Raw genomic sequence first — 125,225 nt, forward strand, 5'->3', positions numbered from 1 at the left:
ATCACTGGCGGCATTGTTTGTCCGGAGATCTTGAGAGGAGTTTTCTTTCGCTGTCCAATGGGTACGAGATCTTCAGAACTATTCGGCAGACATCACGTTGGTTCGAACTATGAAGCCAATAGTACCCTCATACGTATCCAACGTCTTGGAAACATAGTATCTCCTCACGTGGACTTCTTCGCTGATAGTGTCACTGTGGTCAAGAAGAAAACTGTAAATGTCTTGGTATTATAGAAATTGCAAGCGTCATTTATGGTTATTGATTTTTGTTGAATTATATATTATTAGCGACATTTGTTATAGATATTATTATTGTTATTATTATTTATTATCAATATGTGTGTGTGTGTGTGTGTGTGTGTGTGTGTGTGTGTGTGTGTGTGTGTGTGTGTGTGTGTGTGTGCGTGCGTGCGTGCGTGCGTGCGTGCGTGCGTGCGTGCGTGCGTGCGTGCGTGCGTGCGTGCGTGCGTGCGTGCGTGCGTGTGTGTGTGTGTGTGTGTCAGAAGTCAGAAGTCAGAAACACTTTATTCAGTAATGGTTTGCATTTTTACATTATTTAAATTCCCAAGCGTCGCGTAGGACGCGTGCGGGATATCATATTGCACATCGTAAATATCGCTTTATATTAATATTGGCAGTCCAAACAGTGTCACTTAACCATTTCTAAATAATTTTCACAGATACACAACATTCTGTAGGCAGTTAAAAGTCTCATCAGAATTCATTAATAATCATTATGTTTAAATAAATAAAACATCCATTACAGTGCTATAACCAAATTTCAAAAAAATACAGACAAAAATATTTACGACAAAAAATAATATAATAAATAATAAATATATACATTTAATGCATTTTAACAAATTATGTAAAACAAACCATACTTCAACAAACCCCAAAGTATACTCCCCTCCCAACCACGCACTGATACTACTGTACTCCAAATTTTACTTACTTTTTAAACATAATAAATATCAATAACTAAAGCTATGTACATGTAAATAAATATAGTAAAAAACAACACATATTACATTGATTGAAACGGTTGTGGAGGGCTGAGTTCACATAAAAGTTAAATAAATATAATTAATATCAACATAGCAACTAAAAAAATATATGGTTGGGAATAAAATAATAGTATAGCAATAAATAACAATAAAAAAACAATAAAATAACAAATACAACAACAACAATAATAATATTAAATAACAATAAATAACAAATACAACAATAATAATAATATTAAATAACAATAAATACTATAAATAACAAATACAACAACAATAACAATAATATTAAACAACAAATTAAAATGTTCTTTATATAAAAAACAATATTAAAAATAAATAATGTACAGATTTTGAATAACTATCTTTAAGGCAGTTCCAGGATAAATTTCTCTGACTTTCATTTTAAATTTGGGTTTATTTGCAAAAATAATTTCGTTACCAAAATTTTCAACGAAATTGTTGAATACTTTAGGTCCCTTGTAAACAAAATTGGTTTCTACTTCTTTCTTTAGTTAAATTTGGTACTAGAATTTTAATAAATTGAGAGGCCCTAGTCCCTCTATTGACAACTTTCAGAGTAAATTGGATTGAAATATTTATGTGTGTATGATAAACAGCTTTGGTTTATAAATTTGGTTAAAAGTTTAAAATATTTTTCTCTTTGAAATATGTAACTTAATCTGTCTCTTATATTTATGGAAAAGATTATTCGAAGTGATTTTCGCTGGCAGCTAATTATACTTTTTAGAATTGTTGTGTATGTACCACCGTAAATAATAATTCCGTATCTTAAAGTGCTTTCGAACCACGAGTGATATAATCTAACTAAATGTTCACTTTCTAAATAACCCCTCATATGATATAAAGAATTAATTTATCGATCTCAACTTACCACTCAACTGAGCAATATGCTGATTCCACCTCAGATCTCTGTCGACAACCATCCCCAAGTAGGTGACAGAGTCCACGATACTGATATATGAACAGTTACATGAATACAAACAACTATGAGGGTGGCAGTAAAGCTTATAATCGTTCTGCAGTTCCAATATGCTCTTATTTTGTTCAAAGAATAAAATGCATTTAGATTTTGTGGTATTTATCAAAAGCTTATTATCAACTAACCAGCTAGATATCTTGGTTAGATCATCTTGAATATTAATTTTTAATGAGTTTTTATTATATGCAGAGCAGACCAGGGCCGTATCATCGGCGTATGCAAATATTTTAGAATTTAGTTGCAATTTTAATAAATCATTAATAAATATTAAGAATACTACTGGGCCCAATATTCCTCCTTGTGCCGTTCCATACAATCAATTCCAAAACATCGCTTTTAATATTATTTATTTTAACTAACTGCTTCCTACCTTTAGAAAAAGAAGTTAACCAGTTCAAAGCGCTTCCCCCTATCCCATACTTCTTAAATTTACACAAAAGTATATCAATGTCTAACACTTCAAACGCCTTTTTAAAATCCAAATAAACTGCCAAAGTATATTTATACTTATCAGAATTTTCAACAATTTCACTGGACGTGCCTAACTCAATGCTGCATCAGTACCTTTACCTGGTAAGAAACCAAATTGGTGTTCCGAAAAAAAATCATTGTCGCAAAAATATTTTAACAGTTGGTCTTTGAATTAGTGATTCTAATATTTTAGCTAACGTACTGATAACAGAGATAGGACGATAAGAGCCGACCTGTCGTTGCGTCACCTGACTTAAATACAGGGACTACAACTGCAGTTTTAAACTCATCTGGAACAATACCCTCCCTTAGTGATTTTGAAAATATGTTATAAAGTACGGGTGCAAATATGTTAATATTTTTCTTTCATTAAAACAATATTTATACCGTCAAGGCCACAACTAAACTTATTTTCCATGCTATTTATCTTGTTAACCACATCAGAGAGTTGAATATGAAACTCGTTAAGCAATACATTATATTGCGTCTGATCCTCCAGAAATAGGTCCTGGCCAAATTCATCCTGTCTCAATTTAGAAACTATACTTGTGAAATACTCATTAAAAATATTCCCCACCATGCGCTCATTACCCCCACCTTCATCACGGCATCGCCCAACAACAATTTCATCAATACTGTTTTTTCTTTCTTTTAAGAATTTTCTTTACAACGTTCCAATATTTTTTCGAGTCACCATTACAAGCCTCAATGAGATTGGAATAATACCTCTTTTTTACTCGTCTAATTTTGTTTGGTTACTGTTCTGGATAATTCTCTAAATCTATTTCTTAAAACTAGGTTATCTCTGTTTTTTGTATATTCTTTAAAAACACAATTCTTACGGTTTATTAAACAAACCAGATCATTAGTAATCCATTTCACTCCTCCTTCTATTTTTACTGTTAATTTTTTTCAAAATTACAGGATGCTGTGAAACATTGACCATAAATATTGAAAAATTCTTTAACACTATCAATCACATGAGGGCTGGAGATGACTGGGCTCCAGTCGGCTAATAATAGTTGCCGCTTTAATAGCTCATTATTAGATACCGTGACGAAATTAATGTTTGCATTTTTTCATACATGATTCCAGATAAATTAACACTGAGAGCATAATGGTCAGTAATGCCCAGTTCCTTCAACAATTTACATTTAACATTTCAAAGGTTTGGAGTTACGTATCAGTGCGTGGTCCAAACAAGAACTTACACCTACATCTATTCTAGTGGGACAGTTAACCAGATTCAAAAAACCATAAGAAGAAACTGCGCTCAAGTAATCTTTACCGGATCCCTTATTTTTCAATGTGCATATGTTTAAGTCACCTATTATCAAAGTTGGATCATTTTTTAATTTTAACATATTTTCAAAATCAGGCTTGAACTGTTTATAAGTTAACTTACACTGTCTATAAATTCCGAATATTGAAAATTTAAAAACGTGACTATTAAAATGTTAGGTCAATAACAACATTAACAAGCTCAGCTGTGGGCAGGAGGATGATTGGTGCGTGTAACAAAGGTCAGTGTCGATGTACATGATAACACCGCCCGCCTGATTATCTGGCCGAGGTTGTAATAACAAGTCATAGCCCGCGATATTGTACAGCCCCTCCTCACCCCCCCTTGATCCAGACTTCAGTTAAAACTATTATTTGATATTTCAACGAAAGACTATTTAAATAAACCAAAAATTCATCGAAATGTTTCCTAATACTACGAATGTTCATACAAAAAAACATTGAAATTAAAATTTTGAATTTTGGTTCATGTATACAATAATTTAAGAAAATTACAGCTATTTGACATAGGATCACTTAAGCGCTATTAATATCCAGTCCGAGCCTTTTGCAGGTCCTCCATCACCGAGATACGTATCTTCCTGTCATCTTCGGTCTTCTTAACAAATATTTTCCCTTCTGAGATCCAAACGAATTTAAATCCGGATTCCCTCAGCTTTTTAGAATAGTAAAACAGGTTTCCTGAAGTTATGGAGTGAGGTGCTCATTCACATACACATTCGTTCTCGGGACACCTGGTACAAAGTCGGTTGACTTTATTTCCTTAGTTTTTGAGGCAATTTTACTTTTTTTCAGTAAACTGTCACGCTTTTGTCGGTTCGTAAACTGTAGTACAATCGGTTTGGGGACATTGGGGCGCTTTGGTCGGGATCCTATGCACAGCTTGCACATCTAAATTAAAGTTAATCGGCTCGCCAGTTATTTCAGATAACTTTTCAACAATTTTTTTCCATACTTTCCCCCATTAGCCTCAGGAATACCCTCAATCTGAACATTCCCTATTTCGATTGTACTGCTGTAGATTTTCTAAGTCCATTTTATAACACGACAGATCTTTAACCAATTCAGAGTTCCACACCCTTAAGGGATTGATTAGATTTTTCAAGTGACTTGACAGTCTGTTTTAAGTCCTTTACCTCCTTATCAAATTCATCAATTTTTTTCGAAAAGAATTCAAGTGATGCCCTAAACTCATCAAATTGCGACTTATGCCTAGCTTCAAATTCTTTAAACTGGTCTTTAATAGTCTGTTCCATTTTACTCAAAAATTCATTCTGCATTTTAATAATTAATTCTTGCGATATTAAATCTTTAGGTTTAATGTTCTTACCACGAGTGCCACAGGCCTTACACTTCCATTCCTCACGCCTCTTCTTACCCATCTGGTTCCAGGTAGATTCCTGTATATCCACACAATCAAAATGGAAACACAAGCCACAAATTGAACATTTTGCACAACAATTTTTATCGCCGGCAATTCATCTCCACATACGGCACAATCACTCATGATGAATCTTGATGACTCAATACAGGACACCAGATAAGACGGAGCAACTGATAACTACAACTGGTGTGTGTGTGTGTGTGTGTGTGTGTGTGTGTGTGTGTGTGTGTGTGTGTGTGTGTGTGTGTGTGTGCGCGTGCGTGCGTGCGTGCGTGCCGTGCGTGCGTGCGTGCGTGCGTTGCGTGCGTGCGTGCGTGCGTGCGTGCGTGCGTGCGTGCGTGCGTGCGTGTGTGTGTGTGTGTGTGTGTGTGTGTGTGTGTGTGTGTGTGTGTGTGTGTGTGTGTGTGTGTGTGTGTGTGTTTGTGTGTGTGTGTGTGTGTGTGTGTGTGTGTGTGTGTGTGGTGTGTGTGGGTGGTGTGTGTGGTTGCGTGCGTGCGTGCGTGCGTGCGTGTGTGTGTGTGTGTGTGTGTGCGTGCGTGCGTGTGTGTGGTTGCGTGCGTGCGTGCGTGCGTGCGTGCGTGCGTGCGTGCGTGCGTGCGTGCGTGCGTGCGTGCGTGCGTGCGTGCGTGCGTGCGTGCGTGCGTGCGTGCGTGCGTGCGTGCGTGCGTGCCGTGCGTGCGTGCGTGTGTGTGTGTGTGTAGATGCGCTGCTTTGATTCTTTGGAAATGTATTTATTATTCGTTTTCTATAACTTCAGATTTTTATATAAATTGTTTACCCTTTCATAGATATTAATTCCTGTTATCTTTTTTTTCTTCTAAATATTTTATTTTCATTTTGTTGTTGACTGGTAACTTACGGATGTTTGTTTTGATATCAATTAATTATGTGCTTGTTTGTAAGTAATAACGTAGCTCCTAGTCATTAATTAGTTTATGCATGTTAGCCACCACTTGTAAATTTTTCATTGTATATTTTTTGATGTATTGGGGTTTCTCCCGTTGAAAATAAATAAATAAACAACGCGATTAATTTGCGGGAGAGAGATTAAACCCTGGAGAGTTTTGTTTTGAAGACTTTACTGTATTGTTCCTATTGTTTTCAATAACTACTAATTTTATGCAACTCCATAATTGTTTTACGGATTTCTTCCTTGATCAAGTCATTCTCCTCCTTGGAGTCTATCGTGGCTACCCTCCATCCGTGTGACTGGCAATCACTGCAAACCAGTTGACTTGTATAGAGAGAATAATACAACTATTGACCAATATAGCATTTCATCTTCCATTGTAGATACTGACCTATAAAGCTACGTAATACAGTGTTTTATGACCTAGTAGGTACAATGTTATTTTAACACATTCATTGCGGCTATATTACTGAGTGATTATGAGTAATGTGGTAAGACAGCACAATATTGAGAACTAGACAACTTAAAATGCAAATCAGGAATTACCATCCAAATACAGTAAAGCAGTCTTGTTCAGCGGCACGCACAACATTTGGCTGACTGGTTACAACACACCTTCAGATTTGGATCTGTTGTAATGTTATTAATATATGAGCGAACAAAACTTTTGCTAATGGCGCGGTGTAGCTCGTACAACGGTCTGTCTATGTCCAGTATACATCGAGAAAGAATAGAGCCTCTAGAGAAAGAATAGAAAAAGAATAACAGCTTTAGGCTTTGAATTGTTTGCGTCTTCAGCGAATTCCCTCCTTTAAGGAAATGCATGCACTGGAAAATGCAATACGAGTATTATTTCTGTCACAATATGATTTTTTGTTCGCTTTGGCGTTGCGGATAGCAGAGTTATTAGCGTCTTTGGTTATCAACAAGGTACCCAAGCGATAAGACCAAACTTTATCGCGCATCGCGTACAATTCACAATGTTTGTCCTCTGCAAAAGTAACGAAATAAATAGTTATAAGCCATATTTTCTGACAATCCACCACAAATAAAGTCAGGATATAATTAGGAAACTAAGTTTATAAAATCATTAATTTCTTTTTTTTTACATTTATCCAGTAATGTACTGTCGTAATTTACAGTAACGTTCCAATGGATAACCCTACAATGACCTCAAAGTGGAGCTTGAATAAGAAGACAACTGAGGACTCTGGTTGCATACAGTTTTGCCAACTCTTGCAGTTAACATGTCCCACGTCCTTTTGTTGTGTCTACTTACCAACGTTGTCTGTGTCTTTGGACAAAATTATGACTCCGTATGTAAGTACAGTAGTAATTAGCCAGGTATAAAGTTAGAAATAAAGTACTATAAATTATATCTTGATTCCAAGTAACGCCATGTGTGAGCCTCGTAAGAGTGATACAGTGTGTTCCTCTTATTTCAGCGCCTCCGCAATGCATTGTTAACGGAGACTGCCCCCCCCCCCCCCCACCCCCCCCCCCCCCCACCCCCCCCCCCCCCCACCCCCCCCCCCCCCCACCCCCCCCCCCCCCCACCCCCCCCCCCCCCCACCCACGATTAAAATTTTTTTTTGGTGGAAAATGGCACTTTAAACCCCTCGATTTAAAGAAAAAAAAATTAAAAACTCTTTTTGCAATGCAGTTTTTTTTTGTTCAAAAACTTTTAAAAATGTCATTTTAAAAAATTAATTTCAAGCACTTTTAAAAATTTTTTTTTATTAGAATTCCCCAAAAAATTGTTGTGCTAATGGGATTGACAATCGATTAAAAATTTTTTAAAAAAAAAAAAAGGCTTTGATTTTTTTATCTAGTTTTAAAATTGATTTGTATTTTTTTAAAAAAAAAAAAGTTATTTTTTTCCCCCACCCAAATTTTTTTTTTTTTTAAAAAATTTGATTAAAAAATATATTTTTGGGGAATTTGTAAACCCAAAGATGAAAAAAAGTGAAAACTTGGAATTTTAAAATTCCCAAAATTTTAAAAAAATTGGGGTTTTTCGAAAAAAATTTAAGATGAAAATTTTTTTTCAATTAGGCCCCTTTTAAACGATATTTCCGAGGTTATTTTGAAAAAAATAAATTTTTCCCCCCCGAAGAAGAAAAATACCACCCCCCCGGGGTTTCGGGTTCAAAATTTTCACTTTTGAAAAAAAAGGGAAGATGAACCCCAATTCCCCAAAAATTTTTTTTCAATTCGTTTTAAAAAAAAAAAAAACGGGGGCCCAAAAAAGCTTCAATGACTGCACTACGCTTTGAAAAGAATATGCGATTAAAATACAAGAAACATTGCACTAATTTTTTAATGGGTTTTTCCCCTTTAAGTAAACACACTTTACCAAATCCCCCCTTTCGGGGATATTACCCGGGTAAACAAATATCACTACACTTTTAGTACACAAAAAACTTGTAAAAACACATTACCCGAGAAGCAAGCCCAACCCCCGGGTAAAAAACTTTTTTCTTCCATCAGTCATCGTTGTGTGTGTATAGGCTATATAAAGGTAAAAAAATTTTAAACACTTAGTAATAACATCTGTTAAAAATACTTTTAAAGGAAGCAAGCCCCCCCCAGATAGCTTTTTTATCAGTCTCGTTGTGTCGTGTATCGGCTATCCCAAAGGGGGGAAATTAAAAACATATATACACTAACATTGTAAAGTAAAATTAATTTAGCCCCAAGAAAAGATAGTTTGCTTCTCAGTTCGTTGTGTCGTGTATCGGCCCTTTTTAAAAAGGGAAAAAAATACAACACTAAAATACACTAAAAATTTTAAAAAAAAAATTTCATGAAAGCCAGCCCCCCGATAGCTTTGCTTCATCAGTCATCGTTTTGTCGTGTATACGGCTATATAAAAAGGTTAAACAATATACAAAAACCAAAAAACACTAAAAACTCGTAAAGGGAAATTAAAAGGAAAAAAGCCGAAGATTTGGGGTTTTTCTTCACAGTCATCGTTGTGTGTTATAGGCTTTTATACCCCGGGAAAAATACACAACCAAAATACACTAACACTCTGTAAAGTACTTTTTTTGAGAAGAAAGCCCCAAAAAGTAGTTTTTTTTATCTCTTTGTTTTTGTCGTGTATGGTTTTAAAAAAAGGTAAAAAAAAAATTTAAAAAATAAGTACAAAACATCTGTTTAAAAACATTCATGAGAGCAAGCCAAAACCCCCGATAGCTTTGTTATCAGTATCGTTGTGCGTGGGAAGGCTATATTTCCCTAAAAAATATCCAAAATGTAGTTTAAATAAATCGTAAAGTACATAATGGAAACCCGAGGGAAAATAGCTTTGTTAAATTTTAATTTTTGGGTGTATACGGTTTTACTAAAAAGGGAAACAAATCCAAATATAGTACCCCCCATTGTAAAAAAATTAAAAGAGAAGCCCCGCCCCACAGTAGTTTGCCCTTCCCGGGTCATCGTTGGTGTGTATCGGTTATTAAAGGTAAAAATTCACAACTTATTACATAAAATTGGGAAAATAATTTTAAAAAAAAGACAGCCAAAAAGATAGTTTTTTATAGTCATCGTTGGGGTGTGATAGGCTATCTACCCCGGGGGAAAACAAAAACCCAAAATTTAAAAAAAAAACTTGTAAAGTAATTTACGATAGGGACCCAGCCACGATGTTTGCTTATCTTCGTTGTGTGTGTATACGGTATATACCGGTAAACAATATCCAAAATATAGTACAAAACATTGTAAAGTAATTACCGGCGCCAGCCCCCCCCGATAGCTTTGTTTTTTTAGTCCTGTTGTTTTCGGTAACGGCTACTAACCCCGGGAACCAATATAAAAACTATAGTAATAACACCTTTAAAGTACATTACCGGGGCGGGAAGACCCAGTGCTTTGTTCATCATTTATTTGTGTGTTTTTTAGGTATTTAAAGGGTAAAACAAAATCACAACATATAGTACACTAAAAATCTGTAAAAAAAATTACTGAGAGAAGCCCCCCCCCCCGATGCTTTGCTTTTAGTTTTCGTTGTGTCGTGTTTTTTGGTTTTCCCGGTAAAAATTCACCAAAAATGACCCTAACACTCTGAAAGAAATTTTTCGAGCCCGGCCCCGATAGCTTTGCTTTTATAGTCATCGTTGGTGTGTATCGGGTTTTTAAAAAAAAGGCTAACCAAAATTTTCCCCTAAAAGTCATAAAAACGTAAAAAAAAATTAAAAAGCCGGGACCCCAAAAAAGCTTTGTTATCAGTCAGTTGTGTCGTGTATACGGGTTTACAAAAAGGGGAAACCAATATCCACCAAAAATTTGTAATAACACTTGTAAAGAAAAATTTTTTGAGAAGCACAGCCAGCCCCCGATAGCTTTGCTTACGTATCCTTGTGTGTGTATAGGTATATACCCCGGTAAAACATATAAACCCGTTTTTTCCTAAAAATCTGTAAAGTTTATTTTTAAAAAGCACCCCCCCCCAGATAGCTTTGTTTTAGTCAGTTGTGTCGTGTATCGGTATTTCTAAAGGGAAAAAATTTAAACATTTTACATAACCCTCTGTAAAGTACATTACCGGAGCACAGCCAGCAAATGGGTTTTTTTCATATTTTTTTGTGTGTATAGGCATATACCCCGGGCAAAATCACAAAACTTGTAACAACATCTTAAGTAATTCACAGGCCAGCCCCGCCACAAAGCTTTGCTTATCCCTCATGTTGGGTCGTGTTACGGCTATATAGGCTAACACAAAATCCAAAATGTAAAAACACTTGTAAAAAAACATTACATGAAAGCCCCCCCCGCCCCCATACTTTGCTTTTAAAAATTAGTTGGGGTGTGTATACGGCTTTTAAAAGTAAAACCCCAAAAACAAAACTTTTTAAACCCCCAAAAATCGTAAAAAAACATTCCGGGCGACAGCCAGCACGATAGTTTGTTATCAGCATCCCTTGTGTTTTTTAAAAATATACTCCCCGGGTAACAAATATACAAACTTAGTACATAAAAACTGTAAAGCTAATTTAGTACACAGCCCCCAAATGTTTTTTTTTCATCAGTTTTGTGTGTGTATAGGGTATATCCGGGGTAACCAATATCAAAAACCATAGTAATAACCCCTGAAAGCTACATTCCGGGGGGAACAGCCCCCCCAATTTGCTTTTTTCCCTCAGTTCGTTTTGTGTGTAAAGTTAAAATTCCCAAAATTTGTTTTTTTTTTCCCCCCTTCCCCCCCCCCTTCTTACCCCCCCCCCAATCCCCCCTGGAATCTTTTACCCCAAAATTTTTACCCGGGAAAGGACAACATTTTTTGGGTTAAAATTTGGAAAATTGTTTTGATGCTTTCACGCCCCCGGCCACAGAAGGGGTACAAATTGAGTAAACCCCTCCGAGATGTGTCTTTGAATGATTGGAATTTTTAAAATGGCCTCAATAGGGGAATTTGTACGTTTTTTTTTGATGAATTTAAGGCAAGTTTATAAATTGTTGTTCCCCAAGTTTATTAGTTACCTCTCGAGTTTGATATATCTTTCCCCAAAATATTGTAAAGGGGTAGACTTTAAAATTTTTTAATTTTTTTCAATGGTCTGCTAATTTATTGTAAAAAAACACTTTAAAACCACTGCGCGTACCCCCTCTTGCGGAATCAGATTTTTAATAAAATTTGAAATTATGGTTTTTTGTTTTGGGGTTCAATTTTTGGTGAAGGTTTGTTGTTAATAGTTCATCTTCGCGTAAAGATGCAGCCTTTAAAAGGTCAAAATTTGTAAAATTTGAAAAAAAAAAAAAAAAAAAAAAAAAAAATATATTGTTACGTGAAGGGGATTTTTTTTACAAATCAGTAAAAAAAAATTTTTCCCCAAGGGGAGTGTAGCGGGTACGGTGGTTTATGCGAGTAACCGAATCAAGAAGTCGAGCGTGGTGGTTAAGGGGGTGACCGCTGCCCCCTGCCCCGAAGCAGCCCGTGGGCATTGGTGGGGTTGTAAAAAATTTCCCCTTGGCCCCGGTTAAAAGTTTAGAGAGGGTTCTTAGCCTTTTCGCTGGTAAAAAGCTTTTAAAACTGTTATTGTAAAAAAACAAAAAAAAAATGAAACTGTTTTGTTTGAACATTAATTTTAGAAATTGTTAATTTTTACGTATTTCTCGATGTGTGGGTTTTTGAAATAAAAGAAAAAAAAGGTTTTTTTTTTCAGAAATAAGAAGGATATTAGTACAATTAAACTCAAATAACATAAAAAATTTTATATATAATATAATTTTTTAAAAATTATATTTAATATATATATTTTATTATTTTAAAATAAAAAAAGGGTAATTAAAAAGGTTAATGGGTTTTTAAAGGGAAGTTAAAGGGTGGTTTTTTGGGTTTTTTATTTTTCTTTGGTTTTTCCCCCCCCTTCCCCCCCTTTTGGAATTCCTGGCTTTTTTTTTTTTTTGTTTTGGTTGGGCTCCGGTGGGGTTTTTATTTTTTTGTTTTCTTGGGATTATTTTGTTTTTTGGATAAAAAATCTTTTAAAAATTTTACGTATAACTGATTATCTTTGAAAAAAAAAATTTTTAAATTTTAGAGATTATTTCTTAAAAGTTACATCATTCTCTGTAACGTAATTCTGTACAACAGTAAATCTTCTGTTTGTGGTCGTTATAATTTTTCACCATGATAGATACAGTCTAGGATGTTTCGATGATTATAAGAGTCTGCCGTAGTGTGTATCTGCCAGAGTATATTATTCTTAGTGTTATCAACATTTATGTATTATAATAGTAGATCAACGTGACTTTGTTACCATCCATGGTGATCCTCCTGTAATTAAGAAGAAAATTCTCAAAACCCTATAGCACACAAACAAATATTCCTTTAAGGGCGCAATGGAATAATTTCCTAAGTCTAAGGTTAAAATAGTGGAAAATAGTTTTCAGGTCCTTCCACATCCACCTTGCCTTACCTTCCTTTCGCAGACGATTTATTTTCTCTTTTGAGATAAGCTATAAATACTAAGAATATATAAATTATGTTAAATATGCGCTATTACATACAACTGCATGCTACTTACTACTTTACATTGGGGTTATGTTGTAATTCTAGAACAATCTATAAAAAGTCTCTGGGAAACGTGTTTCTCAGCTGAATTTTCTTTAATATAAAAAGTAGTTTCCTCTTTTTTATACGTGGGAGCGGTCCTAAGTTCTCTAACAACCCTGTACAGTAAATGTCTCGAGCTTAATCCGTAATTCAAATTGTGTTGTGTAATTCGTCACTTAATCGATCATGGTTAATTTGGGAGGAGAGTAATACTCGGTTAATTGATAGCAACAACACGACGAACAATTTGGCAGTACCAATTGAACTTATAAATAAAGTTAATCATATTGGGTAATACTGAAATTCTGAGTCTGTTTTATAAGTTTAGTAATAGTGGTCACAGTTTTTTATAAATCAGGCACTAACTCACTCAGCCGTTCTAGCTTTTACCTTGGGGAAGACTCTGGCACAAACATCTGTAACAAATAATATTCCGGATTCCAGAACTGCCAGTGAGTTTGCGATACTGCGAACTCCTGCTTCCACAGATAAATTTAGAGTTGCTTCAATGTATGGAATTTAAAGGATAAGGTTTTACCCATGCTGGCCTAGTTTATCAACAAGGGAAAGCTGAATGATGCTGCAGATATTGCGTCAAGTCTCAACTACTCTGTCTGTAACTGAGTTAAAGGACAAGTGTAATAGCGTTTCCGATTAGGACAGTTAGATAGAGAACAAACATGGTCGGACAATTTTGTTACGTGGATTAATCACGGTACATCGAAACTCGGGGGCTGATTTGACACATAACATATCGTCATTGCGAATTTAATCATGGCATAACATTACATACCATGCTTGAAATCCATGTGTTAAAATGAGACGATACGGCCTCTGGAAAAAATTAATATTGTTACAGAAACACACCGCAGTAACAATCGACTTAGGACACTAACATGAGATCTTGGTGGGTAAGGAGATACATGTAGCCTGTCACCATCAAATGTATACCTCTCTCCAAAAATCCTCTCTCCAACCTAAATGTATATAATGTTCAGATGAATAATATCCCTTCCCACTAAAAAGTAGTAATTTCAGCATGAAAAGTATCCTCTATATCATGAAAAGAAACTTACACTTCCATTACATAATGTGATCCTTTCATCATCAAAAAGTCTCCTTCCAGTATAAAAAAGTATCCTTCCACCAGACCAAAGTATCCATTCAGTAAGTCTTACATAGGAAAGTATTTGTGTGCCCACAACACATCTACATTTTCTTACGACAAAAAAATTATTTTACAAATGTTTTTTCGATCGTTTTCCCTAAAAACTAATAATTACAACTGGTAAATAGCAAGCAAAGAGTTGTTTAACACATTTTAAAAATTATATTTTAAACCATTAATATGTGAGTATGATTAATTTTATACCAAAAAATACAAGAATATTATATTAAATAACTATATTGCAGTTGAAATAATAAACTTCATAAAGAGAAGCAATGGTGGAAGATATGTTTGCGGATTTACTGGAGACTCCATGAAGTGGTAGGTATGTTGTTCGGTCCAACGTATAAAACCCTGTGATTCTGTTTCCACTACTCCTAGTGTGTATAGAATCCTGTGTTATGTCCTGTCCGGTGTACCGGACGACTCTTTCCTGTTTTATATAATAATACAGCTATAATCGCTGTAAATACATTGTATACATCCGGTTCGATTTCGAAGTGAAAGTCACTCTCGCTTGGACTATTAACAACTGGTAAAATCATGCAAATGCTATTTTGCTTCTTGTTATTACATGCATCATATATAAAGGGACCCACGGCACCCAGTCGCTCTCTCCCGAAATTTGGAAAGCAGACAACAGTAATATTGGTAGCCAAGTAGTTATTTTTTTAATCTAGAAAACATAATTCATTATGGAGGTCCTTAAGTTCAACAATTCCTCCTGCGGGAAGATTTCCCCGAGCCCACTATTTGTGGAGGATATTTATTTTTATACCCTCCTAAATCAGCCAATGTGTCACCCCCCGCCCCCCGGAAAAACTTTCTATATACACCGTTATAAATGAGGAAAGGCGCATAATGAGGATTGTTATCTCTTATTTTATGCACCTCCTAGCGTTAGTCAGACTTAAATAAGTACATAAGTAAGTTTTGTCGTTTGGGCTTTCCAAACGATGTCAAAGATTGCACGATTCACGCTATCCATCAAAAGAGGAAAGTGTTTGATTGTTTTACTAAGTCAGAGATGGCGGAAAGTTTTCTGGGAGAATTAAAAAATTCCAATATAATTTTTGCTATGCTTACAGACCTAGACCTTGAGCTGTTGAAAGAAATAGACATCTGTTTGATGTAATGTAGATTCTCTTTCATATTTTCCGTCGGGAATTAATTGACGAGATGATGTCGTCCTCTGGGACTTGTAGAAGCTGGTAATATTTTGGACTCTTGAGCAGAGCTTGATGAAAGCTCTTTATCCTTCCACAAACCAACCTTAAACCTTTTGAACGGGGATGAAAACTGTTCAAATTCTCACCACAAATTGTTAGTAACACAACTGTATGTTGTTTTCCTTCTATGGGTTTTCAATGTCATCCACGTTCTTGAATATGTAGGATGAAAGAGAGGCAACGCAAATTGACCGCATACATCTGTGAATGACTAGTTCATATTTAATGTAGGAACATCACAAGTACAATTCAACTTTACGAAATATATGATGACGTCCTTAGATGTATTCTACATCTGTTATTTAGCTCCTCACAAAATTCTGGGCAGCCACTACGACGAACGACGCTTCTAATAATTAATGAAAGAGTGCAATTCAACCTCCTACACTTCCCAGACATATACAATATCCACCTTGTTTCAACCAGAGGCTGTAATGATTCAGGAGCTACGGTCCCTTGAACAGAGCAGACCCTAAGGCAGAGTGTCGCTAGTCGAGCGGTCCTTAGACGATGGACCTTGGGTCTCTGAAAGCTAGTCGCATATACAAATTCAAATTCTATCTGTGATCGTTGCACTTTTTTATCAGTAACAAATCCCACCTTGTAGTGTTTTGACTCTCTTTCCACTTAGTCAGTTTTGACAGAATTCTCGTCGCACAGGGCCAGAGGCCCTGTGAAGACAGGGGCAGAATTAAGGGCTTCAAAAGGAGGATCGATCACCTTATAAAAAAAGAAGAAAGAAGAAGTTGTTTGGAACTAAGCATGGTACTTAAGCCCTTCTTGGTTTATTCCCTTTCCCGAGTATTGTTCCTACTTGCAGTGTTAAAATAGATGTACGCTCGATTACGTAGTTACTTTTTGCAGTGTTGAAAAGATGTACGCTTTACGTAGTTATTGGTTTATTTCGATTTGTTTATTCCGGCTTATTAAACAAGGCCGACTTCTAATGCTTAAACAAGTGGAAATTAATTTACAGGAAATAGATAATTTACAGGTATATTAAAGAGTAATAATGGTTATTAAAATGTGATTCGTATTTCTGTCGTGGCCCGCAACACTTAGCCATAACTTTAGCCGTATTGTATTCTTAAAGTTGGAAGTGCTGGAGTGTTCATATCCGGAAACTAAAGCCCGGATGCGCACCGATGCAAGGCGACTGTACTGTAGTCACTGCTGTAATGTGATTGTACTGTCGTGGCCCCGCAACACTTCCTCAACTTTAGATTGTATTTGTTGAAAGTGCTGGAGTGTTCATATCCGGAAACTAAAGCCCGGATGCGCACCGATGCAAGGCGACTGTATGTAGTCACTGTCGTAATGAGATTGTATTGTCGTGGCCCGCAATCACTTCCTCAACTTTAGATTGTATTTGTTGAAAGTGCTCGAGTGTTCATATCCGGAAACTAAATCCCGGATGCGCACCGATGCAAGGCGACTGTATGTAGTCACTGCCGTAATGTGATTGTATTGTCGTGGCCCGCAACACTTCCTCAACTTTAGATTGTATTTGTTGAAAAGTCCTCAACCGAATCTGTAGCGATAGTAAACTTTTATCTCGTAAGAATTTCCAATAATAATGCCGAATATTTCACTCAAACGTATAGTTTATGAAACCATTTACTTCGGTGTAGAAACCAAAATTGTGGTATGAAGTCGTGTGGAAATTCGATAACTCAACCTTCAAAAATATACATTATTATTCCAATATAAATGTAAAATTAAGTAATTAATCGTCAAAATTATAAAAGGTCTTATAATTTATAATTCCTTGTTTGAGCAATAAATAGTATATTATAATGTTGTTTTACTTTGTATGCGATAAAAATATTAGCATTGCTATAATAATATAAATGTAATTTTTTAATTTTAAAAATTCCAGATAAAAGTTCAGATGTTTTATAATTGTTCATAAATCGCGAAAATGGAAAAAAAAAACTAACGTAAAATCAATACTTATTTTTTTATTTTATGAGATATTTTGACACAAGGCTGCTTTTAATAAAAACTTCAAAAAAAATTGAAATGGTTGAATTTTGCATTTTTTTTGGTCTTATTTGCCTTGTTGCAGAAAGGTGTCACAAAATGAACAGTATTTAATAACATTTAATTTTTAAACTATAAAAAGTATGTGTTTTTTACAGTTTCGTAGCTCATTAATCGACAACGCTCAAACTACTGTCGTATACGCAAAACTTTCCAGCACGAGGATGTCTGCTCCCTGCTGAAGTAGTCGCTGTTTTGACGCGGTGGAAAGTTGAGACAGCCGTGCGTCAAGGGAGAAGAGAACAAAGTTACGCGGGATGAGGCCACAGTCTGATAGTCTGTGTTTACTTCGCCCATCTTATTAGTCCCTACTAATTAACAACAGCCCGGCCTCCATTAACTTGTTAGTTCATTTTATACGTTAGCCGGGACCGTAATCCCTTGTCCGTGTGTCATCAGAAAGTGGAATATATACAGGGTGTTCCGTAACTCTCTGCACAAAGGTGTACCACGTTATTGCTCAGGCAAAGACAAATATATTTCACCATATGAACATGGGTCTCCGATGCTTAGTTTCCCATCTGTCTGTATGTATGTGTTCTTTTATTAAAAAATTAATGTCAAAAACCAATAAATTAAATTATACAAATCTTTTTATAGATGTTTATGATAACAAGGCCAGTTACTGAAAAAACGTATAACGAAATTATTTTTAGTATTTTCAAAAATAGTGACCATTAAATGTTTTAAACTTTAAATATCTTAAAAACCAGCGGTCTTTCTCAAGAATTTACATACATAACAATTTTCAAAGGATATTATCACAAATATAATGGAAACACAACATTATTTAAATTGACTAATAAATAACTGATGTAGAGCAAATTGAGTTTTTGTATTGTTGGCTGTTCGCTGAGAACCTCAATGTGGACGAAGTCTTGTCACAGTAAATTTGTTGGTCTCATTAGATTTGTGATAATATCCTCTACAAACTTTTATTAATTCGTCCTTTTGTACATTATGTATATGAATACAAATAAAGTAATTTGATTTTATGTATGTAATTCTTGAGAAAGACCGCTGGTTTTTAAGATATTTAAAGTTTAAAACATTTAATGGTCACTATTTTGAAAATACTAAAAATAATTTTGTTATATGTTATTCAGTAACAACTGGCGTTGTTTTCATAAACATCTATAGCAAATTTTGAATCATTTATTGGTTTTTGAGACATTACTTTTTTAATAAAAAAACCACATACAGACAGACAGATGGGAAACTAAACATCGGAGACCCGTGTTCATTTTGGTTCTAAAAAGTTGTCATTATGGAGAAATTTTACAAAATTACTCGTATGTTCTTAAATACGTTTTAAATGTCTTGTTAATTGTGGAGTAACAATGTAAAATATTTTTATGTTGTTTTAATATTTTTAAATATTACTAGTAAATTAATAGCAATAAATGAGAAGTAATTTAATTTAACTTAATTAGTTAACAGTTTATGTTATACACCACAAAATACAAGTCTTCACGTTTGGAATTTACTTACAATTTGCATTTTAAGGGTTCAATTTAAAACTGTCAGCACTATAAATGTGGGTCAAGGTCACTATGAACCGACCTTTAAACTTCGAAATTCAGGTATTTTTAACGTGCACCCTACATAAAAAATGTGCTTTATATAGAAATATAGGATCCCAAAACCTTTACAAAGGAACAAAAGCTATTGCACCGTTATTTAATTCCTTCTTGCGGTTCTTCTTGACCACCAAAGCCAACAAGGTGAACTCTGTCAACTGCAGATCAGAGTGTAGCTTGGTCTGGTCGGACCTCTGTACTGCAGAGTTCTCGGTTTTAGCGCGATATCGCCAGTTGTGCAGTTTTCTAAACGCGTATTGTTAAAGCAGGACATTGTGAAGTAAAGTTGAAGTGCCAGTGTCTAACAAGGATTCTGCTAATGAAAGAAGCAGGAACTTGAGGAGCAGCACAGAATAGCCGTTGTTATAGGTCTAATTTAGGGACTAGAGTGTAATCTGGTAGGCTGGAAGTGAAATTACATACTTGGACACCATATATAAATACTGCATTTTGTTTTGGTTTTATTTCTATTAAAACATATGCAATTGTTCACCAACTTAAAATGTATATTTTCAATGGTTAAATTACATGTAAATAAGCATAAGTAAATAATAAATATTTAAAAAGGGTTTTTATCACTTATTTTATTACTACATATTTACTCGAAACATTTATATAGCCGAGTGGGTTATAACGGCCTATAAATCTTGTGTTGTGAGTCTATAGGATCTAAACTATCTATGAAAGAAAAAATACCAAGCCTCTTACACCAATAGGAGATGACAACCGGTAACAACAAATGCGGTTTTACTTTAACCTGAGGTTAAACCGTTACAAATTAAACTTGGTATACCATTGGGTATATTTAACCTAATGGTTTATCTGTTTTGGGGAAAGAAGATGTAGAGGAGGGAGCGGGGTTGTTCTGGCATTGTTGTCAATGGGCGTAGTGTAGCGGGTACAGCGGTTATCGCAAGATAAGATAAGAATTAAGCAACGTTGTGCGTGGCTGCTGCTTGGATGGATGATCGCTGAGCGATCCTGTCCTTGCAAGCAGCCCGCCTGCCCGGCCATTGGTGGTGGTTCGGAAGCTTTTAAGCCGTTGGTCTCCAGGTTAAGTGTTAGAGAATAATTCAAATTCAAATATTTTACTGTCATATTAATTTCATAAACATTAACAAAGTCATAATTATTCTTGTTAAATTATTCCTAACTTAGATTAAAGGATAAATAGCTAAATAAATGTTACAAATAAAAAATAACTTAAAATGAAGTTAATACAAATTCAGAGTTCCAGGAACACACAATGGTAAATTTAAAAATTATAAAAGAAAAGCAGCTGCATGGACTGTATTAATGTTTGAAAATATCAAACATTAATACAGTCCATTATTTAACTAACTAACTAATATTCTATGACAATGTGTTAACATGATAACAAATAAATAAAGTAATAAATAATAGCAAAAAATTAATGGTAAATTAAATTTGAACAAATTGTAAAACAGAACAGTAATAAAAGAAACTATAGACTAAAACTAAATAACAATATTATTCTGAAATGGTAATGTTAATCAACATAACACTCAAAACTGCAGTAGTCAATGCAACAATATGACATTCCACATAGAAATGGCTGGCGAGGAATAAAACTAAATAACAATATTATTCTGAAATGGTAATGGCATGGACACTCAAAACTGCAGTAGTCCAATGCAACAATATGACATTCCACATAGAAATATAAAACTAAATAACAATATTATTCTGAAATGGTAATGGTAATCAACATAACACTCAAAACTGCAGTAGTCAATGCAACAATATGACATTCCACATAGAAATGGGCTGGTGAGGAATAAAAGTACTTAAAATATTTTTAATTTTCATGCATTCTGTAATGTTATAAGATAAGAGGGTTCCTTAGCCCTAACTTCGCCTTGCGAAATAAGCATCCTTTACCATTGTCAGAAATTTATTTTTCACTACCATTTATTAATATAAATGATTTATACCTAAATTAACCAGTAAACTAAAGTTTCCACTGAGATAGTGGTGATAAGCTATACCTCCTATGCGTAAAGTATATTTTATGGGAATATCATAGCCTAACATCATTTAAAAATTTAACAGTTAAACATAAAATTGTTGTTTGATATTCGTAATTGTTGCAGTGGTGCATCAGACATACGCACGTACACCAATCTTACCTTACTAGAAATAAATATTTATTTGGAGGGGTATGAGTTAATAGTTTCATAGCAAGTATTTAACCGTGAGCATATAATGGGTTTTAAAAACTACGAACGTTTCCTTTATTTACAAGTGAAAAAAATCCATTTTGATTCATATTCAATTCGTGAATGGTAGTCATCAGTATTAGTGATGTCCCCCAAACTAACTGGTGAAGCCAGGAAAGGATGAATGAAATATTACTTTGAAGTAATTGAACTGTTTTTCAAGGGGGGTTGAAACATGTGGCGGAACAGCTTAATATAGGAGGAGCCAACCGCGCTGTGGTGCAGTTAGTTTCACACGGTAACACTCATTGTGGTCTCATAGAGAATTAGTGATGTCCGTGAAAATGATCACTTCCAGCATCATTCCTCACTCGACATAAATCTTGATTGCGTGAAGTCACAAAAATCCTCAGCCGGTATAAATCGTCACGAAGTAAAGCTAGTGCAATCCTCAGTCGATATAAATCATTACGGAGTAAAGCTAGTACCATCCTCAGTCGTCATAAATCGTGACTGAGTAAATCCAGTACAATCTCATTCGGTATAAATCGTGACTGAGTAAAGCCAGTACAATCCTCAGTCTGTATAAATTGTCACGGGTTAGAGCTAGTACAATCCTCAGTCGGTATAAATTGTCACGGGGTAGAGCTAGTACAATCCTCAGTCTGTATAAATCGTCACGAAGTAAATCCATTAAAATCCTCAGTCGGTAAAATCGTCACGGAGTAAAGCCATTAAAATCCTCTGTCGGTATAAATCGTGACTGAGTAAAGCCATTACAATCCTCAGTCTGTATAAATTGTCACTGGGTAGAGCCATTACAATCCTCAGTCTGTATAATTCGTGACTGAGTAAAGCCAGTACAATCCTCATTCTGTATAAATCATGACGGAGTAAATCCATTAAAATCCTCATCGGTATAAATCATGAGAGTAAAGCCATTACAGAATCCTCAGTCGGTATAAATTGTCACGGGGTAGAGCCAGTAGAATCCTCAGTCTGTATAAATTGTCACGGGGTAGAGCCATTACAATCCTCAGTCGGTATAATTCGTGACTGAGTAAAGCCAGTACAATCTCATTCTGTATAAATCATGACTGAGTAAAGCCATTACAGTCCTCAGTCGGTATAAATCGTGAGAGTAAAGCCAGTACAATCCTCATTCTGTATAAATCATGACTGAGTAAAGCCATTACAGTCCTCAGTCGGTATAAATCGTGAGAGTAAAGCCAGTACAATCTCATTCTGTATAAATCATGACTGAGTAAAGCCATTACAGTCCTCAGTCGGTATAAATCGTGAGAGTAAAGCCAGTAGAATCCTCAGTCTGTATAAATTGTCACGGGGTAGAGCCATTACAATCCTCAGTCTGTATAAATCGTCACGAAGTAAATCCATTAAAATCCTCAGTCGGTAAAATCGTCACGGAGTAAAGCCATTAAAATCCTCTGTCGGTATAAATCGTGACTGAATAAAGCCATTACAATCCTCATTCTGTATAAATCGTGACTGAGTAGAGCCATTACAGTCCTCAGTCGGTATAAATCGTGAGAGTAAAGCCAGTACAATCCTCATTCTGTATAAATCTTGACTGAGTAAAGCCATTACAGTCCTCAGTCGGTATAAATCGTGAGAGTAAAGCCAGTACAATCTCATTCTGTATAAATCATGACTGAGTAAAGCCATTACAGTCCTCAGTCGGTATAAATCGTGAGAGTAAAGCCAGTACAATCTCTGTCTGTATAAATCATGACTGAGTAAAGCCATTACAGTCCTCAGTCGGTATAAATCGTGAGAGTAAAGCCAGTGCAATCTCATTCTGTATAAATCGTGACTGAGTAAAGCCAGTAGAATCCTCAGTCGGTATAACTCGATTTTTCGAGTGATAAATAGAAAATTTCCCCTTTTCCAAATGGGGGTACGGAGGGTTTCTTTAAAATGAACATTAAAATGATGTTACAAAATAGGGGTTACAATTTGAAAATTTAAAGTTACGCCCATATTCCCCCTTTTAAAAAGGGGGTAACATTTTGTAACATCGATATCTCAATCCGTTTGGAATATATCCAGGCATATCAATACTTAATTTACACACTGTATATCAATTACAGAAAACCACTAGAACATAAAATATACAAACAGGTAGATTGACAAAAAATAAGCATTTAAAAGAAGCTTTATTTATTTATTAGTTGTTTAATTTTTTTCCGAATTTTGGCACCTCATTTGATAATCACTTTGCATAATTAATGATTGCTATGATAAAAAAAAAACTGAAAATAAATACAACGCACTACAGTTAGATAGATATATTACACTGTTATCCCCCGTAGAATGAGATTCTAGATACGCCCCTGTCCCACGTGGCAATGATTACATTACTGTCCTCAGGCCTTGGTTATCTCGTCTGTTTGTCTTGCTGTGTTGCCTGGGGCTTTACGGCGTTCCCACTTCTGTACCTTAAACCTCCTTTTTTATGTCACCGTTGTTTTTCACGGTGACGATATCGCTTGGTTTCTCTCTTCTGTGGGATCCATCGTATTCGATAACAATCTTCGTCGAGCAGAATAATCACAATATAAGTTATTTAAGTAATTGCTACAATGTGTTGAATGACTGTTATCTGATGGGCCGATCGATCTATGTATGCAAGAAGTTTCCACCTGTCCTTAACTACTTCAGATTCCTCGTTTAAAGTTTGTTAGTGACGATTGATGATTTGAAAGGATGATAAGGGTTCTGACATATTTGCAATCCCTTTATGACTTGTGCGTATAATGACTTCTAGTTATTTTTACTTCAATAAAAGTAGAGGAACTCAATACTCCCGGTAAATAAATCTTAATTAGTTGCCTGAATTTGTTTCAATAGTTGCCTCTATTGGTTTCAGGGGCGTATATAAGGGGGTGCACAGGTGGCTCTAACCCCCCCCCCCCGAAATTAAAAAAATGTTACAATTGCACACAGTAGTTTTTTAAAGCTAAAACACCTTTATAACGGCTTAAAGCTCAACAAATTTCTAGGGGAAGATTGTTTTAGGAAGATATTGCACAATCGTTGCAATTTATAAACAACGATATTTATTTTTATAAACAAGGATATCAATTGGCATTCAAAACCCCGAACAACCTTGGACTTTTAATTAAAAACAAAAGCAATTCAACAAACCAAAATCAAAATTCTACAATAGTGGAGTATACAAATTAAATTGCAACGATTGTCAATCCCACTATATTGGACAAACCGACCGATCCTTCAAAATAAGATTTAATGAACACATAAAGGCATTGAAAACATCATCAAATTCAAAATATGCAGACCATTTAAATAACACCGGCCATACATACACTAACATCGAAAACAATCTTGAAGTTTTACACACAAGCAAAACAAGTCGCTTATTATCTACTTTAGAACATTTTGAATTTTACAAAAGTGCCAAAATTAATCATGATATATTATTAAATGACAAAGATTTTCTAACAAAAAATTTATTATTCGATAGACTTTTAAACAATATACATTGATCTCACATAAAATTAAATACAACAAATTTAGCCACCAAGGTAATAAAAAAACACATGACAAATTGGTTTTAATTTTTTATTTTTATAATTAACTTAACCTTATTTAGTACCTGAAGATGAAATCACAGATTTCGAAATGTACATCGTAAGAAAAATAAAAGTTTAAAAAGTGTTAAAGGTTTATTCATATTGTGTTATACATATTTATAAAACCCTTTTCGAGGCTACATCTCTAACATGGGTTAATAAAATAAACCCTGTCCAGAACTGGCTATCATCGCACAGTGTTACAGCGACACAATCCTCATATGGTTGAGAGATCTATACGCTAATGTGTAATTAGTTACTGTGATGTAACAAAGAACAAACACCCGTCTGGGCTCAGATGGGTTAATAAACCCTGTCCAGAACTGGCTATCATCGCACAGTGTTACAGCGACACAATCCTCATATGGTTGAGAGATCTATACGCTAATGTGTAATTAGTTACTGTGATGTAACAAAGAACAAACACCCGTCTGGGCTCAGATGGGTTAATAAACCCTGTCCAGAACTGGCTATCATCGCACAGTGTTACAGCGACACAATCCTCATATGGTTGAGAGATCTATACGCTAATGTGTAATTAGTTACTGTGATGTAACAAAGAACAAACACCCGTCTGGGCTCAGATGGGTTAATAAACCCTGTCCAGAACTGGCTATCATCGCACAGTGTTACAGCGACACAATCCTCATATGGTTGAGAGATCTATACGCTAATGTGTAATTAGTTACTGTGATGTAACAAAGAACAAACACCCGTCTGGGCTCAGATGGGTTAATAAACCCTGTCCAGAACTGGCTATCATCGCACAGTGTTACAGCGACACAATCCTCATATGGTTGAGAGATCTATACGCTAATGTGTAATTAGTTACTGTGATGTAACAAAGAACAAACACCCGTCTGGGCTCAGATGGGTTAATAAACCCTGTCCAGAACTGGCTATCATCGCACAGTGTTACAGCGACACAATCCTCATATGGTTGAGAGATCTATACGCTAATGTGTAATTAGTTACTGTGATGTAACAAAGAACAAACACCCGTCTGGGCTCAGATGGGTTAATAAACCCTGTCCAGAACTGGCTATCATCGCACAGTGTTACAGCGACACAATCCTCATATGGTTGAGAGATCTATACGCTAATGTGTAATTAGTTACTGTGATGTAACAAAGAACAAACACCCGTCTGGGCTCAGATGGGTTAATAAACCCTGTCCAGAACTGGCTATCATCGCACAGTGTTACAGCGACACAATCCTCATATGGTTGAGAGATCTATACGCTAATGTGTAATTAGTTACTGTGATGTAACAAAGAACAAACACCCGTCTGGGCTCAGATGGGTTAATAAACCCTGTCCAGAACTGGCTATCATCGCACAGTGTTACAGCGACACAATCCTCATATGGTTGAGAGATCTATACGCTAATGTGTAATTAGTTACTGTGATGTAACAAAGAACAAACACCCGTCTGGGCTCAGATGGGTTAATAAACCCCTACCCTGGCTGATAGTTTGTGTTTACTTTAGCCATCTTATTAGCCGTCTCTAATTAACAACAGCGCCGCTTTCATTAACTTGTTAATTGAATTTATACTTCAATTACCCAGAGTGATTACATCATGAAATATGCAGTTCAGGATAACGTTGAGTGGGAAAAAACTGGAGTAGTAGAATTTTAAGATCTTTTTGGGCAACTTTGGTCAAGTAATTTTATTGTTGCTTTCACGAAAGTGTTTATGTTGTCGTTTCGTTTTACTTTGTAATGTAGGCTATTGTCTTTCCAATATAATTACTCGTGTGAAAATTTAATCTGTGTTGAAATTTGATAAGATTAGATGTAAGACTGCAGATAAAAAGTAAAGTGACTTTCTTTATGATATACACTAAAGTTCTTTAGTGTTGCTGTAAATTCGTTGAAGGAAATATATTTCCTGAATAGGCGTTCAGTTTGCTAATGTATATGGATATACTTAATTTTACCACTAGACGATTTTAGGATTAAAACATTTATTAATTATATTATCATTGCATAATTTATTTTATTAATGATTATTTTAGATTAGGTTATGATTACGAAATCTTATTTTCAGTCTTGAAAACTCCGTTTCAGAGAAAGAGATCTTCGTGTGAATTAATTGGACGAGAGTAAGCTAAGTTATTACTCAGTTTTATATAAAAGCATTTCTCTTCTGTCTTTCTATCCAAGGATATATAGAGAACGAACTGAGTTAGTAGTCTTGAAAATTGTCATTAAGCTTCTTTTCAATGTATCAAAAATTGAGTATTATTGTCTGAAGCTTAATTATATGCAGGACGTCTCCAGAATGGATTTATCTGTAAACTTAAGCGTCTCTCTTGTATACTTTCCACAGGATATCTCGTGAACTAATTTAGCTTATGACCTGAAGTGTTGCACGTATCGGCATATACAGACAGTACTGAGTTTGATGTTGGCACATGTCTGACTGTGGGATTTGGCTGAGCGTTAGCGAAGCTTAACTGTCTGCAGAATATCTCGAGGATGAATCGCGCTACAGACTTGAAATTTAACATGAAGTTTCGTTTCCTCATACATAGACAGCATCGCGTCCAATGTGACAGTACAAGTCCGTCCCTGGGATGTGACCTTGCGTCTGCGAAGCGTATCAATCAAGGAGCTGGCAAAATTGCTCTCCTAATCGTTCCTCTGGCTATCCGTATGCTATCTTGGGGACTACATGAACTACGTATTTTACTCAAATAATCTGCGGAGTTTGTCACGCGACATGTGGTCTGGCGTATGCGTATCGTGTATATTGTCATGTGTGTATTGTCCGCATTCACGTGTGACAAATGTTTACACATACACCATAAAATTGTAATATAAAGCATCGGCTGCACATTAAATTAACAACCAAACTTGATTTATACAAATATTTTATTAAACTATTATTATTTGCCTGAACCACCTGTTACGACAATCAACAATCAAAGTAATACACCAATTATATTAAATCTTGTTACTAGTAATGTCATAAAGGGTTTATATAGTATGTGATTTATGCAATATGAAACTAAACAAATGCCAACAACAGACTCCCACAGCTTATAGCAGATTCAAGTTTCATATATTACTACAACCACAATAATAAGCCTACATATTTGCACATACATTCACAAGCAAATAAATAAGTACATATAAAAGTATTAATACAAATAACAACAATATACATCTATAAATCATAATAACATTAAATTATAACAACAATAAATAAACTAGTCAATGAAAATAACAGTTCATATGAATACAATAAAGAAACAGATAGCATGATTAAAATCTCTGATTATAATAACAATACAAATACTAGTTAAATAGATATATAACAAATATCAAACCGTAATAACAGTTATAATAAATTTGAGTGGTTATAAGTTAACAGTGTGTGCATATCGGTTATCTTATGAACAAAAAAGGTAATGTTTCTTTCATATCCAGTATGTACCAATACTTTAACCCATTGACTACTCAGGGTCATTCGGTATAGACCCGAAATGTCGGTTTAATGTCATCGATTTACTTTAATTACAACCTTTGCTCCAGACACAGCAGGGATCACTTCTGGCTGGTTTGTACCTTCCAGTTGAACCCACCACTGGGCACAACAAAAATCGTTTTGTGACTTAAATCTGGGCAACCTTATGGATGTCCAGGAGCGGCACCTCACTAACCGTAAATGTCGAGATTCTGGGGTGCAAGGGCAATTTGATAGGTCTAGTCTACTGTGGGAGATGACTGTTAGAGCTAGTGGGGTTTATTCTCTAAATATCAGAGGTTCTTGCTAACCTCACCAAGGGTGTGCCACCCTCTGCCTGCTTTAACTGGAGAGTCTGGTTCAGAGCCGGCCTCCCCTTCTTCCGGGGGACATGACTTTGAGATCAGTGCCCTAATTCTTCCTCATGGATCTCGAATACCAGGAGGCAGCCCCTACCACATAACCTTACCCATCCTGAATATTCTGTCACTCCAGAAGCAGCACTTCTTATTGGACTAAGTGCAATTTATATGCTTCTTGTCCTAAGAGATAAAAAAATATTTTGCTGCAACAAAGTATGTTTTACGGTTATTACGCAATGCTTTACACCAGTTCCAGTTGTAGAACCTTTGCTCTAGCAAAGTATGTTTTACGGTTATTACGCAATGCTTTACACCAGTTTCCAGTTGTAGAACCTTTGCTCTAGCAAAGTATGTTTTACGGTTATTACGCAATGCTTTACACCAGTTTCCAGTTGTAGAACCTTTTGCTCCAGTAAAGTATGTTTTACGGTTATTACGCAATGCTTTACACCAGTTTCCAGTTGTAGAACCTTTGCTCTAGCAAAGTATGTTTTACGGTTATTACGCAATGCTTTACACCAGTTTCCAGTTGTAGAACCTTTTGCTCCAGTAAAGTATGTTTTACGGTTATTACGCAATGCTTTACACCAGTTTCCAGTTGTAGAACCTTTGCTCCAGTAAAGTATGTTTTACAGTGATACTGTACTCCCCACTAACGACTCCGTGTGTCCGCAGAGAACCGCACCCTGGAGCTCCACTCGCCCGACGGCGTGCACAGCTGTGTGCTGAGAGCCGCCGACACCCAGGAGGCCGCCATCTGGTTCAACACGCTACACTCTGCCCTGCACGTGCTCACGATGAAGGCTCTTCATGAGGCCAACAGGATCCTAGCGTCGCTGGCGATAGAGCTTCACCACATCGGCTGGCTGGCGAGGAGGCCCATCACTGAGGTAGGCTCTTCGTGCTCTTTACTTCATAGTGTTTCTTGACCCCATCTTAGTAGATGAAAACCGAAAATTAAATGAATGATCTGAGGATTTCAGCCAAATATCCTGTTTGATCTTCCTTCTCCTGAGTACAGCTTTAAAGATTTTTCCTAGAAACCTACAACTTTTCGTCTTGAGAACACAAATCCATAAGATCGATGGATTTCAACACAATTCAATGGATGATCAGAGGAACTTAGCCAAATATCCTTTTGATATTCCTTTTTCCAGTATACAGGTTCAAAGATTTTTCCAGTATATATCCTGTTTGATCTTCCTTCTCCTGAGTACAGCTTTAAAGATTTTTCCTAGAGACCTACAACTTTTCGTCTTGAGAACACAAATCCATAAGATCGATGGATTTCAACACAATTCAATGGATGATCAGAGGAACTTAGCCAAATATCCTTTTGATCTTCCTTTTTCCAGTATACAGGTTCAAAGATTTTTCCTAGAGACCTACAGCTTTTCGTCTTGAAAACACAAATCCATAAGATCGATGGATTAAAAAACAATTCAATGGATGATCAGAGGAACTTAGCCAAATATTCTTTTGATCTTCATTTTTCCAGTATATAGGTTCAAAGATTTTTCGTACAGATCTACAGCTTTTTGTATTGAAAACACAAATCATCTATAAGATCGAGGGATTCAAAAACAATTCAATGGATGATCAGAGAAGCGTAACCGAATCTCCTTTTTGATCTTCCCTTTTCCAGTATACAGGTTAAAAGATTTTTCCTACAGATCTACAGCTTTTTGTCCTGAAAACACAAATCATCCGTAAGATCGATGGATTTAAACACTGACGTAATGAGAAAACCACAATAAACACAGATTACAAAATGGCTCTTTATGCTACTGAAATAAAAGAACGATTGATTTAAATACTAACATAATGCGAAAAGTAAAGTAAACATAGATTATAAAATAGCTCTTTAGGCTACTAAAATAACGTCCGAATAGTTATTAGTAGTTTTTATCAGTGAATTAACCTTCAGAATTTTCTAATTTATGAATATTTCAAAAGTCAATAAGCACACCTTTTAAAGGTATTTACATGGTTGTAATGGCTATGATGTCAAAATTAGCAAGGCCACCACTAGTGGGGTGGTGTAGCGTTCAAAAACAGCCACTTATTGAGCTGGCTGTTCCGGAAATTTTGGGTGAAGATGAGTAAATGGAAAGTGATTAGATGAGTAAATGGAAAGTGATTCTGCAAATCAGCAAAGTCTACTTAAAAATAAAGCTTTTAGTCACACAACTGTACAAAACCGCGAAACAGTGGTCCAAATACCACGTTTTGTGTGTTAAACTACGATTCCCTACTTATTGCTACAAGGATGAGTGATATTTCCTTTACTATTAAAACCTGCTGGTGAGCAATTCATTAAAACGAGTGGGTGTCTGGTCATTTACACTTTATCAATTCCATCTTTAACGAAAAAAAAAAAAAACTATTGCTTGTGGTGAGTACTTTTGTCTCTACTTCGATCTTTTTCATTGTTTTTGAGATTTTAAATTTCTTATTTTCCTTCCTTAACTTAAGTATTTTGACAAAGTAACGTAATAGTTCCAGTGATGGGCCGACTTTGGAATTTGATGTCAATGACACGCATTTAAAATGTTCCAAAGACACTTTCCCCCGGATGATTGACAAAGCTTGACCGGAAACTTAGTACTCGTTCGTGTGTGCACGCGAAGAAAGCATAAACAATTCACCGCATCTCTCAATTTTCAAAGGGTCAGTCACTTAGCTATTCCAGCCTGAGCAGCGGCCACAAAGCCCAGTGAAATGACATTAGTGGACGGGATCGCTCAATAATAAACAAGGTCAGAATGAAAGGCCCTTTCAAGGAGCTGCTTTTCACATTTCCTTAAGACTGACCTTTTTGTGACCTTTAGCTGAAGAAAGAGTCTCAAGAGACACGAGCCTACTCTGCCAAATGGGCTGTGAACCCTTCACACTGGCAGAATTAAACTATATTGTGTCCTATATATATATATATATATATATATATATATATATATATATATATATATATATATATATGCATAATATTTCTGAATATTTATACAAATTTTTTTGAAGATGTACGAAAATTCATACAGAGTTTAACCATATTTGTTTCTTTTTCGAAGAGAATCAGTTCATGGGTTCGCTCATCTTCAGAAAACATTTCTATAAATATTTACGAATGTTTTATTAAATTAACAAGGAAAAAGATAAAAACACTTTTCGGTTTGAACTTTCAGTAATTTATTAAAAGTTTATTTTTTTTATTTGCCATTTCTAATGAAACATCAGCTGTAAAGTATGCACTGTTCACAGTTTATTTTACAAGTAAAGTTATTGTTCTAGTTAATTTCTTAATTAGATATTTATCAATATTTTTGCACTAATTGTTTAAGAGATTCCCTAAGATGTACTAAGATCCATAAAAAGTTTTAACTATTGTTTTACTTTTATTCGTAAATGACTCTCAGGAAATGTCTATTTAATGTATTTTACACTTGATATTTTGTACTTGATATTGCGGTGATATACGTAGATACAAAAGGAGTATTTTTACTATCAAGTTTTTTTATTTACGTGTTTTTAACTACTCATACCTTTCTGTTGCCAAACATGATGTATAATTTTATTCCGTCACTATTCAGTATATCAAAAAACTAATATTTCATAAATTATCTGTCCCTTTTACGCATTGTTCCCATATCAGGTTTTATAACATGACGAAAGGATAGCTTTGTGTTTTTGTTTTTAAAAATTATTCGTAGTACAACACAATACATTAATAATAAAATAATAAAGAATAATTATAATGTAATTTCTGTAACAAAGAATTATTAACTTTGCTGTTGAAAATATACCATCTATCTTTTCCTACCAGCAAAAACTCCAGAGCGTTTATTGAAACTGTGTTATCTCAAGATTATTAGGTGACTTTTTTCTGCTTACTACGTAAAGCGTTTTGATGTACGTAATTTACACTTTATTTAAATCCGTCTGAACATATTGGAGGTGCAAATGATTTTTGATTTGATAACTGTTTCATATTAAAATGCCTTTTAAGACAACTCCTATGAAGCCAGAAAGAACAAAAAATGTAGATCCTGCCACGAGAGCTTTCAGGAATTTAAATTAAGAAACTAAGAAATTTTGTAATCAGACCTAAATCAAAAAAGGTAGAGAGTGATATATTTTAGTGATATATAATCTAAAAAATGTTTGTTTATAACATATTAAAAAATTGCATAAATTTAATTATTAGTTTCTTAAGAAAATTAATTTTTTCATACACGAAAAAACATGCCACTCACTCCATTTATGTTTTATGTTCATAGTGTAAAAAGTTTAAATTATTACTTTAAACAGTTTTTCTTTCAGTAACATTTTAAGGTGCTCCTAAATCCTATTTCATATACTCGTACATACAATTCATCTTGCAATGAAACAAGTTCCTAATTAGACTTATTTATAAATGTTATATGAAAGGTATGTAATAATAATTTGTTTGAAAGATTTCGGTCTGAAAAAGCCGTCCTTTGGTGTGGATATGTAAAGCACACAGAGTCGACTGCAGGGCCAATGCTGTTAGCAGAAGTTTGTCTTAATTTAATGAATGGAAGCCGCGAGTCGGAGGATGTTGAGACAAACCACATCAGACATGTAGACTGGGCCGGTAATGGTATTAGACTTGCAATCAGCAGGATAACTCTTTGCTGGGCAGCTCTCGTGTTTCCTCGACATTTGGACGATATACAGTTCTTTGGTGTGGGTATGTAAAGCACACAGAGTCGACTGCAGGGCCAATGCTGTTAGCAGAAGTTTGTCTTAATTTAATGAATGGAAGCCGCGAGTCGGAGGATGTTGAGACAAACCACATCAGACATGTAGACTGGGCCGGTAATGGTATTAGACTTGCAATCAGCAGGATAACTCTTTGCTGGGCAGCTCTCGTGTTTCCCCGACATTTGGACGATGTACAGTTCTTTGGTGTGGGTATGTAAAGCACACAGAGTCGACTGCAGGGCCAATGCTGTTAGCAGAAGTTTGTCTTAATTTAAATGAATGGAAGCCGCGAGTCGGAGGATGTTGATGACATACCACATAGACATGTAGACTGGGCCGGTAATGGTATTAGACTTGCAATCAGCAGGATAACTCTTTGCTAGGCAGCTCTCGTGTTTCCCGACACATTTGGACGATGTACAGTTCTTTGGTGTGGATATTACAGAGTGAGTTTTATGTCCTTGGCACACCTGGATATAATTTAAACGGCACGGATATCTATGTGAAACCTTGACCCTTACCTATAATAACATATTTTTTAATTTTTAAGTTGTTGAAAATTTTTCGCCCCTTTTCTAAAGGAGGGTAAAGGGGGCAATTAAACATTTTCAAATACCAATCCCTATCATGTGACCCCTCATTTTAAAGGGAATAAAAAAAATAAATCCAATAATTTTAAACTAGAGGTCTCTACGTTTAACAGATTTTTATGACAAATTTACAATAATAAAATTAGTAAACTGTCTTGCCTGTTTATCGTAACATGAGTCAACACTAACGCAAATTCTAAAAACAGTTACCTGTTTTAATGTAGCAGGTGTTCAAACTGTTCACCTTCGGCTGTTTGACAGTGTGCTAGACGTGTGTAAAAACTTGAGACTCTCGTGTTTCCCCCACATTTGAGGTATTAAAAATCCTCCTAAATTGAACTGTATCCGGTTGGGGAAATACAAATTTGACTGAATTATTATTTGGGTCGATCGTAATTAGTAGAGATAATCACAGCAGGTGTTTCACAAGGTCGAATAGCCGTAAGCAATATTGTTCAAAACGTGACTGTACTAAAATAAAATCTAAATGTTGATTAGATGATTTAAAAGATACTTGATTCTGTGTTGAACATATTTGTACTACGATTGTTGAGTGTAGCTCTAGTCCACCTTCCTCTTAGTGGAGCGTCTGGACTCTGAAGTCGTGTTGTCTGAACAGATCCAAAAAAAGTCAGCGAGGAAGACGCTTGAAATGAACTCTTTGCGTAGTTTATTATCAGAGACACTTAAACTACAACATATAGTGTAATCTGGATGAAGAGGAGTTCTCATTGTCTCATCAGTTGCACTATTTAACTGGAGCTAAAGTCAACATTCCTATTGATTCAATTCTCCCCACCATAGGTACCTTACATTACCACTACTTGTATGGAATTCAATGAAAGCTAATTTATTTTTAAGGATATATTCAACGATTGTTTAGATTGTATAGTATCGAGTTAATGGACAGCACAGAATTATATAAAACACAGAGATCTCACTAGAAAACTGTTTGAAGCGCGATCCTAAGGCCAAGCCTAGTACTACCACAGATGTGACTTAGCGCAACACTAACACATTCTGTTGGCTATTCCTAGATACAATGCTCAAAGTGTTAAATTGGTTTTGGATTGTCGTTTATGTACACTGTATATTAAAACTCTTAAATGAATAACGGATTTTTATACATGGTAAATGGATGTTTGTGCCTCAAGATATGTCTGTGAGATTTTTTATTTAATTCAATAGGCATAATTTTTATTTTAATTGTATTTTGTATGTCGTGATATATGAGATGTACGCTATTTATTGAAACATAGTTATTTATTTATTTCGTAATACGCCGAACGGTCTAGCCATGGACGAATAATAGATGAACGAAGTGTAGAAAGAGTGAAGTGCCCTGTGTAGTCCTATGACTATCAAAGGTCCGTTGATCTTGGGAGAGAGTCAACTAAAGTAGCTCAGGTACCAGTTAAACCAAGGGAGTCGGAAACGCCCATCTTCCCCATGTTAACAAAGGTACATTTTTCTCAGAAAGTACTTAGGCTATAGTCATAATTTTTTCAAAATTTGTTTATTACCTTATTTTGTGTAATCAGACCCAACTTGGATAATTTTCAAAAAGTTTTTCCTAGTGAAAAATTTTTTTTTCCAAATCAATTTAAAAAATCACGTAATCGTTTGGTAAAAGTTTTATAGCAGCAAAACTAAGATGGCAAATTGCATGAAATTGAGTCTGATTGTTGGCAATAGCCTATAGATTATGTGCGAAAAATTTCAGTACTGTATCTTGAATACTTCCTGAGAAAAATGTACCTTTATGAGAAAAAGGCTAACTTTCCGGAAATCGCATTTATTGTGAAAACAAGACAAAATGAGGCTCTAGGTCTACCTTAGAAAAGTCCTGGGCCATACTGGGGTCCATCTGCTTCATCATCCTTTTCATTTTGAACCATTCTTCTTTTTATTCTTTCTTGTCTGGCTTCTTTCGTTATTCCTTCCGCAGCTTTCTCACTTTTCCTCTGTCGCAATTCATCAATTCCGCGCAAAGCATCACTGACCTATCACATAAACTTAGTCCAAGCTTCTGGAAAACTTCAAGTTTGCCACTATTTCCATCATTGAACGAAATGACAGCATCATATACACCAAGTTTCAACGTATCCAGCCTTACGAAGACCCCGTTTTGGAATTTTGGCCCATACCACATTGTTGAAGCTCTCGTTTGGATTCTGTGTATGTCCGTGTAAACATTATTTTAACAACTCAGAATTTGTTAGTGCCCTGTAGATGTATTTTATTTCTAACATTATCTCTTGAGGTAGGCTATCTTTGTGGTCATAAACTGTACCTTGAGCCTTAGCCTTCTCATAACCACACCACGAGTCTACGCCTTTCGGACACAAACCGTGGTTGAGGATTTTCATTAGTGGAGAGTTTATGAAAGTAGGTGGCCCGAATATTTTTCTTCATTTCTTCTACATTCTTTACACCTCTTCTTATTGTAAGGCCATAATATGTTTGTAATTTGTCTATTTGGGGCGTCTGTTAGTATTTTCTTTCCCCCAAGCACCTTACCGTCACCTAATTTTATTTTTATTTATTTATTTCACAACAAACATAGGCTAATAGGAAAATCAGATGTCAAGTAACATTAGACGTAACACAGAGTAAGAATCAAGTCATAGAGGTTAAAACTTCTCTGTGTATAGAGAAGTGTGCACTATACAATGTGCTGAAAGAAGTGGTCAGCTTTCTCAACGCGTTTTTCCGACCAAAAACATCTGACATACCTCTAGTTTTTTATTTAATTTTGAAACTTAGGAATAAGATACAACTGTGAGAGTTATATTTTTTTTTAAAGGGAATAGACTAACAAATCAAAATAAAAAATAAAAAAAATTGTATAAATTTTATTTTTTTGCGTTCCGACTCCCCGGGTGTTTAATGGGGGATCAGAACCACTAAAGTATTGGTTAATTGACAAGGCCTATTAATTATCTCGATGGCTGAGGTCCGATTGCGACCACATTATTAAGGAAATGGCGCACAGAGCGACAGATAACAAAATGAACAAGGGAAGCTGGATCTCTTAGCCCAAAACCCTTGAAGTTACAATTACCCAAGTTTCTGGACTTGTGTAAGTTGTCCTAACGATTAGTAAACGAAGCTAATGTTAGTTCGATTCTATACATACATGTTGTAACAAGAAGGTTGGGTTGGCTATTTAATTTCAAATTCTGTGTGTTATTCTAAGCTAAAAATGAAGAATGGCATTTTTCCAATTTCCACTTCGTTTAGCCACTAGCCACCATTTTGAATTTTTTATTAACAAATTATTATCTCTAAAACTCGTAAAGCTAAAGAAACCACATTAGGTGCACAGGTTTGATGGGTAAGAGGAAAAAATAGTTGTGTTATTTTCTTTAATATTAACTAAATGGCGTCTGTTGAAAATTGTTAAAGTCAAATAAAAAACCAGTATAGTTAGAAAAAAATTACAAGACACCAGCTATTTGGACAATTTTATTACAACTCCACTTATACGACCACTTTAAAGATACTCTTGTAGATAACTCTCAATTATGACATGTTTTGATACCGTTGCAATTATTGCTATAAAAATTGCAAAATGTTTGGTATCTTTTAAAACTTTTTAACCAATGTAAAACGGCTGATATCTATCAAAAGTATTAAAAACAGACGCTATTTTGTTAATATTAAAGAAAATACCACAATAATTTTTTTATTTTCCTCTTAACTTTTCAAACCTATGTGCCAAATTTGGTTTCTTTAGCTTTACTAGTTTAAATAATTTAGTTTCTCCACTTTGAAATACTTTACCCAAACACAATTTTAAATATTTTAAGTGTTGTCAGGAAATTCTTCCAAAAAATGATGTTGTTGCAATGTAAATTCAACATTATTGTATCTCTGAAAAGGATCCACGACGTCCTAATTTTAGTTGAATTCATAACTAATCTAATTGTACCATTTAAAACTAACATTTCGTGTGGTGGCATTGTTATGCAGTTTTAAACATGAAGTAGAACAGATTTCAAAGCAATACAATATATTCAAAGCATTTCTTAATGTTGCATTTACTTTTGTGGAATTTTCCTGAAATCTTCGCTTACGTAATTTATTCTGTCTCTGAGATAGATTTGTGCAGATAAAATATACTTCTTCTTACACATCTGATTTCTATTATCATAATTCAAACATAAATACTTTTGTTAACAAAAGCGTTAATAAAGCCAGTGCTGTAACTAAACACCTTTAAGCTGAAAACTGAAATCCAGAATCAGCATAATGAGGGGATCTAGATTTTCATTAGTGGCCAATCGCTAATCAGCTTAAACCAATCACTGGAAGTGATTAAGTGTTAATGATATGCTATTTGCTGAGTCGGCAGTTGTGATGATGAAATAGTCGACGGGCCTTACTTGATTTGTTGTATGGGCGGACTCGTCTATAACCCGACACTGCCTAAACAATGAGGGATATTTGGAATCGGTTATTTTAGAATAATTGTCAGACCTTTGTTTTCTGGGTTGGTGAGATATTTTTTCCACTCTTAACCCTTTGGAGACCAGTCTATATTACAAGAAGTAAATCAGAAATACCGGGTTATTTTTTTGAGATTTGCAGAATTTCGGGGAAATTGACATATTTTAGGAACCACAAATAATAACCTTTACGTATATTTTTATATTATTATATCGATATTATTATATTATTCCATATATTATATAGGCTACCAGAATTTGTCACTTCCTTGCAATAATATAGTAGTATGAATTTTTAGTTTTTTTTTTTACTTATAAAAGTCTTTTGAATTTTAAATTTTGGAAAAAAATAGTTTCAAACCACTTGGCCAGTGATAAATTTTTCTATTAAATGCATGTTTTAGATTTAGTGAAGTTGACACACAACATGGTGGTTGTGATTCCTAACTTAGGCGTGTCACAACGCTCTGGTATGATTTGGTATTTTAACCTAGTTTGTAATTATGTATTAGTTTACTAATTTAACTGAAGAAGAGATCAGATTGCAGATCTCGAAAAGTAGTGTTACTGAGTTTTTGTTTCACTGAACGATGGCAAATGTCCGGAAAATCCTAATTCCTTTACAATCCTTCCATCGTTAAAAATAAACTTCAATCAAAGGATAAAAAATGTTGATACATAAAGCCATTATGTATTATAACAGTGAATATGTCTATATACAACAACCAAAAGTATAATTCTCAAGAAAATTCTCGGTCAGGAATATTATATATTTATACACATTATGTAATAAATCTTAAATACCGCGTTTTCCAACAATGAATGGATAAAATTGGACCCTAAACCGAATGTTTTCCAGAAAGGCCCACTCTAGTTCAGTTTACTGGCTCACTGTTCTTCACGGAAATCAAACTAAAAACAGAAATAAGGTACACGTAAATAACGCTATTAACAATTTAAACACTTGTCTGAGTACTTTGGTATTTCCCGGAAGCCCGGAGCTTTTGGGCGAGTTTTCCTTATCAGGGACCAAAACAACTTCATTGTGTGTAACTAGTACTTTCCTTGTTTCATAATGAATAGAAATATGCCCGATGTACATACTTCCTGTCGCCAAATCGCCTCCAAATAGGCCTAGACGAGCGATCCTAGGAAACGACCATGCCACTGCTACCTAGCGATCAGAGTGCATAACTTTCACAAACACTACCTTAAGTAGGCTTAGACGCACGAATCACCGGTCACTTTCGAATAATTAATTGTTGTTCTTTTAGTTTTTGGTTTCACTGATTGTCTTATGCTTGATTAATTTATAACGTCATTATGAATAATTATTAACTGATGAGGAATTTTTTTCTGGCGGCAACTGGTGACGATGCGTTCAACTTAATTCTCGCCGATACCGCTTTCTTTTGGGAGGCAGAACACGATAACCGTTCGTCATAATGCTTTTTGCATTTCTGTTCAATTAATACTGAAATTTATTTTGGTCCCTGATAAGGGAAACTCGTCCAAAAATAGTGGTCTCCGAATAAAGTACCTATCTGTTTACTCCAGAGAAGCAGCGTCTGGCGCGTACCATAGAGGAAACAGACGGGCGACATTTCATGCATACAGGCATAGAAAAACAATCGAAAAGTCAAATAGTCCGGTAAAATAAGGATGCAACCTCGGAATGAAAGATAATAAGCTAAAAATTTGCATACGTCTTTAATTTGATGGTATAAAACTTACCTCAAAAGTCTCATATAATCACGTGTACGCGTCTTTAGATATTTAAGGTCAAAGTTCATGAAAATCAGTTTTTTGCAAATATCTCGTTTACCTTACGCTAAATGACTTTGAAGGTGGTTAGAGAAATTGTAGAACGGAAAATTCTCTTCAACTTTTGTCTGAAGTAATTTTATGTACGTTCAACCCTTTTTGAGATACAGCGCATAGAGTAGGGGACCGCTTACCTGTATATACGGCATACGGTAATGCGAGGTCAGCCAGTAGAATACAATAAATAAATGAGTTATATTGTTATTTATTCACTACCTATTATTATTATTATTACTTGTTACTATTATTATTTTTAACATTATTATCATTATTTTTAGCATTATTATCATTATTATTAATATATTAATGTTAATGTAATATACCATATTTATAGATATTAATTATGAATGATGTATTCTCTGAATAATACATATTTTATTTTTACCAAACATACAATATTAAAAGAAATATTTCAAATGAAGTTTAATTATATATTTATTTATTGATCCAATAATTCAATATATTGAAATTAATAATATAAAATTTTGTTTTCATGATTAATATTTTTGTTTTAATTTTCTTCTTGTTCATCGTCTTCTTCTTCTTCCTCTGGCTGTTCAATATCGGATTTATTATCATCATTCTCGTTTACTAAATTATCAGAATAGAAAGATTCAAGAATATCAGGTGCATATTGACTTTCTTCATTGAAAACCATCTGAAGTTGATGAATCGTTGAGGCATGATTGTCCATTACACTGCCCAACAAATTAAAGTGCATCGCAATCCTGATTTCCTGCATCCGCAATTAGAAGCACAACCTTTCTTGCAATTGCAAAATATTGTATTCAGCAGTTCATCTAGTGCTGGTGGTAATAATGTTGTTATTGGTTCCAGGAGCAGTTCATTTTGTAGTACCCAGCCGAATTCCTGGCATTTGGGTTTGATAATAGACACGAAGGATATGCTGACGAGCTGCTGTACTTAAAGGTGGAAGACTTGATAACTGAACTGGTTTTGTTGAGTCTTGTTGATTTAATGAACGGGTGTATCGAAAAAGAGTCTATATCGTCTTCTGATTTCGGAGCATTATACGTTGCTAAGAAAATACGTACTCTCCATTTTCAAATCATTCTTGTACAAGAGCAGTTTTTTTGTTTAAATAGTTCAGGCTGATTGATTTAAATCGTGATGTTTTTTCGAACATTTTAATAAAACGATATTTTACCTTTTTTATAAAGCGCAGAAGTCGTATCACATCCACTAAATTCGTGTAAAAATAATATGTGTTTCTTAGAATGAGGGTATTTATCAAAACTTTTCGTTCTATCACGCACGTCCTATCAAGATAACTAGCAAATCAGTATCTTCGCCTACAATGACAGAAGTTTTTTTTAAGTTCAGACTCCAGCGTCTACAATAGCTGTTTCTTCAATGAGGGCATCAGCATCATCTCTGGCTTGTTTTGTAGTGATATTAACAGTTTTTAATTTGTTGATAAGCATGTCTATAAATATTTCTTATTAGATATATTCGATAAAACTTTTTCTTAGCTGATTGGCACCTCCATTGTTTCATCAAAGCTGAGTTCGTAAGATTTTGAAACACCAGCAGTTTTTCTTAATTGTTCCATTGCTTTAATGTTTTTAGTGTAGTCTGAGTAACCATCAAAATACAACAACGATACTTGACCCATAATGTGTTTGTAAATATTTGACGTATTTATTCAAAATATCATAGATAGTATCATCTTTATTCCATACAACGCGATGCAAGACAAAACCACCATTGATGATAGGCTATATGTTGTAGTGGTTTTCGTTTTCGGTATATTAAATAATAAATAATAATAAATATTTAATAATAATGATAATAATAATAACAATAATAAATAGTATTGAGTAATAATAATAATGTTTCAATGAATAATGAACAATATAACTCATTCATTTATTTATTGTATTCTACTGGCTGACCTCGCATTACCGTATGCCGTATATACAGGTAAAGCGGTCCCCTACTCTATGCGCTGTATCTCAAAAAGGGGGTTGAACGTACATAAAATTACTTCAGACAAAAGTTGAAGAGAATTTTCCGTTCTACAATTTCTCTAACCACCTTCAAAGTCATTTTGCGTAAGGTAAACGAGATATTTGCAAAAAACTGATTTTCATGAAATTTGACCTTAAATATCTAAAGACGCGTACACGTGATTATATGAGACTTTTGAGGTAAGTTTTATACCATCAAAATAAAGACGTATGCAAATTTTTAGCTTATTATCTTTCATTCCGAGGTTGCATCCTTATTTTGCCTTATTTTTACTGAGTTAAAATACTATTTACAAAACCATTATATTTCGTAATTTTGGTTATCTATTTAGGCTTTTTTCGTGAAAATCCGACCAAAATGTGTCATTGAATAAATGAAAAACATTTATTACAAAACGTCCTCCGATATATCGGAAGTTTGCCATATTCGCTACTATTTAGGACTTCCGATATATCGGAAGTTGGTCTCCAAAGGGTTAAGATCTCTTATATTCGGCCTAGGAACTGCTTAAGCTGGTACGTACTGACTTTGACTGTATTAGTTGCACAGGAGATAAGTTATTCGTACAGACCTAGCGTGATGAGGTCCCGGGGATTGTCTCGGTTAGTTCTGAGGTCCTCCGCTAGGGCTGCGCCACGCACCTTTGTTGCTGTTAACAGTTGCAAATAACTCCACAGATGATAGTTTGAGCTATTTTCGCCGTGCACCAATTTATGACATTGGGTTAGTTATTTCTTCTGTAACTAATGTAATCAATGGTGTTATCCTTGCACAACCTGCTTGCCAAGCTGAGGTGTAAATGACACAAGATGCTTCTCCACCCGGTCACCGACCAGTAACCACGGAAACTATAGGTAAAGGATACATTCTCAATAAACCAAATGAAAACAATCATAAGTGACATTTGTAATAAAATAAAAAGTCTTTGCAAATCAGAAAGAAGAGTTTCTTCCAAATACAGGGTATCTCATAATCGCAGGAACAAACTTTTAGAAGGCATGACGACGATGCGGGAGATCATTGTTAGTCGGATAACCTTGGGATTGGTATTTTCTTCTTGGAAGTGACTACCCGGATATTTCTCAAAGTTTGATCCTCTGCCTGTGGTTGGGACACTGTAGTGCTGAAAATGGGAAATAAGGCCGATTTTTATGGCGTGGACAATGTTTTGCAAGTTATATTTCAGTTGTTGAATAGTTATTGTATATTACTTACAGAAACGGTTTTGATCAAATTTGGCCTGTATTCTCGCTGAAACTAAGCACCAAATCAAGCTCATCTTTTGAGAAGACTCAGGAAAGAACATCCTGTTCTTAGAAAAGTACATTGTGATGCCCCCACAAACCATTCCTTCTGGATATGTTGTAAGATTAAAGAGACGGTTATCATAAGTATGTGAGCGTCAGATGACTGGCAGAGTCATCTCTTTAGCAAAATGTATAAAGAAACCAACTTGTGAAATTATCATAATTCATTTCTTTGTTCGAAGTAAGTTTTGTTATCCTCATTTTGCAAGTTCTTCAAAGACTTCGTTGCAAGATCCATTTGTAGTAAGTGACTTTAAAATAAACACTTAAATTAATCATATCCGTGTATTATTAGTAATAAATCTTCAGCGGACTTGACACTTCGCCGTTCTTTCCAATACAAAGCGCTCCGTCTATCGGCTTACAGAGATTTGCCAAGTACGCAGCGCTTGGTAAGCTGTATGAGCTGATAGTCTTACAATGATACAGTAGCCAGACATGTTTCATGGGATAGACATGTACGTGATTCCGCACTTACCTATATTCTTTGTTTGAAGTTTACTTTTGACGATGGAAGGATTGTACGCTAGCCTACGTTTCAGGATCTGCAATCTGATCTCTTCTACAGGTAAATACTAACCTAACACATAATTACAAACTGGGCTAAAATAAACAAATGATATCAGAGCGTTGTGACACGCGTGTCAGGAATCACAACCACCATGTTGTGTGTCAACTTCACTAACTCTAAAACGTTAACTTAATAAAAAACTAAACACAACATTAATTATTAAAATTGAACTACAGAATGCAGGTCACAATAGGTCTGCATTCGCCGACCAACCACCTACGACTCTAGTCTGATCACCTTGAGTTGTAGGTGGTTGGCCGGTCAGGCATTTACTATTTCATGTATAGTATGCTCTAGCCGTTGATACAAACCAACATTTATCGAACAGGAATAAAAACTCCATTGTAAGTTATTATTAAAATACCATATATGTCATCTTTAACGGATTGCTTTGTTAGAGGAGAAATTTCCAGTTTATTGCCAGTTATACTGGATAACATTTTTAAAATTTAGATGACAATTAGCTCAAATTTACTTGGTAATGGGTAGTCTCGGTAAACGTTTTGAATTTTATGACTTAAAAACATGACTTTGGATTTTCTGCACCTTTACGAAGTGATATATCTTTTGTAACAAAGGTGAAACAAAATTGCAAAAATAACAGCTGAGATGCTTAATACTCGTCTAGTCAGGTATAAAGCTGGGGTTTATTGTTCGGCTCTAAAACTTGCACCTAGCTTCCTACTCACCTAAATTTCGAAATTCCTTAGCAATTTTCTTAAAATATCGCTTTCTAGAGACATTTCGAGTGACCTTAAAGGGACCTTAACATTTGTCCAGCAGCCAGATAGATTTTGAGCTTAGATATTTTAAAGAAGTCCATTACTTTAGACGTAGTGATGCTTTCTTATTTTTTCGTTAATAACGTAAAAATTTCATGTGTATTGGAGGAAAGCTCAAAACTGTGACAAAGCTTGAGTATTCTCAGTGTGAAGTGCGGGAATAAAACAACGCAATGTTTGGAGTTAAAGTTTGCGATATAGTTTTACTTTGCTAGAATTACGTAGCAATAAATGTAATATACAAATTGTAACACATAAAGGGAGACAAAGTTATTAAAAATTGGGTGTGCGTGAGACCATGCGGGAGAAGTAAAATTTGTATTTCGTTAGAAAATGACACTTATGTAATTTTCGAAAGTTGAGATAATATGGCATATTTTAAGTAATCAGATAAATTATGCGTAATTAATGATCAATCTCCACATTATTAAATTTCTTCGAATACATTGCAGTTTTATCAAAACAGTTTTACACAAATTTAATAATTACAATAAAAGGACGTGTTATTGTAATGTTTACAATAAAATGTGGGCAATTTAAAGCTTTTAAGAATCATTATTATGTACTGTTACGGTAGTAGACGTACACGACACCATTACTCGGTCGGTAGCAATTACTTGATGCTTTATTATCTAGTAATTTATCACTGTACTGAAGTGTATTCAAAGCATTTTATTCCATATTTTAATAGAGTCGTACAGAAAGAATTAAAACATGAATTTGTATTGTTTTTAAATTTTTATTGAATAAATAGCTAACAAGATGTAAAACATAATTTTTCCATTAGAAAACAGTTTCTAACAAATGTTACTAGAATTTTTTGTTTTTATTCAAGTAACATTTGAAGCCTAGGTGCCAATTTGGAACATTTCGTTTATATTTTGGTATTGAGACAAATTTGATTTATGGTATGCAATATTGCAAACGTCCATCCACAGTTTCGTGGTGGTGACGTAAATAGTTCTTGAGTTATAGATTTTAAACGAAAATACAGGTGAAAGCGAAGCGTTAAACGGAGAGAGAAGTCATACCGTGTTTATTAAAACTCTGTGCTTACTTTGGCGTTCCAAACTAGGTTTTTAAAGTAGGTCACCTTTCATACAAAACCTTGTTACGTGGCAGTATTCTCGTATGTTCAGCTGTAATGCAACGAAACTGAAACACATAATCAAACAACGGTAGGTACTACAGTAAACACAATATGAAAATTACCAGAAGATTATCAAACGAGATAACAAATTAATTACTGACTTTCGAAATGAGAGACACATTTGCAACGGATCTGCAAGCAACTGTTGTTAGACAAAAACTGCCGGGTTATCATTGGTCAGAGTCAATAAAATGATTGCATAACCAACATCAATTTATTGACCTTAGGTTAAATCGGATATCAATATGATAAATTACAATCAAAATAAACTGCAACAGCGTCGGAGTCTGTGAGGGCGTGAAAAGTCATTAATTGGGTCTGTTTTGACTGGCCGATGCGATACAGTGGAGTAACTGAGTGACGGATCTCATTTGCTTAACGCTGTTTGTAGTTATCGTTTCGCTCTATTAGTACCGACGTCTAGGATGCCACGAACAGTAATTAATTGGGTCTGTTTTGACTGGCCGATGCGATACAGTGGATTAACTGAGTGACGGATCTCATTTGGTTAACGCTGTTTGTAGTTTCGTTTCGTTATATAAATACCGACGTCTAGGATGCCGCGAACAGTCATTAATTGGGTCTGTTTTGACTGGCCGATGCGATGCAGTGGAGTAACTGAATGACGGATCTCATTTGCTTAACGCTGTTTGTAGTTATCGTTTCGCTCTATTAGTACCGACGTCTAGGATGCCACGAACAGTAATTAATTGGGTCTGTTTTGACTGGCCGATGCGATACAGTGGATTAACTGAGTAACGGATCTCATTTGCTTAACGCTGTTTGTAGTTATCGTTTCGTTATATTAATACCGACGTCTAGGATGCCGCGAACAGTCATTAATTGGGTCTGTGTTGACTGGCCGATGCGATACAGTGGATTAACTGAGTGACGCATCTCATTTGGTTAACGCTGTTTGTAGTTATCGTTTCGTTATATTAATACCGACGTCTAGGATGCCGCGAACAGTCATTAATTGGGTCTGTTTTGACTGGCCGATGCGATACAGTGGATTAACTGAGTGACGCATCTCATTTGGTTAACGCTGTTTGTAGTTATCGTTTCGTTATATTAATACCGACGTCTAGGATGCCGCGAACAGTCATTAATTGGGTCTGTTTTGACTGGCCGATGCGATACAGTGGATTAACTGAGTGACGCATCTCATTTGGTTAACGCTGTTTGTAGTTATCGTTTCGTTATATTAGTACCGACGTCTAGGATGCCGCGAACAGTCATTAATTGGGTCTGTTTTGACTGGCCGATGCGATACAGTGGATTAACTGAGTGACGCATCTCATTTGGTTAACGCTGTTTGTAGTTATCGTTTCGTTATATTAATACCGACGTCTAGGATGCCGCGAACAGTCATTAATTGGGTCTGTTTTGACTGGCCGATGCGATACAGTGGAGTAACTGAGTGACGCATCTCATTTGCTTAACGCTGTTTGTAGTTTCGTTTCGTTATATTAATACCGACGTCCAGGATGCCGCGAACAGTCATTAATTGGGTCTGTGTTGACTGGCCGATGCGATACAGTGGATTAACTGAGTGACGCATCTCATTTGCTTAACGCTGTTTGTAGTTATCGTTTCGTTATATTAATACCGACGTCTAGGATGCCGCGAACAGTCATTAATTGGGTCTGTTTTGACTAGCCGATGCGATACAGTGGAGTAACTGAGTGACGCATCTCATTTGCTTAACGCTGTTTGTAGTTTCGTTTCGTTATATTAATACCGACGTCTAGGATGCCGCGAACAGTCATTAATTGGGTCTGTGTTGACTGGCCGATGCGATACAGTGGATTAACTGAGTGACGCATCTCATTTGCTTAACGCTGTTTGTAGTTATCGTTTCGTTATATTAGTACCGACGTCTAGGATGCCGCGAACAGTCATTAATTGGGTCTGTTTTGACTGGCCGATGCGATACAGTGGAGTAACTGAGTGACGCATCTCATTTGGTTAACGCTGTTTGTAGTTATCGTTTCGTTATATTAATACCGACGTCTAGGATGCCGCGAACAGTCATTAATTGGGTCTGTTTTGACTGGCCGATGCGATACAGTGGATTAACTGAGTGACGCATCTCATTTGGTTAACGCTGTTTGTAGTTATTGTTTCGTTATATTAGTACCGACGTCTAGGAGGCCGCGAACAGTCATTAATTGGGTCTGTTTTGACTGGCCGATGCGATACAGTGGAGTAACTGAGTGACGCATCTCATTTGCTTAACGCTGTTTGTAGTTTCGTTTCGTTATATTAATACCGACGTCTAGGATGCCGCGAAACAGTCATTAATTGGGTCTGTGTTGACTGGCCGATGCGATACAGTGGATTAACTGAGTGACGCATCTCATTTGCTTAACGCTGTTTGTAGTTATCGTTTCGTTATATTAGTACCGACGTCTAGGATGCCGCGAACAGTCATTAATTGGGTCTGTTTTGACTGGCCGATGCGATACAGTGGAGTAACTGAGTGACGCATCTCATTTGGTTAACGCTGTTTGTAGTTATCGTTTCGTTATATTAATACCGACGTCTAGGATGCCGCGAACAGTCATTAATTGGGTCTGTTTTGACTGGCCGATGCGATACAGTGGATTAACTGAGTGACGCATCTCATTTGGTTAACGCTGTTTGTAGTTATCGTTTCGTTATATTAGTACCGACGTCTAGGAGGCCGCGAACAGTCATTAATTGGGTCTGTTTTGACTGGCCGATGCGATACAGTGGATTAACTGAGTGACGGATCGCATTTGGTTAACGCTGTTTGTAGTTATCGTTTCGTTATATTAGTACCGACGTCTAGGATGCCGCGAACAGTCATTAATTGGGTCTGTTTTGACTGGCCGATGCGATACAGTGGAGTAACTGAGTGACGGATCTCATTTGCTTAACGCTGTTTGTAGTTATCGTTTCGTTGTATTAGTACCGACGTCTAGGATGCCGCGAACAGTCATTAATTGGGTCTGTTTTGACTGGCCGATGCGATACAGTGGATTAACTGAGTGACGGATCTCATTTGGTTAACGCTGTTTGTAGCGATCGGATATCCAGTAGTTGAAAGCCTTTTTAATTAATTGGCGATTATTTACCGTGGTTGTGTTAAGGATAGAATTCTAGCTGTGGTAAACTAAACATTTCCAATCAAATACCTTTGACGGAAATATTATTTTTAATAATATTAAAATCTATTAAAAGAATTTTGTCCAAAAACTGTTTTTAAATTACTACAGGTTTCAAATGAAGGTCATTTACTTAATAACTGTGAACCTACATAAAATTCTTTATTTTTCTTAAATTTTTTGTGGAACTAAAACCTATTGACAATCATTTATTTGTTACCAGGGTTCCAAAAGGATTACAAAGGTTTTCAAAGCACCAGAAATTTGCACGCACACCTAACCGTTTAAAGGTTCATAAAACGTTATTAGCCCTGTATATTTTTGTGGCAGCAGTTCTAGGTTTACTTTAACGTATAGAACTAAACATGCAGCTCATAGCGCGTTGGGAAGAAAGCACAAACCATAAGTAGTACGGAATAAAGAATCTCAAGTACGAGCTCTCTGCTGTAGTAGTAAGTAATATCATCGCTCGGCAAGTGAGAGATCCTAGTCTGAGTCTCGACAAGAGAGAGATCCTGGTCTGAGTCTCGGCAAAGTGAGAGATCCTGGTCTGATTCTCGGGAAGTAAGAGATCCTGGTCTGAGTCTCGGCAAGTGAGAGATCCTGGTCTGAGTCTCGGTAAGTGAGAGATCCTGGTCTGAGTCTCGGCAAGTGAGAGATCCTGGTCTGAGTCTCGGTAAGTGAGAGATCCTAGTCTGTCTCGGCAAGTGAGAGATCCTGGTCTGTCTCGGCAAATGGGAGATCCTAGTCTGTCTCGGCAAGTGAGAGATCCTGATCTGAGTTTTGGTAAGTGAGAGATCCTGGTCTGAGTCTCGGCAAATGAGAGATCCTACTCTGTCTCGGGAAGTGAGAGATCCTGGTCTGAGTCTCGGCAAGTGAGAGATCCTGGTCTGATTCTCGGCAAGTGAGAGATCCTGGTCTGAGTCTCGGCAAGTGAGAGATCCTGGTCTGAGTCCTCGACAAGTGAGCGATCCTGGTCTGAGTCTCGACAAGTGAGAGATCCTGGTCTGAGTCTCGACAAGTGAGAGATCCTGGTCTGAGTCTCGACAAGTGAGCGATCCTGGTCTGAGTCTCGACAAGTGAGAGATCCTGGTCTGAGTCTCGACAAGTGAGAGATCCTGGTTTTTGTGAACCGATGTTTACTGGAATTTGATACTTATATACCCTTGTATGTTAGACTTATATGCTTTGAAAATTTGTAAATCGAAGTTTAGGATGATTTGAACATTTGTTCCAGTTCCTTTTAATTTATGACACAATATTAATAAAATTTTAATATTGAAAATATACAGTAATTCAATTTTTATTGGTCCCTTAGGCTTAGAATTGTACAAATTCCACTGTATGTGTGGACAAATAAGAATGTAATTTTCGATCAACATGCAATATTGTCGTTCGACATTGTAATATTGTCCAGTGGATAATTTGTGACTGGAAACGTCAGGCTGCAATTTGCAGAGTTATTAGGTACAACGGACAATCCGGCCAACCAATATTCTGGGAAGTTTAACCGCTAATCAATAATTTATGATAAAATTAAGCCCTTACTTCCCCCCACACTCCCCCCCCCACCATGACGCACCACCTCCCTAACCCCGGCTGTCAGGTTATACCCCTTCACTCCAACTTCCTATCTCTGGTATCGGCTCTGTACATTGCTACTACAGAAGCTGCGTGTGCGGACAGATTACATCAGCGACTCTGGGTTTCTACATTTTTAATGCAGTTAATTCGATGAATTGTCTTTTCTGTGGATCAGAAATGTTGCGAAATGAAAGGAAAATAAAACTTTTATTTATATCTTTCTTAATATAGTTCATTGTAAATTGAAGAAGGAGATTCAAAATAGCAATATACACGGTGTAAAAAGAGTCATGCACGGGCTTGATAATTCCTGTAGTTAAAAACGAAATGGCTCCATTCAGCTTGAATAAGGAAACGGAGCCGAACTACCAATAAATAGATAATTCCATTTGAGTTGGATGGCGACATGTTCAATAGAGAAACCTGTAGTTGTACGATATTAAAAAAATACACATATTTTATTTGTGAGCTGATGTTAATAAGGTGAACTAAAATGGATGTGCAATGGTTATCTATTGAGAATTTATTCTATGATCTAAACCGAGCGATTTGGGTGAACGGTGTTGGAACGTTGACTTGGATAACTCTTTTGTAAACATTTTAGACCGAAATTTGGATACAGCTATGAAATGCACTGTGGCTTTGGATTAAGGTTATGATGAGTTGGAGGAGTTGATACTCTACTACCAAGCATGACACATAGGGATCCATTTGTCTTGAAGAATATTCTGGATTCATGCACTCCAATTGAAGGTCAGCGTAAAACGTCAAAGAATGTTTTAATTTACCAGGCGAAGTTTGGGCTAAGAAGTCCTCTCACTTAACCTGGGAACCAGCGGTTTAAGGTGACTTTCGAACCACCACCAATGGCCTGGCAGGCGGGCTACTTGCAAGGAGAGAGGGTAGTTTTTCAACTTTTGTAACATAAAATATAAAAAATCCCATTATCTCTTGAAATTAGCCATCGTAAATTAAAAACTTCAAAGAAATAAAAATTTTGAGATGTTGTGCCTTTTTACCCAAGGAACGTAAAAGCGATCTCCAAAGACGCAGAAGGAAAGTTGGTACATTGCGATGACGATGGGACAAAGTTAAAGGTTTGTCTGACTGATTCTCCTTTTTAGGGGAAGCATTTTGAAGAATTATATCTGAGTTTTTATTCCAGGAATTCCCATCAAGTGAAATTTTACTAAAATTTTAAACACCATCAAAAACGTATTTTTGTTCCCGAATAAATTGTTTTAACATTTTTAATATTTGGTCAAGCAAAATTTAATTAATATTATATACCTAAAGCGTGAACTCAGTTATAATAAAAACATTGTTGCGAATGGGCTTAACAGATTCTTTGGATCTGTTGCTTTATGAGCAAGGCCCCTTGCCCATCACCGCCACAAGGAATCCCAAGACGGAGACAGTGTCCAGTAGCCTCCATGGCACTGGCACCTGTCGTTGAGGAAGAGCTTGAAAAAATAATTCAGCAGCTCCCAGCCAAAAAATCAAATGATTTAAATTTAATGTCGATGTGGCTAATAAAAACATGTTTCAAAGCATATTGTGAAACCTTTAACCCAATTAGTAAATTTCTCTTTTTTTAAACAAGGAGTTTTCCCCTCACTCCTAAAAACCGCGAAAGTGAGCCCGATTTTTAAGAAAGATGGTCCCCCACTCCCCACACAATTACCGGGCCTGTCTCAATTTTGCCAGTTTTGAGCAAAATATTCGAAAAAACTTTTTCTTGGTAAGAATGCTTCAATTTTAAATAAGCACAACCAGCTATCTGAAGACCAGTTTGGCTTCAGGAGGGTAAGTCGACAATAGACGCAGTTGTACGTCTAGTCGATATTGGTTGTTAGAGGGGCTAGAACGTCGGGATCCCACATTGAGTGTGTTCCTAGACTTATCGAAAGCATTCGACTGCGTTGACCATGTTACAAAATGCTTTGACAAACTTGAATCTCATGGCATCCGAGGCGTGCCTCTCCAGTGGCTCAGGTCATTTTTAAGCCACAGAACCCAAATTGTCCAGATCGCAAACAAACTATCTGAACCAATTCACCTGAGCTATGGTGTCCCACAGGGCTCAATTCTCAGTCCAATTCTCTTCCTGATCTATGTCAATGACGTAGGTTCATCACTTCTGCACGGAAAACTTGTGCAGTATGCTGATGACACGACTCTCTGTTTCACAAGCAAATCAAAATTGATTCTGGAACAACAAAGTTTTGTTGAGATCAACAACTGCGTCCAACATTTCAACAGCCTCAATCTTAAGACAAAATTCTGCAAAATCTAATTTTCTAAATTTTGCTTTGCGATCAGTAGACAGGCATGACGAGCCAGCTGTTATGTTGGCTGACACAATGCTGGAAGAAGTCTACTGCTCGAAATTTCCTGGGAATATACCTAGATCGAGGGTTGACTTGGAATAAATCACATCGATCACGTTTGCTCCAAATTGGCTTCAGCATTTATGTTTTGAGGTCTCTAAGCCAAATACTGCCCTATTCAGGTTCTAATGATGGCGTATTTTGGCTTGATTTACCCCCATCTCACTTACGGGTTGGTGTTTGTGGGGAGCTTGTGCAAACAATCAATTTATGAGAGTGTTCAAGCTGCAAAAACAAGCGATCCGCATTATCGCTCTGTTGAAATTTAGAGAGTCGTGCAAGGAAGCCTTCAAAAATTTATAACTGTTGACGCTGCCCAGTCTCTACATCTTGGAAACAACTCTGTTTTGTATGTCTAAATGTACCATGACGAATGGCCGGGACATACATGCGTATGAGACTAGAGGCCAGAGATAACTACCGAACTGGTAGGCACAGAACGGTGGTTTATGAACGCTTGCCTTCACAGGCAGGTGTTCATTTCGTCAACAAATTACCAAATTCAATAAAAAAAAAACGCTCCAACGCCCAAGGTGTTAAAGACTCGTTTTGAAACGCTTTTTAGTGTCACACAGCATTTTATAATTTAGACGAGTTTTTTAGCATTTGATTGGGAGACCACCAATTAAAAAAGGACTGACTGAATCCGTCGCTGGAAGTGGGAATCATTGGCGAATGAATTGATGTATGTAAATTTGTAAATTGTATGTCTGAATGAGATCTATTGTGGGGTGTATGACAAAATTCTAGCAAGTAAAAAGTTGACTTTTGCCATGCATTATAGAATGTTCCAGCAATAAAAATCTGATTTGATTTGATTTGATTTGATTGTTTAAACGATACTTTTGTTTGGTCCACACTCATATGTATGAAATGTGAAAAAGTCACCCTTGGAAAGTGGTATGTTCGGAAACTGTATTCTAAGTATATCGAAGTGGAATACGGTTTTAAAAGGATTAGGAAACAACCTCAGTTACCTCACTGTAAAGCGATATCACTCAGTGTATCGTATTAGGTACGGTACAGTACGTACTAAATGTTGCAAGACAAATCAGAAGATCGTTTAAATGTCGCCTGAGTGACGACTACTGTGCAGATACGGGTGCCGTTAAAGACTGTTAACGAAGTGGTCGTAAACAAGTAGTCATCTGGTAGTTTATTCAGTTGAAAAATGCCAGTTTCTGTCGAGGGAAAGTAGAGAATCGTCCAAGAAACCCAATAAAAACAGCCAGCAATATTACGCGCCGCGACGGAGTGACAAAGTTAGCAAAGTTTCAGCCAGAAGCCATTATTCAGAAGTAAAGCCAAGTTGCCGATTTTCCACAGACCGCTCGCTCGCAACTTCAAAGCCGCGCCTTTAGAAAGCCTGTCGATATAATAATGTCGAATATAGCTTCGAGTCTTTGAACTTTTAACAGTTTTCTCTCTTTTAATTTGAATTAATTGGAATTCAAGTTTTTCTTTGTAAAGAATTGCTTTATGGTAGCTTTATTATGAATAAACCACAAGCAGTGAAACTTTTAAGCGATACATTGTAAGACGGTTTGTGACTCCCCCGCAGGGCTTTGTATTGGACCTTATGTTGTTCTAATTTATATTTATTGTGGGTATTTCGTATTTTCGAAAGAATTTAATTTTTACTTTTTGTTCAAAAGCAAAGATATTGAGAAGATTATGCATGGCCCTGTCCAAGAGCAAAGAGAATCAAGTATTAGGAAAACTAAGGGAAACTTAGAGAATTGTAACCAGGAACCAAATTTTGGTTGCTCTTATGACATACAGAAGATTAAAATGGCTGGGCCATTTCAATAGGGGCCAGGAAGAATGGGGTCATTCAAAGTGTTTTGGGATGAAGATCAGAGGGAACGAGACGAAAAGGAAGACCAAGTAGTCGGTATCCTGATTTTCTTAAATAGTCAAGCGTGGTTCCTGGAAGTAGTCCAGACGTCTATTTCTTAAGTAGTCGAGCGTGATTTCTGCAAGTAGTCAAACGTGATTTCTTTAAGTAGTCAAACGTGATTTTTGGAAGTAGTCAAACGTGATTTCCTTAAATAGTCAAGCGTGGTTCCTGGAAGTAGTCAGACGTGATTTCCTTAAATAGTCAAGGCGTGGTTTCTGGAAGTAGTCAGACGTGATTTCCTTAAATAGTCAAGCGTGGTTCCTGGAAGTAGTCAAACGTGATTTCCTGAAATAGTCAAGCGTGGTTCCTGGAAGTAGTCAAACGTGATTTCCTTAGATAGTCAAGCGTGGTTCCTGGAAGTAGTCAAACGTTTTTTCCTTAAGTAGTCAAGCGTGATTTCTGGAAGTAGTCAAACGTGATTTCCTTAAAGTAGTCAAGCGTGATTTTGGGAAGTAGTCAAACGTGATTTCCTTAAATAGTTAAGCGTGATTTCCTTAAGTACTCAAGCGTGAGTTTTGGAAGTAGTCAAACGTGATTTCCTTCCCCCCACCCCCCCCCCCCCCCACCCCCCCCCCCCCCCACCCCCCCCCCCCCCCACCCCCCCCCCCCCCCACCCCCCCCCCCCCCCACCCCCCCCCCCCACCTCACAGATGGATTTTTATGTGCGGTAAATGAATATTGTTAATACATCCTCACTCTGTTTATAGTGCGATTAACATTATGTACAACACTAATAAAATAATGTGTACACATAATCAGTGTTAATTGAAAAGCTGTAAACGCAAATTAAAAACCTTTGTGAATCACGACGTATCATAAGGGTTAAAAAGGGGGCTCAACATCGGAGCTGCGATCCTCCAAGGAGTTTCCCACGAAAATAAAGATGTTGGTGGAAAAATAATCAAGTCTTCCCTTACGTTCAGCCAACAAAATAGATCGAAGCTCCGGTTCACCCAGTATAAAACCATTATTAACCATATTACATAGTATAAGGTTTTATACTATGTAATCATTGGGTTCACCTCACTCTTAGTGTAGCGTCTGGAATCTGAGCGTTACGTTCGTCTGAAGAGTTTCCCAAAACATAACTACGATATGCGTAAACCGGTGTCATACATACTGTCCAAATGTGAAACATTGTGCAAAACTTATCGAATCTCATTACAAGTACTTAAATAATGAACTAATAATAAGTGGATGTTGCAAGCAGTGTTTCTACAAATCATACTGTAATAATACATTATTATTCGCGGTTTTATATAGCCATATTGTTTGATCGCAGATTGGCATAACCGGACGACAAGTTTGTTATCATCAGGATACTTCACGTGTCATTACCCTGCAATCAGTTTGTGCGCTGGCTTATGGTTTACAACATTAAGCTGGCGCTTGAAACATACGCTGATTACGGTCATCATATTGTTTTACTCACAGAGTGGCACAACCAGATGACCAGTTTATTATCAGCAGGATACTTCACGTGCCATTACCCTGCAATCAGTTTGTGCGCTGGCTTATGGTTTACAACATTAAGCTGGCGCTTGAAACATACGCTGATTACGGTCATCATATTTGTTTACTCGCAGAGTGGCACAACCAGATGACCAGTTTATTATCAGCAGGATACTTCACGTGCCATTACCCCCGCAATCAGTTTGTGCGCTGGCTTATGGTTTACAACATTTAAGCTGGCGCTTGAAACATACGCTGATTACGGTCATCATATCTAGGCACAATAACATTATCGATTGAACTTGCGGCCAACTGGGGTTAACGTAAATAAACATATTTTCTACATTTTACTAAATTCAGGGTTTGCGCCATATCTCATATTGAAAAAACTGCTTTGGAAATCATTAACAATTGTGCAATACATTAGAAAATGACGAGCGTTAAATAAGTTTGATGAATGGAGTTTCAAAACATCCACGTTAAGTTCTGTATTATCACTAAACATATACGATACATTCTGCATGATTGCTAAACATCTATGATGAGTTCGGTATTATTACTCAACGACTACGACGTGTAACGCATTATCACTAAACATCTACGATAAGTTCGGTATTATCATTTAACATCTATGATAAGTTTCGGTATCTATCACTAAACATCTACGATAAGTTCGGTATTATCACTAAACATCTACGATACATTCTGCACGATTGCTAAACATCTATGATGAGTTCGGTATTATTACTCAACGACTACGACGATGTTCCGCATTATCACTAAACATACTACGATAAGTTCGGTATTATCATTAAACATCTACGATTTGATTCCCTATATTCACTAAAAATCTATGATAAGTTCGGTATTAATCAACTCAACGTCTACGATGTTTTTTTGTATTATTACTAAACATCTACTATGTGTTCCGTAGTATCACTAAACATCTACGATAAGTTCGGTATTATCACTAAACATCTGCGAATAAGTTCGGTATTATCACTCAACGTCTACGATGTGTTCCGTAGTATCACTAAACATCTACGATAAGTTCGGTATTATCACTAAACATCTGCGATAAGTTCGGTATTATCACTCCAACGTCTACGATGTGTTCCGTAGTATCACTAAACACCTACGATAAGTTCGGTATTATCATTAAACATCCTACGATAAGTTCGGGTATTATCACTCAACGTCTACGATGTGTTTTGTATTATTACTAAACATCTACTATGTGTTCCGTAGTATCACTAAACATCTACGATAAGTTCGGTATTATCACTAAACATCTACTATAAGTTCTGTATTATCATTAAACATCTACGATAAGTTCGGTATTATCATTTAAACATCTACGATAAGTTCGTATTGTCGTTAAACATCTACGATACGTTCTGTTTTATCGATAAACATCAATGAGTTCGGTATTATCACTAAACACCTACAATGAGATATGTGTTATCACAAAGCAATCTTCAATGATTTCAGTCATATCAATAAACATCTCCAATACGTTTTACTGTAATCGCTAAACTTCGTCTAATCTCAGACAAGTTATTAACTTTACACCTCGGTTGTTGATATATGCTCGAAGCCATTGCTCTATACAAAAGTCCGCGAGTGCCAGATAAACATTAGAAGCTGTTTCAAAGAAACTTCAAAAGCCGCTTGCAATAAAAGGCTCTCAGAGAGCAGTTCTCGGACTAAAGGTCTTATAAATGTCGCCCCTAAGTAACACGAGTTCTGATAGCTTCCTTTTATCCAAGATGCCCCCACTATTAACAATGTGCATCTTTGAGACGTTTTATGAGCCTGACCTTACATGGTGACAAAAAAGTGGGTTTTTAACTGAAGATCAAAATAAAAACCATTACGGCACTAAACAGAAGCATATATAACTTGTCTGTCAAGTATAAAGAAGGTGAATCGAACATTAGGCTCTTTGTTTAAACTTTGTTATTGACGATGGAAGGTTTAAAATGATAAAAAGAATTTGGGATATTTGCCATCGCTAGGGTTATTAAAGGTAAAATACAAGGTTTTGAGGATTGGAATCAATCCTATTCATTAAGGTGTGGAACGTATTAATACACACAAAAATAAAGAACAGAAAGAAGTAAAGAAGGGAAAGAAAAGGGTTCATACATACCCAAAAGCTGCTTTGAGTTAAACAATTTTCTTAAGAGTACTATTGTGTATATAAATTAGGCCCCCGCGGCGTAAAGATGGCATTACGGAACCTCGATACGTAAAACTCAATTGAAGCTAGTATCGATTTGGTATGATAAAACGATAGAATCTCGCTAAATTAACTTCAAAGGATTTGCACGCTGCCTTGCGAAGCTAGTTATCTATAGCGCACCACCAGTGCATGTGATATTACAGAGAAAGGAGTTATCTGATAAAACGATAGAATCTCGCTAAATTAACTTCAAAGGATTTGCACGCTGCCTTGCGAACCTAGTTATCTACAGCGCACCACCAGTGCATGTGATAATGCAGAGAAAGGAGTTATCTGATAAAACGATAGAATCTCGCTAAATTAACTTCAAAGGATTTGCACGCTGCCTTGCGAACCTAGTTATCTACAGCGCACCACCAGTGCATGTGATAATACAGAGAAAGGAGTTATCTGATAAAACGATAGAATCTCGCTAAATTAACTTCAAAGGATTCGCACGCTGCCTTGCGAACCTAGTTATCTACAGCGCACCGCCAGTGCATGTGATAATACAGAGAAAGGAGTTATCTGATAAAACGATAGAATCTCGCTAAATTTAACTTCAAAGGATTTGCACGCTGCCTTGCGAACCTAGTTATCTACAGCGCACCACCAGTGCATGTGATAATAAAGAGAAAGGAGTTATCTGATAAAACAACAGCTGACAGGAGGAGCACGGGGGGAGGGGGGAGATTGGGAGGTCGGTTAAAATCTTAATCAGTGGTTAACCTCCTCCTGACAACCCCTTCTTGCCTTGCCAGCCTTTCTACTACACTTCAGAAATGTCAACAGAACTCTTCACTAACTTCACTCTAATATCAGATACACTTATTTATTATATCTAAAGCAAGTTCTCGGGTAACTAATGATTTTTCATCAGTCGAAAGCTGTTATGATAAGACGTGGAAAAAACGGTTCAAAGGAATTTTGCTATTATTTTAGTTGAATTATGCTCACCAGTATTCAAAATTCTAATTAGTCATATTTTTATTACACTGAGAAATTGAATTTATATTTCCTTACACTGATAACGCTCTAATAATGTAAGCATACGGTATATAGTTACATAGAAAAAGGAAAAAATTGAAATACTGAGTATTTTATATGAAAGTATCACATAGACTTTCAATATTTTTGTATATCTTCACGTCTTTTTCGGAAAGTTGCACTTTTTTAAGTCAGTAGACCTCCCGCGGATCTAGCCCCGCGCTCTGATTGGTCGAGAGGGGGTCACGTGATCCAAGATGGCGGCGCCCATGTATCACGTGATCAAAAAATAGTGGTGTGGGAGAAATTCCCTCATTTGCTGGAGAAATCCCTTCATGTGCGGGAGAAATTCCCTGCTCACACTCTTATCCTATGAAAATGTTCCAAATTCTGTCGAAAATTATCGTGTTTTTTCGGTAAAATCGGTGATTTGGGGTGTCAAAATCGTTGTTTTTCGGTAAAATCGGTGATTTGTTGGGTCCGGTGAGGGAGAAACGAGGGACGGAGGGAATTCCAATATGGCGGCGAGGGCGGGAAAAATTGGCGGGAACAGGGGAACCTAACCTCACTTTCTTGGTTTCCCGCGTATTCAATATGGCTGCGCCCATGATGAATTGGCGGGAACAGGGTAACCTAACCTCCACTTTCTTAGATTGGCTGCGCCCAGTTGGCGGGAACAGTAGAACATAACCTCAATTGTGAAATTGGCGGGAACAGGGAACATAAACCTCAATTGTGAAATTGGCGGGAACAGGGGAAACATAACCTCAAATGTAAAAAGGGCGGGAAAGTAAACTAAACAAGAGAAATAAAGACGAATCGTAACCTTATTGTGTGATGATTTAGAGCTGAGAATAGGGGTTCCAGGAGTTTAAAAATAAAACATTTTTTGGGTAAAAACTAATTTATTATACTATTTCTAAACAACTATTCACATTGGCACTCTTCACTCCCGCCACACAGATAGCAATATGTGGTGGTGACGTCATCAGAGGAAGTCTGTAACATAAATAGACCTGAGTTAGCCAGCTATGAACAAGAAAATTCCGCGCTTCCCCACTGGCTGGAATAAGCGCGTCCTTGATTGGATGTAAATAGTATCTAAGCGCTCTGATTGGTGGAACCTGAGAGGCCGGCACTCCTTCCTCTCTCTCCCGTCAGATTCGTGCGGGAGGTCAGGGAGATAGGACGTGTGTCGCTCTGAGTTTTACACAATTATTTAAACAATTACGATCTTTTGATATTACTGGAGTAAAATAATTCAATCTAATACGTTAAAACATTTTTACTAATATTCATTTTAATTACCGTTAATACTATTCTTGTAATTATTTTTCTTAATCTAAATAGAAATTATCGTTACTAGTAGCAGTTAAGCTTTTTAATCATTTAGTTGCTTTTCTAACGTAATATCGTTTCTATAATACCATATTGTAAACATGTCTTACGAAAAAATATTGAAGTAGATTCTGAACCTGTATATATGGATATGGAGTTGGATCCTGTAAAAACGCTAGGTAAAAAACGAGACTTACATAAAAAAAAATATAGGGTATACGGTACTAAGACCACCTTTAAATTCAACCCCGTCCCTGAAAACATTTAATGAAATCGATTGGCTAAGGACGGGATTTTCTAAAATTGTAAATGAAATGAAAGCAAATTGCACTGATTCGGACTACCTCGGATTTACACTTCATAGTCTAAATTTAAAAAGTAAAGATCCGGGCTACGTGGCATTTCGACCAGCTGATCAGGTCAAAGACGATGTCCTTTTTGAAATTTTCGGGGGAATAATTCAAAGTAACGCGGACTCTGTAAAGTCTACCGATACGTTCAAAGTCGAATGTACACGTGTCAATCTCCCTGTAGGCAGTGGTGGCCTCAGAAGACCTGGCTTGTACAATAATTTTCACGAAGAATGTAAAGCACGAACAGGTATTGTATCGATAGAAAATGTGGACAATCTGTGTCTGCCCGAGCTATAGTGGTAGCAAAAGCCTACGCCAAAAAATATCCTCAGTTCAAAGCAATAAGGCAGGACAAGGGTAAGCGACAAACTCTTAGAGCCCAAAAACTGATGACTAAAGTCGGGGGTCCAAATTTCTGAACAGGGAGCGGGGGTCCCCGAACTTTCAAAATTTCAAGATCACCTCAAAAAATATAATATTACAGTTTACAACTATAACAGTAAGGGTAGGGACGTGTATTTTAACGGTAATAATGAAAGTGCTTTGTACAAAATTAAACCTACTGTAATCATAACGGTCATTATAATGTGATCACATCCCTCACTGCAGCTTTTGCGTGCCATTTTTTCTGCGAAGCATGCCATGTCCCTTACGACCACAAAGCTGAACACAGATGTTCAAATGTCTGTCCTGCGTGCCAGACAGTCTCTCCGCCCTGTAAAGAGGAGCATGGAGGAATAGTTTGCCCAAATTGTAACATCACTCTAAAAATCAAATATGTTTCGCGGCTCACCAGGGTGAACGGTGTAAATCTGTTAATAAATGCAAACAATGTCAAAGACTCGTATTTCTGAAACAGCGTAAATCGAAACACGTGTGCGGGGAAGTTTTCTGTAAAATCTGTAATGATTTCAAGGCCCCAAACCACCAGTGCTACATGCGAGTCGACACAGGCAAGCCCAAAACAGAAGATTATCTATTCATATTTTTCGATCTGGAAACAAGACAGGACGAGTACATTAATGATAAAAAAGTTCATAAAGTAAATCTATGTGTCTCGCAACAATTCTGTTTCAAATGTATCGGTGGTGGAAATTGTGAACATTGTAATACCCGCACTAGAGTATTTAGACAAGATCCTGTAGTTAAATTCATGGATTATGTGATGGATGTTAGAAAAAATTTCAAAAACGTTTGTGTAATGGCTCATAACGGCCAGGGCTTTGATTTTCAGTTCATCTTAAAGTACGTACTGGAACAGACAAAATTCACTCCAGAGCTAATTATGCGTGGCACCAAAGTAATTCTCATGGAATTGGACAACGTGAGATTTATCGACTCACTGAACTATTTCCCCATGGCCCTCTCAGCACTCAACAAAGCCTTTGATCTACCCCCAGAGAAGAAGAAGGGTTACTTCCCTCACTTGTTTAACACTCTGGCAAACCAAAACTATGTAGGGCCCCATCCCACCCAAGGAATACTACTGCCCTGAATCGATGTTCGAAAAAAGTTATACAGATTTTGAAAATTGGCATAATGACCAGGTCAACAAAAACGTAGTGTTCGATTTACAAAAAGAACTTATTGAGTATTGTATTTCAGATGTAGACATATTGGCGCAGGCGTGTATAAAATTCAGAGCAATGTTTCTCGAAGAATGTAACGTAGACCCGTTCATGGAAGCCGTCACCATAGCCAGCGCCTGTAATCTGGTTTTTAGACGTAAGTTCTTAAAACCCAATACTATTGGCCTGGTCCCTAACAATGGATACAGACTTGTTGACATGCAATCCCCCATCGCTTTGCAGTGGCTGACTTGGGAGGAGGATCAGCGCGGCGTCCGAATCCAGCATGCAGGGCGGGAAAGAGAAGTCAAAATTACCGGTATGAAAGTAGACGGTTTCGACGGTGAACGTGTGTATGAATTTCAGGGTTGTTATTTCCACGGGTGCCCTAAATGTTACAAGTACGAGAGGGAAGTGCCCTTAACAGACGATCCCTCAGACTCTTTGCATCTGAGGTACGAAAGGACCAAATCCAAAATAGCTAAACTCCAAAATTCCGGATACGAAGTTATCGAGATGTGGGAGTGTGAATTTAAGAAAATGAAAAAAGATCCTAGATTGGCATACCTAAATTCATTACCAATTCTAAACACGCTCCCACTTAATCCAAGAGACGCCTTCTTTGGTGGTAGAACAGGCAACGCAAGAACATACCACAAGTGTGCAGAGGGGGAGTCTATAACAGTATGTGGACGTATGCTCTCTCTATCCTTTTGTTAATAAATTTTAAAATGTACGTAAAATCTCATCCTAAAATCTATGTGGGTGACAGAGAATGTAGGGGGCGAGGCATGCAGGCTGAAGGTCTTCTTAAATGTAAAGTCCTGCCTCCGCTAAAGTTGTATCACCCGGTTCTCCCTACACGCATGAACGATAAATTAATGTTTGTTTTATGTAGGACGTGTGGGGAGGACATGTACTCGGGGTGACTGTGCCCACACCACGGAAGAGAGAGCATTGACAGGGACATGGACGATGCAGGAAATTAGAAAAGCTGTAGAAAAAGGCTATTCCATTTTAGAAATGTACGAATTATGGGAATACGAGGTAGTGACCTATGAGGATGGCGGACTCTTCACAGACTTTGTAAATAAATTTTTAAAAATCAAGCAGGAGGCATCGGGCTACCCTTCCTGGTGTCTCACTGATCAGGACAAAGAAACGTACATTAAAAAATATTTTGAACATGAAGGTATCAGACTTGACCAAACAAAAATTGAAAAGAACGCGGGTCTTCGCTCCCTAGCAAAAATTAATGCTAAAATTCGTTTTGGGGAAAATTCGGACAGAGAGAGAACCAGACAAAGACATCGATAATACGATCACCCGACACATTTTTCAAACTACTAACCAGTCCGGGACACAAGTAAATACGGTTCAAGAAATTAACGAAGAGGTTCTCCTCGTAAATTGGCAAAACATAGAAGAGGTTAGCGAGTCCCTCAGAACCGTCAACGTCGTCTTGGCCGCTTTTACCACATCTCACGCGAGGTTAAAACTGTATGAACACTTGGAACAGCTACAATCTCAAGTCCTTTACTATGACACAGATAGTGTACTGTACATACATAAAAACGGCATGTATAAAGTTCCTACCGGTGACTACCTCGGGGAGATGACCGATGAGTTGGTCGACTACGGACCCGGTTCATACATTGTAGAATTCGTTTCTGGTGGTCCTAAAACCTATGCCTACTTAGTGTGGTCCACAAATAAAAATTCGTTAGTTGAAGTTTGTAAAATTAAAGGTCTCACTCTAAATTTAAAAACTAGTAAACGTCTAAATTTTGAAAAATTAAAAGAAATGGTTCTCAGTGAAACGGATCCAACTCTAGAAATAACAGAAAACCGTATTAGACGGACAAAAGACAAAAACATAGTTACCGTAGAAGAGACTAAACTATTTAAAATTACCGGTCCTAAGCGTAAGCGGGAAGGAGAGTATGAGACACTACCGAGGCTCAGATCCAGAGGATGTTCAGGTCTGGGCAATGGGTGACCACTCGACGCGGCCGACTGCATGTCATAAGCGCCGGTATTGAAGAGGTGATTACCGTTATCCTATTTTCCATTCGTGCAGTATTTATCCCGCAACAAATTACAAACTTAGATTTTAACAAAAAGGAGCACAATAGAACTCACTGATTAAAATCCTGCAAAATTCTGTTTATAACCTTGTAGACATTTTGGGGGTTTATTTTCACTTCTGTCAAGGGGTATTTTCCTACTGAGAACAAGGGATAAAACTAGAATTTTGCAGGATTTTAATCAGTGAGTTCTATTGTGCTCCTTTTTGTTAAAATCTAAGTTTGTAATTTGTTGCGGGATAAATACTGCACGAATGGAAAATAGGATAACGGTAATCACCTCTTCAATACCGGCGCTTATGACATGCAGTCGGCCGCGTCGAGTGGTCACCCATTGCCCAGACCTGAACATCCTCTGGATCTGAGCCTCGGTAGTGTCTCATACTCTCCTTCCCGCTTACGCTTAGGACCGGTAATTTTAAATAGTTTTAGTCTCTTCTACGGTAACTATGTTTTTGTCTTTTGTCCGTCTAATACGGTTTTCTGTTATTTTCTAGAGTTGGATCCGTTTCACTGAGAACCATTTCTTTTAATTTTTCAAAATTTAGACGTTTACTAGTTTTTAAATTTAGAGTGAGACCTTTAATTTTACAAACTTCAACTAACGAATTTTTATTTGTGGACCACACTAAGTAGGCATAGGTTTTAGGACCACCAGAAACGAATTCTACAATGTATGAACCGGGTCCGTAGTCGACCAACTCATCGGTCATCTCCCCGAGGTAGTCACCGGTAGGAACTTTATACATGCCGTTTTTATGTATGTACAGTACACTATCTGTGTCATAGTAAAGGACTTGAGATTGTAGCTGTTCCAAGTGTTCATACAGTTTTAACCTCGCGTGAGATGTGGTAAAAGCGGCCAAGACGACGTTGACGGTTCTGAGGGACTCGCTAACCTCTTCTATGTTTTGCCAATTTACGAGGAGAACCTCTTCGTTAATTTCTTGAACCGTATTTACTTGTGTCCCGGGACTGGTTAGTAGTTTGAAAAATGTGTCGGGTGATCGTATTATCGATGTCTTTGTCTGGTTCTCTCTCTGTCCGAATTTTCCCCAAAACGAATTTAGCATTAATTTTGCTAGGGAGCGAAGACCCGCGTTCTTTTCAATTTTTGTTTGGTCAAGTCTGATACCTTCATGTTCAAAATATTTTTTAATGTACGTTTCTTTGTCCTGATCAGTGAGACACCAGGAAGGGTAGCCCGATGCCTCCTGCTTGATTTTTAAAAATTTATTTACAAAGTCTGTGAAGAGTCCGCCATCCTCATAGGTCACTACCTCGTATTCCCATAATTCGTACATTTCTAAAATGGAATAGCCTTTTTCTACAGCTTTTCTAATTTCCTGCATCGTCCATGTCCCTGTCAATGCTCTCTCTTCCGTGGTGTGGGCACAGTCACCCGAGTACATGTCCTCCCCACACGTCCTACATAAAACAAACATTAATTTATCGTTCATGCGTGTAGGGAGAACCGGGTGATACAACTTTAGCGGAGGCAGGACTTTACATTTAAGAAGACCTTCAGCCTGCATGCCTCGCCCCCTACATTCTCTGTCACCCACATAGATTTTAGGATGAGATTTTACGTACATTTTAAATTTATTAACAAAAGGATAGAGAGAGCATACGTCCACATACTGTATAGACTCCCCCTCTGCACACTTGTGGTATGTTCTTGCGTTGCCTGTTCTACCACCAAAGAAGGCGTCTCTTGGATTAAGTGGGAGCGTGTTTAGAATTGGTAATGAATTTAGGTATGCCAATCTAGGATCTTTTTTCATTTTCTTAAATTCACACTCCCACATCTCGATAACTTCGTATCCGGAATTTTGGAGTTTAGCTATTTTGGATTTGGTCCTTTCGTACCTCAGATGCAAAGAGTCTGAGGGATCGTCTGTTAAGGGCACTTCCCTCTCGTACTTGTAACATTTAGGGCACCCGTGGAAATAACAACCCTGAAATTCATACACACGTTCACCGTCGAAACCGTCTACTTTCATACCGGTAATTTTGACTTCTCTTTCCCGCCCTGCATGCTGGATTCGGACGCCGCGCTGATCCTCCTCCCAAGTCAGCCACTGCAAAGCGATGGGGGATTGCATGTCAACAAGTCTGTATCCATTGTTAGGGACCAGGCCAATAGTATTGGGTTTTAAGAACTTACGTCTAAAAACCAGATTACAGGCGCTGGCTATGGTGACGGCTTCCATGAACGGGTCTACGTTACATTCTTCGAGAAACATTGCTCTGAATTTTATACACGCCTGCGCCAATATGTCTACATCTGAAATACAATACTCAATAAGTTCTTTTTGTAAATCGAACACTACGTTTTTGTTGACCTGGTCATTATGCCAATTTTCAAAATCTGTATAACTTTTTTCGAACATCGATTCAGGGCAGTAGTATTCCTTGGGTGGGATGGGGCCTACATAGTTTTGGTTTGCCAGAGTGTTAAACAAGTGAGGGAAGTAACCCTTCTTCTTCTCTGGGGGTAGATCAAAGGCTTTGTTGAGTGCTGAGAGGGCCATGGGGAAATAGTTCAGTGAGTCGATAAATCTCACGTTGTCCAATTCCATGAGAATTACTTTGGTGCCACGCATAATTAGCTCTGGAGTGAATTTTGTCTGTTCCAGTACGTACTTTAAGATGAACTGAAAATCAAAGCCCTGGCCGTTATGAGCCATTACACAAACGTTTTTGAAATTTTTTTCTAACATCCATCACATAATCCATGAATTTAACTACAGGATCTTGTCTAAATACTCTAGTGCGGGTATTACAATGTTCACAATTTCCACCACCGATACATTTGAAACAGAATTGTTGCGAGACACATAGATTTACTTTATGAACTTTTTTATCATTAATGTACTCGTCCTGTCTTGTTTCCAGATCGAAAAATATGAATAGATAATCTTCTGTTTTGGGCTTGCCTGTGTCGACTCGCATGTAGCACTGGTGGTTTGGGGCCTTGAAATCATTACAGATTTTACAGAAAACTTCCCCGCACACGTGTTTCGATTTACGCTGTTTCAGAAATACGAGTCTTTGACATTGTTTGCATTTATTAACAGATTTACACCGTTCACCCTGGTGAGCCGCGAAACATATTTGATTTTTTAGAGTGATGTTACAATTTGGGCAAACTATTCCTCCATGCTCCTCTTTACAGGGCGGAGAGACTGTCTGGCACGCAGGACAGACATTTGAACATCTGTGTTCAGCTTTGTGGTCGTAAGGGACATGGCATGCTTCGCAGAAAAAAATGGCACGCAAAAGCTGCAGTGAGGGATGTGATCACATTATAATGACCGTTATGATACAGTAGGTTAATTTTGTACAAAGCACTTTCATTATTACCGTTAAAATACACGTCCCTACCCTTACTGTTATAGTTGTAAACTGTAATATTATATTTTTTGAGGTGATCTTGAAATTTTGAAAGTTCGGGGACCCCCGCTCCCTGTTCAGAAATTTGGACCCCGACTTTAGTCATCAGTTTTTGGGCTCTAAGAGTTTGTCGCTTACCCTTGTCCTGCCTTATTGCTTTGAACTGAGGATATTTTTTGGCGTAGGCTTTTGCTACCACTATAGCTCGGGGCAGACACAGATTGTCCACATTTTCTATCGATACAATACCTGTTCGTGCTTTACATTCTTCGTGAAAATTATTGTACAAGCCAGGTCTTCTGAGGCCACCACTGCCTACAGGGAGATTGACACGTGTACATTCGACTTTGAACGTATCGGTAGACTTTACAGAGTCCGCGTTACTTTGAATTATTCCCCCGAAAATTTCAAAAAGGACATCGTCTTTGACCTGATCAGCTGGTCGAAATGCCACGTAGCCCGGATCTTTACTTTTTAAATTTAGACTATGAAGTGTAAATCCGAGGTAGTCCGAATCAGTGCAATTTGCTTTCATTTCATTTACAATTTTAGAAAATCCCGTCCTTAGCCAATCGATTTCATTAATGTTTTTCAGGGACGGGGTTGAATTTAAAGGTGGTCTTAGTACCGTATACCCTATATTTTTTTATGTAAGTCTCGTTTTTACCTAGCGTTTTTACAGGATCCAACTCCATATCCATATATACAGGTTCAGAATCTACTTCAATATTTTCGTAAGACATGTTTACAATATGGTATTATAGAAACGATATTACGTTAGAAAAGCAACTAAATGATTAAAAAGCTTAACTGCTACTAGTAACGATAATTTCTATTTAGATTAAGAAAAATAATTACAAGAATAGTATTAACGGTAATTAAAATGAATATTAGTAAAAATGTTTTAACGTATTAGATTGAATTATTTTACTCCAGTAATATCAAAAGATCGTAATTGTTTAAATAATTGTGTAAAACTCAGAGCGACACACGTCCTATCTCCCTGACCTCCCGCACGAATCTGACGGGAGAGAGAGGAAGGAGTGCCGGCCTCTCAGGTTCCACCAATCAGAGCGCTTAGATACTATTTACATCCAATCAAGGACGCGCTTATTCCAGCCAGTGGGGAAGCGCGGAATTTTCTTGTTCATAGCTGGCTAACTCAGGTCTATTTATGTTACAGACTTCCTCTGATGACGTCACCACCACATATTGCTATCTGTGTGGCGGGAGTGAAGAGTGCCAATGTGAATAGTTGTTTAGAAATAGTATAATAAATTAGTTTTTACCCAAAAAATGTTTTATTTTAAACTCCTGGAACCCCTATTCTCAGCTCTAAATCATCACACAATAAGGTACGATTCGTCTTTATTTCTCTTGTTTAGTTTACTTTCCCGCCCTTTTTACATTTGAGGTTATGTTCCCCTGTTCCCGCCAATTTCACAATTGAGGTTATGTTCCCCTGTTCCCGCCAATTTCACAATTGAGGTTATGTTCTACTGTTCCCGCCAACTGGGCGCAGCCATCTAAGAAAGTGAGGTTAGGTTACCCTGTTCCCGCCAATTCATCATGGGCGCAGCCATATTGAATACGCGGGAAACCAAGAAAGTGAGGTTAGGTTCCCCTGTTCCCGCCAATTTTTCCCGCCCTCGCCGCCATATTGGAATTCCCTCCGTCCCTCGTTTCTCCCTCACCGGACCCAACAAATCACCGATTTTACCGAAAAACAACGATTTTGACACCCCAAATCACCGATTTTACCGAAAAACACGATAATTTCGACAGAATTTGGAACATTTTCATAGGATAAGAGTGTGAGCAGGGAATTTCTCCCGCACATGAAGGGATTTCTCCAGCAAATGAGGGAATTTCTCCCACACCACTATTTTTTGATCACGTGATACATGGGCGCCGCCATCTTGGATCACGTGACCCCCTCTCGACCAATCAGAGCGCGGGGCTAGATCCGCGGGAGGTCTACTTAAGTCAAAGAACATTTTCTAAAAAGTCCTACTGCTATTAGTTGGAAAATTGTATAATTGCAATGTAGCTGAATTGTCTTGGTATCCTGAATTCTCATTTAGGCGTATAAAATTGCTAACAACTAAAGAAACACATTTTGAAACCGTATGTATATAGTGAAAAAATAGCATTATTCTCATAAAATGTATACCTGGTAAAAAAAAATAAAATTGACAGAGCAGGTATTTCTTTATCTATACATTGTTAAACTGCTTTGCAGAGCTCAATTTAAACATCATTTTAAATATGAAAGGCACTACAACTATAAATTACACATAGTAAATAACTACAGTCTCCCATAAGGTGACCATTATTTACACATTCACCATTATTCACCATTACAATAGTATTCAAGTAGTGGTCCCAGTGGAATGACATGAACTCGTCAGGATAGAACACGTTACACATCAAAAGCCGCTTTAATCGAGCTGTTTTGTATCGGTTGATTCATTTACATTCTCAGAGAGCTCGGTGATCACTCTCGTCCCAGATTGTGATGGGATCTGCTCAAATGCCTCTGTTCTGTTTGAGTGTTGTTCTTGTGATAAAGGTCCAGATCGACGAGGACTTGTCTGCCCTTCAAGGATGTGCAACAGTATCTACAAGCGTCACATAACATTTCACTAGGCACCACAAGAGTCTTTTACATGGAGAGCCTTTTGAAAACTGGAGTTCCTTTAGTCCGATTCGATTGTGCTGGAAAGTCCTCTAGAGTACATTGTGTCAGTGGATTAAAAAGATACCTGCAGCATCATTTCAGCACCTTCGCTGATGACCTCTTAAAAACACTTTAGTTTGAGTGATAGCATGGTTTCCAAAAAAATTACTGTGTTTACAGTATAACATGTTCTTGTGATAGGAAATACAAAGGCAAGACAAAAAGACCACCGAATGTGAAAATTAAAGAACATAAAGAAAATAACAAAAAAGGACTGGTGAAAAGTCTTAAATTTGTCAAAGTTGCTGGCCTGACAATCATCACATGAAATGGGATGAAACAAACATGCTTCATAAATAAAATTAGCAGACCAACCACAAAGTCAATCTTCGGTTGAGATTAGACCACTTTGAGTTCCAATATTAAAAAAGAGCTAACTAGGAAAGCTAACAAGATTATAACAATTAAAGAAACCTCAACCGACAAAATTCTCGTGATTTGTGCTCGCGACTTGCATTCTCTGCAGTGCCAACGCCTGGACTGGACTCCAAGCAGCTTTTGGGTATGTTTGAACCCTTTTCCTTTTCTTCTTTCTGTTCTTTATTTTTATGTGTACTAATACCTCCCCCACCTGACGAAGAAGATAGACTCCAACCATCGAAACGTAGTACTCTACCTGTTATAACCTATAACGATGGAAAGTGTCCGAAATCCTGTTATCCTGTCAAACCTTCCATCATCAACAACAAACTTTAAACAAAGAAATTACTTCCAAATCCTACCCTGGGGGGGGGGGGAGGAGTCACTATAAAAGACTTCGATAAGATTGAACTTAAGTACTGTATCCACCTGACATCAGTAACCAATGTTACGTGTCACAGTAATGTTTCCAAAAGGTAACAAGATCAGAAACCGGAATTTCTGACTGAAACAAAATGTTAGTCACTTCCAAGAAAGCTATCTCTTAGGCCCAAATTACCGGGAAAGACCTAACCTAGCCCAACTCTGTGTATTGACAGCCCAAATAGTCTTTTCTAATGGGCCCGACTTTATGGTTGCTTTCCAAATTTGATACATCGGATGGCCAAACTAACAATTTTGAAAATAGGAGTATTCGCATTATTGATACACAACTTTGCGAACACTTTGCGCTTTTACGAACACTTACTTTGATGACGTGACCTGGGACATAGAATTGGGGGGAGGGGGCACTTGGTTAATGAACCCTAAAAAACCTTATTCTTAAAACTTCACACATTGAAAAGAAACGTGTACGTCGGACCACGTACTAACTGTCCAAAAACACCCAAAACAGCCCAAACGAAGAACCTGAACCACGGAATAATTAATTACATATGATCATCGACGAAATAAAAAATAAGTTGAAAAATCTGTAGAAATATTTTTACCTTAAGCCTCCAGAGTAATAAAACACATAAACGCACATTTGGAATATCGAGGTGATTGGATTTGTTTCAGGTTTCAATTTAGTCATCATTTATACGCTGTTACAAGGTGGACTAATCAGTGTAATTTAAATAATTACGTTTGTCACTTTATAATGCAGGTTATATTTGTGGAAAATTAGATTTCCGGGACTAGAATACAGAATGTTCGAATAGATGAAAGTTCACTCTTTTCTGGGGTTCGGAAAAATAATGATTTTGTAATGAGTAATACTGTTTCCCTTATTCACACACAAGGATTGGACAGAGATTCTGCTTATATAAAAGTGAGAATGTCCACCCGATCTTATGGTAATCATTCTCGACTACTTAAGAAAATCACCCTTACTTAAAAAATCACCCTTACTTAAGGAAATCATCCTTACTTGAAGAAATCACGCTTGAATACTTAAAGAAATCATGCTTGACTACTTCTAAAAATCACTGTCAACTACTTAAGAAAATCACCCTCGACTACTTAAGGAAATCACCCTCGACTACTTCCAGAAATCACGCTTGACTATTTAAGGAAATCACGTTTGACTACTTCCAGAAATCACGCTTGACTATTTAAGGAAATCACGTTTGACTACTTCCAGAAACCACGCTTGACTATTTAAGGAAATCACGTTTGACTACTTCCAGAAATCACGCTTGACTATTTAAGGAAATCACGTTTGACTACTTCCAGAAACCACGCTTGACTATTTAAGGAAATCACGTTTGACTACTTCCAGGAATCACGCTTGACTATTTAAGGAAATCACGTTTGACTACTTCCAGAAATCACGCTCGACTACTTAAGGAAATCACGTTTGACTACTTCCAGGAACCACGCTTGACTATTTAAGGAAATCACGTTTGACTACTTCCAGAAATCACGCTTGACTATTTAAGGAAATCACGTCTGACTACTTCCAGGAACCACGCTTGACTATTTAAGGAAATCACGTTTGACTACTTGCAGAAATCACGCTCGACTACTTAAGGAAATCACGTTTGACTACTTCCAGAAACCACGCTTGACTATTTAAGGAAATCACGTTTGACTACTTCCAGAAATCACGCTCGACTACTTAAGGAAATCACGTTTGACTATTTTCAGAAACCACGCTTGACTATTTAAGGAAATCACGTTTGACTACTTGCAGAAATCACGCTCGACTACTTAAGGAAATCACGTCTGACTACTTCCAGGAACCACGCTTGACTATTTAAGGAAATCAGGATACACTACTTGGTCTTCCTTTTCGTCTCGTTTCCCTCTGATCTTCTTCCCAAAACACTTCGAATGACCCCATTCTTCCTGGCCCCTATTGAAATGGCCCAGCCATTTTAATCTTCTGTATCTCATAAGAGCAACCAAATTTGGTTCCTGGTACAATTCTCTAAGTTTCCCTTAGTTTTCCTAATACTTGATTCTCTTTGCTCTTGGACAGGGCCATGCAATCTTCTCAATATTTTGCTTTTGAAAAAAAGTAAAAATTAAATTCTTTCGAAAATACGAAATACCCACAATAAATATAAATTAGAACAACATAAGGTCCAATACAAAGCCCTGCGGGAGTCAAAACGTCTTACAATGTATCGCTTAAAAGTTCACTGCTTGTTGTTATTCATAATAAAGCTACCATAAAGCAATTCTTTACAAAGAAAAACTTGAATTCCAATTAATTCAAATTAAAAGAGAGAAACTGTTAAAAGTTCAAAGACTCGAAGCTATATCGACATTATTATATCGACAGGCTTTCTAAAGGCGCGGCTTTGAAGTTGCGAGCGAGCGGTCTGTGGAAAATCGCAACTTGGCTTTACTTCTGAATAATGGCTTCTGGCTGAACTTTGCTAACTTTGTCACTCCGCGCGGCGCGTAATATTGCTGCTGTTTTTATTGGGTTTCTTGGACGATTCTCTACTTTCCCTCGACAGAAACTGGCATTTTTCAACTGAATAAACTACCAGATGACTACTTGTTTACGACCACTTCGTTAACAGTCTTTAACGGCACCCGTATCTGCACAGTAGTCGTCACTCAGGCGACATTTAACGATCTTCTGATTTGTCTTGCAACATTTAGTACGGACTGTACCGTACCTAATACGATAGATACACTGAGTGATATCGCTTTACAGTGAGGTAACTGAGGTTGTTTTCTAATCCTTTTAAAACCGTATACTACTTCGAGATACTTAGAATACAGTTTCCGAACATACCACTTTCCAAGGGTGACTTTTTCACATTTCATACATATGAGTGTGGACCAAACAAAAGTATCGTTAAACAATGTTTTTATTATAACTGAGTTCACGCTTTAGGTATATAATATTAATTAAATTTTGCTTGACCAAATATTAAAAATGGTTAAAACAATTTATTCGGGAACAAAAATACGTTTTTGATGGTGTTTAAAATTTTAGTAAAATTTCACTTGATGGGAATTCCTGGAATAAAAACTCAGATATAATTCTTCAAAATGCTTCCCCTAAAAAGGAGAATAAGTCAGACAAACCTTTAACTTTGTCCCATCGTCATCGCAATGAACCAACTTTCCTTCTGCGTCTTTGGAGATCGCTTTTACGTTCCTTGGGTAAAAAGGCACAACATCTCAACATTTTTATTTCTTTGAAGTTTTTAATTTACGATGGCTAATTTCAAGAGATAATGGGATTTTTTATATTTTATGTTACAAAAGTTGAAAACTACCCTCTCTCTGAAATGTAAAATAATGTAAGGTTAAATAAGCACAAACTCTTGAAAACTAAACTTGAGGAAGGTAATAAATATCAATCCTCGAAACGTAGTGTTCTATTCATGAAACATATGCCAATGAAAACTGTCCGAAATCCTATTCTCAAAATTCTTTCTCTTTTATGTTCGGCTTTCCCTTTCAGGCCATTGTCACCTTCCACCAATGGCCAATGGCGCAGTGTAGCAGTTACAGCGGTTATCGCTAAATAACCGAATCAAGCAACGTCGAGCGTGGCTGCTGCTTGGATGGGTGGCCGCTGAGCGATCCTGTCCTTGCAAGTAGCCCGCCTGCCAGGCCATTGGTGGTGGTTCGAAAGTCACCTTAAACCGCTGGTTCCCAGGTTAAGTGAGAGGACTTCTTAGCCCAAACTTCGCCTGGTAAATTAAAACATTCTTTGACGTTTTACGCTGACCTTCAATTGGAGTGCATAAATCCAGAATATTCTTCAAGACAAATGGATCCCTATGTGTCATGCTTGGTAGTAGAGTATCAACTCCTCCAACTCATCATAACCTTAATCCTAAGCCACAGTCCATTTCATAGCTGTATCCAAATTTCGGTCTAAAATGTTTACAAAAGAGTTATCCAAGTCAACGTTCTAACACCGTTCACCCAAATCGCTCGGTTTAGATCATAGAATAAATTCTCAATAGATAACCATTGCACATCCATTTTAGTTCACCTTATTAACATCAGCTCACAAATAAAATATGTGTATTTTTTTAATATCGTACAACTACAGGTTTCTTTATTGAACATGTCGCCATCCACCTCAAATGGAATTATCTATTTATTGGTAGTTCGGCTCCGTTTCCTTATTCAAGCTGAATGGAGCCATTTCGTTTTTAACTACAGGAATTATCAAACCCGTGCATGACTCTTTTTACACCGTGTATATTGCTATTTTGAATCTCCTTCTTCAATTTACAATGAACTATATTAAGAAAGATATAAATAAAAGTTTTATTTTCCTTTCATTTCGCAACATTTCTGATCCACAGAAAAGACAATTCATCGAATTAACTGCATTAAAAATGTAGAAACCCAGAGTCGCTGATGTAATCTGTCCGCACACGCAGCTTCTGTAGTAGCAATGTACAGCCGATACCAGAGATAGGAAGTTGGAGTGAAGGGGTATAACCTGACAGCTGGGGTTAGGGAGGTGGTGCGTCAGGGTGGGGGGGGGAGTGTGGGGGGAAGTAAGGGCTTAATTTTATCATAAATTATTGATTAGCGGTTAAACTTCCCAGAATATTGGTTGGCCGGATTGTCCGTTGTACCTAATAACTCTGCAAATTGCAGCCTGACGTTCCAGTCACAAATTATCCACTGGACAATATTACAATGTCGAACGACAATATTGCATGTTGATCGAAAATTACATTCTTATTTGTCCACACATACAGTGGAATTTGTACAATTCTAAGCCTAAGGGACCAATAAAAATTGAATTACTGTATATTTTCAATATTAAAATTTTATTAATATTGTGTCATAAATTAAAAGGAACTGGAACAAATGTTCAAATCATCCTAAACTTCGATTTACAAATTTTCAAAGCATATAAGTTACAAGGGTATATAAGTATCAAATTCCAGTAAACATCGGTTCACAAAAAGTTCTTACTCCACCGGGACTCAGACCAGGATCTCTCACTTGTAGAGACTCAGACCAGGATCTCTCACTTGTCGAGACTCAGACCAGGATCTCTCACTTGTCGAGACTCAGACCAGGATCGCTCACTTGCCGAGACTCAGACCAGGATCTCTCACTTGTCGAGACTCAGACCAGGATCGCTCACTTGCCGAGACTCAGACCAGGATCTCTCACTTGTAGAGACTCAGACCAGGATCGCTCACTTGCCGAGACTCAGACCAGGATCTCTCACTTGTCGAGACTCAGACCAGGATCTCTCACTTGTCGAGACTCAGACCAGGATCTCTCACTTGTCGAGACTCAGACCAGGATCTCTCACTTGTCGAGACTCAGACCAGGATCTCTCACTTGTCGAGACTCAGACCAGGATCGCTCACTTGCCGAGACTCAGACCAGGATCTCTCACTTGTAGAGACTCAGACCAGGATCTCTCACTTGTCGAGACTCAGACCAGGATCTCTCACTTGTAGAGACTCAGACCAGGATCTCTCACTTGTCGAGACTCAGACCAGGATCTCTCACTTGTAGAGACTCAGACCAGGATCTCTCACTTGTCGAGACTCAGACCAGGATCTCTCACTTGTAGAGACTCAGACCAGGATCTCTCACTTGTCGAGACTCAGACCAGGATCTCTCACTTGTCGAGACTCAGACCAGGATCTCTCACTTGTCGAGACTCAGACCAGGATCTCTCACTTGTAGAGACTCAGACCAGGATCTCTCACTTGTCGAGACTCAGACCAGGATCTCTCACTTGTCGAGACTCAGACCAGGATCTCTCACTTGCCGAGACTCAGACCAGGATCTCTCACTTGTCGAGACTCAGACCAGGATCTCTCACTTGTAGAGACTCAGACCAGGATCTCTCACTTGTAGAGACTCAGACCAGGATCTCTCACTGTTCGAGACTCAGACCAGAATCTCTCACTTGTAGAGACTCAGACCAGGATCTCTCACTTGTAGAGACTCAGACCAGGATCTCTCACTTGTCGAGACTCAGACCAGGATCTCTCACTTGTCGAGACTCAGACCAGGATCTCTCACTTGTCGAGACTCAGACCAGGATCTCTCACTTGTCGAGACTCAGACCAGGATCGCTCACTTGTCGAGACTCAGACCAGGATCTCTCACTTGCCGAGACTCAGACCAGGATCTCTCACTTGCCGAGACTCAGACCAGGATCGCTCACTTGTCGAGACTCAGACCAGGATCTCTCACTTGTCGAGACTCAGACCAGGATCTCTCACTTGTCGAGACTCAGACCAGGATCGCTCACTTGTCGAGACTCAGACCAGGATCTCTCACTTGCCGAGAATCAGACCAGGATCTCTCACTTGCCGAGACTCAGACCAGGATCTCTCACTTCCCGAGACAGAGTAGGATCTCTCATTTGCCGAGACTCAGACCAGGATCTCTCACTTGCCAAAACTCAGATCAGGATCTCTCACTTGCCGAGACAGACTAGGATCTCCCATTTGCCGAGACAGACCAGGATCTCTCACTTGCCGAGACAGACTAGGATCTCTCACTTACCGAGACTCAGACCAGGATCTCTCACTTGCCGAGACTCAGACCAGGATCTCTCACTTACCGAGACTCAGACCAGGATCTCTCACTTGCCGAGACTCAGACCAGGATCTCTTACTTCCCGAGAATCAGACCAGGATCTCTCACTTGCCGAGACTCAGACCAGGATCTCTCTTTTGTCGAGACAGACCAGGATCTCTCACTTGCCGAGCGATGATATTACTTACTACTACAGCAGAGAGCTCGTACTTGAGATTCTTTATTCCGTACTACTTATGGTTTGTGCTTTCTTCCCAACGCGCTATGAGCTGCATGGTTAGTTCTATACGTTAAAGTAAACCTAGAACTGCTGCCACAAATATACAGGGCTAACGTTTTATGAACCTTTAACGGTTAGGTGTGCGTGCAAATTTCTGGTGCTTTGAAAACCTTTGTAATCCTTTTGGAACCCTGGTAACAAATAAATGATTGTCAATAGGTTTTAGTTCCACAAAAATTTAAGAAAAATAAAGAATTTTATGTAGGTTCACAGTTATTAAGTAAATGACCTTCATTTGAAACCTGTAGTAATTTAAAAACAGTTTTTGCACAAAATTCTTTTAATAGATTTTAATATTATTAAAAATAATATTTCCGTCAAAGGTATTTAATTGTAAATGTTAGTTTACCACAGCTAGAATTCTATCCTTAACACAACCACGGTAAATAATCGCCAATTAATTAAAAAAGCTTTCAACTACTGGATATCCGATCGCTACAAACAGCGTTAACCAAATGAGATCCGTCACTCAGTTAATCCACTGTATCGCATCGGCCAGTCAGTCAAAACAGACCCAATTAATGACTGTTCGCGGCATCCTAGACGTCGGTACTAATATAACAAAACGAAAACTACAAACAGCGTTAACCAAATGCGATCCGTCACTCAGTTACTCCACTGTATCGCATCGGCCAGTCAAAACAGACCCAATTAATGACTGTTCGCGGCCTCCTAGACGTCGGTACTAATAGAGCGAAACGATAACTACAAACAGCGTTAACCAAATGAGATCCGTCACTCAGTTAATCCACTGTATCGCATCGGCCAGGCAAAACAGACCCAATTAATGACTGTTCGCGGCCTCCTAGACGTCGGTACTAATAGAGCGAAACGATAACTACAAACAGCGTTAACCAAATGAGATCCGTCACTCAGTTAATCCACTGTATCGTATCGGCCAGTCAAAACAGACCCAATTAATGACTGTTCGCGGCCTCCTAGACGTCGGTACTAATAGAGCGAAAACGATAACTACAAACAGCGTTAACCAAATGAGATCCCTCACTCAGTTACTCCACTGTATCGCATCGGCCAGTCAAAACAGACCCAATTGATGACTGTTCGCGGCCTCCTAGACGTCGGTACTAATAGAGCGAAACGATAACTACAAACGGCGTTAACCAAATGAGATCCCTCACTCAGTTACTCCACTGTATCGCATCGGCCAGTCAAAACAGACCCAATTGATGACTGTTCGTGGCATCCTAGACGTCGGTACTAATAGAGCGAAAACGATAACTACAAACAGCGTTAACCAAATGAGATCCGCTACTCAGTTACTCCACTGTATCGCATCGGCCAGTCAAAAACAGACCCAATTAATGACTGTTCGCGGCATCCTAGACGTCGGTACTAATAGAGCGAAACGATAACTACAAACAGCGTTAACCAAATGAGATCCGCTACTCAGTTACTCCACTGTATCGCATCGGCCAGGCAAAACAGACCCAATTAATGACTGTTCGCGGCCTCCTAGACGTCGGTACTAATAGAGCGAAACGATAACTACAAACAGCGTTAACCAAATGAGATCTCTCACTCAGTTACTCCACTGTATCGCATCGGCCAGTCAAAACAGACCCAATTGATGGACTGTTCGCGGCCTCCTAGACGTCGGTACTAATAGAGCGAAACGATAACTACAAACGGCGTTAACCAAATGAGATCCCTCACTCAGTTACTCCACTGTAATCGCATCGGCCAGTCAAAACAGACCCAATTGATGACTGTTCGTGGCATCCTAGACGTCGGTACTAATAGAGCGAAACGATAACTACAAACAGCGTTAACCAAATGAGATCCGCTACTCAGTTACTCCACTGTATCGCATCGGCCAGTCAAAACAGACCCAATTAATGACTGTTCGCGGCATCCTAGACGTCGGTACTAATAGAGCGAAACGATAACTACAAACAGCGTTAACCAAATGAGATCCGTCACTCAGTTAATCCACTGTATCGCATCGGCCAGTCAAAACAGACCCAATTGATGACTGTTCGCGGCATCCTAGACGTCGGTACTAATAGAGCGAAACGATAACTACAAACAGCAGCGTTAACCAAATGAGATCCGTCACTCAGTTAATCCACTGTATCGCATCGGCCAGTCAAAACAGACCCAATTAATGACTGTTCGCGGCATCCTAGACGTCGGTACTAATAGAGCGAAACGATAACTACAAACAGCGTTAACCAAATGAGATCCGTCACTCAGTTAATCCACTGTATCGCATCGGCCAGTCAAAACAGACCCAATTAATGACTGTTCGCGGCATCCTAGACGTCGGTACTAATAGAACGAAACGATAACTACAAACAGCGTTAACCAAATGAGATCCGTCACTCAGTTAATCCACTGTATCGCATCGGCCAGTCAAAACAGACCCAATTAATGACTGTTCGCGGCATCCTAGACGTCGGTACTAATATAACGAAACGATAACTACAAACAGCGTTAACCAAATGAGATCCGTCACTCAGTTAATCCACTGTATCGCATCGGCCAGTCAACACAGACCCAATTAATGACTGTTCGCGGCCTCCTAGACGTCGGTACTAATAGAGCGAAACGATAACTACAAACAGCGTTAACCAAATGAGATGCGTCACTCAGTTAATCCACTGTATCGCATCGGCCAGTCAACACAGACCCAATTAATGACTGTTCGCGGCATCCTAGACGTCGGTATTAATATAACGAAACGATAACTACAAACAGCGTTAAGCAAATGAGATCCGTCACTCAGTTAATCCACTGTATCGCATCGGCCAGTCAAAACAGACCCAATTAATTACTGTTCGTGGCATCCTAGACGTCGGTACTAATAGAGCGAAACGATAACTACAAACAGCGTTAACCAAATGAGATCCGTCACTCAGTTACTCCACTGTATCGCATCGGCCAGTCAAAACAGACCCAATTAATGACTTTTCACGCCCTCACAGACTCCGACGCTGTTGCAGTTTATTTTGATTGTAATTTATCATATTGATATCCGATTTAACCTAAGGTCAATAAATTGATGTCGGCTATGCAATCATTTTATTGACTCTGACCAATGATAACCCGGCAGTTTTTGTCTAACAACAGTTGCTTGCAGATCCGTTGCAAATGTGTCTCTCATTTCGAAAGTCAGTAATTAATTTGTTATCTCGTTTGACAATCTTCTGGTAATTTTCATATTGTGTTTACTGTAGTACCTACCGTTGTTTGATTATGTGTTTCAGTTTCGTTGCATTACAGCTGAACATACGAGAATACTGCCACGTAACAAGGTTTTGTATGAAAGGTGACCTACTTTAAAACCTAGTTTGGAACGCCAAAGTAAGCACAGAGTTTTAATAAACACGGTATGACTTCTCTCTCCGTTTAACGCTTCGCTTTCACCTGTATTTTCGTTTAAAATCTATAACTCAAGAACTATTTACGTCACCACCACGAAACTGTGGATGGACGTTTGCAATATTGCATACCATAAATCAAATTTGTCTCAATACCAAAATATAAACGAAATGTTCCAAATTGGCACCTAGGCTTCAAATGTTACTTGAATAAAAACAAAAAATTCTAGTAACCTTGTTAGAACTGTTTTCTAATGGAAAAATTATGTTTTACATCTTGTTAGCTATTTATTCAATAAAAATTTAAAACAATACAAATTCATTTTTTAATTCTTTCTGTACGACTCTATTAAAATATGGATAACAATGCTTTGAATACAATTCAGTACAGTGATAAATTACTAGATAATAAAGCATCAAGTAATTGCTACCGACTAATGGTGTCGTGTACGTCTACTACCGTAACAGTACATAATAATGGTTCTTAAAAGCTTTAAATTGCCCACATTTTATTGTAAACATTACAATAACACGTCCTTTTATTGTAATTATTAAATTTGTGTAAAACTGTTTTGATAAAACTGCAATGTATTCGAAGAAATGTAACAATGTGGAGATTGATCTTTAATTACGCATAATTTATCTGATTACTTAAAATATGCCATATTATCTCAACTTTCGAAAATTACATAAGTGTCATTTCTAACGAAATACAAATTTTACTTCTCCCGCATGGTCTCACGCACACCCAATTTTTAATAACTTTGTCTCCCTTTATGTGTTACAATTTGTATATTACATTTATTGCTACGTAATTCTAGCAAAGTAAAACTATATCGCAAACTTTAACTCCAAACATTGCGTTGTTTTATTCCCGCACTTCACACTGAGAATACTCAAGCTTTGTCACAGTTTTGAGCTTTCCTCCAATACACATGAAATTTTTACGTTATTAACGAAAAAATAAGAAAGCATCACTACGTCTAAAGTAATGGACTTCTTTAAAATATCTGAGCTCAAAATCTATCTGGCTGCTGGACAAATGTTAATGTCCCTTTAAGGTCACTCGAAATGTCTCTAGGAAGCGATATTTTAAGAAAATTGCTAAGGAATTTCGAAATTTAGGTGAGTAGGAAGCTAGGTGCAAGTTTTAGAGCCGAACAATAAACCCCAGCTTTATACCTGACTAGACGAGTATTGAGCATCTCAGCTGTTATTTTTGCAATTTTGTTTCACCTTTGTTACAAAAGATATATCACTTCGTAAAGGTGCAGAAAATCAAATGTCATGTTTTTAAGTCATAAAATTCCAAAACGTTTACCGAGACTACCCATTACCAAGTAAATTTGTGCTAATTGTCATCTAAATTTTAAAAATGTCATCCAGTATAACTGGCAATAAACTGGAAATTTCTCCTCTAACAAAGCAATCCGTTAAAGATGACATAATATGGTATTTTAATAATAACTTACAATGGAGTTTTTATTCCTGTTCGATAAATGTTGGTTTGTATCAACGGCTAGAGCATACTATACATGAAATAGTAAATGCCTGACCGGCCAACCACCTACAACTCAAGGTGATCAGACTAGAGTCGTAGGTGGTTGGTCGGCGAATGCAGACCTATTGTGACCTGCATTCTGTAGTTCAATTTTAATAATTAATGTTGTGTTTAGTTTTTTATTAAGTTAACGTTTTAGAGTTAGTGAAGTTGACACACAACATGGTGGTTGTGATTCCTGACACGCGTGTCACAACGCTCTGATATCATTTGTTTATTTTAGCCCAGTTTGTAATTATGTGTTAGGTTAGTATTTACCTGTAGAAGAGATCAGATTGCAGATCCTGAAACGTAGGCTAGCGTACAATCCTTCCATCGTCAAAAGTAAACTTCAAACAAAGAATATAGGTAAGTGCGGAATCACGTACATGTCTATCCCATGAAACATGTCTGGCTACTGTATCATTGTAAGACTATCAGCTCATACAGCTTACCAAGCGCTGCGTACTTGGCAAATCTCTGTAAGCCGATAGACGGAGCGCTTTGTATTGGAAAGAACGGCGAAGTGTCAAGTCCGCTGAAGATTTATTACTAATAATACACGGATATGATTAATTTAAGTGTTTATTTTAAAGTCACTTACTACAAATGGATCTTGCAACGAAGTCTTTGAAGAACTTGCAAAATGAGGATAACAAAACTTACTTCGAACAAAGAAATGAATTATGATAATTTCACAAGTTGGTTTCTTTATACATTTTGCTAAAGAGATGACCCTGCCAGTCATCTGACGCTCACATACTTATGATAACCGTCTCTTTAATCTTACAACATATCCAGAAGGAATGGTTTGTGGGGGCATCACAATGTACTTTTCTAAGAACAGGATGTTTCTTTCCTGAGTCTTCTCAAAAGATGAGCTTGATTTGGTGCTTAGTTTCAGCGAGAATACAGGCCAAATTTGATCAAAACCGTTTCTGTAAGTAATATACAATAACTATTCAACAACTGAAATATAACTTGCAAAACATTGTCCACGCCATAAAAATCGGCCTTATTTCCCATTTTCAGCACTACAGTGTCCCAACCACAGGCAGAGGATCAAACTTTGAGAAATATCCGGGTAGTCACTTCCAAGAAGAAAATACCAATCCCAAGGTTATCCGACTAACAATGATCTCCCGCATCGTCGTCATGCCTTCTAAAAGTTTGTTCCTGCGATTATGAGATACCCTGTATTTGGAAGAAACTCTTCTTTCTGATTTGCAAAGACTTTTTATTTTATTACAAATGTCACTTATGATTGTTTTCATTTGGTTTAATGAGAATGTATCTTTTACCTATAGTTTCCGTGGTTACTGGTCGGTGACCGGGTAAAGAAGCATCTTGTGTCATTTACACCTCAGCTTGGCAAGCAGGTTGTGCAAGGATAACACCATTGATTACATTAGTTACAGAAGACATAACTAACCCGATGACATAAATTGGTGCACGGCAACAGTGAGCTCAAACTATCATCTGTGGAGTTATTTGCAACTGTTAACAGCAACAAAGGTGCGTGGCGCAGCCCTAGCGGAGGACCTCAGAACTAACCGAGACAATCCCCGGGACCTCATCACGCTAGGTCTGTACGAATAACTTATCTCCTGTGAAACTAATACAGTCAAAGTCAGTACGTACCAGCTTAAGCAGTTCCTAGGCCGAATATAAGAGATCTTAACCCTTTGGAGACCAACTTCCGATATATCGGAAGTCCTAAATAGTAGCGAATATGGCAAACTTCCGATATATCGGACGTTTTGTAATAAATGTTTTTCATTTATTCAATGACACATTTCGGTCGGATTTTCACGAAAAAAGCCTAAATAGATAACCAAAATTACGAAATATAATGGTTTTGTAAATAGTATTTTAACTCAGTAAAATAAGGCAAAATAAGGATGCAACCTCGGAATGAAAGATAATAAGCTAAAAATTTGCATACGTCTTTATTTTGATGGTATAAAACTTACCTCAAAAGTCTCATATAATCACGTGTACGCGTCTTTAGATATTTAAGGTCAAATTTCATGAAAATCAGTTTTTTTTGCAAATATCTCGTTTACCTTACGCAAAATGACTTTGAAGGTGGTTAGAGAAAATTGTAGAACGGAAAAAATTCTCTTCAACTTTTGTCTGAAGTAAATTTTTATGTACGTTCAACCCTTTTTGAGATTACAGCGCATAGAGTAGGGGACCGCTTACCTGTATATACGGCATACGGTAATGCGAGGTCAGCCAGTAGAATACAATAAATAAATGAGTTATATTGTTCATTATTCATTGAACATTATTATTATTACTCAATACTATTTATTATTGTTATTATTATTATCATTATTATTAAATATTTATTATTATTTATTATTTAATATACCGAAACGAAACCACTACAACATATAGCCTATCATCAATGGTGGTTTTGTCTTGCATCGCGTTGTATGGAATAAAGATGATACTATCTATGATATTTTGAATAAATACGTCAAATATTTACAAAACACATTATGGGTCAAGTATCCGTTGTTGTATTTGATGGTTACTCAGACTACACTAAAAACATTTAAAGCAATGGAACAATTAAGAAAAACTGCTGGTGTTTCAAAATCTTACGAACTCAGCTTTGATGAAACAATGGAGGTGCCAATCAGCTAAGAAAAAAGTTTTATCGAATATATTCTAATAAGAAATATTTATAGACATGCTTATCAACAAATTAAAAACTGTTAATATCACTACAAAACAAGCCAGAGATGATGCTGATGCCCTCATTGAAGAAACAGCTATTGTAGACGCTGGAGTCTGAACTTAAAAAAAACTTCTGTCATTGTAGGCGAAGATACTGATTTGCTAGTTATCTTGATAGGACGTGCGTGATAGAACGAAAAAGTTTTGATAAATACCCTCATTCTAAGAAACACATATTAATTTTTACACGAATTTAGTGGATGTGATACGACTTCTGCGCTTTATAAAAAAGGTAAAAATATCGTTTATTAAAATGTTCGAAAAACATCACGATTTAAATCAATCAGCTGAACTATTTAAACAAAAAAACTGCTCTGTACAAGAATGATTTGAAAATGGAGTACGTATTTCTTAGCAAACGTATAATGCTCCGAAATCAGAAGACGATATAGACTCTTTTCGATACACCCGTTCATTAAATCAACAAGACTCAACAAACCAGTTCAGTTATCAAGTCTTCCACCTTTAAGTACAGCAGCTCGTCAGCATATCCTTCGTGTCTATTATCAAACCCAAATGCCAGGAATTCGGCTGGGTACTACAAAATGAACTCCTGGAACCAATAACAACATTATTACCACCAGCACTAGATGAACTGCTGAATACAATATTTTGCAATTGCAAGAAAGGTTGTGCTTCTAATTGCGGATGCAGGAAATCAGGATTGCGATGCACTTTAATTTGTGGGCAGTGTAATGGACAATCATGCCTCAACGATTCATCAACTTCAGATGGTTTCAATGAAGAAAGTCAATATGCACCTGATATTCTTGAATCTTTCTATTCTGATAATTTAGTAAACGAGAATGATGATAATAAATCCGATATTGAACAGCCAGAGGAAGAAGAAGAAGACGATGAACAAGAAGAAAATTAAAACAAAAATATTAATCATGAAAACAAAATTTTATATTATGTAATTTCAATATATTGATTATTGGATCAATAAATAAATATATAATTAAACTTCATTTGAAATATTTCTTTTAATATTGTATGTTTGGTAAAAAATTAAAATATGTATTATTCAGAGAATACATCATTCATAATTAATATCTATAAATTATGGTATATTACATTAACATTAATATATTAATAATAAATGATAATAATGCTAAAAATAATGATAATAATGTTAAAAATAATAATAGTAACAAGTAAATAATAATAATAATAGGTAGTGAATAAATAACAATATAACTCATTTATTTATTGTATTCTACTGGCTGACCTCGCATTACCGTATGCCGTATATACAGGTAAGCGGTCCCCTACTCTATGCGCTGTATCTCAAAAAGGGTTGAACGTACATAAAAATTACTTCAGACAAAAGTTGAAGAGAATTTTCCGTTCTACAATTTCTCTAACCCACCTTCAAAGTCATTTAGCGTAAGGTAAACGAGATATTTGCAAAAAACTGATTTTCATGAACTTTGACCTTAAATATCTAAAGACGCGTACACGTGATTATATGAGACTTTTGAGGTAAGTTTTATACATCAAAATAAAGACGTATGCAAATTTTTTAGCTTATTATCTTTCATTCCGAGGTTTGCATCCTTATTTTACCGGACTATTTGACTTTTCGATTGTTTTTCTATGCCTGTATGCATGAAATGTCGCCCGTCTGTTTCCTCTATGGTACGCGCCAGACGCTGCTTCTCTGGAGTAAACAGATAGGTACTTTATTCGGAGACCACTATTTTTGGACGAGTTTCCCTTATCAGGGACCAAAACAGAAATGCAAAAAGCATTATGACGAACGGTTATCGTGTTCTGCCTCCCAAAAGAAAGCGGTATCGGCGAGAATTAAGTTGAACGCATCGTCACCGGTTGCCGCCAGAAAAAGATTCCTCATCAGTTAATAATTATTCATAATGACGTTATAAATTAATCAAGCATAAGACAATCAGTGAAACCAAAAACTAAAAGAACAACAATTAATTATTCGAAAGTGACCGGTGATTCGTGCGTCTAAGCCTACTTAAGGTAGTGTTTGTGAAAGTTATGCACTCTGATCGCTAGGTAGCAGTGGCATGGTCGTTTCCTAGGATCGCTCGTCTAGGCCTATTTGGAGGCGATTTGGCGACAGGAAGTATGTACATCGGGCATATTTCGATTCATTTTGAAACAAGGAAAGTACTAGTTACACACAATGAAGTTGTTTTGGTCCCTGATAAGGAAAACTCGCCCAAAAGCTCCGGGCTTCCGGGAAATACCAAAGTACTCAGACAAGTGTTTAAATTGTTAAAAGCGTTATTTACGTGTACCTTATTTCTGTTTTTAGTTTGATTTCCGTGAAGAACAGTGAGCCAGTAAACTGAACTAGAGTCGGCCTTTCTGGAAAACATTCGGTTTAGGGTCCAATTTTATCCATTCATTGTTGGAAAACGCGGTATTTAAGATTTATTACATAATGTGCATAAATATATAATATTCCTGACCGAGAATTTTCTTGAGAATCGTACTTTTGGTTGTTGTATATAGACATATTCACTGTTATAATACATAATGGCTTTATGTATCAACATTTTTTATCCTTTGATTGAAGTTTATTTTTAACGATGGAAGGATTGTAAAGGAATTAGGATTTTCCGAACATTTGCCATCGTTCAGTGAAACAAAAACTCAGTAACACTACTTTTCGAGATCTGCAATCTGATCTCTTCTTCAGTTAAATTAGTAAACTAATACATAATTACAAACTAGGTTAAAATAAACAAATCATACCAGAGCGTTTGTGACACGCCTAAGTTAGGAATCACAACCACCATGTTGTGTGTCAACTTCACTAAATCTAAAACATGCATTTAATAGAAAAATTTATCACTGGCCAAGTGGTTTGAAACTATTTTTTTCCAAAATTTAAAATTCAAAAGACTTTTATAAGTTGAAAAACTAAAAATTCATACTACTATATTATTGCAAGGAAGTGACAAATTCTGGTAGCCTATATAATATATGGAATAATATAATAATATCGATATAATAATATAAAATATACGTAAAGGTTATTATTTGTGGTTCCTAAAATATGTCAATTTCCCCGAAATTCTGCAAATCTCAAAAAAAAAATAACCCGGTATTTCTGATTTACTTCTTGTAATATAGACTGGTCTCCAAAGGGTTAAGAGTGAAAAAATATCTCACCAACCCAGAAAACAAAGGTCTGACAATTATTCTAAAATAACCGATTCCAAATATCCCTCATTGTTTAGGCATTGTTGGCTTATAGACGAGTCCGCCCATACAACAAATCAAGTAAGGCCCGTCGACTATTTCATCATCACAACTGCCGACTCAGCAAATAGCATATCATTAACACTTAATCACTTCCAGTGATTGGTTTAAGCTGATTAGCGATTGGCCACTAATGAAAATCTAGATCCCCTCATTATGCTGATTCTGGATTTCAGTTTTCAGCTTCAAGGTGTTTAGTTACAGCACTGGCTTTATTAACGCTTTTGTTAACTAAAGTATTTATGTTTGAATTATAATAGAAATCAGATGTGTAAGAAGAAGTATATTTTATCTGCACAAATCTATCTCAGAGACAGAATAAATTACGTAAGCGAAGATTTCAGGAAAATTCCACAAAAGTAAATGCAACATTAAGAAATGCTTTGAATATATTGTATTGCTTTGAAATCTGTTCTACTTCATGTTTAAAACTGCATAACAATGCCACCACACGAAATGTTAGTTTTAAATGGTACAATTAGATTAGTTATGAATTCAACTAAAATTAGGACGTCGTGGATCCTTTTCAGAGATACAATAATGTTGAATTTACATTGCAACAACATCATTTTTTGGAAGAATTTCCTGACAACACTTAAAATATTTAAAACTGTGTTTTGGGTAAAGTATTTCAAAGTGGAGAAACTAAATTATTTAAACTAGTAAAGCTAAAGAAACCAAATTTGGCACATAGGTTTGAAAAGTTAAGAGGAAAATAAAAAAATTATTGTGGTATTTTCTTTAATATTAACAAAATAGCGTCTGTTTTTAATACTTTTGATAGATATCAGCCGTTTTACATTGGTTAAAAAGTTTTAAAAGATACCAAACATTTTGCAATTTTTATAGCAATAATTGCAACGGTATCAAAACATGTCATAATTGAGAGTTATCTACAAGAGTATCATTAAAGTGGTCGTATAAGTGGAGTTGTAATAAAATTGTCCAAATAGCTGGTGTCTTGTAATTTTTTTCTAACTATACTGGTTTTTTATTTGACTTTAACAATTTTCAACAGACGCCATTTAGTTAATATTAAAGAAAATAACACAACTATTTTTTTTTCCTCTTACCCATCAAACCTGTGCACCTAATGTGGTTTCTTTAGCTTTACGACTTTTAGAGATAATAATTTGTTAATAAAAAATTCAAAATGGTGGCTAGTGGCTAAACGAAGTGGAAATTGGAAAAATGCCATTCTTCATTTTTAGCTTAGAATAACACACAGAATTTGAAATTAAATAGCCAACCCAACCTTCTTGTTACAACATGTATGTATAGAATCGAACTAACATTAGCTTCGTTTACTAATCGTTAGGACAACTTACACAAGTCCAGAAACTTGGGTAATTGTAACTTCAAGGGTTTTGGGCTAAGAGATCCAGCTTCCCTTGTTCATTTTGTTATCTGTCGCTCTGTGCGCCATTTCCTTAATAATGTGGTCGCAATCGGACCTCAGCCATCGAGATAATTAATAGGCCTTGTCAATTAACCAATACTTTAGTGGTTCTGATCCCCCATTAAACACCCGGGGAGTCGGAACGCAAAAAAAATAAAATTTATACAATTTTTTTTATTTTTTATTTTGATTTGTTAGTCTATTCCCTTTAAAAAAAAATATAACTCTCACAGTTGTTATCTTATTCCTAAGTTTCAAAATTTAAATAAAAAACTAGAGGTATGTCAGATGTTTTTGGTCGGAAAACCGCGTTGAGAGAAAGCTGACCACTTCTTTCAGCACATTGTATAGTGCACACTTCTCTATACACAGAGAAGTTTTAACCTCTATGACTTGATTCTTACTCTGTGTTACCTCTGATGTTACTTGACAATCTGATTTTCCTATTAGCCTATGTTTGTTGTGAAATAAATAAATAAAAATAAAATTAGGTGACGGTAAGGTGCTTTGGGGGAAAGAAAATACTAACAGACGCCCAAATAGACAAATTACAAACATATTATGGCCTTACAATAAGAAGAGGTGTAAAGAATGTAGAAGAAATGAAGAAAAATATTCGGGCCACCTACTTTCATAAACTCTCCACTAATGAAAATCCTCAACACGGTTTGTGTCCGAAAGGCGTAGACTCGTGGTGTGGTTATGAGGAAGGCTAAGGCTCAAGGTACAGTTTATGACCACAAAGATAGCCTACCTCAAGAGATAATGTTAGAAATAAAATACATCTACAGGGCACTAACAAATTCTGAGTTGTTAAAATAATGTTTACACGGACCATACACAGAATCCAAACGAGAGCTTCAACAATGTGGTATGGGCCAAAATTCCAAAACGGGTCTTCGTAAGGCTGGATACGTTGATAAACTTGGTGTATATGATGCTGTCATTTCGTTCAATGATGGAAAATAGTGGCAAACTTGAAGTTTTCCAGAAGCTTGGACCTAAGTTTATGTGATAGGTCAGTGATGCTTTGCGCGGAATTGATGAATTGCGACAGAGGAAAAGTGAGGAAAGCTTGCGGAAGGAATAACGAAAGAAGGCCAGACAAGAAAGAATAAAAAGAAGAATGGTTCAAAATGAAAAGGATGATGAAGCAGATGGACCCCAGTATGGCCCAGGACTTTTCTAAGGTAGACCTAGAGCCTCATTTTGTCTTGTTTTTCACAATAAATGCGATTTCCGGAAAGTTAGCTTTTTTTCTCATAAAGGTACATTTTTCTCAGGAAGTATTCAAGATACAGTACTGAAATTTTTCGCAAATAATCTATAGGCTATTGCCAACAATCAGGACCCAATTTCATGCAATTTGCCATCTTAGTTTTTGCTGCTATAAAACTTTTACCAAACGATTACGTGATTTTTTTAAATTGATTTGGAAAAAAAAAATTTTTCACTAGGAAAACTTTTTGAAAATTATCCAAGTTGGGTCTGATTACAAAAATAAGGTAAATAAACAAATTTTGAAAAAATTATGACTATAGCCTAAGTACTTTCTGAGAAAAATGTACCTTTGTTAACATGGGGAAGATGGGCGTTCCGACTCCCCTTTGGTTTAACTGGACCTGAGCTACTTTATATGACTCTCTCCCCAAGATCAACGGACCTTTGATAGTCATAGGGACTACACAGGGCATTTCACTCTTTCTTACACTCCGTTCATCTATTATTTCAACTATGGCTAGACCGTTCGGCGTTTTACGAAATAAATAAATAACTATGTTTCAATAAAATAGCGTACATCTCATATATCACGACATACAAAATACAATTAAAATAAAATTATGCCTATTGAATTAAATAAAAAAATCTCACAGACATATCTTGAGGCACAAACATCCATCTACCATGATATAAAAATCCGTTATTCATTTAAGAGTTTTAATAATACAGTGCTACATAAACGACAATCCAAAACTTGTCACCTCTCTGAGCATTGTATCTAGGAATAGCCAACAGAATGTGTTATTGGGTTTGCGCTAAGTCACATCTGTGGTAGTACTAGGCTTGGCCTTGGGATCGCGCTTCAAACCGTTTTCTAGTGAGATCTCTGTGTGTTTATATAATTCTGTGCTGTCCATTAACTCCATACTATAAAATCTAAACAATCGTTGAATATATCCTTAAAAATAAATTAGCTTTCATTGAATTCCATTACAAGTAGTGGTAATGTAAAGGTACCTATGATGGGGAGAGAATTGAATCAATAGGAATGTTGACTTTAGCTTCCAGTTGAATAGTGCAAACTGATGAGGAAATGAGAACTCCTCTTCATCCAGATTACACTAATATGTTGTAGTTTAAGTGTCTCTCTGATAGTAAACTACGCAAAGAGTTTCATTTCAAGCGTCTTCCTCGCTGACTTTTTTTTTGGGATCTGTTCTGAGATACAAACACGACTTCATCCCCCCCCCCCCACCCCCCCCCCCCCCCACCCCCCCCCCCCCCCACCCCCCCCCCCCCCCACCCCCCCCCCCCCCCACCCCCCCCCCCCCCCACCCCCCAGAACATAAGCATAGTAATACAAACAATAAATAATCAGTTGAAATTGTGCCCTTTAATGCCCTAATTAAGAAAACACCTTTAGCAACTCGAGAGGCCATATAGTTAATATGATCATGCCACTTGAGATTCGACTGAACATATATTCCAAGAAACTTAATACTATTTTCGCTACTTCTACTGTACAAATTAAGAGGTAGGTCTTGAACTTTTCCAATGTTTATGCAAAGTTTATTTGCAGAACACCAATCCAAGACAGTAGAATTCTTATCGCTAAGTTTATTTACACTATCCAAGGCTGATTCAGTACTAACCAATAGCCCCAAGTCATCTGCAAAGAGATAAGTATTTACACAGCTGTCATTTAGATTTCCTGGGAGGTCATTTATATAAAGAATAAATAATGTTGGCCCCAGTATTGAGCCTTGCGGCACTCCAAAGTTAACAGGTTTAGTTACTGAATATGAGCCATTTAAATATACACATTGTGACCTATTTGTCAGATAAGAGTTAAAAAAATCTATTTTTATCTAATTTTAAACATTATATAATATAACTCTAATAAGTTAACATAATATTAACTTAATATCGATACTTGATGAATTTTGTTTGTTACTTAAAATAAGGTAGGAGTCGACCACGACATTTGTTTGCGTAACAGAGTTCGCTGAAGTTGCATACAAAATTTCAAGTGTGTAGCTTATTTTATTTGGCTACTGTGTCATGTGATTATACTATAATCAGTTTGATTACTAATTTATTTATTCTGCGGGTTACTTATTGCAATCATTGTTATGTATAAGGCCAATGTAAAAATATTCACTAATGCTCAGCCAAATCCCATGGAGTGATATGGACCATCATAAAACTCAGAGTTACCTTTATACAAATAATAGAAAATGAAGCTTCGTGCACAGTTATACATCACTTTGTTCTCAAGATATTGTGGTGACAGACATACAGAAATGAAATTATTCCAGCTCTTCAAGTGATAGGCTTTGTTAACGCTCAGCCAATGTGTATAGTAATTGTAAACGGATTGCAGTGAGAAACTAATGAAAACATACATTTAGTTATGGCTATGTTCACACATTTTGTTTTCATTGGTTTAGTGTTAGCATAGCCTATTTATTACTCAAGAGCCTGGAAAAATATCATTTCTGTCTGTCTGACGAAATCACCTTATAGACTTTTCAAATCTTCCATGAAACTTCATTTCTACATAGACTTAAGTCATTTGATGGTGCATTTTCAATGGAATTGGTTGAGGTCATTGAGGCCTTTCACTCACTCATTATACCAACGCAAATTTCTTTTGTCTGCCGAGGTTATGTATAATATGTATAATATGTCTTCTCTGTCGTTTATCAGTCCACAGAACATGTTGCGAATGAAATGAGCTATAGATCTGAAATTTTGCGTACAATCTCAGAAAAACCTGTTACATATGTTGTGTTGCATATTCTTACCAAGTACTTACAAGAACTTTGAAATGAAAAGAGATGGAATCAATTTACCTGGCAACTAGGTCGGGGAGGGAAATCTATATATAACACATATACAAACATACCTAGCAACCCACATATCATGTCCCAATTTTCCTCATATTTTTCTTGCTGAGCATTCTATTGTATACAGAGTTGTATGAAAAAATGCCAGATATTTTTCAGCGAGTTGTAGATCGTCACTAAAGGTCCAGATTTCAATATGAGGACAACCTCGAAGAAATTTTAAGAAACTGATTTGACTAGTTTGTTAGGATGAGCTCTCATTCTGATTTCAGTGGCGTCTTAAAAAAATACCAACTCTAAACCCTAGAATACAAGTTACAATCGTGGATTAAGAACTCATTACTTTCAAACCTGGAGTGTTGTAGTCGTCCATTATCAAAATTATTATTTATGGAGTAAATTTTCTCCTACAGGTTTCAAGATACTCCAAGGATGAACTGAAAAAGAGAAGTAATTGAGAGATAACACAGAGGTTTCTAGGTATGTAGACCCAGACCCAAACACCTTCAGTATAAATCTCTACTAGAAATCATTTGAATGAAAGTATATTTTTTGAAACAGTGAACAAAATCACTACCTACCTTAAAACAACTGGTGCCATACTGTCAGCTATGTAAACAAAGAAATTAATTTGGGCTTTACTTTTTTACTTTCATATAATTTTTGATAATACTGGGAGGAGAGACACTGGCTTATAACAGGCAGGATCATTTGGATCTCCCTTTTAAGAATAGGAATTACTTTACCTATTATGAGCTTATCTGGAAACATTCCTGATATCAGAGAAGAATTAACCAAATGTCTTAATTTTTCTCCAAAGGGCTTAAGAAGATGATCCCTTTTCAGAAAACAGTCATTTTTCTGTTGAAAAGCTGGTATAAGTAACGATCTTCAGTTGTTACAGTTTCCTTATTGAACTGTGACTTTATGTTTGGTAATATATGTACAACTTCTCTGTTGTACATGTCTTAGACTTTGGTGAGGTCATTGCTATATATTTATTCATGCTTGCATAACCTTATGTCGTAGGTATTTTGACACCTGAAGAATAAAATAGATCCTAATTTTAAAAATTTATTCAAGCCTCTGTTGCATGTGGTGCTAAAGAGGGAGGGGAGGGCAAGTAAAGCCTCTTCTACTAAAAAGGATTAGTATAATCTTGTAAATAAATACCTCAAAATGTTTCCTAGAAAGCTAAATATATAAGTAGGACAAACATTTCAAAATGCAGGATTTGAGATGTACTTGAGAAATTTCACACATTTCTACAAAGTTTAATTCTATTCATACAATTATTACAAAGTTATGTATAATCAAAAAATGTTTACCAGACATTAAAAAAACTTCTACTTCTTGAAAGCCAATTATTGAAAGTATATAAGGTGATGACCGTCAAAGGGTAGCATATATTGCGACAAATTAAGGTTTTTTAGCGAAGGAAAACTATGTGTTCAATAATTAAAAAATAACTCATAGCCTTAGTAACAGTAGAAACCAAGAGGCTTTAAAAGGATGAAGCAAGAAAACTTTCCACAAATTATATTTTGTATTTATTTAATTATTGTGGTTATGACCATGTAATCATTCAAAATTGTGTGAAGATGATCCCAAAATAGAAAAATCTCAAGATTTTATTTGAGATAAAAAGCCTTTTTTGATAAGAGGTCATAAACCGAGACTTTCTGAATTCTTGGGACTTAAAACGGTTCTGAATTTAGTATTTAATATGATTTTGTTATATTTAAAATTGAAACACGGACATTGAACATCTATAAGATAGGGCAGACTTGCCACAACGTTTTACCTGGTACTGCAATGAAATATGAGCTTGTTTGTGCCAAATCACATTGGGTTTGGTTTATTGCGGGCACTTCTTCGTACATTACATAAATTTTATTTATTTACCAAATGTCTAGAATTATAACTACACACTAATCCTAGAAAAAAAAAACATTGATACAAAAGTAACATAAACCTTTAATACAATGTCAGTTTTAGGCGTCCAACTTCTTGGATTTTGTACACTTATTCAAATTGATGTGTAATCAATGATGTGAAATAATTTTAGTACATCCAGGATCCGCCATATTGATATTAATTTTGTTGAAATTTAAATAAATTGTCGTAGTACTTGTAAATATAACTTTGCCTACGATATTTTTTTCTTCTAAACACATTTTGTTTGTCTTTTTTTTGTTCTAATGATTCTAGAAAATTTAAAATTAATATCAAATCTAATTTTCTGTGAATATTATTTTGAAGTAGTTTTCTCTATAAAATGTTATTCAAGAAATAAACTAAGTAAATAGAGATATTTAAAAATGTACAATTAAGAATTTTGTTAAAAAATGGAGAACTCCCCTTTGCATAATTCATTGACCAGTGGTTAATATTTCACGCTTCATCTGTATTCAACTTCAAAAGTGGGGTAGATATTCATCTTAAATAGACTTCACTACACAAAATCACTTATTTAGACAGTTGGTCTACTGTGTCCTTTTTTATGATCTTCAGGAGACAATTTGTAAAGTAATTTAGGGAATAAAACCAGTTTGGATGGTAACAAATTTGTAATTTCTATCCAAAATAAAAAAGCAGACTTATCATAATGATCCTATTCAAAAGATTCACATATCGGATAAATCTCATCGAAACAACCTCTATCGCTCCACATGTAGCCGTTTCCATTCTTCTCATAGAACTCGATACAGTGCTCATCCCCAGAATTGTTAGGTTCACCAGGCTCCCAGTCCGTACTCTCTGGCAGGGGCATCCCAGAAACCATCCAGATCCAATGTCCATGGGCATAATTTGTACCGGAAGTCCAGAACCGATTATTTCGTATTCCTGTAAACAAACAATTACTTATTGGTCGTTAAGATTATTTCTTATATTGTCATCTAAAATTTTAAAAATATTTTTAATACAAAAACTGGTGTTTTTAATGTATGATCTTACTAAATTTAGTATATACATTTTTTACAAAAATGTCTAAATTATTTTAATACAGTAAGATCTCACACATACTATTCCAACAATCAAATTTCATCAAATGGTCGTATTAATTTGACCTCCATCATAATCCTCGTAGCTGACTTTTTTTTATCTATTCAGACGTACATGACTACAAATTCCAGGAGTCAAGTCTGTGCCAGCACAGACTCCAGATGTTGCACTAGAAGAAGCTAAACTCAACGTTCACAATATCAGCTGTTTTAACTTTAGCTGCTCTAATCAGCTGATTTATAACATTACATTATTTGGTTGTAATCCTAACAGCATTACTAGTTGTAAGTTTAAGTTTGTTTTGAAAATCATCGTAACACTTTATTATAAAGTTCTTAACTTGGATAACACATGTTGAGTACTACAGTATGTTGGATGTATTAAATTAAATAGCGGATAGAATAAACATTTAGAAATAACGCCAAAACGGAAAAATAACTGGACTAACAATATGATTAATTTGCGCGGAGAAAGATTAAACCCTGGAAAGTTTTATTCAGGATCTTACTTTATTGTTCCTATTGTTTTCAATAATTACTAATTTATGCAATTCCATACTTGTTTTACGGATTTCTTCCTTGATCAAGTCATTCTCCTCCTTGGAGTCTATCGTGGCTACCCTCCATCCGTGTGACTGGCAATGAACTATCGCAGCAAACCAGTTGACCTGTACAGAGAGAATATAATACAACTATCGACCAATATACCATCTTCCAATTCAGATACTGACCTATAAAGCTATGTAATACAGTGCGTTTATGACCTAGCAGGTACAATGTTATTTTAACACACTCATTGCGGCTCTATACTGAGTGAAGAGTAATGTGGTAAGACAGCACAATTGAGAACTAGACAACTTAAAATACAAATCAGGAATGATCATCCAAATACAGTAAAGCAGTCTTGTTCAGCGGCACGCACAACATTTGGATGAGTGGGGTTGAATACAACACACCTTCAGATTTGGATCTGTTGTAATGTTATTAATATATGAGCGAATAAAACTTTTAGCCAATGGCGCAGTGTAGCGGGTACGGCGGTTATTGCAAGATAACCGAATCAAGCAACGTCGAGCGTGGCTGCTGCTTGGATTGATCACTGAGCGATCCTGTCCTCGCAAGAAGCCCGCCTGCCCGGCCGTTGGTGGTGGTTCGGAAGTCACCTTTAAAAAAAGTGTGGGGATAACACAAAACGAAGGATTTGGTGACTATTGCTGTAGCCAAATTGCCTCCTCGTATGATGAAGGGTCCAGATAAATGTGCCTAAATTTGCTGAGGAACAATATATGACAGTAAAGCAATAAAGAAATATACTAAGGTTGGTGTAAATGAGATGGTTGCAAAAGGAATATTTCTCCTCATTTCTCACGCCAAACATTTGATCTGTAGATTCTAAATCTCAAACCTGTATATTAGAACATAATACTCTAAGCATATTTCCATGCTGACTGGACCTCGATGTGCGCATCACGTGACGGCTCTTTTCAAGTTCTTCAAAATATGGCAACCTTGTTTGGCCTTACTCAAGTCAATAAGATTCCCAATTTCAGAGGTGTAATCCTTGACTTATGTTTCTCCTCTTCTCAAAACATAACAGTCTCTCATGACCCGGATCCGCTGCTTCCAGAGGATATTCACCATCCAGCACTGTCTATATCTAGACCATTTAATGTCCAAAAAAATGTAACTTATCAGGCCAACGTCAAGCTTTGTGACTATGCTAGCGTACTCCAGGACCTACAGGCTCTTGACCTTGCTGACTCGGTTGCTCGGGGAGACGTCAATGAAGCATTCAACGTATTCGTCAACACAATCAAGAAGAGTGTACTTCAATTCTCTCCGAGGACGAAGATGGGATTATCAGCCTTCCCTAAATGGTTTTCTAAGGAGTTGATCCGCCTTACAATCTTGAAAAAATCTCTCCACAGACGCTACAAATCGACCCTTTCCCAGCTTAGTTATAACCAATTCGCTGTAATAAGAGCACAGTGCAAGTCATTGTCCAACACTTGTTTCAACCAGTACATGAATACAGTTCAAACTTCAATAACTGATAACCCAAAATTCTTCTGGAGCTATATGAAATCGTTAAATAATAACAATGCAACCCCCACTACCATGCATTTTGACGACATCTCATCAAGCTCTGAAAGTGATGTAGCGAACATGTTTGCTGACTTTTTTGCCTCAGTCTTCAATCCGGCCAATGACCCATTTCAATCCAATCGAATCTCCAGCTCATCTATTTACCAATTTTCTACTTGCCGCATAAGTCCATCAGAAGTTTTGAAGACACTCAAGAATCTTGACACTAAAAAAGGTCCCGGCCCCGACTCAATCCCACCGACAGTAATTAAGCACTGTGCTGACGTCATCGCCCGTCCCTTAACCACACTCTTCAACAGATCACTATCAGAAGGAGTATTCCCGGATATCTTCAAAATTGGCCATGTAGTTCCCATCCACAAGAAAGGCTCAGTAAATGATATAAAGAATTACAGGCCCATTACCATTTTACCAATACTAGCCAAAATCTTCGAGAAGATTGTTCTGAGCAGAATCATATTCATGATCAGCAGCAAATTGACCATTAGTCAGCATGGCTTTATCTCAAATAGGTCTACCTCCACCAATCTCGTTCTCTTTCAAAGCCATATCATCGAAGCATTTGAACGAAGGAAGCAGATTGACACCATAGAAATGGATTTCTCTAAAGCCTTCGATAGAGTGTGCCATGAAAATTTGTTAAATAAATTGGGGGCATCGGGATTTTCAGGACCCTTCCTCCAGTGGCTTAAAAACCTACCTACATAACCGGAAGCTGGTAGTGAAATATAACAACGTCCTTTCCAAGGAGTTCAAAGTAACAAGCGGTGTCCCACAAGGTTCCCATCTCGGGCCCATCCTATTCAATTTGTATATAAATGATGTGGTTTCTTCCCTGACTTGCAAACATTTGTTGTTTGCGGACGACCTGAAGCTGTACTCCGTTATATCTTCCGCCTTGGACGTGGCTCAACTTCAAGATGACATTAACAAGGTCGATCGCTGGTTTAGTCTTAACAAAATGTCGCTGAATCTGAGCAAATGTGTTTGCATCTCATTTTATCGCATTTCAAAACCTATATTGCATGATTACTCTGTCAGAGGTGTGCCACTATCCAGAACATCGGAGGTGAGGGATCTTGGAGTGTTCTTTACTTCTTCCCTAAGCTGGGAGCTCCATGTCCAACATATATGCAATAGCGCTCTTCAAGTCCTTGGCTTCCTCTTCCGAGCTTCTAAGTCATTTACTGATCTAAACGTTCTCAAACTCTTGTACTGCTGCCTGGTGAGACCGCACTTAGAATACAACAGTGTTGTTTGGTCTCCTCACCAGCAATATCTAAAAGACAACATAGAGAAGATCCAAAGACGTTTTCTGAGGTTGGTTGGTGTTAGACTAGGATTCCGATATCTGGATGTTCCTGTGCAAGAAGTCTCACGGCTCCTAAACCTACCTTCCATGGAATCAAGGCGTGTCAGTCAGGACTTACTTTTCTTATACAAGCTGGTCAGAGGAGAGTTGGACTGCCCTGATTTGCTGGAAAGAATAAACTTCAGGGTACCTTCTGGCACGAGGTCAAGGGCACTTTTTGCGAAAACCTCAACTAATACCTTATATGCAGCCAATAGCTCACTGTTTCGAGTCCAGCGCCAGGGCAACACACTTCCTGATCACCTAGACTTCTTCCATAACCCGCCCTCGTCATTCAGATCAGCTGTTCGAAGCCTCCAATCGTGACACGTGACCACCTTTGGCTTGTGCAGTGAAGTGCTCTTGAGTGGTGCCTTTAGAGGGCCACTACAACCAGTGCAAGTGGTTTTGTTATGCATGGCCTGATCAAGGTTGCTTCCGTATTAATTAACTTGTTACATTTCATGCCTAGTATTGTTAGTAGGCTATTGTTACTGATTATTCTTTGTTGTTATCGCTATTGTCATAGTTTATCTCTTGTTTGTGTCATTGTTATCGCTTTAACCACACATTATTCATTTTTGCATATATTTATTAGCTTGTTGTTATTGCAGTTTATTGTTATATTTATTAATTGTTATTGCTTTCTGTTACACCGTTGTTTGTTATTACTTCTAGCTTATTGTTACGTTTAACTAGTCGTCATTTATTAGTCATTAAGTCAGCATCTTGTCTTAATCTTTGCCATTGTACTCTTCACGTTGTTGTCTCCATTATTTAGAAAATATTTTGTTTTGTTTTTGCAATTGTACAATTTAATATTTCTTGTATATCTCTTGTACACCGTCTCAACATTGTGCTACTTTGCTTACTATATATGTATAATGTCCTGATTTAACTATACTGATTGTAAATTGGCTAAGCCGTTGGAAGACAAAATAAAAATAAAATAAAATAAAATCAGAGCATGAATTTAACAATGAAATAGTTAATGCGTGTGCTATGACATATTGCAACCTCTCATGTTGCCAGCCAGTAAGCAACTTTAAACTCTACTGCTTTGAAGTGTCTGCTTCTTGTATAATCTAGATGAAAATACGTATTATCATGTATATACAGTTTTCCCAACATCTCACTGAAACAAAAGTACATTCTAAAAGGATACGCTATGAAAATAATACAAGAAACTTTGAGGCAAAATCACCTTTATGGGCAACTTTACACATATTTGAAGACTGGATGTTATGCAAACGTATGTACAATCGAGGTCAAAGACTGAAAAATGCAACAGTAAGGCTAGTTAAATCGTAAATGTAGAGCAGAAAAAAGAGAGGGCCTAGGGTGGATCCCTGATACAATCCAGATAACTAACTTCAAGATGTATACCTAACCTTGTTTTGCAACATTGGAACTGAACACAATATATTATTGCAGACTATTACAAAATTGCTAAGGACTATTCTCATCACAAGTACAAAGGTATTTCGCAATCTAAAATCCGGTTTACTAAAGACCAAAATTTTCCTCATGGGGGAAATAACCCGCCACATACGCTTTGCCTTTTTCATCGAGAGGGAACCAAGTATGTCACAGCTGCTATGGAGTTCAAGGTCACCCAGAGTACCAGAGTATATTTCCTCAGAGCGGTCAGCGCCATCGAGGACAGAACATCTACCGAGCAAGTATGTACTTATATATATTTTACATGTTCTCGGTTAAGCTTCATACATATGCAACATACGAAGAACTGTACCCAGTATATTAACCTTTTATGCAGATGTGGAGTATAAACATCGTTCAGTACGTACTTTTACGCAGTTCTCCTCCTTTATACACTTATAGCATAAGATTGTGGTATAGCCATTATACTTATCATTTTTATTCCATCCATGTACTACATTATATCTTTTAGAGGAAAGTAATTTACGTTTATTACAAGTCCATTTACAGACAAGGTAGGATTACGTCACACCACACGTAACAGGCTTCACTATACAGATAATTTCTTTCACAAAATGTCCTATGGACAGACATGCAATCTTTGCAAAAAGGAATTGGATACAAACATGACGCATAAGAGAGCTTATTTCTTTAGAAACAAAATTTCATGCAAAATTTGAAGTCTACAAAAAATATGAAATTGTTCTTGTACATGATTGATACATTCACAATTTTGTTCATGAAATTGGCTATCATATAAGTGCTTAAATAATAAAATGTGTTAATGTGTCACATGTTTGAATGAGTGTAATTGATTTCTTTCATGTTTGACTGTCTCTCTGTCTGTCTATACTCAGTATACATCGAGACAGAATAGAGTCTTTAGAGATAGAATAGAAAAAGAATAACAGCTTTAGGCTTGAATTGTTTGTATGCATCTTCAGCGAATTCCCTCCTATAAGGAAATGAATGCTCTGGAAATGCAATACAAGTATTATTTATGTCACAATATGTTTTTTCGTTCTCTTTGGCGTTGTGGATAGCAGAGTTATTAGCGTCTTTGGTTATCAACAAGGTACCCAAGCGATAAGACCAAACTTTATCGCGCATCGCGTACAATTCACAATGTTGTCCTCTGCAAAAGTAACGAAATAAATAGTTATAAGCCATATTTTCTGACAATCCACCACAAATAAAGTCAGGATATAATTAGGAAACTAAGTTTTAAAATCATTAATTTCTTTTTTTTACATTTATCCAGTAATGTACTGTCGTAATTTACAGTAACGTTCCAATGGATAACCCTACAATGACCTCAAAGTGGAGCTTGATAAGAAGACAACTGAGGACTCTGGTTGCATACAGTTTTGCCAACTCTTGCAGTTAACATGTCCCACGTCCTTTTGTTATGTCTACTTATCAACGTTGCCTGTGTCTTTGGACAAAATGATATCTCCGTGTGTAAGTACAGTAGTGATTAGCCAGGTATAAAAAGTTAGAACTAAAGTACTATAAATTATATCTTGATTCCAAGTAACGCCATGTGTGAGCCTCGTAAGAGTGATACACTGTGTTCCTCTTATTTCAGCGCCTCCGCAATGCATTGGTAACGGAGACTGCGGTGTCACAGAAACCTGTGTCAACCTGAGTTGCCGAAACCCTTGCCCTGGCACCTGTCAGGGTAACGCCAAGTGTGAGGTCCACGATCATGTACCGTACTGTTCCTGCAAGCCCGGCTTCTCTGGGGACCCTTTCACTGGATGTCGGCAAGGTGAGTTCTTCGAAACCTGTGACAACCTGAGGTGACACGGAGATCGTTGGTCAATCAACTGAAGGAGGACTTTTCCAGCTTTCTCCTTGTTGGGGACTTTCAGAAAATTTGACTAAATAAAATAAATAGGACTTAAGGATCCGACAGACGTAGCGAAAATCTTACCAGCAAAGTAAGAGGTAACTCCATCACAAGGGTTGTTAACTGAGACAAATTATGTACTCAGTTTGTTTACAGATTTCTCTGCCCAGTGATATCCTCGTGGCTATTTAGAATTTAATTTAATATTCTTTAAATCTGATTTCGATATATTTGACCAAAAAAATTAAGTTCTTCTTTGGACCAAAATAAACCTGTCGATTAAGACTCCAGCCTTTCTATCAAGAGTATCGCACACACAGACATACAGACAACGCCATGGTTTTAAGAAGGAACGGTTTGATCCTTAATAACGTAATATGTTGTGTATTTATTATCTGATGACTGTATTTTTGTTTGCATTTCTTTGCCTGTAAATTATTTAAGTTAAATTAGTAATGATTTTGCCTCTCAGGATGGACCTATTATGTGCTAAAATACCACTTAAAAATGATGACCACTTACAAAATATATTAATACTCGTACATGTAAATTAAAACAATTAATAAGAAAATAAACTACCCGGAAAAAATGTGTTGTTAGAATAGAAAACCTTTAAAAACCCTTTGCCTAAAACTTAAAAACGGGTTAAAGTTTACTTTATTTATACAATATTTTTCTAAACCTAAAATATTTAAGAAAAGTATAAACATTGTATTTTTGTTATTATCATCTGAAATCTACAAAATAATATTTTTAAATCATATTTTTGTAATATACACTTCTAAGTAAACTCATCAAAAATAATACTAAAACATGTACTTTTTGGTTAGGTAACTTTTATGTTTCTTTTAAATGTTTTGTCCCTTACATAGTTTCACGTAAATAAATATCCGTAATTTGTGTTAATGATCTTTAATTGTAAATTATGTACAAATGTATTATTAACAGAAAAGTTGTAATACGAGTGACTTTTCTATTTCAATATTACATGTCCAAACAATAATTTGGAATTATGTGGATACATTTTTGAAAGAGTCTTTATAATTGTAACAATTTCCATTATGTCATCCTCTGATTGATTAACAAGTACTCAGAATTGACTCTTGTTTAGAAAATTCATCTAAAATATATGTTTGTTTTACATTTCCCATCATTAACATATATGACAATTAGTTACCAGTGGCTTCGAATACAATTTCATCTTGAAAAACAGGGACACCAGAATATTGTTTTCTAATGACATTCCAAACAATCCTGAGGTAAGTCATAGTCACTGAACAATACTCCAATCACTTTATCCATTTTATATTTAAGTTTAAAAAATGGGGGCCTGAAACTAGAGTGAACTGTTTTTTGTAAGCTACCACTGAGATTTCTAGAAATTTTCTTTAGTAGGCCTATTTCATGTCATTTTATTGAATAGCTCCAACAATGTCAGTAAAAATTGAACTATTGTAGGCGAGTGTAGAGAAGTATAAAGTCTAAAGAGAGAGAAAGTCGAAGTCCTTAGCTTTATAGTAATACACTTATGATGTAATAAATTATGGCTTTTTATCGTACTTGACTAAAACCCCAATTAAAAACACAGAAAAAGAGAAGCTTCTGCACGTAAGATGGTATTTGTTAAGTGTACCTGACTTTGACAGATAAATAAAAACATTTACTATCATCTGTTTAAATATGTATAAATCATTATACTTATTATTCTTGACTTTTACAGATGGATAGTACATACATACTATCTTCTGGGAGTGTTCGAGGCCAGTAAGGCGTAGCCCAAAACGATTTAGGAAATAACAATAGGCTTATTTGTTAACCCAGGGTAGGTCCCTACCCTAAGAATGATGATGTAAAATTTCAGTATGATTAGTTTAGTAGTTTTTACGTAATTGGGTAATACATGAACAGACAATAATACACTATTATATTTTTATATAATAGTATAGATACTATGATATGATAATATGTATAGCAGAAAAACATAACAATGCAGCGAACAGTATCATCCAACTTCACACAATGGTCCAAATTACCGTAGTAGTATATCATCAATCGATATTATATCATAATTTTAATAAACGATGATATGGTTTCTACGAACTTTTTGAAAACATAAATGGTTACTTATAACGTAGGAATATGGGAATAGTTGGTACAACGTGAATATTGAGGTTCGCTCCAGTTCTCCTTCCTCCTAGTACAGCGTCTGGGATCTCTTCAGATTAATATGACTCCAGATTCCAGGAGTCTAGTTTGTGACAGCATCAAACTCCAGACGCTGCATTAAGACAGTGTTTCTCACACTACAGACATGGCTCCCTTTAGGGTTGGACTACTTTCCACGGCGCCTCACCCCCTCGTAACCCCCTCTTACTTAACCCCCCACCCATCAGCTTAATAGAGTTAATGAAGACAAGCAATAAAGTATTGTGACTTTATAATTCATTCTTTCACTTTCGTAACATATTTGTATGTATGCATATTACTTTAAAATAGGAATAATAAAGATCTCGAGTTAAAAAGTTAAATTATATAAAATTAGGTTTCTGCACTGTTGCTGATTTTGTACTTTGTACAGTATTTAAAATGCTGTTTTAATAATCCAGTAATTTCTAATTCATACAAATTGCAGTTTAGCTAGTTAGATCATATTCACTCAAATTGTTTACAGCTGATAACATTAGTTTAGTTTCACAAAGGCAATCGGCTATAATTGCTAAAGGTTTAGTGCGAAGGTTAAGCTTGCTCTCTTTTAATTAATACGTAAAATCTAGAATTATTCAAAATTGTAACGTACGCTTCTCATTACAATTTTTATTTTAAAATTTGGTCTGAATTTTGATTTGATAACTGCTACAACTGAGAAGCCCACACCACAAAAGTAGGGAGTAGCAACTGTATTCTTGGCAATTTTCTGGTATAGGTTTTCGACGTAAAACCCAAGGAATCAAGTATTTAACGAAGCTCTGTTCAGATGTCAACCAGTTGTTCACTATCTCCAATGTTTAGATGCAAAGGGCGTATTTATTTTTTATACGAATTTGATCTCCACATTATAGAGTTGACATTGTTGACAAGAGACGCACATCAAAATACATTTTCAGTTTGGAAAGATATTATGCAGAAACACGTCATTAGGAATTTCCTCCACAGTCAAATAATTTTCCTCAATAAACTGTTTCAAGGTGGGGGAAATCTTGTGTAATCCTCTTTAGCCATGATAACCCTCCACAGATCGAGTTTCTTTTTAAAAACTTCCGCTTTGCTAACAGGTTTAATATAATTGTTGTATTATGGTAAACTTTTGAGAAAAATTAATAAGAATAGCTAAGTTCGATAGGAAGTTTTTATCAATACATTTTTTGGCACTGGCATGATTTTCATCCTTCAGGTAAGCATATATTTGGTGTGTCAGCTCAAACACTCTGGAATGGAAATTACCAAGAGACAAGCAACGAGAACTTTTGTAGAATAAAACACACGAGTCGCTAGATCCCATGTCCTTCTCTACTTGTTCAAAAGATTTTGGCTTTTTAGGAGATCCCATGTCCTTCTGTATTTGTTCAAAAGATCTTGGTTTTTTGGAGATCCCATGTCCTTCTGTATTTGTTCAAAAGATCTTAGCTTTTTAGAAGTGGTTGATTGTAATGACAATGTTGATAATGTCGCTTTTGCCCGAACGAGAGCGTGAAGCCCTTTTTCGACCCACCATTGACTGTCACTACCAGTACACATTACAACACATTTTACAATATTGTTAAAACACACATAAAACATTATTGTTTTATGGTGTGGGAACCATGGGCTTACACTAAACCATGCAAAAACCAAACCAAAACTTATATGCCACACACGTTTACGGAACTTTATGGACCCGAACACTATAGAATCCTTAATTATTGACGGAACTACTCTACCATACTACGAAACAGTGAAAAATCTTGGTTTGACATTTAACTCAAATTTGACTTGGACGGAAGCGGTGAGGGATGTATCTAAAAAAGTCTTCGCATCTGTCCACTCACTGAAACGCTTACAAAGATTTCTACCTGAACGGATCAAACTACTGTTGACAAAATCACTAGTACTTCCACACTTCAATTACTTCAACTCTGTGATGAATGACATGACGGTAGCACTTAGTGAGAAGCTGCAAAGGACTGAAAACTACTGTTTACGTTACGTTTGTGATGTGAGACGAGACCAACACATTACACCGTACTATATTCAGGGAAATATTTTGAAATTAAAAGAACAACGATCAATCAAAATACTAAATTTAGTTCATTCAATTTTACAATCTGGATTTCCAAAAATTTTGCAAACTATTTCCAATTTATATCTCATAAATTAACTGCATATATCTTAAAACTGCATATATATTATTTATTTCAAACATATTCTTATTATATATTTATAAATTATTGTTATTAGGTATTAATTATAGTTTTCGGTTCTCATTAAAAATGGAAGTTGTATTATTATTTTGTGTTATGATTGTATAATTACATTTTTATTTAGAAGTATCATATTTATAATTTTTAGTGTTTAGATTAATGTTTAATTTAATGTATTTAGTAAGGTAGATTAGTGTTAATATTAATTTGGTTAATATTTGTTAATAATTATTGATCAGACAGGTTAAGTGTAAGAAAGGGCCATGAGGCCCTAACTTTGCCTGTAAAATAAACGAATTTTCATTTCATTTCATTTCCAACACATTTTTGCCAATAAATGCAGAATCTTAAGGTTATCTAAAATATTAAACCGTTCTTGTCCTGTAGTGAATCCCTTGATTAGTTTACAGTATTACATACTTTACCATAGGTGCTGTCGTTCATAAATCTGGCATAATATATAAAATTGGTTTTTTGTGACTTTCAGTAGTCTCGGTCAAGTTCATTGCAAACTCATTCCTTTTAGAATAAAATTAAAATGAGCTGATCGCTAATTTTTTTGTCATGTTGACCATCCCATGACTCATTGTAATGCTCCACAAGTTTACTCTGTAACTTCAACAACAGAACCCCTGGCAGGATATCTTTGAGAAGCTCTGCACTAAGAGGAAGTGAACTGGAGCTAAACCTGGTTTTCACATCCTCTTGTTTATAATCATTGACACAGATTATACTGTCAAGATGATTGAGATTATATTTAAAACTAGATGCAAGTAATTTAAGTGATTGCTGCGTTTAGTTAACATGTATAAATTATCTGAATATAATCAAAACTTTAAGCAATAATAGTAAAGTTACATTGTATTTTGTTCAATTTGGTTTTATAATTTCAAAGTCATGGTCACAAGATAAATTTCGTGAAGCCAAGAAAAATGTTATAAACGTTATTATTATACCACTATAGGAATCTTAGAAAGTAAGTGTTTGACATTTTGGAACTTCTTATAAGGTATCAACTATGTTTTCAGATACACCAAACTGCACACCTTCTGGTAGTTCCTGCGGAAAAAAGGTTTACAGAGTGGAGCGCTTTATAAAGGTAGGTTAATACTGGAAAATGTCTTACTTCTCCAGGATGGAAAATTGGTTAGAAGGAAAGTTAGTACAAGATATCATAAAATCAAAATCGTAAATTACGAGTCAGAGAAAGCTTTGGATCCAGACAGAATTTTCGTATCTGGATGAAAACAGTTAAGATACTTAATACATTATTTCAAGTTTAATAACTTGGAAATTTAATAAGTGGTTTATACTCGCTAAATCATTGTTTCGCTCATGTATGCATATTCGTAGCTAATAATATTGTTTTCAATAGTAAATTAATGTCGTATGTGATTTTATTATATTATATTAGACGATTTTATTCAACGAAATTAAAACCCGAATTGAATTTCATAAGATCCAATATAACTTGCTTGGAAAATTCATTAAAAAGAGGGAACATGAGAGTACTTTCTTTAACGGCAGTAAGAACCATTCAACTTATACAGATTTAAAGATGGTACTCACATTAGCTGTTCAAATAATGTCTTGTTAATTTGAATATTCAAAGACGTATGTGACAGATTCATAAAAATACATTATTTGAGTTGATTAATTTTTGAACTGAATCTTTAATTAATTACTCTTTTTAATTTTCACAAATTAATACAAGCTACTGCTGCAATATAAATAAATAAATGGCACTTTTGTATAATACGGAGGCCAATCTATCCATATAAATTACTTTTATTACGCAATATAAGTAAGTAAATACATACGAACGTATTATAAATAGAGAAAGTTAAAGTTAAACTTTACGAGCGCTCACGCGGCCTGAGCTTAAATTTTATGGATGTTTTTTTTCTTTGCGCCAGTAGTAACGCCAGATAACGTGGATGATCTGGCACGTGATATGAGGTCGGGAAAACCGATCGGAAATGTCCTTGATCATAAGTGCGAGCTTCGTTGCCGCACTTCTGACAAAAACAGAGATAATTTCCAAGGTAACTTTGAACTTTGGTACTTCAAGGAACATATGTATGATAACCTAATCTATATTTAGTTATATCGCGTAATAACAAGTAGTAGATAGAGACAGAGTATAACAGTGACCTCCGTATGATACAATAGTACTATAAATCTATATGAATATTATACATGTATGGAAGTTCTTCTGCACAGGTCAATTGGTACGCTGCATTAATTCATTGCAAAGACCATGGCGGAGCGTTAGCCACCATTCGGTCTCGGGAAGAAAACGAACGGATCAAAGAGGAGATCCGCAAAACAGGTAAGTACTTACGTGAAGTATTTATTGAACTGATAACACACATTATATTATAATTATGCAGAGTGTAACAAAACACTTTACACAAAAATTGTAGGATACTGACCATAATGAATGGGCCAAGAAGGACTAACAGCTAAATGCAGCATGTTGAGTTTAGCTCCAGTTCACCTTCCTCTTAGTGCAGCGTCTAAACTCTCACGCTATCGCAGACTTGACTCCTGAAATCTAGAGTCATGTTCGTCTGAATGGATCTAAAAATAGTCGTTTACGAAAAACGAAGAAGCTCAAACTCTGTGCATCGTTTCGACATCAGAGACACCTAGACTACAGAAAGTAGTGCAATCTAGGTGAAGAGATATTCTCATTTTCTCGTAAGGAGCACTGCGATGTTAACTGATACGATCCTAAGCGTGTTCAAGTAACCACGCGTGGTAAAGTCTTTTACACATCATGCAGGTATCATAATGGTGGGAAGGGTTGATAATATAATATTAATGTTCTAAGTATTAATAATATGTATTTGAGGCAGCATAGAAGATAATCGTACAACATTTTAGTTCCATATCTTTACTGATTTATGAAATAAAAAATAAAAACTAAAAATATACATACAGACAAATCGGTAAGCGAAAGGAAATAAACCATTGGCTATATTTAGTTTTTAGCTCCACTTGGTCTGCTAAAAGACAACATCCTAAAGATTGTCTAAAGAGTTTTGTTACACCCTGTATAAAGCTGTCGTTTTAAAGAAGCGGTTTTATTTATAGTTGTTTTGAAGATTGTCATAGTTCAAGAGAACGATATCCATCCCAATTATTTTTTTAATGAAAATGTTTGTTGATCCAAATATTGTATTGTTTGAATTAAAAATAAAAAGTTTAAAAAAAGCAACCCTGTACTTTCCATCCTGGACTCATTTTTCGACAACTTCAAAAGCACTTTTATTAAATTATTTAGTTACTCTATATATAACATTTATAAAAAGTAGTACATAGTTGAAGTTTTGGTTAAAAAAAATTGTAATGGTTCATTTACCAAAATTACACACTCTTGTATTCATTATAGGGAAAAGTTGAGGATTGTTTGCTTATTTATTTATAGTTGTCAAATCAAAACAGAAATCGTATATTACATGCTGTAGTCTATGCCAGAAGTATTAAAACATACGTTGTTAGAGTAAGCACTTAGTATTCAGGCGAGAAACACAATTCTGAAAACTGAAACGTAGTTTATTAAAATATTTAAGTTAATGTAAATGGTGCACACTACTTTAAAATAATTTTAAATTCCAAAAAATGTATATTTATTTTACAATGTTTTATCAATACATTTTGCAATATGCCATCAATAAGCGTTTCTGTGAAAGTATTCATATATTATGAAGAAATATGAATTGAGTCACTGAATTTAAATTCATGAATAACAATAAATCATGTAAAATTGATTACCATGGAAAAGGAATAAAAACCTAAAAACTACCTTTGGATTTAAAAGTCTAGTAGAATAATATTAATTATTATTAACAAATTTTATGAGAGAGATACAAAATATTGATAAATAAATTCTGTATAAATAAGTGTAATTGTAAAAGACTGTTATTGTAAGAGAATTAACGAATGAGTACATTTTTATATAAAAGTATGTTTGTACTAACACACAGTTTGTGAATGTTGAGCTACCGTTGATCCTCCTCTTAGTGCAGCGCTAGAATGCACCTGATGAGACAATGAGTATATATATAAATATATATATATATATATATATATATATATATTCATTTAGATTACACTATATGTTATAGTAGTAGTTGTATCTGATGTCGAAAACTGTGTAAAGAGTTCATTTTGAACTTCTTCGTCGCCGAGTTTTTTTGACTTCTTGAGACGTACATTCCAGGAGTCAAGTCCGTGACAGCGTCAGATTCCAGACGCTGCACTAAGAGGAAGGTGAACTGGAGCTAAACTCAACACTTACATTGAACCAACCTTTCCTGCCATAGTTACGTTATGTATAGAACATAAATTTGGTAAACTTATTGCAATTTCTGTAGACGTACTAGTGTAGAACACTTGACATATCTCTGTCACAAAGTGACTCTCTCACTTTATGTCTGAATGAACTGTTTGGAACGGAACAGAGACTTCTTCCTTAATGTGATGCGTACTAGTGATGGTGAATTTGCACCAAAAATCTATCTCAAGAAATGATTTGAATTACCTCATTAATTTTACTTATTTAATGAAAAATTTGTGCAGCCTTGCGGAACGATAGATTCTGGACCTCTGGAACGAACTATCCTCAGGGACATTGGGTTTGGATGTCTACCGGGGACACGCTGCCGGACTTCACAGACTGGCTACCCGGAGAACCAAACAACGATGGGTGCAACGAGAACTGTTTAAACTTTTTTGAGAGCCACAATCAGGGTTATATGTGGAACGACGCACCTTGTACAACACCAATGTACCCGATATGTGAGTATTTTGTGCAATAAAACATTTGAATCGAATTTGATACATCTGTTCTTTATTCATTAATCCTTTTTATCATAAGAGGTAAGTAGTTGCAGTGTAAACAAAATGGCGTGAGCGAGGCACGACCCACACAGTTTATAAAACAGAGACTAGGAGATGATTTTCCAACTCCCTACCACTGGAGGGGGGTCCCTCCTGCGCGTGGCTGCTCAGATATTAGCTTCTGCGCAGGTTTCTTTGCGAGTGGTTTATCTATAGTCGTTGCTCTGTGCTCTGTACGCAACTGGTCTCGTAAGAAGGACAATGACACGTGTTTGGCGTGATTATTCAAGATTTGTATTATGTAGATAAAGTTTTTGGAAGATGCCATCGACATTAGAAGTAAAATATTACATCGTAGGTTTCATCTTTCCAGCAGACTCTGGTTGGAATTTAGGAGTATCAGGTGTTTGTTCTTAAACTTACAAATCTTGCACATACTGTAGACTCAGAGATCAATAACTATAGAATTGTATCACCTTGAATGGTCAACATTGTGTGCTATAAATACAAGGTTAACTTGTATTTATACAACGACAGGCTTCACTGAGGCTACTTCAAATCTATAGATTATTTGATTTTTAAGATCTCCTATGAGCAGACAGACAGGCAGACAATCATAAAATAATGAAGTTGGCACGAAGATGATGCATCATAGAATTCATTATTGCAGAATGAAGTTTCATGCAAAATGTCAAGTCTACATATGAAATCTTTCTCAACATGATTCATTCTGATATTAAGGTTTAAATAATAAGTCAATACACCATACACTGCAAAATGATGTTTTACTTGTTGGGATAGTAGGCTAGATGTGTTAATGCAAGTTAAAATCTCTTATAAGTGTACTTAGTTTATTTCCAAATTCACTTATCCTGCTATTTTTTGTTACCTCTACTGTTACCCATAAGACCAATCTTGGGTTAAGGAGAATTCATTACTTTAAAACCTGAAGTGTTATATTATTACATTACATTATCAAGATTATTTTTTATGGAGTAAATCTTTTCCCACAGATTTCATGATAAGTATTAAGGGGAGCATGTACCTTTTTCGGGTCCCATGTTAATTTAAATGGGAGTACACTGCAACATGTCGGTACCATTATCTCCTAAACTATTAGACATATTGACTTTAAACTTTAGGGTTTTGTTCTACATTAACAGCTTTATATTTTCATGCCTTTTTTTTATATCTCAATAAACAAAAAAATTATCGTGGTAGCAATTTAACAAAAATTTTTTTTTTAAATTATGTAAATACAATATTTTTTAAAATTATAAAAACATAATATATATTGATAAAAAAGCATGAATCTACTCACCAACTAGTCCTGCAATAAGTGTGTAAAATTTTGAAGTCTGTAAGTCTAATAATTGTTTCACAACGTGTTCCGAAATGTCACAAAACGTTACTTTCGGTAAAACAGCTTTAAAGTTTTAGTTTACACTTCAAAACACATAATCACTTTAAAAATCCACCTGGACAGTAATCATCTTCTTCATTTTTACTCTTTTTTCCTATCCTTCTTTTTATCCTCTTCTTTTTATTTTCTTCTTGGACTTCTTTGTAAGCTTTTTTACCCTATTGTAATCGATTTGTTGAAGGCCTTCAACCATAAAGCGTCCTGGTTGGATGCATAATCGTTCCAAAACATTCACTTTGGCCATTGCTCTCCTTCATTAAAACTAAGAACTGCATCACAAACCCCTAATTTTTAATGTCTGAATGCCAACAAAATGTGGTCTTGGGTAGCCTATTCCAAATTACGCTATTGATGCTTTCATTAGGGTTCTGTGTTTTACCGTGCAGACACCTCTTTAATTAGGGCTGGGGCTGATAAACCCTTATAGATTGGTTTTATTTCTTCCATAATAGATTCAGCAATGAGTTTGTATGTTTGAAATCATCTAGCTTATTATTTGCCTGAGCTTGTCTGTATTTGCACCAAGACTCAATCCCAGGCGGGCATTGCGTTTTGTGTCTGAGGTTTTGCGTCAGTCGATAATTTGTGATAGAACGGTAGCCCATATTGCTCTCTTCATTTTTTCAACATCTTCCAAATTATTCCTTATTGCCATCCCATAAAAAACGTTGTAAGTGATCTATCTCTACATCATCAACCTACCTTGTCCTCCAAGTCCTTTACCATCCTTCAATTTGATTCCTTTTTTATCCCTCTTCAATCGCCGCAGTCTTGTTCCTAGTCGCTTCTGAATATGGCCTACACATTCAAGTTTTTCTAACAAAACATCATCACCATAGAGATTGTTTGCCACAACATGAGTAAACCCCCTTAGAGTCCCCATCTCCAAGGTATTTTGTGTATCGCACATTGAGTTTAGCCTCAGAGCGGCGACAAAGAGTCAGAGCTCCCGCCACCTCCATCCATTCCACCACTTGTACCTGAAAAATTTGCCAAACAAGTACCAGAATTTTTGTGCTGTTTCAATAGGGTTTTGTCATGGCTTAGAGGTTTTCTGACACATTTTATTACAATATTTGCTGAAACACTCACAAAGTCCATAACCTTTCCTGTATCGAAGGATGTTGCTGTCATTACGCCGTTCACAGAGGGGAAGCCTCGCTTCTGCCAGGTACCGTCAAAAGCGGCTGCTATACTACGACAATCATCATTTAGGCTACGAACTTCATCAGCTGCCTGTCTAAGTGAACATTCACTTACCTCTGTTACAGCAGTAAGCAGTTTTTTATTATATTTTTCAATTCGGCTGTTTGGGTGAGCGATATTCATCACAGCAGAAAATACCCATACCAGAATCTAGGCCTTTGCCGATTGAACGTAGAGCATAAACATATCTTAGATTCAACTCATACATATTTCTAACACATTTGGAGCTTATTACTGAGTCAGTATGTTTACATACATTGCAACAAATATTTACACGATGTACTATTCCACACTTGAAGTCTTCATCTAGGCTTATGTCAATGCAGTCGGAACTACTACAATATTTACATGCAGTGAAAGATTTTATTAGGCCAGAAATCTGTTGTAAATCTATTATAATATTTACATTGTTTATGTCATAATCACTAAATTTAGGCAACTTTGAATCATTAATCCTTCTTAGAAACTAGATGATTGTTTAGGCCTAGGCCTATTAGATTCACTTGTACCTGGAGAAGCACTTAGTCCTAGTTCACTTGAATTTTTACGAAATTGGTTACCTCTGTAAGACTGTTTATTGAACCTTTTCACTCTAGGCATGGCTAATACACAATAATATCACTTATTTATATAATAAATACACACTAAGAGTCCAAAGTTTTGATCACTGGCACCACACAAAATAGAATTACACTGACAAACACTGTTAGTAAACATAAACAATAACAATAATATCAATAGTGTAGGTTAGGTAAGTTACAGATGACTTACATCCTTCAAATGCATCTAAAGCAAGCAGTGCTACCAACCTAAAGGGGAAAAACTTAATAATCATAACAATTGGAGCAAGTAATATGTATATAATACATTCTGACACTAACAATCCATAGCGCGCCATGTTGTCAGCTGAAAAAAGCGTGCATACATTTCTTAAAACACATTTTACACATATTTCTAAACCTCTCAGATATAGAGTGTTATATATTTTTGAAAAGGGCATAGAACATAGTATTTTTTATGATATGTTTCAAAAAATCGATATTTTGGTGCCAAAAAGGTACATGCTCCCCTTAAGCACCCAGAAATGAACTAAAGAAGAGAAATAGTTGCGAGATTACACGAGTTACTGTTTAGGTATGTAGTCCATAACCTTAACACCTTCAGTGTAAATCTCTAGATGAGATATCTTGAATTTTTTTGAAACAGCGAACTAGAACACTCCCTACCTTAGAACAACTGGTGCCGTATCTACTGCCTTACATTCAGCTATGTAAACAAAGAAATTAATTTGGGCTTTACTTTACTTTCATATATTTTTGATAATACTGGGAGGAGAGACACTGGCCTATTACAGGCAGGATCATTTGGATCTCCCTTTTAAGAATAGGAATTACTTTAGCTATTGAGCTTATCTGCAAAACTTCCTGATACCAAGTGTGTTATTTCTTCTGTAAAGGGCTAAAGAAGATCCAAGTTCAGATAACAGTTATTTTTCTGTTGGTATTCTGTTGCAACGCTGGTAGAAGTAACAACCTTCAGTCGTTACAACAGTTGCCATATCGAAGTGACTTACGTACGGCAATGTATGAAAATTAGAAATTACTTTAGCTATTTTGAGCTTATCTGGAAAAATTCCTGATGTCAGAGAAGAGTTAACCAAATTTTTTAATTTTTCTTTAAAGAAAATAATCCATCCTTAGATAACAGTAATTTTTCTGTTGGAAAGCTGGTATACGTAATGATCTACAGTCGTTCAACAGTTTTCCATATCGAACTGACATATGTTTGGTAATATATGTACAACTTCTCTGTTGTAAATTTCTTAGACTTAGGTGAGGTCATCACTATATATATATAGATTCGTGCTAGCTTAACCTTGTTGTAAGTATTTTTACACCTGAAGAATGGAATAGATACCAATTTTAGAAATGTATTCAAGCCTCTGTGGCATGTGGTGCTGAAGAGGGAGAGGAGGCAAGTAGAGCTTCTTCAAATAATTTGGTGTAGCATAATATTATAAATAAATACCTCAAAAAGTCTTGTAGAAAGATAAATATATAAGTAGGACGAACATTTCAAAATGCAGGATTTGAGATGTACTTGAGAAATTTCACGCATTTCTACAAAGTTTAATTCTATTCATAGAGTTATTACAATCCTGTGTATAATAAAAAAAAATAACTGGAAAACCTCTACATACAAACAGGTTCGGAACAACAATTACTGCAAAGGAACCAGGGCAGACTTGCCACAACGTTGTACCTGGTACTGGAATGAAATATGAGCTTGTTTGTGCCAAATCACATTGGGTTTGGTTTATTGCGGGCATTTCTTCGTACCTTCCATAAATTTTATTTATTTACCAAATGTCTAGAATTATAACTAAAGACTAATTCTGGGAAAAAAAACCATTGATACAAAAGTAACATAAACCTTTAATACAATGTGAGTTTTAGGCGTCCAACTTCTAGGATTTTGTACACTTATTCAAATTGATGTGTTATTCTTATTCAAACTTATTATGTTAAACTTATTCAAATCAATGATGTAAAATGGCGTATAAAAATATACAAAATGGATTTTGTACATTTATTCAAATTGATGTGTAATCAACGATGTAAAATAATTTTAGTAAATCCAGGATCCGCCATATTGATATTAATTTTGTTGAAATGTAATTACATTGTCGCAGTACTTGTAATTCTAACACTGTGAACGATACTTTTTTCTTCTAAACACATTTTGTTTGTTTTTTTGTTATAACGATACTAGAAATTTTAAAATTAATAACAAATCTAATTTTCTGTGAATATTATTTGGAAGTAGTTTTCTGTATAAAATGTTATTCAAGAAATGAACTAATTAAATAGAGATATTTAAAAACGTACAATTAAGAGTTTTGTTAAAAATGGAGAACTCTCCTGTGCAGGATTCATTGACCAGTGGTTAATATTTCACGCTTCATCTGTATTCAACTTCAAAAGTGGGATAGATATTCATCTTAAATAGAATTCACTACACTAAATCACTTATTTAGACATTTGGTCTACTGCGTCCTTTTTTATGATCACCAGGAGACAATTTGTAACATAATTTAAGGAATAAAACCAGTTTGAATGGTGACAAATTTGTAATTCCTAGCCAAAATAAAAAAAAAGGAGACTTGTTATAATGATCCTATTCAATATATTCACATATCGGATAAATCTCATCGAAACAACCTCTATCGTTCCACATGTAGCCGTTTCCATTCTTCTCATAGAACTCTATACAGTGTTCATCCCCAACATTGTTGGGTTCCCCAGGCTCCCAGTCCGTACTCTCTGGAAGGGGCATCCCGGAAACCATCCAAATCCAATCTCCATGGGCATAATTTGTACCCGAAGTCCAGAACCGATTATTCCGTATTCCTGTAAATAATAACAATTGCTTATTGGTCGTTTACGTTATTTATTATATTGTCATCCAAAATTTAAGTATATTTTAATACAAAAACTAGTGTTTTTAATTTATGATCTTACTAAATTTAGTATACTGTATACATTTTTTACAAAAATGTCCGAAATAGTTTTATACAGTAAGATCTCACACATATTATTCCAACAATCAACTTTCATCAAATGGTCTCATTAATTTGACCTCCTTCATAATCCTCGTAGCTGACTTTTTTGGATCTATTCAGACTGTGTGGAAGTCAAGTCTGTGCCAGCACAGACTCCAGATGTTGCAGTAAGAAGAAGCTAAACTCAACATTCACAATATTAGCTGTTTTAACTTTAGCTGATCTAATCAGCTGATTATAATATTAGATTGTTTTATTGTAATCCTAACAACATTACTAGTTCTAAGAATTAGGTTTGTTTTGAAAATAAACATTGTAACACTTTATTACAAAGTTCTTATCTTTTTGATAACAATTGTTGAGGACTACAGTACGTTTTATGTATTGAATAAAGTAGCGAATGGAATAAATACACTGAACGATAAAATCTGAAAACTTTTCTACAATTAGAAATGATACCAGAACGGAAAACTAATTGGACTAACAACGCGATTAATTTGCCGGAGATAGATTAAACACTGGAGAGTTTGATTGAAGATCTCACTTTATTGTTCCTATTGTTTTCAATAACTACTAATTTATGCAATCTCCATACTTGTTTTACAGATTTCTTCCTTGATTAAGCCATTCTCTTCCTTGGAATCTATCGTGGCTAACCTTCATCCGTGTGACTGCAATGAACTATCGCAGCAAACCAGTTGACCTGTACAGAGAGAATAATATTTAGCTATTGGCCAATTCAGCATTTCATCTTCCATGATAGATACTGACCTATAAAACTACGTAATACAGTGTTTTATGACCTAGTAGGTACAATGCGTATTGCGGCTCTATACTGAGTGAAGAGTAATGTGGTAAGACAGCACAATTGAGAACTAGACAACTTAAAATGCAAATAAGGAATTACCATCCAAATACAGTAAAGCAGTCTTGTTCAGCGGCACGCACAACATTTGTCTGACTGGGGTTGATTACAGCACACCTTAAGATTTGGCTCGGTTGTAATGTTATTAATCTACGAGCGAACAAAACTTTTAGCCAATGGCGCAGTGTAGCGGGTACAACGGTTATCACAAGATAACCGTATCAAGCAACGTCGAGCGTGGCTACTGCTTGGATCGATTGCTGAGCGATCCTGTCCTTGCAAGCAGCCCGTCTGCCCGACCGTTGGAGGTGGTTTGGAAGTCACATTTTAAAAAGTGAGGGCATAGTACAAAATGAAGAATTTGGTGACCTTTGCTGTAACCAAATTGCCTCCTCGTATGATGAAGGGTCCAGATAAATGTGCCTAAAATTTGCTGCGGAACAAGATATGGCGGTAAAGCAATAAAGAAATATACTAAGGTCGGTGTAAATTAGATGGTTGCAAAAGGAATATTTCTCGTATACGTTAACATAAATCCCTAATAAATGGTGAATATTTATTAGTGATATAATTACTCATAAATCCTCATTTCTCACGCCAAACATTTGATCTGTAGATTCTAAATCTCAAACCTGTACTGTATATTAGAACATAATACTCCAAGCATAATTCCAATGAAATAGTTAACGCGTGTGCTATTACATATTGCGACCTCTCATATTGCCGCCAGTTTAAGCAACTTTGAACTCTACTTCTTGCATAATCTAGATTAAAATACGTATTATCATGTACATACAATTTTCGCAACATTTCACTGAAACAAAGGTACATTCTAAAATCATACGCTATCAAAATAATACAAGAAACTTTGAGACAAAATCACCTTTATGGGCAACTTTACATATATTTGAAGAGCTGATGTTGTGAAAACATTATTTGTACAATCGAGTTCAAAGACTGCAAAATGCAATAGTAATGCTAGTTAAATCGTAAATGTAAAGCAGAAAAAAGAGAGGGCCGAGGGTGGATCCCTGACACAATCCAGATAACTAACCTCAAGACACATAACCTTGTTTTGCTACATTTGAACTGAACACAAAATATTATTGAAGAATATTACGAGATTTTTAAGAGCTTTTCTCATCACAAGTACAAAGGTATTTCGCCATCTACAATCTGGTTTACTAAAGGCCAAACTTTCCTTATGGGGGGAATAATACGCCGCATACGCTTTGCACTTTTCCTCGAGAGGAAACCAAGTATGTCACAGCTGGTATGGAGTTCAATGTCACCCAGAGTACCAGAGTATATTTCCTCAGAGCGGTCAGCGGTATCGAGGACAGAACATCTACTGAGCAAGTACGTGCTTATATTTTTTTCTACATGGTCTCGGATAACCTTCATACACATGCAACATACGAAGAACTGTACCCACTATACTAACCTTTTATGCAGCTGTGTACAGTCAAACCTCAATATAAAAAATTCCTTAATTTAACGATTTTGTTAATCCCCTAGAAGTCTCTATAAGAATCAATGCAAATTTCACCTCTACATTACGAATAAAGCATACTCACAACCTCGATATAACGAATTTTTAGTAATCCTGAAAAAAATAAATCACTCTCTCGGTATAGTGAATATTTCGTTGTTAGAACCTCTTGTAGCGGAATTCACCTCTATATAACGAATTGTCCACAACTGCACCTTGTTATAACGAACGTAAACAAACGTCACAACGACAACAAACAAACAATCGTGTCTCCACATGAAAGGTTGTCTCGACATGAAAGCTTAGTCACAGCCACTCCGAATTGCTAGAGGAGTTTATTCAGTTGTCGTGGAAAGTTTTGATTGTGCGGTGGCCTTAATTAAGTTACAGTAGTTTATTGACGATGGACGCCAATAACAAAAAGAAACGGCGCGCTATAAGCGTCGAGTGTAAATGAAAAACTATCAAATGCGTTAAAGATAATCCAACGGAAAAATTGAACATCGCGAAAGAATTTGGCACTCCACCCAGCATTTTAGCTACAATTTAAAAAAAAGAGAAGTTCGATTGCGGTGTACTGTGTTCTAAAATCAGAAAGATAAAGTCGTGTGAGCTGAAGGACGTAAAGGAGTGTGTGGTTAAATGGTTGAAGCAGTGCCGAGACAAAAATATTGCAATAAGTGGACCTATACTTTAAGAAAAAGTCCAACAGTTTGCTTTTGAACTGGGACACGAGAACTTCCGAGCTAGCAATGGATGGTTGCGAAACTTTAAAAAACTAAATGAACTTATTTTTCGAAAATAGTGCGGTGAAAGTGCAAAATTCGATGATGGTGTTTGTACCGAGTGAAAAGATAAACTTCCCGAATTAACTGAGGGATATAAACTAGAAAACGTCTATAACGCAGATGAAACTGGATATTTTTCAAATGTTTACCTGACAAAACATTATCATTTAAGGGTAATAAACGCCATGGAGGGAAAATAGTAAACATCGTTTAACAGTTATGCTGGGAACAAACTGCACAAGGACTCGTACATTAAAGCCTTTAGTAATTGGAAAAGCGAAAAACCCATGTTGTTTTAAAAACGTGAACAAACTTTCTACAGACTACATGGCGAATACAGAGGCTTGGATGAATTGTGACGCTTTCAATGCATGGCTTCAAAGTATTAACAAAGATGTGAATAAGAATAAGAAGAAAATCCTCATCTTCATTGATAACTGCATGGCTCATGGAGTCATTCCTAGGTTGAGTAACATTAAGGTCGAGTATCTTCCTCCAAACACAACCTCCAAACTGCAACCGCTTGACCAGGGGGAATATCCGAAGTTTTAAAGTAAATTATAGAAAAGAGGTCGTACAAACAGTTCCTTAGGGACATGGTAAGCCGTTTACCTACAAATATCAATGTCTTGGACGCCATGTGGATGATTACAAAAGCGCGGAGTAAAGTTACAGAAACTGCAATTTGTAATAGTTTCAAGAAGAGTGGATTCACTGTTACAACTCAGGAGGACAATTCAGACCAGCCTCCTACACAAGAAATCGACACTGCGGAGGGTTAGGATGACGATGAACCAGATTGTGTAATCCCCGACCCGAATTTAAAAGAGGCTCGTAAAGCCATTGGTGTTCTAAAGTTTTTTTTTCTTAAAAAGCGTGGTTTGAGTGAAAGTGTGGTAAAATCCATAACTGAATTGGATTGCTCATTGGATATTATGAACGTCACATCACATAAGCAGACTACTATTACTGACTTTTTCTCTAACAAACAGAGCGAAAACAGCATAAATAATGATGCCATTGAAAAAAAAAGTAGATTAGACCATTTAACCTTTAACAATTCGCAATGTTTAGTTTAGTAACACTGTACAGTACGAGTACTGTATTTTATTTTAATGTATTTTTTTACTATCTTTAGCGTAAGATTTTTAAGTTTTGTTCAGGTCATGTTTGCTTTTTAACATTCTTTCAATGTGTTTTCAAAGTACTCGTACATATAGCTACTGTATTACAGATTTTCTGGTTTATATACTGTATTCTTAATTGAAAAAAAAGTTTCATTATTCCAAACTAAATGGATTTTTATTTTGTTTTACACACTATTTAAATACAGTATGGCGTACGATTTCACAACGTTTTAACACGACCGAGCCGATGGTCTGTGAACCTCGATGTAGCGAAATTGTATCTAACTTAACGTCAATATAGCGAACTTCATTATAACAAAATATTCAATATAACAAAATATTCAATATAACGAATTTTCTGTTCGGTCCCTTGAGGTTCTTTATACTGAGGTTTGACTGTATGAACATCGTTCAATACGTACTTTTACGCAGTTCTCCTCCTTTATACACTTATAGCATAAGATTGTGGTA

At 36.3% G+C, this 125,225-nt stretch overlaps 1 protein-coding gene across 3 annotated transcripts; it reads left to right on the plus strand.

The window, feature by feature from the left end:
• The first annotated feature begins 7,248 nt into the window (after window positions 1–7,248).
• LOC124353548 (collectin-46-like) lies at window positions 7,249–114,289 on the plus strand. 3 transcript variants are annotated; one of them, XM_046803435.1, is made up of 6 exons: window positions 103,127–103,436; window positions 104,479–104,655; window positions 104,783–104,965; window positions 110,472–110,542; window positions 111,667–111,775; window positions 114,031–114,289. In XM_046803435.1, the coding sequence occupies exons 2-6, from the start codon at window positions 104,583–104,585 to the stop codon at window positions 114,267–114,269; spliced, it is 675 nt and encodes a 224-aa protein (XP_046659391.1). In that variant the 5' UTR covers window positions 103,127–103,436; window positions 104,479–104,582; the 3' UTR covers window positions 114,270–114,289. The 3 variants fall into 3 exon arrangements, with proteins under 3 accessions (XP_046659393.1, XP_046659391.1, XP_046659390.1); XM_046803437.1 differs by lacking the exons at window positions 103,127–103,436; window positions 104,479–104,655 and adding an exon at window positions 7,249–7,397; XM_046803434.1 differs by lacking the exon at window positions 103,127–103,436 and having other exon boundaries at window positions 103,504–104,655.
• Window positions 114,290–125,225: the final 10,936 nt, after the last annotated feature.

This window comes from Homalodisca vitripennis, chromosome 2 (assembly GCF_021130785.1).
Source record: "Homalodisca vitripennis isolate AUS2020 chromosome 2, UT_GWSS_2.1, whole genome shotgun sequence".
Taxonomy (NCBI): domain Eukaryota; kingdom Metazoa; phylum Arthropoda; class Insecta; order Hemiptera; family Cicadellidae; genus Homalodisca; species Homalodisca vitripennis.

What these genes read in the sequence shown, in the direction of transcription:
- LOC124353548 (XM_046803437.1), top strand. Translation starts at nt 7,325, where the DNA reads ATGTCCCACGTCCTTTTGTTGTGTCTACTTACCAACGTTGTCTGTGTC. An exon ending in TTTCACTGGATGTCGGCAAG is followed by an intron (nt 104,966 to 110,471) that starts GTGAGTTCTTCG and finishes CTATGTTTTCAG; the next exon opens with ATACACCAAACTGCACACCT. An exon ending in AGAGGAGATCCGCAAAACAG is followed by an intron (nt 111,776 to 114,030) that starts GTAAGTACTTAC and finishes AAATTTGTGCAG; the next exon opens with CCTTGCGGAACGATAGATTC.